We start from the raw sequence: 131,215 nt of genomic DNA on the forward strand, positions 1-131,215 counted from the left end.
TATCCCATCTTATTCGTTTCATGTGTAAACCAGCCCCCATAGGGGCTATCAGGCACAGGGCATAGTTAATGCTGCTTTCAGCACAGTTCTCAGGAAGCAGACGCTCTTGAAGCCATTCCTACACTAGCCCCAGCATGACCCGGTAGTGAAGACACAGCCTACACTGACAGAAGAGGTTTGTCCGTCTGTGTAGAGGTTTTTCCATTTGTGTAAGAACACCACCTTCTTGAGTTGGATTGCCAACTCTCCAGGATTGGCCTGGAGTCTCCAGGAATTAAAGATTAATATTTAAGTAAAGATTATGGTATGTGATTAAATCTCCAACCAAAATTGACAACCCTATCCTTGGACCCCCACAGAAACCCGTTCACAATGAAATAGGCACTCTATAGCAATTAAAGTGTGGAGCAGAGAAGCAGCTACACTGAATCATGGTTCATATTTAAAATTTAGGTTGACATAGCCACATTGCTCAGGGATGTGAAAAATCCACACTCCTGAATAATGTAGCTATGCCAACCTAACCCTTAGTATGGACATTGACTTAACAACTGTCACTTGTTTCCTTACCGGCTTGCTTTTGCTTCCTGCTACCTATATACTTGAAGAGGAGCATCAGGCCCTTAATTATTTGTAACCCTTAACGCAGTATTTTAAAAAAACCTGTGTTAGCTAATAATGGTGTTTTCTTATTACTAGATGAAGCAGATTCTAAACTAAAGCTACTTTGTGTGCTTTATTGGGGGATCCCATTGACCTAGGTGCCATGCAAACATATAGAAAGAGATGGTCCCTGCCCCAAAGAGTTTATAATGCAAGCCCCCCTCATCCTGTAAATACTTATTCACATGCTTAATTTTAAGAATGTTTATATTTCCATTGTCACAAGACAATGGAACTGTTCACGTGCAAGTTAGGCATGTACATACATGTTTGCAGGGTCAGGGCTTAATATAAAGAAACAAAAATCTATAAAATCTTCTATTGTAATGGAAGACAGAAAGGATCTATTAAGCTAGCTAGTGCTAGTTCATACTTGTTAATGCAGAATTGTTTCTTACAACAGTAGGAAATAATTCCCTCTGCCCATGTGCCAAGTGATCTCTCTTTCCTCTTTCAAAATTGCTCCCCTGACTTCCTTCACTTTTATTCTGTTGCTGGTCATTTCTAATTCTCTTGCATACATGGCCTTCAAATTGTTTATATTGTGCAAATTAAATTATTAATTCTTCAGGGGAAGGACATTATCCAACATTGTGTTTGTAAAAGCCATGTGCATGTTTGGCCCTATATAGGTAATAGATAATGAAATAAATAATAAATAATAATAATAATAATGTTAGTTTAACAAAATTAATTGACTTCACTGTTGTTAATATACTGCATACCCTTTCTACTGAGAACTCTGTGGTGACAGTGGGGATACAATTCAGATCTCCTGGGCCAAAAGCATAGTTCCATACTCCTTGAAGGGGACCTTCACTACATTAGCGATTGGCAGAGTGCAGCCTATGACACATAGCTGAGCAGTTATGATTCCATCCAGTAGAAGGCAGTGGTATCCATCAACACTGGCTAGTTCATTACAATATTGCACAGTGCTTTGTCCAAAATCAGATATAGTGGCACCATATCATATGAATTAATTTTAACTAATTAAGGGGGTATTTTTTTTATCCTGAGATTAAAGATACATTTTAAATTAATTTATTTTCTTAGAAAAATAAAAACAAAGGTTTGTGCATTTTCTCTTTCAGGCAGTTATATGTAACACTATTATTTAAGTGGATTATGTGGAGGTTTTTTTAATCAAATTCATTCTGGGTTGTATTTTAAGTTAAATCACAATTGCAATAGTCAAAGTATGCAGTTAATATGCATGTGATTTTTGGGTTTCTCTTATAATTCCCTTGCTATGAAGATTTACTGAATCTTGGTAACCACATCTTCATTAAATAACCAATTTTTGTTATTTACCGAAAACCTCACTGCAGGAGTCAGTCATTTTAGACATGTCTGCTGATATTGTTCTCCTACAGTACATTGTTAAATAGACTTTAACTTGTTATTGCAGTTACATCCTATTGTATTTCACTAAGGACATTTTAGTTAAAATATTACTTTCACTTTATCATGTATTATAACCAGGGCCGGTGCAAGGATGTTTTGTGCCCTAGGCGAAACTTCCACCTTGCACCCTCTCCCGTCCCCAAGACCCCGCTCTGAGGTGCCCCCCCCGCAGCAGCTCCCCCCATCCGCCCTGAAGTGCCCCCCCCATCATGGCAGCTCCCCCCCTCCGCCCTGAGGCGCTCCCCCTGTGGCAGCTCCCCACCCTCCACCCTGAGGCATCCCCCCCCACACCAGCTCAGCCCTGCTCTGCCTCCACCCTGAGCACACCGTCACTGCTTCACTTCTCCCGCCTCCCAGGCTTGCGGCGCCTAAGGTGGGAGAAGTGAAGCAGCTCACCCCTGCTCCGTCTCCTCCCCGAGCATGCCGTCGCTGCTTCACTTCTCCCGCCTCCCAGGCTTGTGGCGCCAATCAGCTTAGACACCATAAGCCTGGGAGGTGGGAGAAGTGAAGCAGCCACAGCGTGCTCGGGGAGGGGGAGGAGGCGGGGCAGGGGTGAGGTGGGACAGGGAGTTTCCCTGCATGCTGCCCCGCCCTTACTTGCTGCAGGTGGCCCTCCCCGCGCTCCCCTGTCCCAGCTCCCTCCGCCTAAATGCCAGCAGCGGCCGGGACGGCCAAAGATCTGACCGCTGTGGTCGCTGCCGAAGAAAATGCCGCCCCCCAAATCCTAGTGCCCTACGCGACTGCCTAGGTCGCCTAAATGTTTGCATCGGCCCTGACTATAACTCATCATGCAACACTGCGTTACAATGATTCATTATAAAAGGTTTTCAAACTAGATTTTTTTTCTTACTTGATCTCATATATTTAAAACCATTGGGTTTTTTTCATTCAGGAATGTGCAGAATAACACTGTAGTGTCTAATACAATTGTCTGGTTTTAAGTCACTTATTGCATTTTTGTTATCTTGTTTTCTGTATGTAATCATAAATATATTGAGAAAGCTTGCTCAGTAGTGTTGGTGTCACTCTGGCATAACCCTAGATAACTCGGAAAGGTGATAGACCACAAGTGTCAATGAAGCCCTCCTGTTGTAGGCCTCAATGAACCAGTGTTCCTCCATGTTAAACACTTTGTGTAACCTAGTGTAACTTAATGTACTAATAGCTGCAAAAATGTAGTGTTAGCAGTTAGTTTTGGTTGTAACAGCCAGTTCTCTGCTGTAATACACTGAAGCTCGGCTAAAGCCCGCTCAAGGCCGTTTTAAGATACTGTGTACATGTCTCAGCAGCGGAGAGGGGGGAGGAAGGGGGAAGTCAAAAGATTGAATTAGAGAAGATACTGCAGCTGAATGGGAAAGGAGGGGGGAGTAAGAAATCAGCTAGTCAGCAAGAAAGTTTTGTAGTAAACAACTGGGATATAAAAGGAAGAAACTGCTTGTTTTAGGTGTGCAGGATCTGAGATTGTTATTTCTCCCTGGCACCTTATTTGAGCTCAAATAAATTTGGTTGTTTGCTTCTCCACCCTAGTGTGTTTATTGGCGCTTAAGCACTCTAGGCAACGAACCACTGTTGCTTGCCTCTGGCACTGCTGTGTCTGCAACAGTTTTTGGCGTCCCTGGGTGGGCTGAGGCAAAAATTAGCCTTGCCTGGATCCCTCCTGGAGGTCAACGGATCGCGGTGACGACCGACGCCCAGTGCACACCGGTGACTTCACCGGGGGCCTCGGCGGAGACGCGGTGTGAGCGACCCCAGAGGGCACAACGGTGCAACGCGCTCAAATAGTGGAGAAGCAGTTGTGGGCGACGGTGTGGAACCGGTCCCTTGGATAAGGTAGGAACAGTCCGGTTGTCTGGACTTTCTCTGTTAGGATCTGGGGACGCCCAGCATCTACCTGCGACACGGGGCAGGGGCAGAGCAAGGTGGGGAAGGCAAGGTGCTCCCCCCTAGAATGCATTCTGGAGAATTGGAAGGTGTTTGGATCGGATCCATTATCCAAAACTAGGTTACAAAGGTTTTGTACAGTGGACTGGCCTCAGTACAAATTAAAGGGTCAGGAAAGGTGGCCACCTGAAGGATCAGTAAATTAGAGTACAATTACTCCTGTTTTGTCAGTGAACAGGTAGGTTCTGAAACTGTTTGTATGAAAAGCTCTGGTTAAAAAAAAAAAAAAGGGGGGGGGGCCAGTATGAGTGACTGTTACCGGAAGACGCCCAGAGTACCCTGTGAAGCAAAAGCTCGTGACCAGGACTACTCTAACGCAAGCCCGGTAACTAATGGATCTTTAGGAGGTCCGACCCATGGTGGGCTGACTTGGCCTGGCATTGTCCGGTGAGGAAGCTACCTGGGTCTAGGAGTGTGTGCACCCATCTTCCCTCCCCCTTTCCTTTCCATGTGGGCTACTGACAGTCTGATCATCTCGCTGGATGCAATCAGAGTAAGCGGCGCCGTCTCCCAGAGACTAGCCGACGCTCTTTGCTGAAGGGAGGTGTAGGAGGGTCGTGGCCATCCTCGTTAGCCTCTCCTGTGTGAGTACCCTGTAGGGAAAAATCCTTAGTTTATGAGCCGCTAGTGCGGACAGGGCACCCTCCCTGTGTGTGTAAGTGGAAAATGGGTGAGGGGCAGTCTAAACATTCCATCTTACCCCCTAAGGGTACCCCATCATATTACATATACGTACATTATGGTTCATCAACCTGCAGGTATTTAGAGAATTGGAATATTTACATGCGTGAAAATCCAACTAAACAATGCCCACTGTAAGGTACTTCAATCTAGATAAGATCATACATCGAAGAGGAGCGTTTAATCACCAAAAAGCCCTGACACAGCGTGAGCAAATTTGTCTATTGAGGAAAGGAACGGGTTAATTTAAAAATCATCTTGGCCCAGGGATGGAAGGGGGGGGGGGGGTTGCTCTGCATTCAGGGTCAGGAATCAGCACGGACTGTGCTTGGTGCAGGGAGGGGCTGCTTTCAGCCCCAGCTGGCTGTGAAAAAAAAAATATATAGACAGAGGTGAACCAAAGGCAATACAAGTTACAGAACTGAGATTACATTTGCAAAGATTAACTGTCCAGTAAGTGTGCCTTTGTGACCCTGGAGCCGGTGTGGCTTGGTGACACCAAAGAAGCCACAGGCAGCCGACCTGGACTGGAATCTCTGAAAGAGACGCCGCAGGAGATTCCAGGGTGTAAGAGAACAGCCTTCCCAAGAGCGGAAGCATGTTGGAAATTCTGGACAAGCTGCATACAGGATAATCTCCTGTCCACCTCTCCCCCTCCTCTGAACATTATACACAGAAGCGGCCAGTCTGGACATACGTGTGTGGGTATGAAAGGGGCTTGGGGCATTAATGTTTTCCTGAGTGATGAGGGAGCGTTCCCAACACTCTCTGTTGTTTTATTATTTTATTAATGAAGCTTTAAAATTCAGTTATATGGTGTGTTTTCTTTATTGTCCCCCAATGATCCTGTAGTGTCAGCCTGATCACCTGACACGAGGGATAGATTGGTAACAGAAATTTGTCACAGTTTGGTAAGCAATTAAGAAGGGAGGAGCCCTGCAGAACTTACACCATCTATTTGTTTTACCCTTGTTATTTTATGTTTGCTTTGCTTGGTACTGTTGGTGTTATATGTTGAAAATTGCATGAGTAAAAGTGAGTCCTAATAGGATAAGGAAACGCTATCTGGTTCTGGTTCTGTTCTGTTTAACCGGTTACTGTTGTTTTTCTGTTCTGTTCATTTGGACGTTAGGAGTGTGGGCGGAACTGAACCTCTCGTTCGTAATTCTTCAGAGTGGAGGCCATGCATGTGAGAAAGCTCTGAGGTTGAATTGAGATCCTTCTGTCCTGTCCCTTGTAGTGGTCAGTGTATAGAAGTGGGAAACTCTGGCTTAGACTGTAATTCCCTCTGCTCTCTGTGTAATTCTCTTTTCTGTTTAAGTGTCAAACAGATGAATGAGTCTCTGGGTAAACCCTCTAAGAATAGTCCTTTAAATTATATGTTAAGTAACTGGCCTTTGCCCAATGGGCCATGTGTTTTTGTCCAGGTGACAAGCCTCATGAAGGAGGACTCGGGTAGTCTTGTAAGTAAGAATGTTTAAGGGAAGAGACCAGGAAGGGTGGGGGCTAGTTGAGAAGCCCACCCTCCTAGCTAAACTGGTAGTGGAACAAGCTGGTGCCCATGGAAGGGACGGTTCAGCAAGAAAAGCAGGATCGGGCCCAGGCAGACAGGCAACAGAGAGAGAGACTGGAAAACAGGTTGGAAAACTTTAAGGGTGTAGTGGAAGGAAGGATTCAGTAAGTGTAAGCATGGGGATTTCAAATACCCAGGACTTACTTGGAATGGTGATTTGAGTTGATAAAAGTGGCTGTTGGGAGACAAGCAAGTGATTTAAGGGAGAGTGAGAAGTTAAATCTGTAGTTGCTGGAGGGAACAGCAGTTGAACTTTATGAAAATGCTAAAGAAAAAAAAGGTTTTTGGTGTCTGTGAAATGTTTGTAAATAAATTCAGGCAAAGAAATTATTGGATTGCAATCATTTGGTTTGGCTATGAACAATTTAGTTAAATTAGCTGAAGAATGTATACAGTGTTATGTAATTGAAAACCTGGGCTGCCTATGAAACAAATACAAGAAAATATGGGGCAATTCCTCTGTTTTTGCCTGAAGTCAACAAGGGTATTTGTATATTTCAAGCGATGATTGTCTGCCCAGAAGGGGTGGGTAGACCTCTGGTTTTTTTGTCTTTCAGATAATCAGAGAAAACTGATGCCAGCTGAACAGCATTCAACGTACCATACATTTACTGGCACAATAGAAATTATGTTTTGTGTTCTATGTTCTGTCTTGTGGTGTTTGTCTTGTGGCCGGAATTTTTGTGTTTAATATTTTTATAAAATAGTCTAGTTTCAAATCAAACAAAAAGGTTAAATTAAAATGCAGATACTTGTTTTGTTCAACTTGGAATACAAAGTATTTGGGTAAATCAGAAGAATGTAATATACTAAAGTCTAATGCATTTCCTCAAGGAAAAGAAACTTCATTGGTCAAACTGTTAATTGCAAAAATTGTTGTTAAAATTTGCATACCAACAGTCTTTGAAAGCAAGGACATGAAAAGTTAACCCACTCCCCATATTGTACATGGGATCTTTCTGGCTACCTCAGATTTCTAGCCAGACGGCTGGGGATGGTGGAAAGCTATTGGACTAGAGGTTAAATTGAATGAACTCCTCAAAGTGGGTGTGCTTGTCCTGGCTTTTTGCTCCAAAGCTCTGTAATAAGGTTATTTTAGTAAAAGGGTGTGTGTGGCATATATTAAATAATAAGACTAATGTATTGTATAATGACAATGTTTATGTCTTCATTGTTGGGAAAAAGGTGTATGAGTAAAAAGTGGAAGTTTCCTTTGCAGGTTAAAAGAAGACAAGAAAGGAAGAAGAACAAAGCACAGAATGAGTTAACGGAAAAAAATAATTAGCTAGCAAGCTCAGGCTATAGATAAGACTCTGACTCCATTCAAGGACACTGCTCACAGTTAAGACTTGGCTAACAACTAGGAAAAGGAGGGCTTGAATTTGCCCACACAGCTATGAGATCTGAGAAACACTGCCAGGCACTAATGAAATGTGTTAAGTTTCTTTTCTCACAGGTAAAGAAGCGCTACCCAAAGACCCTAGCAGCCCTGCCACTCCTTGGAACCAGGAGACGGGATTGATGTAAAGGTCCACTGACGAAAGACTGCCTTGGCTCCACCCTGGAAAGGCCCTTAAGTCCCAGAGTCTCGGTAACTACCAACATCACTGTAAAATGTCAAAGGCTGACTGCTTTGACCCAAGATTCTCACTGCAAAAAGACCCCTTCACATCGGGAGAATTCTCCTACTGATGATTAGCTTATTTCACCTTCTAGCTCCACTGTGCCTTTTGGACAGCAGGGAAAAAGTACAAGGTGACGTGCTAGTAACCTCTCCCTTATCCACTGACAAATCTACTGTGCCTTTGAATTTTTCTAGAAGAATCAAAACCATTACAGGGTTATGTGCTAGTAACCTCTGCCCTGTAGGACGCTGAACCACGACTGTTTCAGGGAACAAGAAGGAACACTCACTCCACTAAAATTGCCAAAGTCCAGAAATTCCTGACTAGAAAGGACATTAAGAACTGACCCTGGTGAAGAAACAAAGAATTATACACTGGTGGGAGGACATTTGTGGGACCCATATTTGGGAATGTAGTATTGAATGGATTTTGGGGTTTATTCTACAGGCTGCGCCCTGTGTTTTGGATAAATCCTTAAGCATATATAGCTCTCTCTAATTAGATTTTAAATAACAAGTACCCAAAAAGTTTGTTTTGCTACTAGTAATTTTACCCATATTGAAACCATTCCAATGACTAATAATGTATGCTCTTAATGGGAATGCCTTTTGACAGTATCTGAGAATAGTTAAATAACAGGTGTATTATAGTACTACACCAAGAAAAGATGGTATTAAATATAACTGAGGCTGGGAAGGCATTGCAGTGGGATCTAGTATGTTTAGGAATTCGGGATTTCCTGAATGACCAGCTGATGGCCATTCGGAGTGATCTTGAGTACCAAACTTGGCCCACTGCCCTTACAGATGCATCAGGAATACCATCTGATCTGTGATCATGAAGACATATGTGGACACTTCCTGGGTGGAAGTGTGGCTTCCCAGGGCGGGGAGTGCGCCCTTATAGGGGATGAATACTGTACTTATGTCCCAGAAAGCGCACAGGATATTAACAAGCACATCCTGTCAGCCAACAGGCTTTTGAACAGTGGAAGGCCCAGGAAAGGAAACCTACTATTTCTGATTCCCCCTGGGGCTGATTGCTCAACCTGGGAGAACTAGGGGAAGGTATTGTTCACCTCCTGCTCACTGGTGTGGTGTTGTGTATCGTTACTCTTCTCTTGCTTGCTTGCTGTAAAGCACTCCAGCTCCCTAGAGCTTAATCACATGTTATCCTTTAAATATGAGAACACTCAGCCAAAAGTTTGTTGAGTATTCTCAAAGGAGGGAGTTGTTGGTGTCACTCTGGCATAACCCTAGATAACTCGGAAAGGTGATAGACCACAAGTGTCAATGAAGCCCTCCTGTTGTAGGCCTCAATGAACCAGTGTTCCTCCATGTTAAACACTTTGTGTAACCTAGTGTAACTTAATGTACTAATAGCTGCAAAAATGTAGTGTTAGCAGTTAGTTTTGGTTGTAACAGCCAGTTCTCTGCTGTAATACACTGAAGCTCGGCTAAAGCCCGCTCAAGGCCGTTTTAAGATACTGTGTACATGTCTCAGCAGCGGAGAGGGGGGAGGAAGGGGGAAGTCAAAAGATTGAATGAGAGAAGATACTGCAGCTGGATGGGAAAGGAGGGGGGAGTAAGAAATCAGCTAGTCAGCAAGAAAGTTTTGTAGTAAACAACTGGGATATAAAAGGAAGAAACTGCTTGTTTTAGGTGTGCAGGATCTGAGATTGTTATTTCTCCCTGGCACCTTATTTGAGCTCAAATAAATTTGGTTGTTTGCTTCTCCACCCTAGTGTGTTTATTGGCGCTTAAGCACTCTAGGCAACGAACCACTGTTGCTTGCCTCTGGCACTGCTGTGTCTGCAACAGTAGGACAGGTTACTTCACATACGTATAGACATTCTAAGAGTTCCTAAGGTGTTCACAGCTGCTGTTTGTTTGTTGTCCCGTAGATTAGCGGGAACAGTGCCTGGAATTATCTGTCCGCAGCAGACTCGCACGATTGCCCCAGGCTGTGAGCCTGACTGGTGTGTGAACAAATATAACGTTGACGTCACACCCATCCTTTTGCCAAGGCGAGCAGGGCGTCCGTGTGTATCCCGTGCGTGGGCAGGGTTTCTGACACGCATGACTGTGCTCCCGCCCACGCTCTGTATTGCTTGTCAATGACGTGACAGGCAGCTGAATCGCTGTCGCTCCCCTGCCGCCCCCACCCCAGAAAGACCCCCCCATCATTCCACCAATCACCGGCAGCCACCCACCTCTCTCTCCCGCCACTGAATCCCACCCCTACCTCTGCTCCAGACCCCATCCCCATTAGCAGCCCCGCCTTCTCCCCCTCTGCTGCCGGGGACCCCTCGCTTTGGCGTCACTTCCGGGTGGAACGCGGTGAGGTCACGGAAACGTCGCGGCCCGTGGGCGGATACTGCGAGCTCTGTTGCTGTGGCTGGTGGTTGCTATGGTAACAGGGCCCGTGGGGGGGAGCCGTGCCGAGCGGAGATAGAAGGGCCCGGCATGGAAAGCCGGCTCGAGCAGGTCAGGTTAGCTCAGGGAGGCTGGGGCTGGGGGCTTGGAGCTGCCCGGGCCGGGGGGAGAGCCGAGGGGCTGGCAGGGAGGCAGTGATGGCGGCTGGTAGCTAGGCTGGGGGGCAGGGGGGTTGAACTGGATGGGTAGCTAAGGCTGGGGGAGGACTGTGCTGGGTAGGGGCTGGTGACTGGGCCGGGCAGCAGGGGATGTTGCCGTGGCTGGGGAGCTGGTAGCTGGCAGGAGCCTGGGAGATTGTTGCTTTCAAGCATCAGGAGCAAGGGCTCAACTGATGAGTTTTCCAATGTCTCTCTGGGATTCTGGGGGCAGCTGTCGTCCCGTCAGGGCCTTCCTCCGGTGCGTAATAAACCTGGCAAGGTGCGGAATGTAACTATTCTCTCCCCATGGATAGCCCTAGTAATTGGGAAGAAGGGAGGGTTTGGACTCTTCCTGAGGAATCATGTGCCCCCGTGTGGGGGAAGTGCCGATACTGCACCAAGAAACTCAGTATAAATTCCTAGACAGTTAGATCAGGGTTTCAGGGAGGATTTGGTTCTCTTTTCCAGGCGCTGTGGGTGTGGGCAGTTCAGTTTCAGGTGAGAGATCCATGTGAAGGATTCTGGGCAAAGGGTAGCTATAGTCTGTCTGGATTCTCAAGAAGCACCTGCCGTCTATAAAATGATCGAGGTTATTTTTGAAACATTTCCAGATCACAGAGTTTGAAAGAGTGAATCACAGTGTTATTCTGGCTTGCTTTCACCACACCCCAATAAATGTAGTGATTTTGATCTCACTGACTCCTCAGTGAAGGAGCTGTGATTTTCTCATTCTTATGCCCCTTCCTCATTTGTAGGTAAGAGCCAATTTTGTGTATTCATGTAATCAGTGGTACAAACTCTGTAGAGGTCAAGTTATTCTTGTCTTGGTTAAACCTTTTATTTCTTGTAATAGGATTAACTTTTTGAACAACAATCTTATTCACCTATACTGTATGAAATGAGGATGAACTTTTTAATAACTAAGTCTGGTGAATAAATTTATCATGAAATATGGCTAAATTAAAAACTTGTGGAGATATTCAGGAATTCCAAACAGAGATTATAAAGGAGGCCCTGCTCTCTGACCAAAGGAGTTTCCAGTGGACTGATTTTGATCAACACTCTTTGGACTATGATGTTTATTTCACTGTTGGAGTGAACTTTCTGAAATATGTTAAATTTACTTTATTTAGGTCAGGCCTGCACAACTCGTAAAGCGGCGAGGGCCACATTACTCCAAAGAAAACAGCTGAGGGCCGAAACCCCCCGGCCCCGCGGAAACACTCCCCCCCAGGACCTCCCAGCCCAGCAGAAACACCCCGCCCCAGCACCACCCAGCCCTGCAGAAACAAACACTCCTTCCCCAGCACCGCCCCACCAAAACAGCTGTGGGCCAAAAAGGAAGGTTGGGGGTGGGGAGGTGATACTTGATTTTAAATCAACCAGGAGCTCCCAGCTGAAGAGGTGACTGGCTCAAATTAAAGGACCTGGGGCTCCGGCGGCTGGAGGAACCCGGATCTTTGCAGGGCTGGGGCAGGGATTTAAAGGGCCCAGAGCTCCTGCTGCTGAGGGGAGCCCGACCCCTTTAAATCCCAGCCCCAGCCCATCCACTGGAGCCGCTGCTGGGATTCAAAGGGCTCTGGGCTGCCCGTGGCGGCGGGGAGCCTTGAGCCCTTTAAATCTCAGCTGTGACCAGGAATCTCTGCGGGCAGCCCAGAGCCCTTTGAATCCCGGCTGCGGCTGGCAGGGCCGGCTTTAGGAAGTGCGGGGCCCAATTCGAACATTTTTGGTGGGGCCCCAGCAGGGATGACTGAAAAAAAAAATGTAAAAAAAAAAAGCCTTTCATTTCTTAGCAACCGGTTCCCTACAAAAAGTTCTGCCACAGTACGTATTTTTTGTACCAATAGGGTTACCATACGTCCGTATTTTCCTCCCGGATGGCGATTTAAGAACCAAAAAGCCTGACATGTCCGGGAAAATACAGATGTTAACTCCACCTAAAGTTCTTTTTTAAAAAGATGGGTCTGAACTAGAAATGAGCTCCGCCACTCTCTGAGAGTGTGCTAGGGTGCACATGTCTGGGTCCCAGCTGCTCCCTGCCCACCTCATTGAAGCAGTTGTGCAGGGTTACTTCCCTGGGAACTGCAGGGCACCAGTGGACATGGGCTGGCTGGAGGTGGCAGGGGGAGGGGGCTGGAGGTAGGGTCTGGCTGCAGGCTGGGCAAGGTGTGTGGGGTGGGCTGGCTGGCTTCAGGCAGGGCCACAGGGGGAGTGCGGCATGGGTTGGCAGAGCTGGAGACAAAGGAGTGCAGGACTGGCTGGCTTCAGGCAGGGGGGTGTGGCAGGGGTTAGCTGGAGACAGGGAAGGGGATGCAGGGCTGGCTGGAGACAGGTTGGTGCAGGGCTGGAGGCAAGGCAGGGGGTGCGGGGCTGGCTGGAGACGGGCTGGCTGCGGGCAGTGGGTGCAGGGCTGGCTGCAGACAGGAACTGGTGCAGGCAGGGCAAGAGGTGCGGGGCTGGTGCGGGAAGGGGGTGCAGCAGGGGTTGGCTGCGGGCAGCTGGTGCAGGTACAGGGGGTCCAGCCCATCCTGTATGGTGAGTGCCCCCTCCTCCTGCCTCCCCCACCAGGGTAGCAGCAGCAGTCCGGGGCTCAGGGGCTATTTAAAGAGCCTGGGGCTCCCCTGCTTCCACTGCTCCAGCCCTGTAAATAGCTGCGGGAGCCCTGGGGAAGTGGTGGGGCTCTGGGGGCTATTTAAAGGACCAGGGCAGCAGAGGCAGCTGGAGACACCCCCCTACTACCCCAGGGCTCTGGGGGCTATTTAAAGAGCCCGGGGCTCCCCTGCTTCTACCGCCCCAGCCCTGTAAATAGCCGAGGGAGCCCTGGGGAAGCGGTGTGGCTTCAGCAGCTATTTAAAGGACCGGGGCGACAGAGGCAGCTGGAGCCCCGGCCCTTTAAATAGCCCTTGGAGCCCCCCGCTACCCCAGGGCTCTGGGGGTATTTAAAGGGCCCGGGGATCCTCTTCTACCGCCCCGGCCCTTTAAATAGCCACGGAAACCTTGGGGAAGTGGTGGGGCTCCGGTGGCTATTTAAAGGGCCGGGGCGGTAGAAGCGATGGGAACCCCGGACTTTTTATATAGCCCCCAGAGCCTCACAGCCCTACTACAGGGCTCCAGCAGTGGTGCTCTGGTGGCAATTTAAAGGGCCTGGGACTCCAGCCCCTGCTGGGAGCCCCAGGCCTTTTAAATTGCCCCCTGGGGAATCTGGGCCACCCCGGTACAGCGCACCAGCTTTTGCTGGTACACCGTACTGGGGCTTGGGCATGTGGTCCTCTTAGGGGCAGGCTGATTCAGGGGAATTGGTTGAATTGGCCTAAAGCCGGCCCTGGCGGCTGAGATTTAAAGGGCTCTGGGCTCCCTGCAGCTGCGAGCAGCCCAGAGCCCTATGAATCCCGGCCGCGGCTGGGATTTAAAGAGCTCTGAGCTCCCTGCAGCTGCTGGCAGCCCAGAGCCCTATGAATCTTGGCCGCGGCTGGGATTTAAAGGGCTCAGGACGCCCCGCCACTGCGGGCAGCCCAGAGCCTTTTGAATCCCAGCCGCGGCTGAGATTTAAAGGGCTCTGGTCTCCCCGCCGCTGCAGGCAGCCCTGAGCCTTTTGAATCCCGGCTGTGGCTGAGATTTAAAGGGCTCTGGGCTCCCCACTGCTGCGGGCAGCCCAGAGCCTTTTGAATCCCTGCCGCGGCTGAGATTTAAAGAGCTCTGAGCTCCCAGCTGCTGCGGGCAGCTCAGAGCCTTTTGAATCCCGCCAAAGGCCGCACAGTGAGCCTCCGTATGTTGTGCAGGCCTGATTTAGGTTGCTCAAAGTCTTGTTCATTTTTTGGCTTACCTTTACATTTTTTAGACTTGTATAATTATATGACTATTATCACACTAACTTTGCCTCTATATTGTTCATGGTTCCATTGTTTGTTCCTTTCCTTTTAATGACAGTTAAATACAAGAATTGTTTTAAATGTACTGTTATTTAAGAAGTTTCTAGATATTGACTATTACATCAGTCCTGCAGTTGACCACTTGATTGAACTGGGAATGCACATTTGAGAAAGGGCCTGATCCTGCCGTCCTATCAGACTATTATTGTTGTTACTGGGATAAATTTCACACACAGAACCAAATATTTAAAATGTACAATGGAGTTATTGCTGTCTGTAGGAGTAATTCACCTTGCTTATGTTGTATGCAAATTATAGTTTAAGAAAACTAAAAACCAGTGTATGCACAAAATAATTTTTAACATTTTCTCTTTCTATAAAGAAATAAAAATCAGAGTGGAAGATGGAGATGTATGAGACCCTTGGCAAAGTGGGAGAGGGGAGTTATGGAACAGTAGTGAAGTGCAAACACAAGGAAACAGGACAGATAGTAGCCATTAAGATATTCTATGAGAAACCAGAAAAATCTGTCAACAAAATTGCTATGAGAGAAATAAAGTTTCTAAAGGTTTGCTTCTTTTGCTTTAGTCATTTTGTAAATCAAAAGGGAAAGTGCTTAGAAATAAAATTTGCATCATTATTGGCATATACCTGGGCTATTACACATAAAATATACCAAGAAAAAGCATGTTGACTTGTTTTATTGCCAAGCCTTTTAAAAAATAAAGTGAAGATAAAACTTGTGGCTATGATTTTAAAAGAAACTTGATAAGTTAAAAACTCCATATTTATGAACATATTAACCTTGTCTCTCTAATATTTAAAACAGTAGAGAGCACGGATGTGAATTTTGATGGGCTTTTAATTTGCCACAATTTTGCAGACCATTAATCTGCTGTGTAGTCCTATAGACTTCTGAACTGGCACAAAAGTCTGCTGATGTCAGCTTTTGATGCAGTTGACAGGGATAAATTTGTAATTTCTTTACCCCTTGTCCCCCAAAATTGTGTCTCAATCTATTGCGATACATGGCAGCTTTGCTGAAGGTTCTCAACTGTAAGAGAAATATAAAACACATTAACCTCTTTCTACCAATCTACATATGACATTAAAACATTCCCCATTTTTAATATTGGGTTGGGAGTCACAGAGTCCCATGCTTGAGTCTGTCATCGATTTACCATTTGACTTCAGATAACTCATGTGCATTCTCTTTGGGACTAGATCCTCAGCTGCATCAGGAAACTGGATAGGAAGAGCAAAAGTCCTGCAAAGCCAGTTTTTGTGACTTTCCAATCTAAACTCCAGGTTTGCAGCTTTGAGTGGTGCCTGGATCCAGCTGCATATCACCAGAATACAGCAGTGCCAAGACACCACCTTCCCCAGGCCCTTTCTCCAGTACATTTCCTACAGCCTACATCATCACCACAGGGGTGTGATGTAGTCGTCATCCCAGTTCTGTGCCACCTAGGAACAGAGGAGGAATCTCTGGCTATTCCTTCCCAGAGATTCCCCAGCATCATTTTGTGGCAGTGAAAGGGTTTCCTACTCCCATAGCTACCCCCGAACGCAGTACATTCATGTGAGGTTAAAGCAGTGCATGTGGAGGATCCTGCAAGAAAGTTAATGCAGACATAATGTATTATGTTTTCTTGTTAAACACGTTAGAGATGGTTCGGGGCAGATTCCTGTTTGACCTGGCTTGCCCTTTTCTTCTCAGCCAACCTAGTGTTTGCAAATTCAAAGCCTAAGATTTAAATTCATGTTTTATAGTTGAACGACTGAGTCATAAAGTCTGACTCTCAGCACCAACCCCACTCATTGCCCTCACAGGACATTTATTTTTTAATTTGATCCTTATCAATTTTTAATTAAGACTTGGCGAAAGTACAAAAAAACAGATTCTATGCTAAGGGTCTGATTCTCCAACTTGTATAGAAGTCAAAGGGAATAAAGGGAATCTTTCATGTCTACCCTTGCAAGTATGTCTTGGTCAAGGAGAAAAACTATCCTAATAGAAATAAATACCGAAAAGCTACAGTAGAATGTTTTATTTCCTCTTGCCAACAGCAATTTCATCATGAAAACCTGGTCAACCTGATCGAAGTATTTAGACAGAAAAAAAAAATTCATTTGGTGTTTGAATTTATTGATCATACAGTTTTAGATGAGCTACAACATTACTGTCACGGACTGGATAATAAAAGACTTAGAAGATATCTCTTCCAGATCCTTCGAGCAATTGAGTATCTCCATAGCAACAATGTAAGTACTTTGTAGAAGCTAAGGCTAAAACAAAGTGGTGTTATGTTTTCCATTTTCTGATTTTACATAGTGTTTCATCTCCCAGAGTTTGAAAATGTTAATTCCATATTAAAATGTTATAGTTTCATAATAATAGCCTAAATGCCTCCAACTGAATTTTGATTTTTAGAACTGAAACACGTGTGCAGTAAAAGATGAACTATGTTAAAGGGTTAGCAATTAAAGGGTTAGATATTGTTATTCTCAGGGATGGGCTGTGTCGACACTTTTTGGATCCAGATCTAAACTTTGGTTCTGAGATGTTTGGAGCATGGGTTATGGTTCTTGTCCATTTCTGATTATTATAGCTTTCTTATTAACCTACTGCACCATTGTATCCCCCAGTTTCAGATTTTCAGGGCAGTTTGCTTACAGCACATAGCTCTTCACCCCCAGCTCTCTCTGTCTTTTTGCAGTTTATTCCCTTTTCTCCAGGGTGCCTATTTTTTCTGTTTCTTTATTTTGAGTGGTGCACTGTTACTTCTCTTTCTCTCCTCACCCCATACAAATTAGGCTGTTGCTGTGTGTAGCAGTAGCAGCCTATGGTCTTCAACCTCTGCAGACAATTTTGAGAATTTTGGACACTGTACTGCTTATTGTAATCCTAAAGTGGCAAAATTTATGTGTTTGTTTCAGTCCATGCTCTTTGAGAGTTATCTTTTTTTGCAGAATCCCTTTTATTATTAAGGTAGATTCGACTTTTTCTTTTGTCCAGGTCATACATCGTGATATCAAACCTGAGAATATCTTAGTATCACAGACGGGAATTACTAAACTATGTGATTTTGGTTTTGCTCGGACATTAGCTGCCCCTGGTGATGTTTATACAGATTATGTAGCCACACGATGGTACAGGGCTCCAGAACTGGTATTAAAAGACACCACATATGGGAAGTATGTATTTTTATTTACATCCTTATTATTAAACTGGCATGGGGCAGCATTGTTAGAACTTACACGTTTTAGAGCAATATAGTACTGTTGACAAAAAGCCAGAAATTAATTTGCTTGTAGGTGAAACAATTTTCTTTAAAAATAATGTTAAACCAACAAAAGGATTTAAAATCACTTTAACAAATCAAATTGCTAGTGCCTGGACATAGCAGGGGAACGTTTGATGCGCTCTGTCACATATTTTAAAGAGTGGCTCTTGTTTTGCTAGAGGAAAGTAAAATAATAACAAAATTCATTCCCAATACCCAACAAAATGTTCACATATATGGGGTCACATACATGCATTTCAGGCTTGATCTTGAGCCAGTTGAAGTCAATGGCAAAGCTTTTACTGACTTCAGTGGTACACAGTCTACCATTAAATAGAATACTCTAATTTTATAGACCATGGAGATTCTCAATATTTGTTATATAGTTCCTATATAGATGTTAATCCTTGAAGTGTTACAACACCAAAAATATCATAATCTTTAATCAGATTGGGGTATTGTCTGAGTCTCAAAAAGAGGATTAAGAGAAATGTCGTGAAACAAGAAACAAAAATATTTGGCAATTTCATATGAACGTGCTAATTAAAGTTCTGCTGTTAAGTATGACCTTTGGAGAATGATCTGCCTATTCACTCATAATATATGCTAATGCTATTACACACGTTTTAAGGACTGTCCTAGTAGATAGCTGTTTTGTAGCTATATTAATTATAAATCTTAATATACAGTTCCACAATCTAAAAGAATTTCACAGCTAAATGCTGCAATATTATTTTGTAATTAATTGTGAAGATATTTTAAAGTGTGATTAATTATGTTTTATCCTTTTATATTGTCAAATATTCTGTTATTTTAGAGATTTTAATTTTTTAAATTTTTCTTTTAAAATATCAGCTCTCTTTAAATATGTTTTATCTTAGCATCAGCATTATTGTTGAGCACTTTGTTCATTTCCTGATCTTAGACCTGTGGACATCTGGGCTTTAGGTTGTATGATCATTGAGATGGCCACTGGAAATCCTTATCTACCCAGCAGCTCTGACCTAGACCTACTCCATAAAATTGTGACAAAAGTAGGTAAGTATTGCTGATGTGTAATGCAAACAATATTTAAGAATAACATTGACATGTTTTATCAATTGGATTGCTGTGGTATAGAATCATAGAAATGTAGAGTGGAAGGGACCTTGAGAAGTCATCAACTCCAGCCCCTTGCACTGAGACAGGAACAGGTAAACCTCTCAGACCATCCCTGACAAGTGTTTTTACAGCCTGTTCTTAAAAACCTCCAGTGATCTGATTTCCACAACCTCCCTTGGAATCCTATTCCGGATCTTAACTACCCTTATAATTAGAAAGTTTTCCCTAATATCTAACCCAAATCTCCCTTGCTGCAGATTAAGCATATTACTTGGCTTACTTTCAGTGGACATGGATTACAATTGATCCCTGGCTTCTTTATAAGAGCCTTTAACATGTTTGAAGACTGTTTTCAGTTCCCTCCTCTGTATTCTTTTCTCAGGATTAAACATGCCCACTTTTTAAAAACCCATCCTCACAAGTCAGGTTTTCTAAACCTTTTATAATTTTTTTGCTCTCCTCTGGACTCTCTCTAATTTGTCCAGATCTTTCTTAAAGTGTGGCACCCAGAAATGGACACTGTACTTCAGTTGAGGCCTCAGCAGTGCCAAGTAGAGCAGGACAGTTACCTCCCAGGTGTCTTACATACAACAATTCTGTTAATACACCACAAAATGATATTAATCTTTTTAGCAACTGCATCACGTTAGTGATTCATATTGAAATTGTGATCCACTGTAACTCCCAGATCCTTTCCGGCAGTACTACCACTTAGCCAGTTATTCCCCGTTTTGTAGTTGTATATTTGATTTTTCCTTCTTAAGTGAAATACTTTGCACTTATTTTTATTGAATTTCATCTTGTTGAATTTGCACCAATTCTCTAATTTTTCAAAGTTGTTTTGAATGCTAACCCTGTCCTTCAAAGTGCTTGCCACGCCTCCCAACTTGGTGTCATCTACAAATTTTATAAGCATACTCTCTACTACATTATCCAAATCATTAATGAAAATACTGAATAGTACTGGACCCAGGACTGGCTCCTGCAGGACCCCACTGGATACACCCACCCAGTTGGAAAGCAAACCATTCATAACTACTCTTTGAGTACAGTATCAGAGGGTAGGTGTGCTAGTCTGGATCTGTAAAATGGACAAAGAGTCCTGGGGCACCTTATAGACTAACAGAAGTATTGGAGCATAAGCTTTTGTGGGTGAATATCCATGACGTCTGACGAAGTGGGTATTCGCCCACGAAAGCTTATGCTCCAGTACTTCTGTTAGTCTATAAGGTGCCACAGGACCCTTTTCGCTCTTTGAGTACAGTATTTTTTTCTTTTGCACTGAGCTTCCGACTTGCAGCAACGTAAATCCTGTTTATTTTATCCTCCTAACAATATGAAACTGTAGGAAGGAGAATTCTAATTGTAAAGATGAGTGAAAATCATTTCATAGTCAATATCCTTATACATGCTGCTGTAGTAGTTTGTTCTGATGACATGAACTGCAAAGATGGGGGTAAAGCCTCATCGTCTGCTGGGTTATACATATATAATCTACTTCGTGCATCAAACTGCAAATATAATCTATAGTGCAGAACAAGTCTTTACTAGAGGGTTCTGCTTTATATGTAGTTTTCCTCTTTGGAAGGGGAAGTGTAGAGCGAAATCTAGCAATCTAACGTTGCTGAATATTTTTCAGCTTTATTTTGAAGCCTAAAGGCATTTTTGCTGAGAGATTTTAAATTCATTTTAGCCATCCTCATGAATAATAGAATAAGAGTACTGTGTATATACTTAATTATATGTATTTGATTTATTGGCTGCTTACAGTGAATTTTGAAAACTATATTTTCTTTCAGGGAATTTGACACCTCATCTTCAGAGTATTTTTATAAGGAGTCCAGTTTTTTCAGGGGTGGTCCTTCCGGAAGTCCAGCACCCTAAAAATGCAAGGAAAAAGTATCCCAAGCTTTGTGCATTACTGGCAGATATTGTTCATGTATGTTAGAAGAGGTCTGAGTATCATGCTTGCTGATGATTATTATTTGTAGCTCTGCCTAATGTATAATATCATGTGGTGACCAGGGTCCCAGTGGGGCCCAGCTGAAGTTACCCAGTTAGGGTGAACTGGAAAGGATGGGGCAGACAAAGCCCAAAGCTGGTGGATAATTCAATAGTTACATTTACCAAGCCAACGCTTAAACAGCTTCTGTTATACCTTACTGGTTACTCAGAAGTCCAAGCAACACAGTTCCCTTGAAGTAACCCTGCCTCAGGCCTTCATCCAGGTACCCAAGTCAAATATGATGAAGATTTCTGAAAATCTTATTTTATCATATAAAAGAAAATGTTCTACCAATCCCAAAGGATTGGCCACATTACCTCCCAGATTACTGAGTATTCCAAATCTTACCCAAATACATGCTTATAGCCAGTTCTTATTAACTAAACTAAAATTTATTAAAAAAGAAGAGAGAGAGAGAGTATGGTTAAAAGATCAGTATACATACAGACATGAGTTCAGTTCTTGAGGTTCAGATACATAGCAGAGATGATGAACTTTGTAGTGGCAAAGAGTTCTTTCAGAAATAGTTCATAGGTTATAGTCCCATGTTTATATTTCAAGGTGGTCCAGTCAGAACTGAGATTGGATCTCGGTCGTTATGGCATAGGCATTCCCTGCATGAAACCTCAAGCAGATCTGAGATAAACAGGATGAGGACCGAACGGTCTTTTATACAGTTTTCTAGCCTCCATTTGACCATACAGTCCTGGATAAACAATAGGCTTTTGCTGTAACCTTCTGCTTTCTAAACATCACCATCACATCGTTACACACATTAACTAAGGACAATTTATTCATTAGGTAGTCTATCACAAACTTCAAAGAGACATATAGACAATGACATTACTTCACCCAAGATTCATCTAAATCAGGGGTCTCACACTCAATTTACCTTAGGGCCAGCGCCAGTCCTCAAAACCTATCAGTGGGCCAATAATGTCACTGAAGATGGTGTTCAGAAAAGAAAACATTTATATTGCATTTTTTATTTCAAATTTCTTAGAAATAATAAAACTGTCATACGACTTTAGACAATTCTTCGCCTGCCAGAGAGATTTTAGTGCTGGCCAGACACCTGGCAGCGCTTCAGTTCTGTCAATTTGTTGATGTTTGGCCTCAGTGACTGAACAGTTGAAACCTTCTGGGTTGCAGCAAGGTGTGCATCAGGTAGTTGTGTTCAGTATTTTGACTTGTTGATATTCATTGTGGGGAAAAAAGTGACGCTGCCTCCATGGCTGATTCTGCCTAGCAACTAATGATGCTGCCTCCAGGGCTGACTCTGCCCGGTGACTAGTGATAGTATCTCTGTTCCTCTTCCCCAGCCAATGGGAGCTATGGGGGGTGGGGGCAGTGCCTGCTGCAGACATGTGGCCTGTATGCCTCTGTCCTCCAGGGGCCGCAGTGGGGAGGTTGTTAGGCTGCAGATGGCCCGCAGGCCGGAACTTTGAGACCCCTGATCTAAACGTTAATATTCCCTTTTGATCTCTGAATTAGTAGCTATAGGAACAGACAGGAACTGTCTGTTTACATGGGTAGCATCTATTAGCCATGGAATGGCCCTAATTACCAGCTTTGGGTTAGTTAGTCTGCAAGCTGTTTAAACCTTTCTGTCCATGAGTTATATTTTGTATAAGATTTGTTGCAATTATATAGCAGTGGTAGCAGTAATGATTTGCATTGTTATATTTTAATTAGACAATGTCACACATGTACAAGCCAAAGTTCCTCTAGCAAACCCTTAACGACCCAATCCATCCACGTTGGTCTGTTTAGAGCTGGCATTGAAAGTCAATGGGACTTATGCTCCTAAGTCATTTAGGTGATTTTTGAAAATTCTACCCAATGCTATACATCTATGTACTGTTTAATTACTATATTCATTACTGTACAATTACAGAGAGTATAGTGGAAAAAATGAATACATTTTGTTGGAATACAGCAGTTCTGTGTTTATACTGATGATTTCAAGAAAATGAAGAATCTCTTTCATTCAGTGAAAGGACCATAAGCCAAGTTTTCTTTAAGTGGATTAATTATAGCACTCACAAAATGAATGATTACACAGACTAAAGTGGGCATAGTGTTGCAGGATTATTCCATTCTTCTCTGCCTAGTTCTGTTGCATTGTACACATCCCTTACAATTTCAGTAGGAAATCTATTGTGAGAAGAAATTGCCAATAGTGCTACTTGTGGTGGTTTTGTGATACTGATATATTTTCCGAAGGGAATAGGTTGTGACCACCAAGCTCATTTAATCTGTGATCAAAGGCAGCACTGAACACAAGCCTCAGGGGAGGGAGTATAGTTTATATATTGCATCACTTCAGCTCAGCAAAGCTTTTTTATTTTCAAGTTTAATCTACAAAACTTGAGCGAGCAAACAAGTGAATTTTTAGTGGATTTCTTTTAGTTCTCTGTGTGTCTTTACAGAGGCAGGATATAAGAATATTGTTGAACAGAGCCATCTCAGAACTACTCATCCTTATAAGTTAGTTAGTTAGGGATGCAGGATATTCTCCATTAGTTAGGACCCATTTTCTAAGTTGGTCACTCCAAAAAATGGAGTTACAGAGGTGAGACATAGAAAGGCTGTGGTAATAGAAATATTGACAGAAGGATCTCTGACAACAATGTGAACTGTTTGGTGACTTGTCTACTGGGTACAAATGTGTTAAATCTCCCAAGACATCTAGAGACAACATCTAGTAAGTGGTGAGGATTGTGGTCATGGTAGAGACATTTAGATTACTAGGAGAAAGATCTAGATTGATGGCCTTATGGTAGTTTTTTCTGAAATGCTTCCCACTCTGTGCTTGGGCAGCAAGACAGAAGCTTCAGACTCTCAGTGCATAGATGAAAATAAGGTGTAAAGGAGAGGGATTTACATTTACTGGGCATCTAGGACCTGTGAGGAAGGAGGAACCTATATAGAAATGATGGGCTTCACCATAACCAAAGTGCAGGCAAAGGAAGCTACTACACTTTTGGTATATTATTTAAATGAGGACCTGGGAGAAAACTAACAGGTGCTGAGGAGAACTCTGATTGGACAAAGACATCTGGAAGACATGGATGTCAGTAATACAGAGATAACTCTACATCCCGTAAAAGATAGGACATAAATTATAGATAGAGTAGAGGAAGGTCATGTTGAGACTAGTTTGGTAAATTCTAGAATAGTAACAAGCTGTCAGAATAAGGACTTAAATGAACATAGGCACACAACCAAAAATAAAAATGGAGGGGTCAGGTGCTTGGCCACTTAGTCTTCTTTGATAGTGCAAAGTGGGAAAGCTGCACTAAAGAGAAAGCAGAGGAGCCCTCTGAAGGGAGAGAATCTCTGGTTGGCGTCAAGTTGCCAGAACCTGCTCTATGTCACTCCCTTATCCAGCCCTCTGTAGAGGGCAGGAGGAATATGCTGTGGAAATCCTTAGACAGTAGAGCAGTCCATAGGGGACCATTCCAGCCAGTATAACTTAGAGTAGCCCTTGGGCTAGCCTGAGGATCAGGAGGGCATAATGATGGCTTAGAGCCATCGTTCAACCAACCAACATTGAACAGAGTTTGGCTACAGCTAAGATCTGTTCCTAAAGATATCTGTACCAACATAAAAAGCTTAACAGTGAAAATAAATAAACTAGATTGTGTAGCAATAGAAGAAGACCTGGACATAATAGGTGTTACTGAAACATGGTGCAGTGACAAAAAAATCAGTGAAATAATGTTATACAGGGCTTTCAGCTGTACAAGAAGGACAGATTAGAGTGCAGAAGCAGTGAGCAGTGTTATAACTGAAAGATGCTTTAGACTCTAAAGAGATATAATACACAACATTGCTTGCATTATGCGGTATGTGATTTAAAAATTCCTTCTAAAATAACCTCTCTAATATTTTACAGGCTTGTTTACAAATGGATCCCACTGATAGGATCTCATCTACAGATCTGCTGCAGCATGACTATTTTACTAGAGATGGATTTATTGAAAAGTAAGTATTTTGTTGGAAAAGTAAAACATAAAAAGCCCTAGTTTCAGATTATTATAATTTATATGATTTTTGTAAGAGCTACAGTAAATAAGGAAGTACATGGTACACAAATATACAAGGGTAATAATTTAGAACAAGTGTATTTTTGTGAAGCTATAGGCACATTCAATGACTGACTGTTTTATCCCTAGGATCTAAAAGAATTCACCATCATGATGAAAGTTGTGCTTCATTAAGTACTTGTGCCAACTCTGCCCACTTGGTGGGTCTAGGGTAGTTGAGGACATAATTACAGCTGTTCTGCCTGCCAACAGTAAACCAGAGATGGGAATAAGAATATGGCAGTGTCCCCAAAATTGAACATGAGGTTTTTAGGAAAACTGTTCTATAAGATAAACTGAGAAATCTTAGCTATTATGTCCTCCCAAAAGGCTTTAATAGAGGGGTGATTTCACAAATTCCAATCACGTTCCTACCACACCGGGCTGGATCCTCAGATGTTGTAAGTCATCATGATTGTGTTGACTTTAATGGTACTATGATGACTTACACCAGCTGGAGGATCCAGCCCTTTGTCTGTCATAAAGGTATCTCTGCTAATTTTGTATAGGTCACAGAAAGTGAATTTTAACCCCTGTCTGACATATAATTGAATATTCCTGAGCCTTTATGTAACATGAAACAAGGGACATTTTACTTCTTTGTAACTTTTATTTGCTTATTTGTACAGTTGGTATATTTTATAAAAGTAAAAATAGCAAATTAAATGGAAGAAATCCTGTTATGCAAAGCACTGATATAATTACAGAAAATTAGAAAATACTGTCAAGAACAGAAATAGTAATGTATGAAGCTACACATCTAACTAGAAAAACAGTACTGTATAATTATACGCGGGGGTGGTAGCGCTGTCTATTATTAAGGTTGCCCAACACTTCTCATTATAAGACCTGGTTTTCAGTTGCTTATGACGTTGCCAAACTTTAACTGCTTGGGCTGCAATTTTACATGCCAGGTGTCTGCCACTGGCTGAATTTTTCTCAAAAATTTCAGCAAAAATGGTTCAGTTGTTTTTGAGACTGAAGCAAGGGAAAATATGTTGTTTTGCCTGTGTCAAAAAATCCTGGCAACTTTTTTCTTTGAGCAGCACTGTCACACCCATGCTTTGAGAGCAGGGACTTGAAATTTGTCTCAGGAATATGCTTTTTGCTATTGCAGTGAAAATCCATCCAAGTCTGAGCAAGTTATAAGCCTTTGCAAAATGGCAGTTTGTGCGTGCTTAAGACTTCTTTGATTTTAGTAGCTAAACTCTCCAAAAATTCCATCCTCACTGAGCATACTTCGTCCACTCAGCGCTCCTAGTGCTGACCAGACTCTGCAGACTCAGAGCTACAGAGTCCCTAAGCATGTTCCCTCCTGCCCAAAGCTCACAGGCAAAACTGGGCTTTCCCTGTAATGGCTCCCATCTGCTCTGGGCTGAGGTGGGGCCAGGCACTGATACTGAGAGCAGGGAGACTGTCTCTTCCCTGCCTTCAGTGACCACTGGTCTCCTTACTGGCACCTAGGCAGCATGGAGGAGGAAGCCATCTGAGTCAAATGCAGTGGGGACAGACAGAAGCTGGACTGTGGGGTGGGAAAAGAGTAAAAAGGGGCAAGGAGTCTGGTGAGACTGGGACTGGAGGAGGAGGAAGAGAACTGGACTGGGTGGTCAAGCAAACTGGACTGGTAATTGTGGGGAAGGGAATGCTGGGACTGGGAGAGAGGAAAGGCAGGAGCTGGGGAGGAAGGTCTGGGACTGGAACCTGGAACAGGGCGGAGTGGGAGGCTGGACAAGGAGATTAGGACTGGATGTGCAGATGGGGAGAACGAGGAGTGGCATGGGGAGTTTGGAACTCAGAAAGCAATCCGAGAAGGGGAGAGTAGGACTAGGATGAGAAACCTATGGAAAAAATAGTATGTGATCATGTTATTAAAGACTGTATCATAAAACATATGCACCAGGGGTCCGAATTAAGGTTGCCTTAATTCTGGCATTTCCTAACCTTTTAGAGCTTGACTTTGCAATCTTAAAAATGTTCATATACATTTTTGTGTGTGTAATAAATATGTGTAACACAATTGACTTAATATTGCTGTTGAAATCTTAATTTTTGCATTTCCTTATTTATTGAATGTAATTGTGCTAAAATTATTTAAATAGGTGTTGCATTTAATTTTCTAGGTTTTTTTTTTTTAACTAAGCAGGAGTGAAAAAAGTGATTGGATGTGCTTAACAATGTTAGCATTTAAATGGTCATAATTAGATATCTTATAATTTTTTAGGAGTAGAAACAAAATCATTATACCCTTGGAAGGGAAAATTACCATCTTCCTATTGAGACTCTTACTTTTAGCCCTAGCTAATTGCAAGATATTAGAGCTTAAAACTGTGACACTTTCATCTACAGAAAAGCTGTTTTAGGCCACATTTAGACTTTTTGGGCTCTCTTTTGCCCTTGTATGTTGAACTCATGGTATCTAAGGCATCTGAATTCATAGGTGGATGAATACCAAAAATATTTCCAGTCATGTTTTAAAAACTCTCTAAAGCATTTTGGAAAGTACGTTTTCTGTGACTCATGCAGAAGACATGTTGGTGTGGGTAGAATAAAGGTTTTATCAACATTCTTTTGGGATAGCCTGTATAGTTCACTCTTAGTTTCATCACTCATCAGTAACGCAGCCATTCCTAAAAATTTACATTATCCACGCTCCTTTTATTACACCACCCTGGCCTGTTTTAGATAGTTAGCCAGTTATACGTATAGGACCTGGGCTGGTGCCCACTGAAGTTGATCAGATTTCTTCCATTGACTTCAGTAAGGCAACGTCTACACTATAGGCCTAAGCTTTTGGGCACACACAGGTTTCTGAGGTTATGAGCTAGGGGTGCTATTCCCAGTTTGCATACACATTCTCTCACTAGCTCTCATTGAGCTAATGTGCTAAAAATAGTAGCATAAGCAGGGTAGCATGGGCAGCGGCAAGAGTCGGCCTGGGCTAGCCACCCCGAGTGTGTACCCACAGGTTCTGGGTGGGTTTGTACTCGAGGTGGCTAGTCCGTGCTGCTGCTTGCCACTGTCCATGTTACTGCAGTTTTTAGCATGCTAGCTCAATGAGAGCTAGTGCGCCTACGTGTACACAAGCAGGGGATCACACTCCCTTCCTCCAAGTGTAGATGTAGCTTCAGTGTTGAATTAGTCGTACAGAGAACAATAGAAAATGCACAAAGAGGTTCATAGCTTAAAGGTCACCATTTCTATGAGGGGAGGGGCATAATGGGTGTGCCACTTTGTAACCTCAGAAACCCAGGAGTTTGCCCAAAATCTCAAATTGCACACACAAGTGCTCACTAATTTGTGGTATTACCTGTTTTGCATGCATATACATGGTTTTTTTTTTTCATTGCAAAAATGTACAGATTTTTCCTGAAACACACCCCATCAGTGAAGCAGGCAGAATGTCTACACCTAACACACTACAGCAGCACAACTGTGCCGTTGCAGCTGCACTGCTGTAGCGCTTCACTGGATATGTCTACGCTTAAGACACTACAGCTATCTACACTGGGGGTTAGGTCACCTTAACTATGTCACCCCGGGGTATATTTTTCACACCCTTGAGTGACGTAGTGAAGCCTACTTCATTTTTTAGCGTAGACAAGGCCAGAGTAGACACTATCTATGCTACAGGGAGGGCTTCTCTTGTCACTGTACCTTATCCACCTCCCCGCGAAGCAGTAGCTAGATCAATGGAAGAATTCGTCCATCAGCCTAGTACTGTCTACACTATGAGTTAGATTGGTATAGCTATGTCTCTCAGGGATGTGGATTTTTCACATCCTTGATGGATGTACCTATACAGATGTAAGTTTCTAGTGTAGACCAGCCCTAAATGTTTGGTTCTTAAGAGCAGTTGTGTATAGTAATTTAAATGTTTTAGATTCTCTGTGTTGTAGTTTTGAGGAGAACTAGTGTCAGTCACCTTTCTCAAAGCTGATTTCTAGTGGCCAGAAAAAAACAAAACAAAACATCAAATTGAATGAATAGTTTGGAATAACACTATACTTTTCAGTTTGGAAGTATAACTAACTGCTAATTGTACAGTGGATGTAAATTAGACCTGATGCAAAACAATAGTGTGTGAATTAGATCAGTGTGAAATTTCCTTTTGCAGGATTAATTATGTTGGTGTCAAGTATTTATAAAAAAAAGAACTAAAGCATCTATTAAAAATGTTGCAAAAATGGCTAGATATATGTTGAATCAGTCAGACCTCAAAGGGATTTTGTTAATGTGCGATGCCAAGAAGTTTTCTTGAACTTTAGAACAACAATAAATAGATTGGTATATAATTTGTCAACATTAAAATTGAACTCTCTAAACATGAATAAATTTTGCCTTTTGAAAAAGACTTTATAAGGAACATAATGTATTTATTAGCAAACATTTTTTTAGAACGTTTGACTAAAGAGCCAAAATCAAATTTGTTAAAGATATGTCCTTCATTGACATGCTTTATAATTTTGCCAGATACGGTTGCGTCATGCATAGATCTGCTCATGAGCTATTTGGCAGGTAAATTTGCTAATTAATGGGTTAGGTTAAGTAGTGACCATGAAATGTTAAGAGAAAAACTGTATGTATGAAAATAAAAAGAACATTTCACTTTATCAGATTCTTACCAGAATTGAAGGCTAAATTATTACAAGAAGCAAAGTTAAATTCTCTCTCAAAACTCAGAGAGAATAATAAAGAGATTGAACTAATAAAAGATGAAAAGAGAACTATTCATATTAATGCCTCTCAGAATGGTCCAGTGGTTGGGAAGGTGAGAATTATTTTTCTTAAAATATTTATTGCTGTATTAAATTGTCATCTTAAACCATATACCTACAATATAGAGGTACCTAGATCCTCAGAGTTACAAACACCTTGGGAATGGAGGCTGTTCATAACTCTGAAATGTTTGTCTGAACAAAATGTTATGGTTGTTCTTTCAACCACTGAATGTTGACTTAATACAGCTTTGAAAATTTACTGTGTAGAAGAAAAATGCTGCTTTCCCTCCTTTTTTTAGTAGTTTACATTTAACACAATACTGAACTGTATTTGCCTTTTTTTTTTTGTCTCGTCTCCGCTGCTGCCTGATTGCATACTTCTGGTTCTAAATGAGGTATGTGGTTGACTGGTCAGTTTGTAACTCTGGTGTTCATAACTCTGAGGTTCTACTGTAATGGATTGGACTGTGTCTCTGAAGTCAGTGTAGTTATAGTAGGAATGAATTTGGTCTGTTACATTTAGAGAGACGAATATTATCAAAATGAAACAAAATATCTTATATTCGTATATATTCATTAGGACCCTGACTCAGCAGTCAATCTTGATTCAGCAAAGCACTTTAAGCATGTGCCCTAAGTCTATCCCTAAATACTTTGCTGAACTGGAGTCTACATGTCTGTAGTTAGAGTAAATCTCATGAAAGGATGATGAAAGAAGTAAGGGTCCTATGTGACTTCATTTAGATACCTTTCTAATCTACCTGCTAGCTACCTGTATATATAACACTTTATATTGCCATTTCTATATTACAGATGTTTTGGGACAACAGTACCAAGGATTCTTCCAGTTTTAAAGTGGTCCTCAAACTAGAGAGCAAGGAACCTCAAACTAGAGAGCAAGGAACCTTTCCTGGTGATTTGCAAATTATTATTCATATTATGGTAGCCCCAAAAATGTGCTAGGCACTTTCCAAAGACAGATGAAAACACATACCTTGCCTTTAAAGGAAAGTTTCAGACCACTTTATTAGTTGAGGAATCCATAATATTAGTGTTACTCAGAAACATCAATAAGATACAACTAGCAGCACTGGTACTGGAACAATTTGAGAACCAAGCAGTGAGGGGCTGAGAGGAGAGATGATCAATGAGAGTCTATTTTTGTTAGGAAGTGGTCCCCATGATAAAAAGATCGGAGAATCACAGTATTCCAGAGACAAATAGTGCTATATTAAAGGAACACAATCAATCTAAAATCCAGTCAATTTCAAAACATGAATTAAAAGTACTTTTAAGTACTAAGTCTAAATTCACTGGCAAATTTTGTGGTTTTGTAATCACACTTCCCTATTTGTAAAAATGTTTTTTCTATTCTCTGTGGCTGTGTGAATGACTGATACAAACTAAATAAGAGATTGATTGGTTATAAAAAGTGGAATTGACTGTACACCAAGTACTGTCAAATGATAAAAATAAGCAAGAAATAATAATTATTTTTTCTCTAATTGCTTTTAGTTACAGTAAGTAATCTTGGGTGTTACTCGAAGTGTGATTTTTATGTTACTGCATGTCTCTTTAAAACATGGCTATAGCTTTTTCTTCCCCTAGTTACACTTTGCAGGTATGGGTAGGTCCTTTAATTCTGGACTCCATTTAGAAAAATATATTCAAATCAGTAGTCTAACTTTAGTTCACATTTTGTTTTTCTCAGGCCACATCCTATTTCCTTGATGAAGACATGTATTAAGGTTATTCTGCTGATGACATCCTGACCAGAAGCTAGTTGGCTACTATGTTAGGATACTGCAGCAGGTAAGTGATATTTTCCCCTCTCCTTCCCTTCTCTAGGTCTAGCGAGGGTAGACAGAAAGCAAGACCACAGTGCTAGGGCTCAGTTTGTGGGTGGGAAGCCAAGAATAGAAGTGAGTCCTCAGTGGGAAGGAAGCCTCTGACAGTACAGATGGGTGCTTCTGCTTACACACACACACACTCTCTCTCTCTCTCTCTCTTTCTGCTGAGTAGCTCCTGCTCTGTTCTTTCCTCTGTTGGCAGCATGCTTCTGTCACCAGCTGATCTACCACCTGCAAGAAACAAATCTGGGGAATAGATTAGCTGGTGAGTGGAGCAGGCTACTGCTGGTCCAGGGAAGGGAGACCTAGGAAGGAGCTGGTTCTGGCAGTAGACCCAGAACATTTCAGGGATAAAGGCTCTTCCCCAACACTATGTATAGAAGTGGTTGTTTGGCCTGTCAGCAGCTTCCTTTTCTACATATGCTTGGTTCATTTGTCCCACCACCCTCCAGTTAACCCTATGACTGTAGTCCTCCTAATAAGACATAGAGCAAGAGTCAAACCAAGGAAAATATGGGGTAAAACATAGTCCTAGTAGCTTGCTAGACCTTCATTTAAGAGATGGGGGAAATGTCACTTACCTGTTGTTGCAATGTCCCAGTATAGTTATTGGTACCCTATCTGCTCTGGCCAATCACCATCAACAGAGTAACTTCAGCCCCAGAGCAGACAGGGCTGGGAAAAAGAAAATAAGATTTCACATTAAACTACTGACTTGAAACTTATTTGTTGTTGTTATTAATTTTAAGCTGTAGCTAGAGTTTTGTTCTGATATGTGGCTGCTAGGTTAAATAGTCCTTTCATTAACACTTCTGTTTTTAAAAGTTTTCAAGTTATCAAATGGCAAAGGAGTTTGCCTGAAACGAACTTGGTGTTAGAAATGCAGTTTATAGGTCCAGTCCTACGGGGCAATAAGCACTCTCTACTCTCACTGAACTCAATGGGAATTGAAAGAAACTAAACACCTCACATGACCGGGACCTAGCAGACTAAATTAGGTGACATTTTATGTTTCACAGTGTATGTATATTTTGATGTAGTATCTGTTCCAGGATATTGAAAAGGACAAAAAATCAAAGGACTTAAAAGTAAAAGGTACAAAAGTGAAAGGAGGGAAACCAGAGATTCCAGAAATAAAAAAGATTGAACAAGAAGATGCAGTTAATCAGTGGGCTCCTTCCTCACAGAATCCTCCCAGTTTTCCTCAAGAGAGTAAACCTACAATCACTGATATAACGACCACTGTAGCAGCTAGCAACGATCCCAGCAGTGTGAAGGAAGATCCTCCACTAATAGCAGTTGGTACAACAATGCCACCTATCAATCCAAATTGTGGGAACCTTACTGCTGCAAATTTCAATTCAGCCTTCCCACACTCCAATACGAGGTTAGAGCCTATTGCTTATGTAATGAGGTACTGTTCGAATAGACAGTTGCTCTTTATTTAATAAAAGTATCTTTTGAAATTAATTACCACATTTATGTATCTAGTGATGGTTCGGTTAAATGAATGATTCTTTCATTTGGTTAATATGCTGTATAACTAGGGCTAGCTAAAGGCCAGCTGTGGCTGTGACATTTCACAGTGCAGCCCACATGGCTGCTTCATCTTAAGTACAGAGATGGAGCCCACAGAGATTACTTGTCCTATCATGGATTGAGCCAGGTCAGGTCTCGGGTCAAAGATAGGGCAAACCGAGATCAGTCATTTCTACAGTCCACGCCTCTATTAAAATAAGAGCAAATCCTCTTTCAGAAGAAGGTTCCTGTAATCTGCTTTTTTTTTTCCCAAATAAGATGTAATCTTTCAGCTTTTGACAAGTTGGCAAAGTGGTCCTCTGGCTGGAGGGTGAGCACTGTAAAAGTGGCTGCAGCATGGTGGTGGGCATCGGTGAATATTATGGGAGATGGAGATAGATGCATGGTCAGAGGAAAGGTCTCAAGGCAGGAACTCCTGCATATGAATCCTTGCCCTGACAGTGATTCCCTCTATGACCTTAGATCAGTGACCTTAGCTTTTCTTTTGTCTGTTTCCCTTTTGTAAATTGGGATAATATTTCCTATCACTCTTACAAGAGTGTTATAAAAATTAATTAGTTAATATTGTTAAAATAATTAGAACATGAAATGTACTGTTTAAATGCCAAGTATTACTATTAAATGGCGGCCTCCAAAGCTGTGTTGAGATGTGTCTGTTCTCAGATGCCAGACACCAGCCCCACCAACAAAGCTAGTTTAGAATACATTTGTGAATGTGCATGTTTCATTGCATAATGAGAGCATACCACACTTAACTGATAATTAATGTTGCATATTATAGTTGTATTTCTTTGTCATAGGATACCTGAAAAAGCAAAGAAAAGGAGAAGCCCTTGGCAGTCAGTGGGACAAATAGGTCCAAACAACAGACAGGATGATGGGACTCTGGCTCAAGTATGTTTACAAAACTGGTAATTTAAAATTAAACCCTTTCTTCTCTCTTCCATAATATTCTGTATTTCATGCTACTGTCTTATTTGTTTATACTTTTCCTGTTGACACATAATAAGACTTCTATGTTGTGAAACTCTTATTTAAGGACAGGTCTAGTAGTTTCTGGAGACTCCCAGCTGGTGGTGATGGGCAGGGGTTGAGGGTGGAGGAGCAGCTCCAGAAACTAGAGTAAAAGAAATTCAGACTCTGCATGAAATGCTGAACCTATTAATGGATGTTTCACCATTGACTTCAGTGGATCCAGGATTTTTCCCTATATTCCTGAGAGAGTTTTATACTTTCATGTACATCTCTCTCACTAGTGTTGGGTTTTCTCCATGATAATCCTTGACCAATTACCATAATCATATCTGCATCCTGAGAACCGCCCTTTTTGACATTAACAAATACACTAATTTCCCTGCAGAGCTCTCTTCCTATCTTTTATTGTGAAAACCCTGGTGGGGCCAAAGAATAACACACATTTTTCTTTTGGTATGTCTCAGGTCAACTGACCATTCCCACTTGCAACGAGGTATGACAAAGTAATTGTATGCTTCTGTTCTTCATTTTTAAATTGGTAAGGTGGCAAACAATACATGGTGATGTAAGTGCCTATGTCCCTGAATACCGCCACCTGCAGAGGAGCCAGAGCTACTTTATGATAGACTTTTTTTGAAAGATAAAAATTCTAAATGTTCTCCTATCCCATAATGGTGATTCATAACTAATAATGATACATAGTTAGCTTCCTCTAGCATGTGAAGACCTTGGCTTTTGGAACACTATTGAAGTTTGAACTTTTAATATATTTTACTTTGTTTAGTTGGTGGTAACCTCTTGAAACATGCCAAGAAAGATATAGCCATACTCATGTCACATACAGTTTTAAATATATTGTGATTTTCTGTTTAGACTCAAACAGAAAAAGTCACACTGTATGAACGAGCTGCTCAGATTGATCAAATGGCCAATATGAACCGAAAGAAACGCAGTATTTCAAAATCTGAGAAGAAAGATATCCATTTCCCAGAACTGCCAATAACAGCACAACAAAAGGAGCTGAAAGGAATAGAAGGTATGAAATTGTAATTGGTTTTGCAAATCTGCATCAAGTGCCAGTTGAAGAGAAGGGTTAATCTAAGACTTAAAAACCAGCATGTGATTTTTGGTGGAAGGTGCTGAGAAAAAAAATGCATCAAATTGGAAAAATCACTGCTGTACACACATCCGAGTCTTTGGACTGGACAAGAGTCCTCATTTGCAAATTGAAATTAGCACCATCTTTTAAAGAGGTCATTTATTTTTAACATATTAAACAAACTTTAAAAATATAGTTTGGAATTTTTTGTCAGCTTGTTTTATTTGTATTTCCACATATGTGAACTGCCAGACAAATGAGCTTCAATCAGGATTTCTAGGGAAACAAAGATATCTTCCATTGTTGTATGCAGTTATGTTGTAGCTGTGCTGGTCCCAGGTTATTAGAGAGACAAGCTCAGTGAGGTAATACCTTTTATTAGACCAGCTTCTGTTGGTGACAGAGACATGCTTTCGAGCTTACACAGAGCTCTTCTTTAGGACAAGAGCTCTGTGGAAGCTCAAAAGCTTGTCTTTATCACCAACAGAAGCTGGTCCAAGAAAAGATATTACTTCACCTACCTTGTCTCTCTATAGAAAACAATGACATCTAGAGACTAGTTCAAGTAACAGCAGCCATGTAGCCAAATGGACAGCCTTAGTAGCATATCTGTAACTTGGTTCTGATAATTAAAATGATCAGTCTGAATGTAAATGGGAACTGTATCTCATATTCCAGGGTTTCTCAAACAGGGGTCGCTGCTTGTGTAGGGAAAGCCAGTGGCGGGCCGGGCCGGTGTGTTTACCTGCCCCGTCTGCAGGTCTGGCTGATCGTGGCTCCCACTGGCCGCAGATCGCTGCTCAGGGCCAATGGGAGCTGCTGGAAGCGGCGGCCACTTCCAGCAGCTCCCATTGGCCCAGAGCAGCGATCCGCGGCCAGTGGGAGCTGCAATCAGCTGGACCTGCGGACGGGGCAGGTAAACACACCAGCGGGCCGCTTCCAGCAGCTCCCATTGGCCTGGAGCAGCGATCCGTGGCCAGTGGGAGCTGCGGCCAGTGGGAGCCGTGTTCAGCTGGATCCGCGGACGGAGCAAGTAAACACACCGGCCCAGCCCACCATGGGCTTTCCCTACACAAGTGGCGACCCCTGTTTGGGAAACTCTGTCATATTTTGTCCTTCAGGATACAATAACTGGTTGTCTTCTTCTGTAATCTCCATACTCAATTTTTAGTCTGACCCTGGTTTTCTTGTTCAACACTATTTCAAAAGTAATCAATTAAACAAAGAAGATGAAACTGAGGGAGCATGTAGAAAGGAAAAGAATACAATATGCGGAAATAATAAGGTATCTGTTTGTAAAAGTTAAACAGGTAAAAGTGCTGAAGAGGGAGTCAAAGAAATCGGAAGTATCTAAAATACCATCTTTACTAAATGTGGATCAGAATCAAGAAAAACAAGAGGTAAATTAATACTGTATGTTTGTTTAGTAGAGAAATCGTGTGGGTTGGGCTATTGACTCACTATGTGAACATGAGGGAAAATTACTCAGTCTTGTGTCTTAGTAAACCTAGCTGGAAATTAGATAAAAACTTTTAAAATCAAGAGCTCATTAAAACTAGATATTGTATCTAAGTTTCCCTTGTTCAGTAACTTACAAATAAGTATGTTGTATAATTAAATTTGTAAATAATAGATAGCAGTTATTAGCCATATTTCTAACACAGTAACCGAAAATATAACTCTATAACTGCTTCAAAATGTAAAAATCATTAAGAACTAGAACTTTACTTAAGATGAAGATAAATGACTACAACTGGCAAACAACTGATCTACTGTCAGAATCCATGACTGCAGAGAATATGTTGAACTTAATACGCAATAAACCAGTTCAGACCTGGTGTAACCAGGTGCCACTTTATTGACTTTACTGAGCTGGTCTTGATTTTGCTCACTATATCCCCAGATACTCCTGCAGAAATGTCTTGCTCTCCATTTTCTGACAATGCAATCAAAATAGGTTAAGAGTTAAATGCTATTGTTTGGAAGGCTCAGAAGCAGATCTGCCAATTTTCTGAGGATCTCTGCGCTTAAGCAGAGCATCAAAAATCAGTCCAGATCTTTCCCTGCTTGTAAAGGGAAGAGGTTTCCAAATTTGCATTGCAACCAAACACACAGTAATTATTCACCCCAAAGCTAGACAAATCTGATATAAGGATCAGAGTATGATGATCTAGTTGCTAAACACAGAACAAGTTCCTTTGCTATTTCCCAGCCTAAATTTACACACAATTGTAATATTTAGCATATCTGTAGCAGTTTATAATTTTAAAACATTGTACAAATATTAACTAATTCAACTTCAGAATATCTCTGTGAAGCAGCAAAGTAAGTATTATTTTCTCCATTTTCTAGAAGGGTAAATTGAGACCCAGGGAAGATAAGCACAGGTAGCTTGCCCAAAGAATCACTTTGAATCAGTGTTAGAGCTGGATTAGAGTTTAGGAGTTCCTGGCTCCCAGTTTCATTCTGTTCCACTAGGTCATGCTGTATCTCAATATCATAATTAGGCACTATATGAAATCCATTTATGTGTGTGCAAGTAGACCAGGATTTCAATAGATAATGCATTGTTCCATGATGGATCATTTTTAGCATAAACAATGTTTAATAGAAGGGCCAGATCTTACACACTGTCACCAATAAAAAGAATAAAGGTCATGCATCTCCGGGGTGCTGGAACAATTTGTATAGTGGGCATGCTGAGAGCCACTGAACCAAACTGTAAATCCTGTATATGATGGAAGCCACTTCAAGCCAGGGGGTGCAGCACCCTTAGTTCCAGCATCTATGTGCATCTCTTGTGCTAGATACTCCATTGATTTATGTGTACTGTCACCAACAGGTTAGGCTTTAAAAGTAGTAGGGGAAAGCACAAGGGTTGCAACATTTGTGGGCATGTCAGTGAATCAGATAGCATACCAAACTCCTCCTTTTTGGCTTTACCATGCTAGATCACATGTTTATGAAATTATATAAAATAATGTTTTACAGTAAGAAAGACTGAAAAAATAGATTTGCAATACATTGTAAAGTGAATGATTATAAAGTCTGTAACTTAAATGTATTGCATACTTTGCAGTATAACCTTAAACTCTCTGTACTTCAGTTCCCTCATACCTAATCTTCATAAAGCACTTTGACCTCTGTTGATGAAAAATTCTGTATAAATGTCAGGTATTATTAAATAGGCCATATCCTGAGGTTCTTACTCCATTTTTACTGAGGTCAGCTCCCATTAAAGCTGGTTACTACTTACTTGAGTAAGAACTGACTGGAAATTGATTAAGGACCTAAGGATTTTTCCCATTATTATTTGATTGTATTTTCCATAATTTTCAGATTTCATATACACATCTACCCTGATATAACGCTGTCCTCGGTAGCCAAAAAATCTTACCACATTATAGGTGAAACCATGTTATATTGAACTTGCTTTGATCTGCCGGAGTGCACAGCTCTGCCCCCCCGGAGCGCTGCTTTACCGTGTTATAGCCGAATTTGTGTTATATCGGGTCGTGTTATATCGGGGTAGAGGTGTATTTACATAATGAGAAGTGAACTGTGCCAGAAAGGAAAATTCATCCAGCTTCAATCATACAAAAAGCTTCATTGATATCCTAGTTTCTGTGGATGTACACTGTGAATAATTGTTGCACAACTGAGTCCTAACATCTTTGTGCACAAATATTTACAAGAGTCAAGAAAAGAGTAATGCTGAACACAACTATATGCTTTTACATCATAGAGTGTTATGGGACAATGTTATATACTGTAACATTGAATTAAAGGTTTGAGGATGACAGTTGAATGCTTCATAGGCACTGCCTGCCCATGACACCAGTAGTTGATGCCAAGTGTCTAATCTGGCTGGACAGGTGGAAAACAAAAGACACTACTGTCTTGTCAGGGGCTTTAATCTTCATCAACAGATACGATCTAATGGAGGAAATGAGAAATAAGAGTACACTGCTTAATTTCATCAAACTTAGGTCTCTAGTAGCTATTCACGCTAGTGAAGAGGAGTTTGGGGAATGGTTAAAGGCATTTTCCATTGACTGACAAATCTGACTGCTTTTAGCAATTAGTGCTGCGATGCAAAAACTGTTAGCGGAGAAACAGTGTTAATATAAAACTAAATAGTTGTAAGAATGAACAGCCAATCAACTAATGTTCCTTATCAATTTATTTTTTAGAATACTGGAAATACACAAAATGAAAATAAAACCAATCTGCCAGATGTAGAATAAGCAGTGTAGAAGCATGAAGCTTGAGAGACTGAAGAATCACAGTACAGTAAAATCTGTGCTTTTCTATTAACCTTTAATAAAGGAAGATATTTGGATAATTCTGCAGAAAATTTTATAGACTTCATGTAATATATGGTTATTCTCCAGGAAATTACTTTAGAATGCATTGGTCCTAAAATTGCTTATATAAATGAAGCTTACATTAAACTTTTATGAAATCTGAAACACCCAAAACTTATTTTTGAAGGCTAAGTACCAACATTAGGCTCCTTCCAGTACTTATGTATAAAATCCGTACACCTATCACAACTGGATGTCCAGCTGATCTAAGACTGGCTAAAGGTCATTAATTAGCCTGGCATTTCTATAAGAGCCTGTTACTCTTTTCTCTGATAGATGATGATTTAAGACTTCTGTAATAGTGTACAAGATAACAATGGATCATTTGTTGTGTTCAGATGCTTTAGGGTTACGGTAATGTGAGCTAAATTTTCTGGCTGTTTAATTTTAGCACCTATTTTTTCCAAACAATTCATTGTGATTGCATATGTGGTTGGTATCCATTTTGCACATGCAGATTGGTCATTGTAATGGCCAGCTACCCCATTTATAGATTGTTTATGTACTTTAGTATGTACAAAAGTGGGCACACCACATCAGATGTCAGGGTTAAAAACCTGGCCCCTTGTGTTTTCTGGTTTATTATTTTGCTCATTATTATTTGCATCTTTTGCTCATTAGGGTTCTACTTACTATTTTTGTTGTAGTTTCTAAAAACAAAAGAAACTAAATCCAGACATTTATGTGCTGAAAATATTCATGCTCTTGGAGTAAGCAACTGTTAAGATAAATTACTCTTGGTGTAACACTCAGTAAAAATTATTTGGCTCATGGAAAATTCCTGAATTAGTTACATTTTAGAACATTTTAGTTCACTTTTTAATATTTTATCATTTTAAGAGAAACCAGCTGCAAGGTGGAAAACATTTTCCTTATATGAACTCTAAACAAAAACATTGGGATAAGTGTGAAACTTTAAATAATAAGTATCTACAGTGCATTGTTTCACAGCTACATCAGTTTTTTATTGATAAAAGGGTTTGGGAAACATGTAATAAAAAAGTTAATGTTAAAAGGGAGAACGAATATATTTCCAATATGTATGCAGAATAAAAACAAGTTCTTGTTTCAGCTGTGGTAATACAGTTCTTCAGGAAATGCTACAGTTAATTGTCCATCTATTATTAATTTTTTTATTCAAGTGAACCATAAGAGTTCACTCTATGCTGAAACTTGTATCAGGCAAGAAGGAATATTTTTTTAATAAATAAATTGTTTAGGTGTGTGTGTAATTCTTAGAAATAAAAAGGCTTTCTCAGTTTATAGACTTTTTGTGTTCTGAAATATTATTTCAGAATCTTTAATTTAATTAAATATGTTTTGCAAGCTGGCAATTCGTAACATACAATCATGGAATCATAGAACTGGAAGGGACCTCGAGAGGTCATCTACTCTAGTCCCCTGCACTCAAGGCAGAACTAGACCTAGACCATCCCTGACAGGTGTTTGTCCAACCTGCTCTTAAAAATCCCCAATGATGGAGATTCTACCACCTCCCTAAGCAATTTATTCCAGTGCTTAATCACTCTGACAGTTAGAAAGTTTTTCCTGACGTCCAACCTAAACCTCCCTTCCTGCAATTTAAGCCCACTGCTTGTTGTCCTATCCTCCGAGGTTAAGAAAACCAATTTTTCTTACTCCTCCTTGTAACAACCTTTTACATACTTGAAAATTGTTATCATGTCCCCTCTCAGTCTTCTATTCTCCAGACTAAGCAAACCCAATTTTTTCAATATTCCCTCATAGGCCATGTTTTCTAGACCTTTAACCATTTTTGTTGTTCTTCTCTGGACTTTCTCCAGTTTGTCCACATCTTTCCTGAAATGTGGTGCCCAGAACTGGACACAATACTCCAGTTGAGGCCTAATCAGTGCGGAGTAGAGTGGAAGAATTACTTCTCATGTCTTGCTTACAATACTCCTGCTAATACATCCCGGGATGATGATTGCTTTTTTTGCAACAACATTACACTGTTGACTAATATTTAGCTTGTGATCCACTATGACCCCCAGATCCCTTTCTGCAGTACTCCTTCCTAGGCAGTCATTTCCACTTTTTGTATGTGTGCAACTGATCGTTCCTTCCTAAGTGGAGTGCTTTGCATTTGTCCTTATTGAATTAATCCTGTTTACTTCAGACCATTTCTCCAGTTTGTCCAGATCATTTTGAATTTTAATTCTATCCTCCAAAGCACTTGCTACCCCTCCCAGCTTGGTATCGTCCGCAAACTTTTTAAGTGTATTCTCTATGCCATTATCTAAATCATTGATGAAGATACTGAACAGAACAAGACCCAGAACCGATCCCTGCGGGACCCCACTCGTTATGCCCTTCCAGCATGACTGTGAACCACTGATGATTACTCTCTGGGAATGATTTTCCCATGAGTTATGCACCCATCTTATAGTAGCTCCATCTAGATTTATTTCCCTAGTTTGTTTATGAGAAGGTCATGCAAGACAGTATCCAAAGCCTTACTAAAGTCAAGATATACCACATCTACCACTTCCCCCTTATCCACAAGGCTTGTTACCCTGTCAAAGAAAGCTATCAGGTTGGTTTGACATGATTTGTTCTTGATAAATCTATGCTGGCCATTATTTATCACTTTATTATCTTCTAGGTGTTTGCAAATTGATTGCTTAATTATTTGCTCCATTATCTTTCTAGGTACAGAAGTTAAGCTGACTGGTCTGTAATTCCCCAGGCTGTCCTTATTTCCCTTTTTATAGATGGGCACTATATTTGCCCTGTTCCAGTCTTCCATGACTTTTCAGAGATAATTGCTAATGGCTCAGATATCTCCTCAGTCAGCTCCTTGAGTATTCTAGGATGCATTTCATCAGGCCCTGGTGATTTGAAGACATCTATATTGTCTAAGTAATTTTTGACTTGTTCTTTCCCTATTTAGACTCTGGTCCTACCTCATTTTCATTGGCATTCACTATTTTAGACATCCAATTGCCACCAACGTTCTTGGTGAAAACCAAAACAAAGACGTCATTGAGCACACCTCTGCTATTTCCACATTTTCTCTTATTGTCTTTCCGCCCTCACTGAGTAATGGGCTTACTCTGTCCTTGGTCTTCTCTTGCTTCTAATGTATTTGTAGGATGTTTTCTTGTTTCCCTTTATGTCTCTAGCTGGTTGATCTTGTTTTGTGCCTTGGCTTTTCTAATTTTGTCACTACATATTTTTGTTATTTGTTTATATTCATCCTTTGTAATTTGACCGAGTTGCCACTTTTTGTAGGACTCTGAGTTTTAGATCATTGAAGATCTCCTGGTTAAGCCAGGGTGGCCTCTTGCCATACTTCCTATCTTTCTTACGCAGTGGAAGAGTTTGCTATTGTGCCCTTAATAATGTCTCTGAAAAACTGCCAACTGTCTTCAATTGTTTTTCCCCTTAGACTTGCTTCCCATGGGATTTTACCTACCAACTCCCTGAGTTGTTAAAGTCTGCCTTCTTGAAATCCATTGTCTTTATTGTGCTACCTACCATTCCTTAGAATCATGAACGCTACCATTTCATGATCACTTTCACACAAGTTGCCTTCCATTTTCAAAGTCTCAAGCGGTTCTTCCCAACATTAATTGGCATTTGTAGTATTTAAAACAACAAAAATATATCAGGCTTCTGATATTATAGTAATGTTTTAATTATGTTTCTCTAATCTGCATGTATGAATTAATTTAAAACATCTAAATTGTTTTAAATGGATTAGTGACCCATTAGAGGGATCAGAATGCTTATGTAAGAGGAACCTGCATAGCACTGCAAGTTTAATAAACAATAGCATGCATCTGTGCAAGGGAAAATGTACTCCAGGAAAACAGATGCATACTGGAAGAACAGAGAAAGATAACAGATCATTAACAGATATTTTGTATTCCTTATTGCTATTTCCTATGTTACTAATCCTGCCTTGATTGACTACAGGCAATATTCAACAACAATGTAAGCAGTTACACATCGTGTGTGTGTGTGTGTGTGTGTAAGAGGTGAAGTAGTGTAAATTTGAGTGATTTGGCATTCAGTGGGTGTACAAAATGAACGTAAATTGTATGCAGAGGGGATAGAAGGATAGGTGGCATGTCAAGCATTAGGAAGCACATACCAGCTCTTCCTGCCCTAATTTTTCATTTTAATTATTACCTATTTTAACTTCTCAATTAACTATATTTATTTTATTTTCCAGAAGGTCACTGGAGCAGCTGGAAAAGTTGTTAAATCATCACTGACTGGATGAATCAGGATTTCCTTAGCTTTGTCTTTTCCCCCAAACTATTAGATCACAATAAACAGGAGGAGGTGAAGCTTCCTCATACTATACATACAAAGCTGTAGCATCAAAGTTTGAAGTTTCTAAGTACTGTAACAACGATTTAGCTAACTGCAGCACTGGTTTGTAGTGCATCCTCCATACTGCAAGGAGGGAGAAGAAACCACTGAGTACCTTATTATGAGGACCCTCGTTTTCCTTCTTGTCTTTATCCTTAGGAGATAAGGAAGAAATATACTTGGTAGTAAAATATGTAAAACTTTATAGTGAAAATAATGTAAAACTTTATAGAGAAAAGAAACCAAATGGAGAATTAAACATAACTTAAGGCTAGGTATTTGAGGCGAAGGAAAATCTAAAGAAAAGAGTGGAACATTTAAGACAGACCCAATGTGTAAGCTTTATTTAAAGAATCTATTTCACTTTATATCTATTTAATATGGTGGCTGTTTAAATTTAGCAATTAAAATATAGTATGGAAATACTACTAACATTTTTTAAAAGCAGATTTTATGGTAGCAAAGCAATCAAACAGAATCAAAATTAGGTTACTTCAGAACAGTTTAATTGCTTTTTATTTAATGTCTGAGGCACGCGAGATTAAGGATATGTAAATATACCAGGGTCCATACAATTTCGCTTTGCCATTTGCTGTAAGCCAGCTATGCAGCATTGACACTCTAGCTTTTCATAAGTGTTGACAGGTTTAAATGGCAAGTATTTGACTGACAGGCACTAATTATAATAAAAAACAGATGTTTTTGTGGGTTGTCTCAGCTATGAATGTGAATAAGCTGTACAGTCCCCTACACAACGCAGATTTGTTGTAGGCAAATAATGTAATTATATCACTAGGGTGTAGCCAGCAGTTTGGAATTTCTGTTCTACGTGTGCTGGGTGATCCTTTGTCGCCTCCTCACCAGCACTGAACCAATACTTTCCCAGAGTAGACCCACCGTTATACGCAATGCTCACATAGTGGGGATATTTGAATTTAGAGAGGAGAGACTATGCTGAGATTTGGAAGGGTGGGTCTTATTACTTCGATGCTAGATCTCTCAAATATCAGCATTTTCAAACCTCTCCTGCTGCAGCTCTAGGGAACCATTTCTTATCTTAAGTGTATTTTGGGGGATGGGTGTATATGGCGTCTAGTAGGCCCATTGTTACCCAGTCTGGAAAAGGCCTTCTTGGAGTTGGAGGTCAGATTTGGGAGGAAGAAGTGCGTTTACCACATACTCAACCCCAATACAGAAGATGGGCGAGCATCCACCTAGTGTATTTTGAAGATCTTCAGAGGAAAAGGACTGCAGCTATGAGGCTTTAAGACTAAGCTTGATAAGTTTATGGAGCGGATGGTATGATGGGATAGCCTAATTTTGGCAATTAATTTAGCAATTGATCTTTGATTATCAGCAGGTAAGTATGCCCAGTGGTCTGTGATGGGATGTTAGATGGGTTGGGATCTGAGTTACTATACAGAATTCTTTCCTGGGTGCTGGCTGGTGAGTCTTGCCCACATGCTCAAGGTTTAACTGATGGCCATATTTGGGGTTGGGAAGGAATTTTCCTCCAGGGCAGATGGGCAGAGGCCCTGGAGGTTTTTCGCCTTCCTCTACAGTGTGGAGCAGGGGTCACTTGCTGGAGGATTTTCTGCAGCTTGAAATCTTCAAACCACAATTTGAGGACTTCAATAACTCAGACATAGGTTAGGGGTTTGTTACAGGAGTGGGTGAGTGAGATTCTGTGGCCTGCATTGTGCAGAAGGTCAGACTAGATGATCATAATGGTCCCTTCTGACCTTAAAGTCTATGAGGCTCAAAGATGTGGTGCTAGGGGGAGGCTGCAAGAACAAACAGCTAAAGATATTCCAGTTACCATGGCCTATTGCACAGAGCACTGGATTGGGACTCAGGATATATAGGTTCTAATCCCAGTTGTGTCAAGGGCCTGCTGGCTAATCTTGGACAAGTTACTTTGCTGTGCCATGCCTCAGTTTCCCCATATGTAAAATGGAGATAATGACACTGACATCCTTTGTAAATTGCCATGAGACTCTCTGATGAAAAGGGCTTATAAGAGCTAGGTATTATTAATTGAAAACAGTTTCCACAAAGAGGGCCAATATTTGGACTCTCCTGGAAGTGCGTTTGCCCATCCTTGTTAGATACAGAATTTGACACGGTGGTAAAAAAAAGTCCTGATGAGGAACTCAAACAACTTGCCAGTCTTTGCCTTAAGAAATTCTTCCCCCAGGAAAAATAGCATATGACTATCTCCACCCTGTAGCGTTAAAACAGTCTAACAACAATGCTATTAAATATCATGGATATAGGCAGGAACTTCCCTCAAGGCAAAAACGTACAATCGAGAATAGAACTGTGTATGTGAGTAATATGAAAGCAACCAATATATTCAGCAGTATTTGTTACATTTATTGTTGCAGTTACGGGCATGTTTCTGCTCACAGGTTTACAGATCATGATTTGCCTTTGGAAGACTAACAAAAAGTTAGGGTTCTGATCCTAAAAGGTGTGAGAGATTTATTCCTCTCAGTGCCATTCTCTGAGTTTTTCTGCAGAAAGAGTAAACAAATACATTAGGGTGTTAGTTAATATCTCTAAATATATGTTATTGCATAGTGCAGAATTAAACCCTGATTGCTTTATTACAGGTAAATTATTTCCAAAACCAGTTTTGAGCCCAAATGCACTTGACAAACATTCTAACAGTGGCAATATCTTTCCTTTCAAATTGTTGTTTTCTTATCTTATAGCAAAACTTGTATTTTTCAATGTTGAGTGATCGTCTACAGTTCCTGTCACAAGAGAAGAGTGAGTTGTAAAAATAGAGTAGCAAGTCTAACAAAATAAATCATAGTTTCTTTGGCTTGTTGGCTCAAAAAAAATGTGATGGTTGACTCTGTTCTTTGTTGTGTTGCACACAGAGCTTGTGCAGATTATGATAAGAAAAAAAATTACATCAGAGGTACAAACATCCACTCAAAATTCAGAACTGGGCGCTTCCCTTGAGTCACTGATATGCAGCTGCTATTTATCTAATAGAATGCTTTTTATTGAAATTTAAAAAGCCTCTGATGCCACATGAGAAAAATTATTGGGTAACAATGTTTATATTCTTTTCAATTTCTTTGAAAAGAGAACTTTTGCTTTTTAAGGTGAGGACACAGAAGCTAGTAATTAAGGACTGGAAGTCAGGAAGTTTGGATTTTTTATTTGTATTAGAGTAGCACCTAACGGTCTCAGTCAGTATGGGGGCCTCATTATGCTTGCTATATGCTGTACAAATGCATAGTAAGAGCTTTGTCCTGGAGAGCTTACAGACTAAATAAAGACTGACAAAGGATAGAAGGGGAAACAGAGAGGTGAGGTGATTTGCCCCGCATCATACAGAAAATAAGTGGGAGAGTCAAGAACAGAACCTCATGGTGTCCTGACTCCCAGTCCAGTGCCCTAACTACTAGACAACACAGCATCTGTTCTCTGCCACAGATGTACTGTGTGAACTTTGACAATTGTATAACCTCCCTGTATTTCAGTTTCCTTTCACTATAGGAGTATTTGGAAATGTCCTTCATTAGTGTTTGTAAAGTGCTTGGAAATCCTTGGATAGATAATGATAAATAAGGACCCAGGACAAACAGCTACAAAGGGGAAGGGGGTAGTAATTAGGCCCAGGGGGTTAAAAGGCCTCTCCCAGTCCACTGAGGAGAAAGAACCACAGGGAAATAAGGTTCAGCTGGAAAAGGGGTTACTAGGGAACTAATTAGGTTCAGCTGACTCCAACTGCTTGTGACCTTTTTAAACCCAGAGGGACATTGCTGGCACATGATCTAGGCTCACCAGGAATTGGTGGGAGGTGAATCAGTCTCAGTCCTGCCAGGAAAAGGGGGATAAAGACTGGGGAAATATTTGGGGGGAAGACAGAGTTTCCAAAGGACTCTCCCTTAAATGCTTGTTTAAACTATTTGGTAGTGGCAGCTACTAGATCTAAGCTGGTAAATAAGCTTAGGGGTTATCTCATGCAGGTCCCCACATCTGTACCCTAAAGTTCTGAGTGTGGGTGACACCTTCCTCAAGGACAATCCATCACTCTCACAGATCTTGGGAGACAGGCCAGTCCTTGCTTACAGACAGCCCCCCAATCGGAAGCAAATTCTCATCAGCAACCACAGACCACACAACAAAAACACCAACCCAGGAACCTATCCTTGCAACAAAGCCCGTTGCCAACTCTGTCCACATATCTATTCAGGGGGACACCGTCATAGGACCTAATCACATCAGCCACACTACCAGAGGCTCGTTGACCTGCACATCTACCAATGTGATATATGCCATCATCTGCCAGCAGTGCCCTTCTGCCATGTACATTGGCCAAACCGGACAATTTCTATGTAAAAGAATAAATGGACACAAATCAGACGTCAAGAATTATAACATTCAAAAAACAGTTGGAGAACACTTCAATCTCCCTGGTCACTCGATTACAGACCTAAAAGTCGCAATATTACAACAAAAAAACTTCTAAAACAGACTCCAACGAGAGACTGCTGAATTGGAATTAATTTGCAAAATGGACACCATTAAATTAGGCTTAAATAAAGACTGCGAGTGGATGGGTCATTACACAAAGTAAAACTATTTCCCTATGTTTATTCCCCACACACACACTGTTCCTCACAACTTCTTGTCAACTGCTGTAAATGGACCATATTGATTACCACTACAAAATTTTTTTTTCTCTTCTGCTGGTAATAGCTCACCTTAACTGACCACTCTCGTTAGAGTGTGTATGGTAACACCCATTGTTTCATGTTCTCTGTGTGTATATATATCTTCCACTGTATGCATCCGATGAAGTGGACTGTAGCCCATGAAAGCTTATGCTCAAATAAATTTGTTAGTCTCTAAGGTGCCACAAGTACTCCTGTTCTTTTTGCAGATACAGACTAAAACAGCTGCTACTCCGAAATCTCTCTAGTCAGGGCTGCCCATGGGGCGGGGGGCAAGTGGGGCAATTTGCCCTGGGCCCTGCAGGGGCCCCCACGAGAATATAGTATTCTATAGTATTGCGACTTTTTTTTTATGGAAGGGGCCCCTGAAATTGCTTTGCCTCAGGCCCCCTGAATCTCTGGGTGGCCCTGTCTCTAGTGGTGGTACAGTGAGGGACTGAAGAGAAACTTGTTTCTTAAAGACACAGGTATTGGCAACCAAATAAACTCTTCAGAAGCCTATATACATAGCACTGCTTCTGAAAAGACCTTCTTACAAGGATTCACCATCTAAACAACCCCTTGCTGAGTCCATAACTCAAAGTGCCCAGACAAATAGCTACTAACCAATCTCTCACTCTATGCTTTAGTAGCAAAACACCAGAATAGTTCCTTAGGTGAACAATATTTCTTGTTCTGAGACCAAACCTTCAGCGTATTGCAAAATCAAGAACAACTGCTTGTCACCAGCAACCTTGTGTTTGTTCCATTGTGAGGTAAATTGGGCAATGCAACCCCATTGTGCCAATTCACTCATATGTCCCTGTATTTGGGGCCCCTGTATACGCTATAACAAATTGTTACAAACATATCCCTCTTTTTGTCTACCTCTATTAATAATAATTTGACTAAAATCATAAGACAAGGACAAAGTACTATACTTTGGAAATAAAAAAAATCAAATGCACAATTACAAAATGGGGAATAACTAGCTATGCAGTATTACTGCTGAAAAGGATCTGGGGATTATAGTGGATCACAAATTGAATATAAGTCACCAATGTGATGCAGTTGTATGAAAGGCTGATACTCTGAGGGGTACTGATTGTTACAGGAAAGATCTGAGAGGTAATTGGCCTGCTCTACTAAGCAGTGGTGAGGCCTCAAATGGTGTACTATGTCCAGTTCTGGGAAACACACTTCAAGAAAGATTGGATAAATTGGAGAGAGTCCAAAGGAGAACAAATATGCTAATAGGTTTATAAAACCTGTGACTACGAGGAAAGATTTAAAAACTGAGCATACTGAGTCTTGAGAAAGGAAGATTGATGGGAGACCTGATAACAGTCTTTAAGAGGTGTTATAAAGACAACAGGGATCAATTGTTCTCTACGTCCACTGAAAGTAAGACAAAAAGTAATGGGCTTAAAGATACTAGGAAAATCTTTCTAACTGTAAGTGTAGTTAAGCACTGGAATAGGCTTCCAAGGGAGGTTGTGGAATCCTCAGTATGTGAGGATATTAAGAACAGGTTACATAAACACCTGTCAGGGATGGTCTAGGTTTATTGGTCCTGCCTCAGCACAAGGGGCTAGACCAGATAACGTCTTGAGGTCCCTTCCAGCCCTATTTCTAAGATTCTATGATTATACTACTACTAGTTTCCAAATAAACCATAGAATTGCCAGTGCCAGCCAGGAGAAGTAACCATGGCATCATTTGTGGACAGATATAAGCACAGGAACCGAATTAAGATTATACCCAATACAGTATTTGTTATTATGCTAAAGAAAAATGGCAAAGCCATTCTTACAACAAAATAGCAACTCCTTAAATTCTCACTCCTGCAAACACTCTATACAAATGCTTAAGTTTAATCACACTCAGTGTGGAGGAAGTGAATTGTGCCTATAGACCAGTAGATCTAACACTGCTGGGTTGCCAAGACTGAGAATTTCTGCCACAACTACCAGGGAGTGCTCTTGAATGTGCCTTTTCTGGACCAAACAAATACATTCTTCCTAGGCAATGCAGTCAGTTTTTAAAGTAAAACAAGAATTACAACTCACAGAGCTAAAATTTCTATTCAATATCCCATTAATTCTCAAGGCCTGACAACAAGGCTCCTGTGTAAGAGAAAAACACCTGCATGCTGTTGGCAAACTGCTGCCTCCCCCCACTGTGAAGCTAACTGGGCAATGAAGAGAGAGCTAAAATGCTGCAACGGATGCCCATATCTCCTTTTCACTCATAAAATCCCCTAATAAATTTACACTAATTATAGGATTGAAAATTTGGCAGACAGTTCAAATTGCCTAGGGTAATGATAACTTTCTGAAACTCATTCCTCCTCCAGACAAAGCATCTGATATCATGAGATAATTCCTGAATTTCAGCTGGTGAAAGCAACACTTATCATTTGGAAAGACCATTTTCATTATCTTTTCAGTTTGCATTCTGAGAAGGAGAAACCATTCTGTTGAATCATCCCAGTCAGATACTGTACAAGCAAAGGCACCAGATTAATATTATTAATTATTAATAATATACAAGATCTGGCTACATGACACACCACCTCCATGTCCCATCAAGTAAGATCAGCATCAGTTAAGGTAATGGCCTTTTGAAGAGGTGTACCAGGCTTTTGCAGCCCCTTGCTGGAGACCCTATTGCTCTGCTATATCATCTCCACCCCTAGGAGCAAGCAGAAGGGAGGAAAAGAATAGCAAAGATTAGTTCTCTGGGCCTGCCTAGAGAGATCTTACTATAATAGCTATTTTGGAAGCTAAAGAAACCTGGTCCTCCAAGACCTAGAAGGCTAGCAGCAGCCAATCAGGGCCTTGCTAGCCCAGATAAAAGGAGTTGCCCTGGCCTAGGGAAGGAAGGGTTTGCTTGTCTAGCTCATAGACTTTAAGATCAGAAGGGACTATGATGATCTTTTAGTCTGACGTCTTGCACAACGCAGGCCACTCCTGTAACAAATCCCTGACCCATGTCTGAGCTATTAAAAGTCCTCAACTTGTGCTTTAAAGACTTCAAGGTGCAGAGAATCCTCCAGCAAGTGACCCATGCCCCATGCTGCAGAGGAAGGCAAAAAAACCCCAGGACCTCTGCCAAACTGACATGGAGGAAAATTCCTTCCCAACCCCAAATATGGTGATCAGCTAAACCATGGGTCAGCAACCTTTCAGAAGTTTGTGCCAAGTCTTCATTTATTCACTCTAATTTACGGTTTTGCATGCCAGTAATACATGTTAATGTTTTTAGAAGGTCTCTTTCTATAAATCTATAATATATAACTAAACTATTGTTGTATGTAAAGTAAATAAGGTTTTTTAAATGTTTAAGAAGCTTCATTTAAAATTAAATTAAAATGCAGAGCCCCTTGGACAGGTGGCCAGGACCCAGGCAGTATGAGTGCTACTGAAAATCAGCTCATGGGCTGCCTTTGGCACACGTGCCATAGGTTGCCTACCCCTGAGCTAAACCCTGAGCCTGTGGGCAAGACTCATCATCCAGACACCCAAGAAAGAATTCTCTGTAGTAACTCAGATATCACCCTATCTAGTGTACTACCACAGACAATTGGGCATATTTACCGCTAATAGTCAGGCCAATTAATTGCCAAAATCAGGCTATCCCATCATACTATCCCCTCCATAAATTTATCAAGCTTAGTCTTGAAGCCAGATATGTCTTTTGCCTCCACTGCTCCCCTTGGCTAGAGGAGCTTGAGTTTGTTTTATGGATGTATTTTACATAGCTAGATTTTCAAGACCTAAGAATCTTAGCTCTGAGATAAGGGTGAAGATAAAGAGGCTAGGTGAGAAGAGACACAGGGAGAAGTGGTGACAAACTGAACCAAACAATATGTGGCTGCTGTTTATAGGGTCACTGGGTTGATAGCTGGTGTGATAGCTGGGCCCAGTTAAAGTGCTATAAACTCCAAGAAGAGTTAGAGCTTATTTGGGAGCCTGAACAAAGGGCTAAATTTAAAGGACCCAGAATCAGGGCTGAAGATCGTAGTAAGGGCAGAAAGGCTGTTTATATATTGGACTCTTTAATACCCCAGAAGGGGTTCATTTGGACTTTGCGACTTGGCTGGAAGGCTGTCACTGAAGACCTACTGAGGTTGGCCTGCAGGAGGCACTGGGGTGAAAGACTGCAATACCTCCCCAGCCATAAGGAAACACTCACGGTGATAGAGATTTGACAATTTCCATAGCTCAGAGAGAGGTTATGAGTCTATTAGAGGAGTGGGTGGATGAGGTTCTATAGCCTGTGATAAGCAAGAAGTCAGACTGAAGGCCCCTTCTGGCCTTGAAGTCTGAGCCGCAGAAAAAAAAGGGGTAGAGGAGGCAGGGCAAAAAGGGGTAGAGGAGGCAGGGCAGGAGCTTGGAGTGCTGGGAGAATGATGCTGGTAGCATAAATCTTTTGATGGGGAAGGGGGGGTCACAGCAAACAGTTGGCGGAGGAAAAAAAAGTATCCATAATTAGGGCTGTCAAGCGATTAAAAAAAGTAATTGTGATTAATTGTGAAATTAATTGCACTGTAAAACAATAATAGAATACCATTTAAATATTTTTGGATGTTTTCTATATTTTCAAATATTGATTTCAATTACAACACAGAATACAAAGTGTACAGTACTCACTTTGTATTTTTGATAAGTACTGTATTTGCACTGTAAGAAAAACAAAAGAAATAGTATTTTTCAATTCACCTAATACAAGTACTATAGTGCAGTCTTTTTATCATGAAAGTTGAACTTACAAATGAAGAATTTTGTAAAAAAAAATCATTCAAAAATAAAACAATGTAACATTTTAGAGCTTGCAAGTCCACTCAGTCCTAGTTCCTGTTCAGCCAATTGCTCAAACAAATTTGTTTACATTTGTAGGAGATAATGCTGCCTGCTTCTTGTTTACAATGTCACCTGAAAGTGAGAACAGGCGTTTGCATGGCACTGTTGTAGCCGGCATCGCTGTTGTGCCAGATGCGCTAAAGACTCATATGCCCCTTCATGCTTCAGCCACCATTCTAGGGGACATGCATTCATGCTGATGGGTTTTGCTCGATAACAATCCAAAGCAGTGCGGACCGACGCATGTTCATTTTCATCATCTGAGTCAGATGCCACCAGCAGAAGATTGATTTTTCTTTTTGGTGGTTTGGGTTCTGTAGTTTACACATTGGAGTACTGCTCTTTTAAGACTTCTGAAAGCATGCTCCACACCTTGTCCCGCTCAGATTTTGGAAGGCACTTCAGATTCTTAAACCTTGGGTCAAGTGCTGTAGCTATCTTTACAAATCTCATGTTGGTACCTTCTTTGCGTTTTCGAAATCTCCAGTGAAAGTGTTCTTAAAATGAACAACATGTGCTGGCTCATCATCCGAGACTGCTATAACATGAAATATATGGCAGAATGCAGGTAAAACAGAGCAGGGGACATGCAATTCTCCCCCAAAGAGTTCAGTCACAGATTTAATTAACGTATTATTATTTTAACGTGTCATCAGCAAGGAAGCATGTCCTCTAGAATGCTGGCCAAAGCATGAAAGGGCATATGAATGTTTAGCATATCTGGCACGTAAATATCTTGCAATGCCGGCTACAAAAGTGCCATGCAAATGCCTGTTCTCACTTTCTGGTGACATTATAAATAAGAAGAGGGCAACATTATCTACTGTAAATGTAAACAAACTTGTTTGTCTTAGCGACTGGCTGAACAAGAAGCAGGACTGAGTGGACTTGTAGGCTCTGAAGTTTTACATTGTTTTGTTTTGGAGTGCAGTTATGTAACAAAAAAAAATCTACGTTTGTAATTTGCACTTTCACCACAAAGATTGCACTACAGTACTTGTATGAGGTGAATTGAAAAATATTATTTTTATTTATCATTTTTACAGTGCAAATATTTAATTTCAATTACATCACAATGCAATATATATGAAAATGTAGAAAAAATCCAAAATATGTAATATATTTCAATTGGTATTCTATTAACAGTGCGATTAAAACTGTGATTAATTTTTTTTTAGGTAATCACATTAGTTAACTGATTAATCGACAGCCCTATCCATAATTCAAGTAGAAGAAGGCAGGGTCTGATGTCATTCTGGGCATCTAGAGAATTGGGAAGGTGGTTGCTACTGGGTTTGGGATGACCTAGGTTCCTGAGTTGACTCCCTTCTCTCTTTCCCTCCCAATGCTTTTCATTCTCTGACAGCCACATGGACTGGGGAAGGAGGTCCCAGCTGCTTCAGATCTGAGAGGGTGAGGGGACAAGGGAAACCTAGCTGGGCTTCAGCTCTTGCCCTGTTCTTGGTTCTCCTGGCCGGGGAGTTCCCTAGCTCCTGGGGATTGGCTCCACTCCATAGGAATGTTCTTCCTTCTTGTAATTTAGAATTATGGCTTATTTTTGTATTATTTATTATTACACTAATTTAAGTTATGCCTGACAGTCTCTGCTCTGATGATGCCTGGGTGGAGTGGCAGGTGTGGTTGCAGGTCAAGATTAAGGTACACTGACAGCAGCACCTGATGGCATAATGCCAGACTTGAGTCAGTCCTGTTAGCCCACTTGCATAAGCATTAAACTTGATTCCAAACTTTCCTCAAGCCAAAAAGGTGTATTCATTGTAGATGCTGTATAAAGTGAACTGTGATACATCAATAATTTCAGGGTGCTGCAGCATGTTCTTCTACTACACCCTTATAATAGGGATTTTGGTTAGAACATTCTATTATGTAAGATGTAAACTACATTCAGAACCATAATAATTATCTTAACTGCATCACTATCTATTTATAACAGCCAAGATGCGAGGCACAGAAATTCAGTATAGTATTGTCTAGAGAACAAAATGTAACAGGGTTGATCTGTTCATTAAATTGAAATCTGATTACGTATTTGTTTAAAAAGGAGATTCCTTATTAGTATTAATAATAGATAAATAATAACATAATGCATTTATCAGTCACATTGAAACAAATTTAAAATTCTGATCTAAGAATAGCTTTTCTGTGAAGTGCCTGTTACGTTCACAGGCCCTTTCTCATTTTACCAGGTTTCTTTGTATTTGAGCATGAATATGGAGTCTCAAATGGAATTTTTTCTCCCTCCTGAATACTTTGCCCTATATATAGGAAAAGGTCAGATTTATTTGAACTCTGACCTGTTTACAAATGTGGAGTTGCCTCCTAGTCAAGTCAATAGGCGTCGCAAGTGCTCAGCACTTCTCAGAATTAGGTCCCTGAGCTGAAGATGAACTGGATAAAAGGCACTGGTTAGCATTTGCTTTAGGACTTTTATTAGGGTGACCAGATAGCAAGTGTAAAAAAATCAGGACAAGGATGGGGGGTAATAGGAGCCTATAAAAGAAAAGCCCCCCAAACCAGGACTGTCCCTATAAAATTGGGACATCTGGTCACCCTAAGTTATATTTTGGAAGTGAACGTAAATACAAGTGAATCTGCCCTGGGGCAAAATTCTATGTCTTCCCCTTCCCTAGTTGTAGTATCTCCAAACCAAAACCAGCCTCAGCCCTGGATTATCAGTCACACTGGCTTGGTGACCTTGTGGTTAAACTTTTCATTACCATTTGAATAACTCGGGTGTGATTCATCCATCTAGGCAAAGAGGGTTGGTCATTATTACAGGGGCTTTGTGAGATGAGGCGTTAATTGGAGAAGGAGACTCTGAAAACCCTTGGTTATAATCAGAAAAAAATGCCTAGGAAAAAAACATAACCAACACCACTTATGTCAGCAAAGTTCAGCATTGTCAAGTTGGGGAACTATTCCTTGCTTGGGTTCAAGAAAGGGAAAAGAATTATAGCTCACAGATAGAAGTAAAATCATGTATTCCCTTGGCTAAATTGTGTCTTACTTCTCTCTGTTGGCCTTGGAGCTGGGCTATAGAAGCATAGCTGCAGAAGAAAGGTACTCTGGTGCGTTGGGTCTGTAAAGAGCAGATCCAGGTAGAAGGCCTGTGGGACTACAGGGGGAAGGGCAGTGCTTTGCACTCTTTATATTTGCTGACAAAAGGTGCAGCATATGCTCGTCCTGGTGTTGCCGGCACAAAGTGCCCAAGGCCAAGCAACAGCGGAAGGGTCCGTCACCCGGTGTGCCGTGCCAATAAACACACCAGGGTGGAGAAGCAAACAAAGTTTATTTGAGATCTCAAAGCGGTGCAAGGAGACGAACGCCTCAAATCATGCACACCTAAAACAAGCGGCTTTTCTCTTTTATACCCAAGTTGTTTACTACAAAACCTGCTAACAAGCTCATCCCCCGTTCCACCTTCCCTCTTCTGTCCAGCTGTAGACATATACATTTTATCTAAAAGCGGCCTTGAGTTCATTTCAGCCTAACTCCAGTCTATTACAACAAATCACTGGCTGCCGACACTACACTTTTGCAGCTGTTAACACATTAGGTTACACTAGGTTACACAAAGTGTTTAACATGGAGGAACATTGGTTCATTGAGGCCTGAGAAGGCGGGCTTCATCGGCACTCGTGATCTTCCACCCTCCCGAGTTACCTAGGGTTATGCCTAGTGACACCAACACTGGGTTTATAAAAAGGTAGGGGGAGGGAATCCTGGTCTCTTTGCCAATTTAGCTGGCTCCTTAGGACTATGAAGCATGCCTGAGTGCATTAGCCAGTTGCCCTCTACGTGGGTAGGAATCATTGATGTCTGTTTTGCCACAGCCCTGTTCACTGGGATAGAAAAAGAAGATACTTTCTGCTCCTGCACAGGTCTAGCTAGAATTTAGACCTTACATTTTGTTTGAAGTTGACTTTAAAGGAAGTGAAGACCACAGCCACTTAGCTACAATATTAGATATATTTAAATCCTACATAATTTGGATTTCTGAAGTTGGCTGTTTCAGTCAGAAACAGTTGTCATTCCCTTACGTGTGGGTAGGAAGAGCAGAGAAGAGATTCCATCCAGAGCACAAGAAAGATTAGGTGGGATTTATGTCAATACAATGCATATGGGAGGTGCCACATGTATGTTCCTTGCAATAAAACCCTGTAACATATTACTTCCATGGCAACTGCCTGTTTATGATCTGTTCCATGTTCCAAGAGTTTAAAAGAAGCTTCTGGAAATGATCATCAGGCAATAGGAACGCATTTCTGAATTAGTGGTGTGAAGTATGTTGATGTGAGCATGTCAGCAAACCTAAAGTGCTGTGGGACTGATTCAGCAGAACACTTGAGCATGATGTGCTTAAGTTTTTTGCTGAACTGGAGCCTCTAAACCCACCACCGTTGCTGACTCCCTCTCTGGCAAGACACTTACAGAGGAAGAAACTAAGATAGAGAGGATAACATAGGGAAGTAAGCACTATTACCCCATCTCAGAGTTGCTGCAAGATTAATGAGAGAATGTTTGTAAAGTGTTCTGAAGATTCAAATTGTTAAGTAAATGCCATGATTGTTATATTCAGACCCAGCTAGGTGTTCTGCAACTAATTAGGGGAACACATTGAACACAACATGGCAGGTTTTCTTGTGATGAAATATAAAATATGGGGGGTGAGGGAGTGTAACACTGAATAACAGAAGTGTGTGATCTGAGAGATTTTGTTGTTGAAGGAATTAACTTCATATGGAAGAAAATGTGGGTGCTATGTGCTTTTGAAACTCAGATCTATGGTGCCTTAGGGTGGGGATACAATATTTGAAGTTGAAAATGTTGGGTTATGTTTTTGGCTGGAGGGTGGGATATATTTATACTTGACTGTGTGTGTGTGTGTGTGTGTGTGAGTGTGAGTGTGAGTGAGAGAGAGAGAGAGGTTGTTTGATTTTATATTTGCATGGGCACAAACACAAAGAAATTGTTGCATTTTTGAAAAATAAAGAAATAGGGCCACCCTCTCCATGCTTTCTGGCCAGAATAACCAAAAAGCTCATATTGAAAGTGTCCTAAACATACTGATATTTTCAGAGTAACATTTTTTTTATAAAGTGTTTAGGTTCCTCACAGAAGGGTTTATCTAGGAATGTAACATTAGCCAGACCAGATCTTGCCTCCTGCAGTAATCCATACCTGATGCTTCAGAGGTAGGCAAACATCCCCTTTAATGCTGTTTGCTGCATGCAATCTTCTCTACAGTTTGATACTTTGTCAGACTTTGCAGGCCCTTATTTCTGCTTACTGTTGGCTGGAAGGATCTGGTGGTAGCAGATTCATCACTTTTATCAACAGCTGTGGTTCTGAGGTCTAAAATCATTTTTAATATAACTCTATGGACTACATGGCTGGAGATATACCAGGGAAGAATTTGGCCTTGAATTCATAATGGGGGAGCCACATTGACATTGTCCCTTTTGGTATGCTCATCAGTGAGGATTTGCTGCTCTGGTTTTTTTGCTGTCCTCTTCTCAGTCTAATACTTTTTTCCAAAGATACTTATACCCTCATTATAGGGTGAATCAGATAGCTCAAAGTTTGCAGTGCCCTGCTGGTGACTAGTGACCACAATGGCAACTTTTGTAACATTAATTATGATGCATTTTTACAACACCACTGATGGAAACACCCTGTCCCAACTCTAATATTAGAGCCCTGGAGATGTCACTGTAGGTCATGTGTTAATTAAGCTGAAAGATGGGCACTGTCACCCGTTAGGGGAGCAGGTAATTTACACTTATAAATGCTATATTTATTTTATTTTCCCATGATAGTTTGTTCCAGTATAAAGAAAACAACAAACCCCTCCCATGTCCTATTTAATAGAAAACTTGAATTTTCTTCCTAGGCAATATTAATGGGAGGAAAAACCCCTCTCACAATTAATATCACCTTCCAAATAAGGCTGTTTCTAACAATGGCAGTGATGACTTGAGTGTGAGCAAAGCTATGTCCAGCAATCAGTTGGCTCAGCTTGACTCAAATACTACAAACTGGGTGGGCCTAATTCAGTGTTGTCCTGAAACTTGTGAAGTCATTTAAATCAGTCTAAAGTGAGTGTAAAATACAGTTATCAGTGTAGGCTGCACCAATTTTAGTCTTTCTGTGGACATTTCATGCATCCTTAGCTAGAGAGTTATAGTAGTCTAATTTAGTGGCTCTTAACCTTTCCAAGCTACTGTACTCCTTTCAGGAGTCTAATTTGTCTTGCATACCCCCAAGTTACACCTCACTTCAAAACTACTTGCTTACAAAATCAGGTGTAAAAGTGCCATAGTACATTACTGAGAAAAAAGCTTATTTTCTTTTTTTTTAACCATAGAATTATAAAATAAATCAATTCGAATAAAAACATTGTATTTTTCAGTGTATAGTATATAGAGCTGTATAAACAAGTGTCTGTATGAAATTTTAGTTTGTACTGACTTTGCTAGTACTTTTTATGTAACCTGTTGTAAAACTAGGCAGATATCTAGATGAGTTGAGGTACCCCCTGGAAGACCTCTGCATACCCCCAGAGGTACATGTACTCTTGGTTGAGAACCACTGGTCTAACTCAGAGATGATGAAAGTTAAAGAACCACTCACATTTGGGTGAGAATGTAGTCAGAGTAAGGGGAACAATTTTGTTGCCAAATTAAAATACAGGAAACATCTTAACAACTGCTCTATATAATAATACTAATGATTGAAGATGACGCAAAGGCTTCTCAGATTCTTTATTTCTATGGTCTTATTTCCCCAGATCACAGGGGATAACCTATTGGCAATTTCTTCTAAGTGGTTCCTACTAAGCCTAATCTTGGTTTACAGTTGGGCCACCAGCTGCTCGTCCATCTGCAGATAGTGAGACATCTTGCTGATGATGGAAGCTGCATCAGTGGAGATATACAGTTGGAGTAATATTCTCATTAAGGGCACATGAATCTGTGTAATCTTACCTTGCAGTATTATAGATGTGGTGGGAGAAGGGATAGAGTATTGAGCCAGGTAGGTTTCTGTTACGAGTGACTTTGCTAACAAGACTGTGCACCCACCACAGCCCTCTGTGACTTCTCTACTAGAAATGAGTGGTTCCAGCAAAGGGCAGACCCATTCACTCCTGCAGGATCTCATACATGTCATTAACGCTGTATGATCTACAGCATGAAATGCCTCAGCAAGGTTGAGGAGGATGGATGCAGAGACGGATTTTGTCTCCTAGGCCAGGAGCAGGTCACCTCAGTTCTAGCTTTCCCCAGCCTAGCCAGAGCAATGGTTTTTGCTGCGTCTCGCGGGGCATGCTGACCTTTCCTTGTAAGCCGAACGCTTCAGACCACTTACAACTCATCAGCTACTTTACCTTTCTGTGGTGTCATGGTGACTAATATCACCTGCGCCCCGACGCTCTCAGGAAAACCACACGGCTGAGGCTATCCTACGGGCCACTCAGCACCACCAGGTGAGGAACAGGCACCCACTACCTCCCCGTGGAGAGCCGGCTCCGGGGAGTGGGTGTGGAGGGAGCACCCTGCTGGGGAGGGGGGTTGCCTAGTGTGAGGGGCGGCACCCTGTCGGGAAGGGGGCTCGAGCCGGCTCTCCGCGGGCTGTAGGGGGCGGGCTGAGCCAGCTCTGCAACAAAAAGACTTTACACAGGAGCCGGTGTCTGCCATGAAGGGATCCAATCACCCTCTGCGGGGCGGACCAGCCCTTCCTAACGCTGCTCCGGACTGGAGTCTAGACTGCGCATGCTCTAATCGTCTCCAGTCGCTCAGTTCAGGCACCCTCACCCCTCGCTTCGTTATTGATGCTACGCATGCGTCGCCGTCCAGCCGTTCTCCTCTTCCTTTTGATCCAGCACTGCACATGCGTCCTTCCATTCGTCCGTAAAACACTGTGAGTTACGCATGCGCTAATCCTGACATCGCCACGGCGTTGAAGTAAGCATGCGCTGATATTTCGGGCTTCCTCCCTTTGCTGCAACTATTACGCATGCGCTGCCTCTCTTCGGCTGGCCCCGCCCTCTTATTATACGTACACGCATGCGCTTCCTTCTCGTCCGCTTCTGCGCATGCGCCGTGTTACCCCTCCCCCTTCTGGGGGAAGCAGAGGGGGGTGACGTCAGGGCGCGGCGGCCATTACACGGAGGGGAGTGAAGAACGAGTGAGCGGTAGAACCGGTGCGGGGAGCCGGACTCTAGCCGTGGGAGCTGTTAGCGTCTGCCGCCGCCACCGCGCCTCCCGTGTGTCCTGTGAGGCCGCGGCTTGGAGCGGATCGTAGGGGGTGGCGTGGCAGAGCCAAGCGGCAGGAGCCGGTGAGGAGAGCGGGCGCGCGGCATGGAGGAGAAGGTCTTCACCAAGGAGCTCGACCAGTGGGTGGAGCAGCTCAACGAGTGCAAGCAGCTGTCCGAGGGGCAAGTGAAGAGCCTCTGCGAGAAGGTAAGTGGAGCTGGGGGCTGGGAGGCAGGGAAGAGCGAGCAATACTCTGCCGTGAGGCGAGACCTGGGAAAGGGAGTCTGGGCTGGGGGCGCGAAGCGGAGGAGGCGGCCGAATGCGGCGCTTCTGACAGGGTGAGAAGAAGGAGGGGGCTGGGGAAGGGCTTGTGGGAGGGGAGTGGGGTTGGTCTCTCCGAGGGGCAGCTGCGGGAGTAGGGCAGGGCAGAGCTGGGGGGCTCCATGGATTAGTCTCCTCGGGCGGGGCCGATTTTTTCCTAGCGCCGCTGCGGCTGCCTGAAGCTGTCTCGCCCTGCGGGAATAGCGGGTCCTAGACCTCCGAGGCGGGGGTATCCTCCTCCCGGGCAGTTCTGCGCCCCCTGTCGCTCCGCTCGGAGACTGACTCCTCCCCCTGCTTTTCACTGCCTCCTAAAATGGCGCCTCTCGCAGGGATTCTCCGGGGCGAAGAGACCCTTGTGCACATCAGCCATCCTCGGCGCTCGGGGTATTTCGCTCGCGGTGTCATCAGCTAGTTCCTCTTCCCGGGTCCGTGCTAGCCGTGCGAAGGCAAATCCATAAAGCAACACGTTGCACGCGTCCAAACGCTAATCCTCTTTTCTCTAATGCCCCAGCCCCACTTTCCATTTTTAAAACAATGTTCGAAATATCGTTGGAATTGCTCAGTTGTGTGAGCAGAATATGGGAGTGTTGTGGCCACAAATTTGTATCTTCTGTGTTACCAGGCTAATCTCCAACCCATTCTGTAACTGTTGGCATATTGGAGCACTTGGGAACAAGATGCTAGTCCCCTTGGGACAGTTAATACATGTTTGTTTTTCTTGTAACAGTCCACCAAAATAGCAGGAATTAAAGTGAAGTGAAAATTTAATTTTAAGGTGGTAATGTAACTGTTCCCATCTCCCCTTCCCCCTAACAAGTAATTTGGATTTGGGATTTTCTGACTCCTTCATTGCATTCATGTTTTTTTAACTTCATGATGTGTTTGGAATGGCCTTTAAAATGTAGTTGGGAATTAGATTAATTTGAGGTATTGGTTTCTCTTTGCAGGAGTTTCTAAATTTTGTCTGAAGTAAACTTAAGAAGTAACAAACTTCATGTTATGCAACTATGTGGAATTGTTATGGGTGTTGAGGATTGAACGTTATAATCTGTTTTGGGGGTCATTCTTATGCTCACGGATTTCATCAGTTTAGAGAAGCTGTGCAAACTTTACCTAGAGAATATGTGTGTGTGTGGGGGGGAAGTTGGACAAGTACATTTTCATGACAATTTTGCAAAGCTGTTGCAGAGGATGTATAATCTCTTGTTTTGTATTTCCCCTTCAACATGTGCTTTAATGCCAGAAGATGAAAAACTTATGCTAGAGCAATTATTTTGTTTTTTCTTAAACTAGTCTATTTGCAGTGCAGTGGCTTTCTGACATGTGACCAAAGTCTTATATGTGTGTGAATAGGTAATTCATTCTAGGTAAATGGAAATGTGCACCATGGTAAGATCACTTGGAGCAATGAATGATGTGGCATTCTCATTCCTGGGTTTTAGAAACAATTTTTGTGCAGGTCACAATACACTCTCCTTTAATACCAGCCTGTCTTTCACAAATGGCATTCTAATTTTGAATACTAGTCAAGTTATGTTGACTTTTCAGTTACAAGTTTTTATGGCTTAGCATAAGGGTGTGCATATAATTCTAGTGTGGGGGAAATATTTGAGGAGTGTTTGAGGGAATTCAGGTTGCAGAGTTTGAGACATCGCTGATGTACACCCGCTGTAAATACTTTTACTTTATCCCTAATACTGAAGAGCCTGATTTGGCATTGTCTGTCATCACTACAGTGTGTTGTTGGAATCTGCTTCTTTCCACAGGGTTCTTTGTAATCTTGATAGTCACTGAAAAGTATTTTAATAGACAAGTGCACATTAATGCACTGAGTGCAAACTTTACAATTGTAAAGTATTCCAACACTTCAGTTTTGTTCAAATTATGGTGAACATTTAAGTCTCTAAATTGTAATGTTTCAAATAGGTAATAAGACATAAGTGCAAAAATTTTGTCATATGCTTGAGCACAATATACTCATCTTTTTCTTAAATTACTCTTCCAAATGATATATAAAGTAGTATCCTAGTAAGTGAGGTGATGTCTATACATATACCTTAATAATTGTTAAAATAATGAATAATGCTTTACAAATACACAAGACTAGTTCCCTGCCACATGAGCTTGCAATTAAATTAAACACAATGACAATTTACTACGCTTGGTGGGCATGTGGGGAATCTGAACACTGTTAGGAAGGATGTTTGGGAAAGGAGACTTAAGGAAAGCAGCTTGGTTGAGGCAAGGAGAGAAAACAAAGACTGGGAAGGGAATTGACTCAGCATTGCAGTTTCTGAGTTTCTTACTACCAAATGGAATCCACATCCCTGAGTGAAATGCCCAGGCTTCCCTGTATGATGCATGGGAAGAACTAGGTGCCTAAGAATGGAATCCATAGAAGCCAGCAAGTTGAGCATAGAAAATGCCATGGGGTTGTGTGTATGGCATGAGTTCCACTTCTCAAAGGGAGTTAGGTGCCTAACTCCATTTGGGGTTAACAGCCATGAACACTTTCCTGGAGTTAAAGAACCTAAACCAGGGATGGGCAAACTATGGCCCACTGGCTGGATCCGGCCCACCAGCTGTTGTAATCCGGTCCTTAAGCTCCCACTGGGGAGCAGGGTCTGGGGCTTGCCCTTCTCTGGCACTCCAGTCAGGGAGCAGGGTTGGGAGCCACTCTATGCAGCTCCCAGAAGCAATGGCTTGTCTCCCCTCTGGTTCCTATGCTTAGGGGCAGCCAGGGGGCTCTGCTCTGCATGCTGAACCTGCGGAAGGGCCGGTGTGCAGCAGACCCACCTGGCCGTGCCTCTGCATAGGAGCCGGAGGGTGGACATGCTGCTGCTTCCGGGAGCTGCATTTGAGGTAGGGGCAGGCTCTGGGCAGCACATCTGAGCCAGTGTCCCAGTCCCCTGCCTCAGCCCTGATACCCCTCCCACCCTTCAAACCCCTCAGTCCCAGCCCGGAGCACCCTCCTATAACCCAGACCCCCCAGCCCCACCCCAGAGCCCACATCCCCAGCCAGAGCCCCTACTCCCTCCCACACCCCAACCCCAATTTCGTGAGCATTCATGGCTCACCATACATTTTCCAACCTAGATGTAGCCCTTGGGCCAAAAAGTTTGCCCATCCCTGCCCTAAGACCTCTCTTGCCTCCTCCCCCAAAAAAACACAGACTGAGGAGGAGATGGTAGTGCCCCCTTATAACCTTTAGTCCGGTGGTTAGCACAGTCACAATGTGGTAGACATGGGTTCAGATTTCCTCACCATCTGATGTGGAGCAGAGATTTGAACCTGTCCCCCACTTCTCAGCAGAATGCCCTAGCCACTGGGCGAAGTGGTATTCTGGGGTTGGTATTTCAGTATTTCCCATTGAAGCTGTTTCACTATATATAAATTAAATATTAATTGGGCTGGAGAGAGTGAAAATGACTATAGTCCAGTGGGTAGGCCATTCTCCTGTTGCGTGGGAGATGTTGGTTCAAATCCATGCTGCAAATCAGAGGAAGGAATTGAACCCAGATCTCCCGCATCCTCGCAGAGTGCTGTAAGCACTTGTCTTTAAGGTGTAGAACTGATAAATGAAATTGGTTTTAATTTATTAATGTAACTTCTGTTCACCATCCACACTACACTTGCCTACACTGTAACTTCTGTTCCATATTGTAATTCAAACTCCATTTTAAAACACTCACTCCATTTTGTAAAAGCTTCCTCCAACCTTCATTTTTCCAAACCCTGCTGTAATCTTATTAGTTTAGTTTAGATGTGTAAATGAGGTATGTGTGGATGACAGAATCAACCTCCAGCCCCAGCCTGTCCTGATGAGATAAAGTTCAAATACCAATGGCTGAAGACCTAGACAACAGCCCTAAACAAAGTAAGAAGCATCCACCCTAAAAAGAAAAGGACAACAGAAGAAAGATCAAAGCCAGGTTCAAGGCTGAAAGTCACGCCTGCAATTGATGGGTGATCAGTCCAAACCCAGAGGCAGCGTGACACAGCAAAACCTATAGGCTTTGAATCCAAACTAAAAGCCTATAAAAATGAAGGGTGAGATGAGAGACTCTGGGTAACATTCTGCTGCCAACATGGAAGGACATCAGTGCCTGCCCAACAGAGACCCAGCTTGTCCTTGTGCCCGGCTTCCTGGCCAGTTAGCCACCACAAGCTACGAACCCAAGCTACAAAATCAAGCTATGAACTTAAGCTATCTTCAGGACTGGTAACCATGCAGCAGCTGCAGAACATCTGATGGATGTGTGTGTGTGTATATATAGGTATTAGGTATAATGTGTGTGTATAAGAATTAAGATATTAGTTATTAGTCATAAATCAAATTATCATAATAAATGTGGTATCTTTGTCTTGCCCCCTGAAAAGATCCTGTGTAGTTTTGTATGTACAACAAAGGTTATGTGGGCTGGACACCATTATATTCCTGTGGGGTTCTGTATAGGGCCTGACCCAGTAGATGTGCTTTAAGGTTAATTCTAATAATGCCTACTGGATTTGGCCCTTCAGGGAAGGTAGTGGTGGGGGAACACCTCCTTTTAAGATCCTGCTGGGACTTAGGCATGAGAGAGGCATATGGAGTCAGGATGGAGGCAGTATTGCCATGATTGCTGGCAGATAAATTTTAAGTGCTGCTGGGACTTCATAAAAAGAAAAACCTATGTACCTATGGCATTAGGTGGCAGTTGCTGAATGGATGTTTTTAGGATCTGAATTGTGGACGTAGATGACTAAAGTGGCAGTTAGATGCATTACTTCCTTTGTGGATCTTTCCCTCAGGGCTTATGTATAATGGTGATGAGCACTGCAGAAGTACGTCTTATACAGCTGGTAGGAAAGATGACCTAAACTGAACCATTTTTGATAGAGAGAAGGGAAGTTGAAACACTCATAAGGTGAGAGAAGCAGTTTTTTAGCAGTAAGGGTAGATTGAAACAATGAGACCTTTTAGCCACAACAAAGAAGGAAATAAATGTAAAAAGTTGTTCTGAGATTGTGAAGATGAGGGAATTGTCAGTGGGCAAGATGAGAGGTAGTAGAAAGAAATAAGTTTGGCATAAATGGTAGTCAGACTTCAAGGGTGAGATAACAGAAATGAGAGTAGATAGGTAACAGGAATGGCCAGAGAAGGGGACATAGTTGATCCTCTGGCATGAATCTGCTTCAACTTGTAAAGATATATCTACCCCCACTGAAACTGACAGTTCCTTGCACATCTATAAAATTAGCTTAATACACAAACTTCAACTAAAATAACTAAATTGGTTTAAAGTCGCACCTTTTGTTATTTAGGTGCAGCTCTGTGAGATTGCTTAATTTGGAATAAATATCCTATTTTGATCTAGCAGGAGGAATTTTGTTGTACAGACTTAAGGCTTGTCTTCATAGTGAGGCAGTGCACACCAGAATGGTCTAAATTGTAGAGTGCTTTAATGTGTGTGTTGCATTCTAACTGTTCCGTGTAGACCTGCTGACATGCTCTAAAAGGTACTTAGTATATTTTGATGTAGTCCCATTGGAAATAGTACTGTGTTAACATGCACTATGAGTCTTTTTTTAGAGTGCATCAGCAGGGCCTACATGAGACAGAATTCTTCCATCCACCTCCTAGCATGACGGGGTTTGGTTGGCTTAACTATGTTGCTCAGTGGTGTGGATTTTCCCTATGTCTGAGTGATTTAGCTGGGTCTATCCAATTTTTTAGTGTAGACCAGGCCTTACTGACTCTAAAGGGAGTTTCAGTGAGAGATTGAAGTGGAAATGAAGCTTCCTGTTGGTTCCAAGACATGAATAGAAGGCTGGAGAAGGAGAGAATAATTGAAAATTGAATGGGATTAAGGGTGAGTTTATTAACAAAATAGGATACTTGAAAGTTGGAGTTGAATTAAATAATAGTTGTGCCTTTTAAAGGGGAGTAGCAGTATTGAATATATATTACGTTTTACAGACTTAAAGTGCTGTGATAAGAAAAATCAATTTATGGACAAAATATACAAGAATCCATTATAACTTTTGTCTGATAAGGATTATCAGACCTTGAATTCTGCCATTCAAGAAGCTTGGGTTGTGTGCATTGTAAATTGGAGCTAGTGGAATAGTAATAAGTCTGAGGGTTCTGTTCTTTCCTTCTTCAACTCTCCTGGTTAAGAATACACATCTGTTTGCATTATTCCATGCTGTAATATAATGACTCTAATCTAGTTGCTCCATTAATATACCACCTTATCGTATTGTGCCCGGTCACATAGTGAATGGTGACTATGCTATAACTTGGCAAAATGTCCACTGGATGTATGAAAGAAATAACTCCTTGAAATACTAGTTTTCTAAATTTTTATTTTTTCAAATTAAAAATAAAACTGCAGTCATGAATGGTGATTAGATGTTTTTTCAATAGTTGATATTTATTCTAAGATGAATGGCTTCTTAGGGTATGGCTACACTTGCAGCTGTACAGCACTGCCGCGGGAGCGCTCCCGCAGCAGTGCTTTGAAATGCAAGTGTGGTCGCAGCGCTGCAGGTACTCCACCTCCCCGTGGGGATTAGTTTGCAACGCTTGAAGCCGCGCTCCCAGTGCTGGGGCACTGTTTACACCGGCGCTTTGCAGCACTGTAACTTGCTGCATTCAGGGGTGTGTGTTTTCACACCCCTGAGCGAGACAGTAGCAGCGCTGTAAAGCGCTAGTGTAGCCAAGGCCTTAGTGTATAACTGATGCATCTTACAGGTGTTGCTTTGCTTATGTGTTCCATTTATTAAAAATATAATAAAACTTGGACACATCACTTAAACCATAGCTTGTTGCTATTTGGTAGCCACGCTTCTAATGTTAATTTTGATAACACTGCATTGTGTGAAGATTCCTTAATGAGTGTTTGTAAATTGAGGGCAGTATAAATCCCTCATGATCAGGTATAGACCAGCTCATAATGCGAGTATGCAAGGAAGGGGAAAGCAAGGCATAAACTCTAAGTTCTGGAACATGGGCTGCTTTTCATACTGCTTGGTGTTCACAGTGCATTACTGGGAGAAGGAGCAATGATCTAGTTGCCCTCTGGCCTGTCTGCAAACGAAGTATGCTGAAAAGAGATGTAGCAGGGGAGTGTTGTGTAGTTTCAGGAGCTCAGATGCCACCTTACAGATGCATTAAGGGCTGAATTATGATATCGTAGTTTTTAGAAACTCCAGTCAGTGTCCTGTTTATACAACTAGCACAAAATAAATGTTGATACAGTCCCTGCCCTGGAGATTGTACAATCTATAATTGGGCCACTCTTTTTAGACTTGATTTTTAAGGGGGGGGAGAAATCCATTACTATGTAAGAAAATCTTTTCTTAAAGCTGCAACTGCTTTGTTCTACCTCTGTATATCTGTTGCTAGCAAAATATCTAGTAATGAATTGGTGCAGTTAAACCAGTACTGAACATGGATTAACTGCAGGTGTGGCAAGAGCAAACGCATTCAGCACTCTGCCAGAAACTTTGGTCAAAACCTGCTCTTACCATAGTTTAGGAAACAGTGGGACACTCTGTCCTTAGCTACACTTGTACTTAACCTGTGTTCAGCACTTGTCAACAATAGGTAACTTTCCTAGTGTAAACAGGTTTATAAAGCTATACAAACTCAACTGACATTCTTTTGTAATTAATGGCATAATTTACTTGTTATTACAGACTTTTTCATTGAGTCAGCTCTTCATAGCAATCTAAATTTGAAACCTGATTTGTACTTGTAATTTAGTTTGAGACTATTTACGATTGAGAACAAATTTAACAAGCAGGTAATTTAGGCCCATTGTAGACCTCTGAACTTGACTACCCACTCAGCTTTAATTAAAGTGGTGCTGCTGTAGGTTGAAAGCATGATCTCTGACAACAAAGCTTGTTTATGGATCCTGAGGGCTAATTCAGTTTGATACAAAATGTGTGGCCTGGCATTATGTATCTTTAACTTCATGCAAAACTGTTCAAATAGTTTATAACAGTGCCCGAGAGCTCTGTAAAAATGAGCTTGCTTTGTTTGAACTTGCTGCAAACAGCTGGAAAGCTGCACTAAAGGGGCAGCTGGGGATTCCTTGGTGTAGTGCAGGGGTGGGAAAACTTTTTGGCCCGAAGGCCACATCTGGGTATGGAAATTGTATGTCAGGCCATGAATGCTCACAAAATTAGGCGTTAGTGTGCAGGAGGGGGCTCGAGCTCCGGCTGGGGGTGGTGTCTCTGGGGTGGGCTGGGGATGAGGGTTGGGAGTACAGGAGAGTGCTCCTGGCTGGGACCGAGGGGTTCAGAGGGTGGGAGGGGGATCAGGGTTGGGGCAGTGGGTTGGGGCATAGGAGGGGGTCGGGGTGCAGGATCTAGGTGTCGCTTACCTCAACCAGCTTCTGGAAGCTGTAGCATGTTCCCCCTCCAGCTCCTATATGGAGGTGTGGCTAGGCAGCTCTGCGTGCTGACCTGTCTGCAGGACCCTGGTCTGCAGCTTCCATTGGCTGGGAACCTGTTGGCGGGGGTGGTGCTTGAGGTGGGGGCAGCATGCAGAGCCCCCTGGCTGTCCCTATGCATTGGAACTGGAGGGGGGACATGCTGCTGCTTCGGGAGCCCCGGCACACACAGTGTGGCAGGCGCACACGGAGTGGGGCAAGCCCACAACCCAGGCCAGATTAAAACATCTGAAGGGCTGGATGTGGCCCCTGGACAATAGTTGTCCACCCCTAGTGTAGCGAAATTCAAGAGTTAGTGTAAGTCATATAGCCAGCTTTACATTCTTGCCCTTCTTGTGGAGTTCATTACAAGAACATACCTTGAACTGTATGGAAGCTTGGGGGAGTCTGTTTAGCCATTCCAAGAGAAATGGAAAAGGTGATTGAGCACCATCTTTGCCTCTGCACCCTTGAGCTTGGTGCAGTTGAGGAGTGAGTCATTGATGTGGAGGTCATATTGTCACAGTTTACACCTTTAAAGAATTGTTGGTGCTTTGTGGAAAGCTTTTGATAACTTTCTAACTAAAAATGTCCTGCTCTGCTCTGGTGAGTCCTCAGATGGTCTACAGGAACTCCCCTCTTAATGTCCTCTCACTTAATATTGTTTTGATGTTACGTCCCTGATCCGTTACAGAACTTGCTCCTTTAAAGTTGTGCAATGCTCCCCTCTAATGTTGTTTGGCCGCCTGCTTTGTCCCCTGGCTAGCAGCCCCCCATCAGCTCCCCTATACCTCTTGCTCCACCCCCCCCCCCCCAAAGCATCTGCTGCCTGTCAGTGGATTCCCTGGAACATTGCCTTCCCCCTGCTTTTCCCACCTCCTTCCCACAGCAATCAGCTGTCTTGCGGTGTTCAAGAGGCTGGGTGGATGGGGAAGGACATGTGCTGTGTCCTTGCCCCTCCACCCCAGTGTAGGAGGGCGGGGGGGGGGGCGGGGTTGCCAGCCTGCTTAATACATGTATGAAATTGCTTGTTTAAAATGTATATAATGCCTTTTTGTCTGACCAAAAAAAATTTCTCTGGCACTTAACCCCCCATTTACATTAATTCTTATGGGAAATTGGATTCACTTAACATCGTTTTGCTTAAAGTCACATTTTTCAGGAACATAACTACAACGTTAAATGAGGAGTTACTGTACTGTATCAGTGAGTCCAGTTCTGGGTGCCTGCCTTTAAGAAAGATCTGGACAAATTGGCAAGAGTCCAGAGGAGAGTGTGCAGCCAAAAAAAAAGTTTAGGAAACCTGATGTGTGAGGACAAGCTTAAAAAAAGTGGGCATGTTTAGTCTTGAGAAAATAAGCCTATTTGGGGGGGGGGGGCTGATAATAATTATTAAAATATTGTAAAGGCTGTTATAAAGAAGACGGTGATCGTGTTTTCCATGTCTGCTGAAGGTAGGACAAATAATCTGCAGCAAGGGAGCTTGAAGGTAGATGCTAGGAAAAGCTTTCTAATTATAAGGGTAGTTAAGATCTGGAATAATATTCCAAGGTAGATTATGGAATTCCTCTCATTGGGAGTTTTAAGAACTGGTTGGACAAACATCTGTTGGAGGTGGTCTTGGTCCTGCCTCAGTGCAGGGACTGGATTTGATGACTTCTCAAGATCCCGTCCAGTTCTGTATTTCTATGATAGTTTTCATTAAAAAGTGTTCAATCTTTTCACTCTCCTTAAAGTAATCCTAGTTTTTATGAAAAGTGCTGGTTGCTAATGTAATGCTGAGATCCTGTATCCACAGAACAGGTATGTGACAGCCAGTGGCAGTGTTGGCTTACTCACAATGTCCTTGCCATGTACTTCAAACCTGATCTTCGATGCGAATCATTGGGTTTCAGTCCTGCCTGTTAAATGCTTGAACTACCAATTCCAGTGGCCATAAAATCAGTGTTCTGCTGAGAACTAATGTTAGAGCTCATCTACATACGACAGTTGCACTGGTTTTAACTAATTAAGTTATACCTTTAGTTAATTGTGTGGAAATGCTTATTCTGATTTTACTTAAAGTGAATTAGGAAATGGTTTAAGATAAATAAAAATACGCTATTTTAAACTGAAAAAAGTATCCATGTAGAGGTTTGCAGTGATTTAACTAAATGTTTAAAAACTGACTTAAGTTGAAGCAATACAACTCTTGCATATAGACAAGACCTGAATAGTTGGCTTCATGTGCTACTAATCTGTTTTTGAATCAGTCATCTAAGGATGAAGGTTTGTTTACTTAATTACCTGAGCCATCCATTTCATCGTGACTCTTGTGTTAAAATTTCATAAACTTGAGTTCAAGGGTAGGGAAAGCAGCATGACCTTTGTTTCAGAGGAGCCTGTACTATTCATGACATTTCCGGACAGGTCAGCTGTTGGTGTTAAGTGAAACTTGATTTCCTCCCAAGTCTTTAATTTAGTCTAGTACCTCAAATGAATCATTTTAGCCGAATAATTTGTTTTTCTGGTTTTGTGGATAAGGATGGAGACAGAAATACATTAAAACTGTAGGTATTTGCAACCTTCACAAACCTATTGCTTTGAGTTAAAAATCGGGGATGGAGAGTGTTCTGACAGAATTGAGCTTAAAAGCACTGTAGAACCTTTTTTTTTTTTTTCCTTCACAGGAAGAAATTCTTCCAAAGTAATGAGTAGTGAAAAATAAATTGCTTATCTATGTTGTATGATGGAGTATATGAGCTTGATTTTTTTTCTAGTTAACTTCCTTATGAATGTTTGATCTTGCTGCTGTCAGTGCAGTCAAATTGGTTTAGTCACTCCCTCTGGCACTCAGACAAGTAGCAATCTGTAGATAACGAAGTGTTAGTATCCTTTAAGATTGAGCATTGCTGCTCACTTCAGGCAGCTCTATATTTTGTTACCATGTCTACAGTTGGAATGGTCAGCCCCAGTTAAAGCTTTTGAACTCCAGTAGTGGTTCAGTTTACCCACTTCTAAAGTTAACCTACTATCCATATGCTTTTTGCAGCTTTTGTTTTTGCTTTCACCCTAACACACACAACTTTAGTTTTATTAACTGTTTTGATCCTCTACAGCACCTTTCTCCAGTCCCCAGCAATCATTAAAAGAAAGGGCAGCAAGTATACTCTGTGGCTGTACTATGTGTCATAGCACATGTATTGAAGGACCAGGCATCCATTGTTTCATTGAACCCTAAGTATTTACCATAGCTGGAACTGAGAACATCCGGAAGTGCAGGAAGCTCACAAAATGGAGAGGCCAGGACAGTGTATTTTCAGCTCAAAGTAATAGCCTGGCCAAACAAGGCTTATTGCTATTCCTCCATCTGGATGAGAATCTACTTCCCACCTAAAAGCTGAAGTATGAACTGAAAGGTAAAAGTAAATTTAAGCTGAGTCAGATAACCCGCAGGGAAGAGTCTTATCTCTTGATCTGACTCCTGCACATACCCACAACTTTCTCATCAGCAGTTTCTAAAGTTCAACATAGGTCAAAATTGGCTTGTTAGCCTTTTCTGCCATTCAGCCTAACATCTGCATTCTAAGAATATCATAGAATAGCAGTTCTTTTGACTACGTAATAAATACCTGAGTCAGTTAAAAGATCCTCACAGCTTTTAAAATTATCCTGATCCAAACTTCCTCTTCTCCTCTCCGTCCCCTCCTCTCCTAGCCCTATGCTGAAACATACAAATAGGGAATCTTTGCACACAAAGAAGAGAAATAATGTCCATCAGTGAATGGCCTTGCTTGGTATTGTGGTCTTGTACCAGGACCTGAACCTGTGAGCCAATCCCATTCAGTTGATCAATCTGGCCTTAGTCATATCCTGTGTAGCAGATCTAGAGGAGGAAGTTGGGGGAATGGGTGGTATCTTCAGAATGGTCAGAGCATCCTCTTTCCTGGTGACTGAAAACAGCACACTATATAGAAGAGATGTTACTGCTGAAACCAGTCTCCATCTTGCAAGACATGCCAGTTCAACATGCTGGGGCATCCATGGGAGCAAAAGCAGCTCAAAGATTTGGTCTCTTAAGGAAAAAAAAGATTCATATGCTAAAGTGCTACACATGGGACAGGCCTACAGAGGAAATATCTTATTAATACTCAATGTATGCAACTTGGGGTTTGTGCTCACATAAATACCTCCTGAGTTCTATGCAAAGATTGGTTATGCATGTTGACTTGAAATCAGGTCGGTTGGGGATTTAAGAGGCTGTGATCTATTCAGAATAAGATGTTGCATGTTAAGTTTTATATAAAATGATCTGCATACGGGCTCCTAGTTGGTATTTCTGTTACCTGTTGGTTCTTGGTAGTGTACACTACGCTGTATGTGGTTTTGTTTTTTAGGTTTTCTACATCTACAAAATTCAGAGTAGTTCCTGCATTATTCTGTTTCATATTTGTGTTATGCATTTAAGTCCTCAAGTTTCTCTGAGCAGGGATTCTATTTTGCCTGCAATGTTTGAGCTACACACCCCAAATTGTGATATTATAAATGATCAAATGTATTGGCTAGGAACTTCAGACTTCTGACTGGAAAACCACGAAAGGACCTGAAGGAAATACAGGAACGACTGAAAAATGATTGTGCCTGACTGGAGCACTCTGGCAGTGCAAAAAGTCTGAAAAACAGCTCAGTATAAGGGAATTCTCAGATACAGAGGAGCTCTGCTGGAGTTAGGTTGGTATACACCTATGTCAAACTCACATGGGCCCCTGGATAGGGAGCTGGTAAATAGGGCAGAGCTGGAATGCAGTTTGCCCCAACTGATGTATTTTAGAGGAGCTCCTGGGTGTCTTGGACTTTGGCAGGGCTACATCTGCTGAAGATCTACTCTGAGAATCAGGGAGCTGTAAGAAATGAATGCCAGTATGTGTACATACACATGATCCTTCCACACCCATCTCTGTTGCATCAAGCAGAAATTCTGTGCACCAAAGAATCTGAGCCACAACTTACGAGTTTCACTTAGCAAGAGTATCTGCTTTTTAATAGCAGTGGGAGGTGCAGTTGACCCATCTTCTATACTTAAAATCAAATTGACGATTGGTAATAAATAGTTACTGAAGGTTAGTAGACTAATAATTTGCTCTATGCTTTAAAAAGATGACCTCCAACAAAATATTTGAACTGTATATTTAAAATGATTGTTTTTGCAGAAATGTGCTCTGTATTCAAAAGCAAATCTACAGAATAGTACATTAGATTTTTGTCATCTTCCTAGGTACTGGGATCTCATTACAAACTGCATAGGGTAGGATGAGCAATAGTCCAGTAATATATTCTTTAAAAAAAAATACCATTTTAAATTTTCCTCTAATACTTGTACTAAAGCATGTTGCAAACCAAATTCCTATTCCTGACTAAACCAATATTGAGTCTTTTTTCCATTTGTAGTCTGAGGGCTTACTCTGTCATTGTCAAATTGCTTTTGAGAAAACTGGTTGGGTAAGCAGATAACTCAAATGCCAATTGTAAATGAACTTTAGTCACAGTATGACTAATCTGAAGTGTATCTGATAAGTGCTTCTTATGTCTTGAGCTTTTGGATTGCCCTGCTGAGTAAATGGGTGGAGTTCTCCATTAACAGCCTACATACACTACATCACGTTTTGCTGACTTCTCCTTCTGCCTCTTCTCTTCAAAGTGGAACTACAAGTATTTTCTGTAGCAGTATCCATATATAAGACTATTGCTTCAGCATAGGTTTTTCATAATACCTGTGTTCATCTTGAAATCTTTAATTCTTTTCATATTCTTGAAATCTGCACCCCTCTGTGTTGTAGCTTTAAGACAGGAAAACATAGCTATTGTTAAAGGATGCGTACACTCTCAAGATTCAACAAATGAGTCTTTTAAAAGCTGACTAAGGACGTTTAATATTTTTGAAAGTGATTTTTATCTCCTAAAGATGAGGACAACAAAAAGGTGTGTGCATCTTTGATATGAAGTGGTGGTAATCTTGGATGAAAAATTCTTAGGAGGATCTTCTTTGTAGCACGTGCTATTTTTGCATAAAACTGCTTACACATTCTGTTACAGCTGAAATTATTTGTAAGGACATTTTTACTGGCAAATTTGTACATGTTAACACATTTTTGTTCTTACAGCGTTAACTTAAACTCTAGTCAGGAAAAGAGATGTTTAACATAATGAAGATAATGTTTTTGAGAGTGAGATTAGCAAGGCTTGATGGGAGTATGCGCTCTTTTTTTAATGAAGAAATCAGGTTAGTAGAGAGAGGCCATAGAGAGTTGAACTAATAACATTCTGAGTACTCAAATTAACAATTGTGACAACTTCCTTGAGTTTGATCCTACATGTTTTGTGCATGATTATGCAGAATCAGTTACTTTTGGAAAAGACATGAGCCACTTCAGAATGAAACTTTGTCGTCATATTAAGCATTTCATATTAAAGAACCAAGTTAGATAGTATCCAAAGCAATATTTGGCTACTAGCATCTTTGAAACTAGTACTTCTTCACATTGTGTACAATGAGCTTGTGGAACTCCTTGCCTGAGCAGGTTGTGAAGGCTGGGACTATAACAGGGTTTAAAAGTGAACTAGATAACCTCCATGAATTTAAGTCCATTAATGGCTGTTAGCCAGGATGGGTAAGGAATGGTGTCCCGAGCCTCTGTTTGTCAGGGTGGTGATGGATGGCAGGAGAGAGTTCACTTCATCATTACTGCACTTAGGACGGAAGAATCCCATGCACTGCTACAGACTAGGGACCGAATGGCTAGGCAGCAGTGCTGCAGAAAAGTACCTAGGGGTTACAGTGGACGAGAAGCTGGCTATGAGTCAACAGTGTGCCCTTCTTGCCAAGAAGGCAAATGGCATTTTGGGCTGTATAAGTTGGGGCATTGCCAGCCGATCGAGAGACGTGATCGTTCACCTGTATTTGACATTGGTGAGGCCTCATCTGGAGTACTGTGTCCAGTTTTGGGCCTCACACTACAAGAAGGATGTGGAAAAATTTGGAGTCCAGCGGAGGGCAACAAAAATGATTAGGGGGCTGGAGCAATGACTTATGAGGAAAGGCTGAAGGAACTGGGATTGTTTTTTCTGCGGAAGAGAAGAATGAAGGGGGATTTGATAGCTGCTTTCAATTGCCTGAAAAGGGGATCAAAAGAGAATGGATCTAGACTGTTCTCGGTGGTAGCAGATGACAGAACAAGGAGTCTCAAGTTGCAGTGGAGGAGGTTTAGGTTGGATATTAGGAAAAACTTTTTCACTTAGGAGGGGGTGAAGCACTAGAATGGGTTACCTAGGGAGGTGGTGGAATCTCCTACCTTAGAGGTTTTTAAGGTCAGGCTTGACATAGCCCTGGCTGGGATGATTTAGTTGGGAATTGGTCCTGCTTTGAGCAGGGGGTTGGACCAGATGACCTCCTGAGGTCCTTCCAACCCTGATACTCTGATTACCTGTTAGGTTCACTCCCTCTGGGGCACCTGGCATTGGCTACTGTTGGCAGACAGGATACTGGGCTGGGTGGACCTTTGGTTTGACCCAGTATGGCCATTCTTATGTTCTTAATAAAATCTGTGCTCTGAGTTTAAAATAACTTAAATCAGAATTCTGTCCTAAAGTTACAATACCACTAAGTAGCCACCACCAGCCTTGTACGACTTCAGTCTTGGACACAACATGAGTAGATCCAGGTTTCTCTCATGTCAGTTTGCATGTCTGCAAACTGGATTAATTTTCATATTTATTTGTTGTATTCTAAGGACAAAGAGAATTCTATCCCTCAGATTAATTTTGTGTGTTCTGGGGTACCTATCACCTTTTTGCCTTTTTAAAACTACTTTTCAGGTTTAGGTGAGGTCTGGTGAGTTACATCTTACTTTAATATTTAAAGTTTAATCCTCTCTGGCACTGCTTGGTTTAAAACTCTATTACCATGGCTGCTAGACTGGATAATATCCAGAAACATTGAGATGACATTTCAGCCATCCATCTGATTACCTATAAAACAATGTGGAAACTTGGATATACAGAAGCATGTTTCATATCAATGTTTCTGAATATAAACAGTACATTAAATGTCTCTGGTTCCCTAAATTTTAAATCTAATGCTCTTTAAATGGACACAAATTAGTTCCACCTACAGTGTTTTCAGAAGATTTGTGCTGTACAAAATAAAATAAACTGGTGCATGAGTCTAGATCAGGGGTAGGCAACCTATGGCACGTGTCCAAAAGGCAGCACGTAAGCTGATTTTTTTTTTCAGTGGCACTCACACTGCCAGGGTCCTGGCCACCGTCCGGGAGGCTCTGCATTTTAATTTTAAATGAAGCTTCTTAAACATTTTAAAAACCTTATTTACTTTACATACAACAATAGTTTGTTTACATATTACAGACTTAAGAAAAGATCTTCTAAAAACGTTAAAATGTGTGACTGGCACACACAACTTTAAATCAGAGTTGTTAAATGAAGACTCGGCACACCACTTCTGAAACATTGCCGATCCCTGGTCTAGATTGTCAGATGTTAGGCCTTTTCTTTTTAGGGCTATAGAAGTTAAACTGAAATATAAAGAAAAGTACCTTGTTAAATGTGCTCCTATTTATATTGCACATACTCCCTTGGCTTGGGAAGTTAAAAAGTTTTTTGGCATGTATCCTATGCCCAAAATGGGGACAAACTATGACAGCTGGCAGCAAGATCGGATTAAAATAATGTAATGAATTGAATGCTTTAAAAAAAAATTCTATGCTATGTTTTACTTTTCATATGAACAGATGTCTTGTATGTTGGGTGTACAAATGGCAGCCCTAATACCTGTGGTACTGACATGACATTCTGTTCCTCCTACTTTCCATGCAGTTATGTGTTTGTTTTTTTGTTTTATGGAGAGAAGAAATCATCATTCCTTTATTTCACTTTGGGGTATTGCTTGGCATCCTTTCCCCTAACAGATCAGAGTAATCCATTTCTCTTTAAGTAGTCTCCCCTGTGGAAAGAGTTGGGTTCCACCCCACCCTACCCTCCCAACAACCAGGAAGGAAAAATAGATTTTTTTTAATTTTAGGTCTCAAGCCAAGAATCTTTGTCTTATGCAGCCCACTAGATCTAAATTATAAAGCAGAGAACTTAGAACTATAATTAGGCAAATGAAGACTAATTTGTTTTATTTCCACTGAGTAATTGAATGTGGAGGTTTTGGAGCGGGGAGCTGAAAATTTTCAAACACCTAGGTATTTTACTTAGACACTACACAATTTAAAAATACTGTTTCCAGAGAGTAGGATATGGTTTTCTATGATACTCAGAAAAGTTTGGGGGTTGCTTTAGTTTTTGGTATTGGTGAAGGGATGCATTTCCTCTTCCCCTTTGCACTTTTTTGGGGAGCTGAGGGAAACAAAAAGGGTATTGATTACTTTAAAGTAAAGTTAGAGAGGTTTATGAATTTATCTGTTAAGTCGAGCAACCATTAACATTAAGTGGCTGCCCCATCATCTTCCACAGCATCCAACAGTGATTAATAAGCTTGATGTTTGTGCTAAATGGTGAGCAGTGAAGTAACTGACACTCTAAAATAGTCATACTGTAATTATCAGCACTAACCCTTTGAGATAAATAGTTTGTGTTTCTCTGAGCTGTTCTGGGCCAGGGGTCTCAAACTCAAATGACCACAAGGGCCATATGAGGACTAGTGCATTGAACCAAGGGCTGCATCACTGACAACCCCCATCACTGCCTCTGGCCCCGCCTCCACTCCATCCCTTCCATTGGGCCCCGCCCCTGCCCCAACTCTTCCCACCTCTTCCCTGCCCCAAACGAACCCCTTCCCCAAAGTCCCCATCCCAACGCTGCCCCCAGGGAGTGCAGAAAGGGTGCACGGCATGGCAGGGGCTCAGGGCAGGGAATTGAGGTGCAGGGTGTGGCAGGGGGCTAAGGCAAGGTGTTGGTGGGTGGGATGCAAGAGAGCGAGGGTTGTGGCAGGTGACTCAGGGCAGGGAGTGCAGGAATGGTGTGGGATGTGGCAGGGGACTAAGGGCAGGGAGTTGGGGTGCAGGCTCCAGCCCTGTGCTGTTTACCTAGAGCAACTCTGGAGTGGCAGCAGCGCGCACCGGGGCCAGGGCAGGCTGCCTGTCTGCCCTGACCCTGGCCATGCTCTGCTCCATTCCAGGAAGCAGCTGGAACCCTGTTCCTGCAGCCCTTGGGAGAGGGGGCTCAGGGTTCTGTGCATGCGCTGCTCTTTCTGCTCCTCTACGTACCTTCCACCAAGCTCCCATTGGCCACGGTTCCCTGTTCCAAGCCAATGGGAGCTGTGGGGGGTGGTGCCTGGTAGGAGCCCTCTGCCTCCTTCTCCTGGCCCGAAGGAGCATGCTGCCAGCTGCTTCAGACAGCGGCACGGGGCTCACAATGCCACAGGGGGCAATTCCATGGGTAGGCGGGGGGGGGGGGGGGGGGCACAGGGAGCTTGGGCCTGTCATAGTGTTCGTTCTCAGATCTAAACCTTAGAGTTCAGAAAATGAGATACTAGCACCTGAATCCTCTAAGCTTAATTACCAGCTTAGATCTGATAGCACTGCCACCACTCAAAAATATAGTGTTTTGAGGCACGCTGACCTCCCCAGCCTTCCCTGGGGACCCCAAGAACCCAGCTCCCTTGGGTTCTTAAAACAAGGAGAAATAAACCATTCCCCCACTTTTCTCCCCCTCCCAGAATTTCCCTCCCTGGGCTATCCTGAGAGATACTGATCCAACCTCTTAAATCACCATACAGAGAAGCATCTCCCTTCCTTTCCACAAAGAGGCAAACAGAGTCAAGGAAAACAAAGAGACATTCTGTCTCTCCCCCTCCCATCTCCCCCACCCGTCCTGGTGAGTTATCCCAATCCCCTGGAATAAAACAAGGGAGACAAGAAAAAAAATCAATCAGGTTCTCTAAAAAGAAACCTTTTAATAAAAGAAAGGAAAAAGTAAAGAATTATCTCTATAACTTCAAGATGTAAATATTACAGGGTCCTATAGCTTACAGACACCAGAAAGAGACTTTCCCCCCAGTACCAATACAAATCAAAATATTCCCAGCAACTACACATATAAAAGTTAACCAGACAGATCCACAATTGCAAATAGAGTAAAACAATCAAAAAGCCTAAACCGCCTGTTTTTACTTACTATTTGGAAAGAAACTTAGAGAGCCTGTAGTAATGTCTGGTCTCTCTCAGACCCTCCGAGAGAAGATCACACAATGGACAAAGAACGCACACAAAAGCTTCCCTCCACCCAAATTTAAAAGTATCTTGTCTTCTGATTGGTCTTCTGGTCAGGTGTCCAGTTCCCTGCTTGTAACCCTTTACAGGTACAAGAGACATTTGTTAAGGGTTAATCTGTTCATGACAGGGCCACACGCGGGCTGCGTTTGAGACCCCTGTTCTAGGCTGTCCATGGACATTGCTCCCCACCACATAAAGGTCTCCAGTGGCGCACTTGTTTGCATGATGTCAGCTTTAATATTTCACAGTAGTCAATTGAAAACTTCTCCTCTGATCGTTGTGGTGGTATACCTAGTGATTGAGTGGGATGAAGCCAATGATGTTGCATGACAAGGAATCACTTTTCAGAATCTTTTTTTGAGGTCCTGACTTAAATTGGAAATTAGGCCAGAAATATATGTTTGATTCCAATTTCCCGTAGTTGTAAGTAATATTGGGATTGATTAATGTGTACTGCAAAATGTAATACTTTTATTTTTTTAAAAAAGTTTATGGAAAACACGCCAAGTTTGTGATAAGGGATTGATTTAGAGTATCTTTCTAGTTCGAAATCTAAATGCAAATAAATAAAAACAAATGTTCTTGAATCTGTAGGCAGTCTGAAACAATGATGTTATCCATTTATCGTGATATATCTCTGAAACTCGATAATGACATCAGAAAAGTTAATGTGAGCTATTTCATGGCTGCTGATCTCAGTAGAAAAAGCTAGTGTGTTTTACCTGGTATCTGGATTTGTTTAGAAAGACGTCTGACAGGAAAATGGTTGCAAATCGTAAAGATTGAACCAGTTGACTTTTTTCAGTTATTTGATTTATACCTTTGACATAGAAGTATAGGAAGGAGTGGAAGTAGATTAATTCTAAATGCATTGGAAGGTCTGTGGGATAAATAAGATCTTGGCTATAGTGGAACTGTTTTGACTTTAAATATTAGTGAATAGTTCTGTGTTCAGGGAATTTATTCTAAATTCCTTGATATCCTTAAAGGTTCTTCCAAATTAGACAGATTTTCAGTGGCCCCAGTGTGGTAGCCGTGTTGTGAGAAAGTCAAGTTCTAACTCGACTCACATTTTATTTCTTTAGAAAGCCACCAACCTTCACTTCTTTTAGGGTAGTACTAAAACTAACCTTCTTGGAATGCTTTGATAATTTTTAAAAAATTAGGTTTAAGTACATAATAAACAGGAACCTATTCACTAGTGCAGGGCTTCTCAAACTTCGTTGTACCATGACCCCCTTCTGACAACAAAAAATTACTATAAGACCCATGAGGGGGGGACTGAGGCGAGGGGGATAAAGCAGAAGAAGCCCAAGGGCTTCCACCCCAGGGAAGTGGCCTGTAACTTGCGCCCTGCTGCCCAGGGCTGAAGCGCAGGCTTCAGCTTTGGGCCTGAGCTCCAGCAAGTTTAAGCCAGCCCTGGCGATCCCATTAAAATGGGGTCATGACCCACAGTTAGAGAACTGCTACACGTTTTCTTCTCTTGAGGCAGAGTACATGAGCTACTTACCAGTGCTAATCAATACTTAACAATTTGAAAGCAACAAGGGAAGAATACCATCTCATATACTTGAAATTACACTGCATGTTAGGCAGAATCCAGATTCATTGGTTCTAGACTAGTAATAGCAATGAAAATGCTGCTATACTTGTAAAAGGTGCTATGGTATAGTAGGACCAATTAGTTTTGAGGCATAAAGTGCTGCAACAGGCTTAATGTCTGTTTTCAAACCCCCCCCTCAAAAAAAAAAATTAAGCAGAATGACATACTTTCAGTTCAGTTATTTTAAAACTATTTTAAAAATAGTAAAGCAAGAATATGCACTTAACAAAATATTTGGGGTAAGACAGATCAGTCTTGAAAAGGCTGTTCAAAAGTACTTGAAGGGAGCATACAGTAAATGATCTGGGAATATAGAGCAGAGCTTTAACATCATGGCTGTTTGTAGACAATTTCTTGTACTCTATTCCAGGCTAAAGAAATTTTGACAAAAGAATCCAATGTACAAGAAGTGCGATGTCCAGTCACAGTCTGTGGAGATGTCCACGGGCAATTTCACGACCTCATGGAACTCTTCAGAATTGGAGGCAAATCACCGGACACAAATTACTTGTTTATGGGGGACTATGTTGACAGAGGATATTATTCAGTTGAAACAGTCACACTGCTTGTAGCTCTTAAGGTAATGTTTTTTCCCCTCCAGTTTATTCTGTATTTATGACTATATATCTAACTTAATAAAACTATTTTTATAATATACTTTTTGTACCATCTACATCTGACACTGCTGTTAGATGTTACCTCTGTTTTCATAGATGTAGAAACTGACTAAATGACTTTCTTAAAACCACAGTTTGTCACTGGCAGAGCTGGTATTCCTGACTTCCAGTTCTTTGCTCGTACTACACTATTCTGCCTCAGCAAAAGTTATGATTTCTAAGAATATTTTATTGAAAATCAGTGCTGTATTAATTAACTAGAGTAACTTGCAATTCATGTTTGAAAGGGTTTAAATGTCAAATGTGGGTCTTGCATTGCTGCGCAAAGGTTGGGGGATGAAAGAGGGTTGGAGAGACTATCCATAGGTAGAGGGAAAAACTTGAGATGTTTCAGGCCTGACAAAAGGGAGAGCCTAAAGATACTTTAAAGTTTTTAATGAGTCAGGGTTAAACTAATTGGTTATAAATCTTCTGAAAATAGTGTACTAAACTGAAAGCTACTAGGAGAAAGCAGCTGAGAGCAGATAAAAGCTTATGTGAAATCCATGAATAGTAGTGGCCAAGACCTTAGCTCAGCGTTTTGGCCCATAGTAGGTCTTTGGCAGTTCAGGGTCTTTTATTAATAGATCTTGTGCTTGAATGTTTTTACCTTTTAGCTTTTTTGCAGATTACATCAGAAGAAATGGCACTGATCTATGTAACTCTCTTCTGTTGGGCATTTCATGAAAAATATAACTTAGCCCTGTTCTCCCTTTGTTCTGACTCTTCCTTCTGGGAAGACCTACTTTTTTCTTGTTTTTTTGGGGGGCAGGGAGTTGTTTTTAAGGGAGAGGTGATATTTGATCGTCATAATAAATGCTTTGTGTTGTAGGTCCGTTACCGTGAACGCATCACAATTCTTCGGGGGAACCACGAAAGCAGGCAGATAACACAAGTATATGGTTTCTATGATGAATGTTTAAGGAAATATGGAAATGCAAATGTTTGGAAGTACTTCACAGACCTTTTTGACTATCTTCCTCTAACTGCCTTGGTGGATGGCCAGGTATGTTGAAATTAGTCAGACATTTTTAAAAAAAACAGTCTTAAAAAGAGTAGCTTTTAAGAGGTGTAGAATCAGATTAAATCTTAGAGCTCTTATTGCTCATTTCTCTGTTACAATTTTGCTGCTGATTATACATTTTACTAGCATGTGTTAATATAAAATATTTGCAAGTCAATTGGATGAATCTAACAGATGTACAACTCTTCCAGATTTTTTGTCTACATGGTGGCCTCTCACCATCCATAGATACACTGGATCACATCAGAGCACTTGATCGCCTGCAAGAAGTTCCCCATGAGGTATTTGATAGATCTATTATCAAAATGTGCTGTTTAGACACAAGTCTTTCCATTTCAGCATACTTTCTTTATATCCTTGTGTGCTTATATAAACATAGTTCAAGAATGAAGTTCATGACAAACAGATGTGTATTCATAGTGTGACAATGTCAGTCTACCTGCAGACTGTCTAAAGGACGGTAGTGGTACGCATACATTATTCTTGCCCAGGATTTAGAGAATAAGTTGGAGAAGGTCATAATAAGCCCTTAATAATTATTATTATTAATAATAATAATAGATCATAATAAGCCCTTTGAATCTGAGGTTCTCCAATCTCTTAGAGCAAGTCCCTTCCTCACAAAGATTCTTCTCTTACTGTAATCAGTTGCCAGGGTTTCCCAAGTGCCAACTGTGCTGTTAGTATATTTAAGTGAACACTTGAGTCTGAGATAGATATAGATATATAAACACACATTCACTGACTCTGTCATACAGCTGAAAACTCCTGACTTTAAAAATGTGTTGCAGGGTCCGATGTGTGATTTGCTATGGTCAGATCCAGATGATCGTGGTGGTTGGGGCATTTCTCCTCGTGGTGCTGGCTATACGTTTGGGCAAGATATTTCAGAAACTTTTAATCATGCCAATGGCCTTACGTTGGTTTCAAGAGCGCATCAGCTGGTAATGGAGGTAAGTATTGTGCAGTTTTGTTTTAAATACCTACAATTTGAGCTTAAATGCTTTGATACTTAAATGCCATTATCCTAGTGATTGTTTCAGAATGGGCTTCTATGGCAATACATTGTCCTGCTCCAATAAGAGAAAGGAAAGACACCCAGAAGCTTCATCCTAAATCTGGAAGAGCATTAAACTTCTGTATATAGTTAATGCATCTAAAGTCAAATGCATTGCAACTACTAATCTTCTGCCTTCCTTTTGAGAATTCATTGCTGCCCCAGGCTATAGGGGATGGATGTGGGTTGGGGATAGGGAGAGCGCAGGGGCCCTGGGCTAGGGATGTTGCAATGAGGAGTCACATGGGGAGGTCACATGCCCCCTTTAGCTAGTCCCCTCACCCCCCGGTACTGGTAAGACATGGATTTTACTTGCACCACTGGTTATTATCATACTTTGTCTGATCTTAACCAGGGACACTCTTGTGTTCTTCTCAAATCACAAATCTCTGGTTATGGTATAAAGAACAGATTTCTCCCCCCATTCTGAGAATTATCAATGAAGATATCCAGTGTGGGCAACCTCTCCTTCTGATTCCTCACTGCTTAGTTTTTAATGTTCTTAAATGTACTACGTAGAAGGGTTCGATGAGCCATAAACTGTGAACCACTGAGACTGTCTGGTTCTTACAGCTACATACAGAGAGAAGAAGGAATGAATGTTTGAAGGACATCTTAATAAAGACTTATTTGATTTTTGTATTTTCCCTCTTTAGGGGTACAACTGGTGCCATGATCGGAATGTAGTAACAATTTTCAGTGCTCCAAACTATTGTTACCGTTGTGGCAACCAGGCTGCAATTATGGAACTTGATGATACTCTAAAATACTCCTTGTAAGTATTTAAAGATCAGATTCTCATTAAGCAATGTAGTTAAGAAAACCAGTTGTAAAAATAGATCACTTTATATTGCTGTGTGGGGAAAGGAGTGTAGTAACTGTTAGACTAATATCAAAGGCCAAATCTAAAAAGGGAATAATGAGTAGCGACTGTCTAGGCATCAGGTAGAGTTAATTATTAACTGCAGTTCTGAAATTCTTTAAATACTTTCAGTAGCTCTACAGAGCTGTGCAAATAGAAAGATAATTTGAAGGTGGAGGGAGAAGGGATTGTTAAACACAGATTCCCGAAATTACATTTCAGACATGACTGAATTAAACACTTCATGTAGCAGCAGCGCGCGCTCGCTCGCTCGCGCTCTCTCTCTCTCTCTCTCTCTCATATATTCATACAAATATAGATATATAAATTTAAAATGTGACTTGATATCTTATTTACTATTTTTAAACTATTTTTTGTTTGGTTTGGGAATATTAGCCATTTTTCTTATAAAGCTGTCGTTGAAGCTTAGCTCAGATCTCTTCTCTGATAGTTCTAAAGTCAGAAAACATATTTCTTCCAGTGTTTGCCCCATGTCAAAGGTGATTAGAATTCTTCATACCTTTGATTTCTATAGGGTGAGTCATACATTGAAAGCATTAGTTACAACAGTGGTTTTCAACCCGGGGTCTGTGAACTATATGTAAGGGGTCTGCAAAAGGTGACTCTGAAAATAAAGCTTCAGCTCCAAGAAAAGGCATTACATTTTTCTGATTACACAGAAGTATGTGAATACCCTACTTACAGGCCAAACTCCAGAAGTGTTACCACCAGAGAAGCCTGCAGTTAGCCCCCTTCCTCATGCTGCATCAAATATCATCGTGCTGAGCATGCCAACATTTATAGTTCAATTCTGTTTAGTCATCTAAGGCTTTTATGGTAGTTATCCTTGAACCATAGATTGAATTTCCAACCTCCATTCAGAATTCATTAGGAGTCCCCAAAACGAGAGAGGTTGAAAAACACTGAGTTACAAGAATGCTTGGAATATAAAAGATGGAGTGACAACCTGGAAATGTGACATACTTTTAAATCGCCTCCTCTCTGCAGCATTGATATTGGGGTACCTTGTAGACTTCCTAAACGCACCCTGGCTTGTGGGTATTGTAGAGAATACACTTTAGTGACAGCCTTGATATTCTTCACCAGTCCTCAGTTCCTATTGACTGTAGAGAAAACCCATTTAATCTATGAGCTCCAAGTATGGGTTGAATATTGAGGAAAAGGGCACTTAACTATCATGTAACAGTCCCAGAATTCTTATGGGGAATACAGCTAATCAGGGGCACACATATGGTAATTATGAATTCGTCAACAAAATCTGTAGCAATTTGAATAAAAATGTGTTTCCTTTCAGCTTGCAGTTTGATCCAGCACCACGCAGAGGTGAACCACATGTTACTCGTCGCACCCCAGACTACTTCCTGTAAAGATTTTACACTTGTACAGTATTGCCATGAACCATATGTTGACCTAAAGGAAATGGGAAGAGCAACAGTAACTCCAAAGTGTCAGAAAATATTTAACATTCAAACTCGTTTTCACATGGACCAAAAGATGTGCCATAATAATACAAAGCCTCTTGTCAACAACCGTGACCACTTTAGAATGAACCAGTTCATTGCATGCTGAAGCAACATTGTTGGTCAAGAAACCAGTTTCTGGCATAGCACTATTTGTAGTTACTTTTGCTTTCTCTGAGAGACTGCAAATATTAAGATGTAGACATTAACACGTCGTGAATACATTTAACTTTCCATTTAGCTATAGCTTTATTCAGCATGACTGTAGATAAGGATAGCAGCAAACAATCATTGAAGCTTAATGAACATTTTTAAAATAAGTACCAAGCCCGCCTCCTATTTGTGTTCTGAATCTCTTCTGATTTTTTTTTTTTCAGGGAATACTGTTTAATTTAATTGTATTGATTTTTTTGTCTCACTTATTTTCTTCCTCCCTACTCTGCCTCCTTCATTGTCCCTTGTAATTGTCCAAGCATAGTGAGTTATTTTGAACAGAACTGGTTTTTTTCCTGTAAAATGATGTTACTGCAGGAGAGTACTGCAGTGTTTTTTCATAATAAACTTGTGAACTAAGTATTTCAGGTCAACTCTGTGCTGGCTTTCATAAAAGGTTGATTACATGATGGGTTTTAAGTAGCATCGGGGTAGAAGCATGTTCTGCAGTGCTCTTTAATCCATTAATAGAAGGGGGTGTATTGAGCCGGGCTTTAGTTCAATATGTCAGTTTTTTGGTGTTTTGCAGTTTTTTAATAGGAATTTTTACAAGTAGATTGTACTCTGAATTTCTTTTGCTCCTTCCTTTCCCATGTTTGTAAAAAGTGGTCTGTGGAGTGAACTTGCTGCTTGATTTTAACTGACCTGGTTCTCTGCTGTCCCACCAGTCCTTCCTTACTACATAAATGGGCATGTTGGATTTTCTGTTTCAAGGAGGCGCAAGGCAGCCTCTGCAGAAGCATGTGAACAGAGCACGTAACTTGGTGACATTGTCTGCAAATACACAAAAGCAGCTCTCACTTAAAGTCAATGGGTGCTGCATAAATAGACCTGAGCACAGAATCTGAACTAAAATATTTTTGCGTTTCTCCCTTTGCCTAGTCATCCAGGCCTTTCTCTAGTGTCTCTGCATAATCTGTCCTGTTTTTAATTACTTGGAAAACCAAGGAGAACGTAATGTATATGTGTTTCAAGATTCCATTAACATGTTAAAATTGTTCTTCATAATGGGGTAGTTTTAATTGAAAATTGGTGAGCTACATGACAGCATCATTAACCATTTAAAGAAGTTGGAAAGATTCCAAAGGAGGAAATGCTTGCCTATTTAAAAATGTAAATGTTGCTATTAAGTTACCTTCCTCCAAGGTTGACAAATGAGCAATTGGTCAATTGTGTTACTCAGCACCAGAGAAACCGACAATTCCCGTAAACAAAACTTGGATTAATTTTGAAGCTGAGTTGTCACTTGCTCTGGCAGAGTAAGTAACTTGAGAAATGAGCTGCATACCACATTTAAGGTGGTAGGAATTGCCTCATGTTTCAGTTACATACAGAGTTAATCAAACTTTGACTATTCCTGTTTCTCCTTTCATGGAATCTTAAAAGGTTTGATTTTTGCAGCTCACATTACGAGTTAGTGCATGAGAACCAGAAAGAATCTGGATAGTCTATTACCATGCGTAAAGCGTTCTAATGAGTTAAAACTTAAGACACTGGGAGCACAAAATTCTCTTAGCCCTGGTCTACACCCAAAATGTAGGTCAACCTAGCTACACCACTCAAAGGTATGAAAAATTCACATCTCTAAAATGTAGTTAAGCCAACATAAGCCTGGTATAGAGGGTAGGTTGACAGAAGGATTCTTCCCTCAACCTAGCTACAGCCTGTCAACGGGGTGGATTTACTACAGCAACGGAAAACCTTTTCTGTCACTGTAGTAAATGTTTCCACTACAGTGGTGCACGTGCAATGCTTACCTGTTGTGATTTAGTGTAGACATTTTAACAGAATAAGGGGCTGTCTGAAGCGCTATCACCACATTCTTTTTTTCTCCGTTGCTAATTGTGTAGTACCAGCAGCGTGCTTACTGCTTTTAGACAGGTGTGAAGAGAAGATCACCAGAGCTTCACGTACTGTTAAAGCTGGGTGAAACCTTTTTATGGGTAGAATTAAAACCTCACTGAGACTGATAGTGTGAACGCAGCCTTCAATTAACATAATTGTCAGAATACATTAATCATAGGCCCCTGCCTAGGACAAAAGGGTTATGTAACACTGCCCAGGAGTTTGGACTGAGTAGGCAGAGGGCTTCTGCTGCATATTTAGTGTTTGTGTGTGAACGTGAAGACAGAACACACAGGACCAAAAAGAACAGAACTAGAGGTAAGAAAGCCTGTAAGTAGTGTGATCCTGGGAAAAGCTAGACAGCTTATGGGTCTGTTGGCTAAAAAGGCTTGGGTCTAAAACTTCCTTTTGCAGAGGAACTAAGAACATTTGAGGAGTAGCATTTTGTATGTCCCTTCGTATATAAACAAGATTGCATCAAAGAAAATACCAGACTCTACCAACCTTTACTCCCAACTAGAACATCCCTGATGCCCAAGTTTTTGGTTAGCCACTTTGTCAAAAAGGGACAACACAGAGAGAAATGGGTTCAAGTTTCCAAGGAGTGACATGGAGTATAGTATTCCTCTTGAGCCAAGACGAAACTAATAACTAGAAATGCTTGTAAATATCCAACATTCAGCTGAGGTTTAAAACATGAGCTCGAGACTTTGCAAAAGGAATTAAAATTACCTAAAACAAGCTGAAGGTTTCCCAGAAAGGACTCTGACTTGCAGGCTGAGATGAGATCCCTGTTGGAGCAGCAACTACAAAGTGATAAGACAGATTTGGAAATACAGCAGCACAACTAGGCTGGAATAGTAAAACAGATGGAGGTGACCAACAATCTGATTTCCATAGACCAGAAGACTTTCCACAAAACAATAGAGACCAAGCAACCATTTACCAACATAGAACTTGCTAATAGATGAGCTGCAGCAAGGACAAGAAGGTGAAAATTCAGCTCCAGAAGGAGATCAAAGCATCACAGATCATAGTAGAAGGCAACTGCTTGGATGAGGAATTGAGCCAGCCAGAGGACTTGGGTAAGAGCAGATGTTTACAACAGTTTTTGTGCCCTGTTCGTAGTCGAGAGAAGACATATTTGGCTGTCTCATCCCAAATGATGCAAAAGACCACTAACTTTGAGAGGAAAAACTCCTTGGGAGGCTTATTTGGCTCAGTTCAACATTAGAGAGCAAATGTGGGGAGCTCAGAGATCCTCTGCCCCTGGGGCTGTGGTCCCTCCCTTTTTTGCTATAACTAAGCTTGGAGTATGCTGAACAAATGGCTAAGATCCTCAGAGGTTTGTTATCGTGAAGATGTACTGTATTTAATTTGTCATGCACATTCAAACTTGAACAGACTCATCTGATCTAGCAATACTTATATTGCTAGGAGACACATGGTTGTTTACACACAGTACTTCCACGAGTTTAAGAATATGGCAAATCCTAAGACTCAAACTGCAAAAATAAAATCAGTGCTTTAGATTGTGCAGAGCAGCATCCCAAGCAATTGCACGCTGATGGAGGAAAGTTGCAATGTCATATTAAACCACAAACACAAGCCAAATATTGATACTCTTGTATTCTGATCGGCATCATAATGCCAAATGCAAAGCAAAAACAAAACATCAGACAACTGTCATCTGTTTAATGGCAGTACTGACAGTTGAGAATGCCTCAAAGTTCAATATACGCCACATTTTGAGCATCACAAGTGCAGATATACCAGTGGAGAAACTGGATAGCCCAGTCTTAAGGGAGTGCATTCAGAAACCAATTCTAAACACGTGTGCTCTTCCTTCTGCTAATAAGCATCACCAAGATTACGTATCCATGATGTTTGAAGTACACAGGAGCTGAAAGAGCATATGAAAAAAGATGATTCTGTTTGCGTCAACAGACTACAAAGATAATTGTGTACTGCATATCATTGGCGTACCCCTAAACTAATAGCTCAGAAAAGCTACAATCATTTCTTTTGGACAGTCCTGTTCTTAACCTGGTAAATTATTCAACTTTGTCACCAGCTGTCACCAAACTGCCTAACCAATTTTGATACAGATTTTAAGGAGTCTGGGATAGTAACAATGCAACATACTGTACTCGAGCATATACTCAGGTTCAACAGGGCCTGCTTCCTAATATGGTGCATGTAATGTACAATGCATATATTGTAAGTCTGGCTAGCAATCAGCAGCATGTTCATTTTTTCTAAAATCGATAGTCATTGCTGCAATGAAGAAAATGTTTAAACACTGCCCAGCTCACAAACTGCGTTTCAGGGCTTTCTTTGCAGGGGGAGAGAAAAAAGCTTAATCCTGACCAAATGCCTGTGTCCAGAACCAGTAGTGACACGATGAAATTCATGGTTTGAAGCAGTTCTTTACAATGCTAAATGTGTCACTACCGTGAGTTTGTTGCAAGTGAAATGGAGATTTCATCCTGCATTGAGGTAATGGACACACTGATCTTGTTTTTAAATGACATGACCTTGCCATTCAGTCATTGCTAGGAATGCCAAATCATTGATGAAAACTATTTAAATTTTTTGAGATGTTCTGTTTCCGTCCATCAGTCGTACAACGCTGTAATGGATTTGACACACTGGGCAGACTCAATGCAAAAGAAAAGTAGAGTGAAGATGCGGAGCGGAATGCATTTTTAAAAGGAGTGTTCAAGAAAATGGCAGCCAAACTGTAGGAATATTACTGCAACACCAAGAAAAGTGTTGCCAGGCCAGTTTGACAAGGACCAAGGTTCACGCAGCCTGGACAGGCATTTATGAAAGCAGTTTGGGTATTTGATGTGAAACAAGTGCGTATGTTATCAGAGCAGGCACTCCCTCTGGAGACAATCCCTATGTTTGGCCATGAGAACTAGGGCCAGAAAGGGCAAAACCATTGCCTCCAAGGAGGAAGCACTGGGTATATGGCCCAATACCAGGGCTGGCGCTGTTTAAAAGACTGCAGACACACCCAACCAGAAGGGGTATGCGAGAGGTAGGTGCCATGCTGTTACATTTGTTACCAGTAGTGAGGTTTCTTTCAGCCTGACCCCTGATCAACAAGGGGAACAACTATTGAGGAGGATTTACCTGTTGACAGCAGGAGCAGCAGCCTTGGATCCTCCTGATGCAGTTGACGGAGAACCTACAGAAACAAGAAACCCAGTTTGTGGCGCAGCAACAGTGGCAGGAGATCCACCCCAACCTGTAGGTGTGGATACACAAGTGGTTGGGTCACACCACACCTAGGAACCCAGTTTGTGATGGAACTGGTGATTGGTTTGGCTCCAGGCCTGGCAAAGCTTAGACTGGATGATGACCCAGAGGCCTTCCTCCAGACCTTTGAGCAGGTGGCAAAGGCAGCCGGATGGGAAGAATTGACTTGGGTGGCTTGCATACCTCCGTTCCTGATGGGCATGGTGCAGGCAGCTTGCCAAGTGGTAAGTGATGAGCAGCGAATTGTTACCTAGTGGTGAAGGTAGCAATTTTGGATCAGCTGGGGTTATGAGCCCAGAAGCTGAGACCTAGCAATGCACTGGCTTTGTCCAGAGACCAGCTTGGTGGCGAAGCTCCTAGAGCAATTCCTAAAGGCCCTATCAGTAGGGGCACAAAGCTGGTTAAGACATTTTCAGCTGGCCTCCACAGGGGAAGCAGGCAAGTGAGTTGAGGCCTAATTTGAGGCTGAAGGAGAGAACGGCCTAAGCTGTTTAGTAAACAGAGGGGTTCACCAGAGGGTGACCCAGGGAAGCTTGCAAGGGGAAAAGGGCTTGAGGGTTCTAGACGTGGGGGATGCACTGCAACAGCACGGGGTACGGAGAGCTCTGCAGCCTATGGCAATACTAGTGGGAAGGATCAAGGTAGTCTGCTACAGGTGTGGGCAGCCCAGGCATATTAAAAGGAACTGCCCAGTAATAGTGTGGCTACTTAAACTGTTATAGTAGAACCAATTGCAGGGTTTACAAAGATCAGGGTGTCCCCACTCTGGGTAGTTGACAATCTGGGAGGAAGTTGTCACGGGTCTGGTAGTCTCAGGGCATGGGATACATCTTGATGTGGGAAGATCAGGTGAGGGCAACTGGCCTGGACTGCTAGTAAATGTCTCCTGTGTACATGTGGAGACCTGAGTCTATCCCACAGCAGCAGTTGGGCTGGAGGTAGAGGGCTGGAGAGCTCGACTCCATGTTGGCATGGTCAGGGACCTGCTGTGGCCCATAATTTTGGGGAGAGACTGGGTGGGTTATTCAACTCTCATGTGGGAAAGACCAGGATTGTGACCTAGGACCGAGAGGGTCTGGGCCCAGCTGGGAAGGAAAGCAGGGGCTAGGAGCCAGGATAGGGAGACCATGAAAAAGAGCCTGGAGGTGAGACCAGAATGCCCCAGATGTGAGGGACCCTCTGAGGAAGTGCCAACAAGAGTTGGACAAGGCTAGCATCTCCTGAGGGAAAGTCATTAGCCAGCTGGTCTGGGTAGAGCAGGAGTTGACTCAGGTGCAAGTGGAAGCCAAGGGGCAGAGGGCACAATGCTTGGCTTTACAGGAAGCATTGGCCCAAGGAGAAAACTCTGCGAAGTACAGCAGGGACCCAGACAGATCCTTGGGCACAGCAGGATACCATAGAGACCTGGACAGATTTTAGAGTTCAGCAGGGTACTGTAGGAACTTCTAGCTAACATACCCAGTGTGCTAACTAGCACAGAAGCCCAAATAGTCGCCCCAGCAGGAGAAGGTGAAAGCGCAGAGCTAGGGTATGGAACAGAACCCTAGGATAGAGAGGGGAGTAGCACTGGTAAGCTTTGTGAGTGCTCTCCTCAGAGGATGACCTGGCAAAATGATTAGAGGCAGCAGAAAAGTAACTGGAGGATCTCAAGCTCAGCTGACCGAAGATCTCCAGTTCACTGAGGATGAAAAACAGCACTTGCGCCACATGGTATATGATTAGGAGATGCAGCTACAGGCTCGGTGTACAAAGACCCCGAAATCCGGGAGAAGAGAATGAGTCAAAAGACCATAGACATGCTCTTCAGGTAAGAAAGATCTGGGAGAGTAGACCCAGAGGGCAAAGACCAGGTAGAGGCTCTCCAGACAGTTCTAGGGGGGAGAGACCTGATTGAAGGGGCAAGGACTAAGACAAGCTCCAAGGCAGAGGCCTGAGAAAAGAACCCTGGTAGATCGGGTTGCAGAGACTATTACTAGTAGCTTTCCAGACAGTCTGGGAAGGAGAAGACCCTTGCCAAAGTGGGGCAAAAGATGGGGTAATGAGAGATTACTCTCTATAGAACTACCACCCCAACCCTGTTGGGGGGGGGCCGGGGGGAATGACAGGATGGGCAAGGCCCAGAGGCCTGTTGCTGGAGGCCTCAGTGTAGCTAAGTCCTCCAAGTGGAGAGACTGCACTGGAAGCTGCCAATCAGGAGGGGAGGCTGCAAGGGGTTAGCCAATCAGAGGGTTGAAGGCTAGTTTAAAAGGCACTGCAGTGTTCCGCCACAGAAAGGCTGGCTGGAGCTCTTGCACAGGTAACGTGGTAGTGATGTGAAGCAATCCTTCCATCTCTGCACAGATCGCTCCTGCCACTCCTGGGCAGCACTGGAGGGAGAGTCCTGAACTTATGTCTTCTGTGTGTTACCACACTGCACTACTTGTAGGCTCTAGGTGAAATTTTCAGAGGCACCTAAGGAAGTTTAGTTGCCCAATTTCTATTGAATGCAAAATCATTTGGGTGCCTAATCCCCCTAGTACCTTTGAGACTCTTGCTCAGCAGGGCTAGGTGCCCTTTCTACAGCAGGTACTTAGAATAGCTATGTTCATAGTTTGTATCACACAACTGTTGGGCTGAAATCTTCTGTTCTATGGGAGAATATAGAAAGAGAATCTTGATGGAATGTTTGAGCAAAGTCCTAGTGCATTTCTCCATTCTCCCATCATACAAAACAGTGTGCCCTTATTTAGATTTTTGGCAGTGGAAATGTCAAGTTTTGAACCTTGGAATGTAGTAGTTAATGTCCTCAACTGTTCTGATTTAACAAAGATGTGATGGTTTGAAAACCGTATACTGAGCATATACAGCTAAATAATTTTGTTTGGTAGCCGCACAGTTAACACTGAAATTGGAGGTAAGCTCTCTCTGACTTCAGTTGCATTTTCTGAAAAAAATTACTTAAAATCTGCTTTTTTTGCATGATTAGTTTTGATAGTTTCCACTGGTAGATTTTGAAGTGGTTTCCATAAAAGTGGATAAAGTGTCACTATCCCCATTTTATAGATAGAGAAACTGAGGCTCAAGGCCACAACTTAAATCAATGGTGGAGGGCTTGTCTACACTTAAAATGCTAAAGCTGTGCCACTGCAGTTGAGCCACTGTAGAGTTTTAAGTGTAGAAACTGTGCCAATGGGAGGTTTTCCTATGCAGAGCGCTTGCATAAGGTCTGTGCACCATTTATGTCTCACTCAAGCCCTATTTTGATCCTCAAGTGGTGCAACACTTTATGCTGACCCTTCGCACAAGAGTGAATTTAATCTAGTGCCAGTTCTCTACAGTTTGCCACTGAAGACCTAGATGCAAAAGTCACATCCTGTTTCTTAAGGCACATCAACTTTTTGCACTCAGTTCACTTATGAAATCTTTCAGAAGAGCAAGTGGGTGGAGGGAGAGAATGGGAATGGGGAAGATGTTTTTAGCATCCTAGGAACCCCGAATGACTCTTAATCCATCTCTTCCTTCCTATCCCATGGATAATTAGAAGCCAGCTTTTCTAACCCTGCATCCCTGGTCTGAGTTCTCTTCTTAGATCTTCAAGAAGGCATTAGATTGCAAAGCAAGTTTCTGAACCCAGCCCAACTTCTTTTCTGGAACCTGTCTACTACTGCTTGCAAATGTTTCATTTCATTCTTAAGAACCCTTCACTTGTGTTGTCACTGAAGTAAACAAGCAGTTGCTAGGATGGCATGTGATTCTTTATTTAAACTGAAATGTATCAAATGTAACAGCTTTTCACCATTTTTGTGCAGATCTCTCCATGAGTCCTTTCCTAAATTCCCTCTAATGCTCTCAAGTATTTATTGTATTTGCTCTCTTTTATTCTGTTCAGTGAGCTTTAGATACAACATCCAAATGTGGAGTCTGTCTTAATAAAATTATCCCCACCTTTGCACTGCAATCTTCTATCCTTTTAGGTCAAACAGTCCTTCAGGACTCCAAGGATTCCTGTAGACACAGGGGCATAATGAAGTGAAGGATATGTGCTCAAATGCCATCTGAAAGTAACTTGGTTGGTGGGAAGAGGGCAGTGATCAGTTCTCAATGTCCACTGAAGGTAGGACAAGAAGTAATGGGCTTAATCTGCAGTAAGGGAGTTTTAGGTTAGCTATTAGGAAAATTTTTCCCGCTACAAGGATAATTAAGCACTGGAATAGGCTTCCAGGGGAGGTTGTTCTTAGAAATTTCCAATGATGTGAATTCCACAAGTTAGAAAAACACCTATCAAAGGCAGTCTAGATACTTTGTCCCGCTTCTGCAGGGGCGATAGACTAGATCGGGGTGGGCAACCTACGGCATGCGTGCCAAAGATGGTACACGAGCCAATTTTTAATGGCACGTGGCTACCTGCTGGGACTCCGTGTGCCATTAAAAATCATGCCGACGCGGCAAGCTGTGGGGTCCACGGTCCCAGGCTGGAGTGCTTACCCGAGCGCAGCAAGCCTCCGCCCCCCCTCCCCTGCTTTCCCCTAGAGCCCTGCCGCTGTGCGCGCAGTGCTCTGGGGGCTGGGGCTGGGGCTAGGCGCTCCCATGGGGCAGCATTTGGCTCTGTGGGGAGGGAAAGACTCTCCCCGCTCATCCAGAGCCCTGCTGCTGTGCGCACAGCACTCTGAGGGGCAGGGCAGGGCTACGCACATGGAGGTGGCAGCGGCAGGGCTCTGGATGAGTGAGGAGCCTCATGGTAAGGGGGCTAGGTCCGGGGCCAGCGGGGGGGGGATTGGGTAAGGGGTGGGGGCAGTCAAGGGACAGGGAGCAGGGTGGGTGGGATCCCAGGGGTGGTTAGGGTGGGGGTCTCTGGAGGGGGCAGTCAGGGAGCAGGGGGGTTGGATGGGGCATGGGAGTCCTGGCGTCTGTTTGGGGGGTGGATAGGGGTCAGGGCAGTCAGGGGACAGGGAGCAAGGAGGGTCCTGAGGGAGCAGTTAGGCTGTGGGGGGGTATCTCTGGAGGGGGTGGTCAGGAGACAAGGAGCTGTGGGGGGTTGGATGAGTTGGGAGTTCTGCAGGGTCCTGTCAGGAGGCAGGGGTGTGGAGAGGGGTTGGGGCAGGCAGGGAGCAGGGGAGGGTGTTGTATGGGTCCAGAGTTCTGGGGGTCCTGTCAGGGTGTGGGGAGCAGTTAGATAGGCATGGGAGTCCAAGGGGTCTATCTGGGTGTGGATAAGGGTTGGGGCAGTCAGGGGACGACGGGTAGGGGTCCCAGGAGGGGGTAGTCGGGACAAGGAGTAGGGGGTTGGAGTTTCTGGGAGGGCAGTCACTCAGCCCTCTGCCCTGAGCCCTGCACCTCCACACTCACCCAGGCGCCTGCCCTGAGCCCTGTGCCACCCACCCCTCTGACTCTTTCACCCCCCCTCATGACTCCAGCCCTGACTGGCACCCTCACACATACCCAGCCCCCCTACCCTGACACCTGCACCCCCCTCACATGCCCCCAGCCCTCTGCCTTGACTCTTGCACCTCACCCTGAGCACCAAATGGGAGCCCCTGCACCCCTCTCACCAAATGGGAGCTGCCCAGGTGAGTGCCCCCACACCCAAACCTCTGCCTCAACCCTGAGCTCCCGCCTTCACCCCCAGCCCTGTGCTCAGTCCACTTCCACTCTCAGCTCAGTGCAGAGAGAGGAATAGAATGGGCCAGAACCAGGGAGAAGGTAGGTACCCACTGTGTGTGGGCATGGCTGGGACCCCAGACCGGCACTGGGCTGAGCGGGTCCGGCAGCCAGGATCCCAGCTGGCAGGAGCCGGAGGATGGAACCCCTGACCGGCAGTGAGCTGAGCCGCTCAGCCCACTGCCAGTCTGAGGTCCCGGCTGCTGGTCCCGCACAGCCCGCTGCCGGTCTGAGGTTCTGGCTGCCAGACCTTTCCCAGCTGGGGTCCTGGCCGCAGGCCTCACTGAACCCACTGCCAGCATAGGTGAACAGAACCCCAGACCAGCAGCGGGCTGGCGGTGTAAGATCAACATTTTAATATAATTTTCAATGAAGCTCCTTAAACATTTTGAAAGCCTTGTTTATTTTACAATACAAGACTAGTTTAGTTATATAATATATAGACTTGTAGAGAGAGACCTTCTAAAAAACATTAAAATGTATTACTGGCACACGAAACCTTAAATTAGAGTGAATAAAGGAAGACTTGGCACACCACTTCTGAAAGGTTGCCGACCCCTGGACTAGATGATTACTCAAGGTCCTTTTCCCCCCTACATTCAGGGCTGTAACTAGGGTGAGGTGAGCAGGGCAGCTGCCCAGGGCACAAAGCTGGCAAGGGTGGAAAAATGAAGTGGTGCAAGATTGGGCCCAGCAGTACTGACTTAACTATCTGAAACTTTCTTTTACAGCGCTGTGAAATACTTCTGTCAATGAGCCTGTTATTTAGGTCCACCTAATTCTGAGTCTGGCACCATCTGCTGGATAAACTAAATAACACATTCATCCTCAACCATTTACTTACTGTAGTGCTGTTTATCTTTAACTTAAAGATAAACACACAAAAAGCACTGGGGTTGTGCCTATTTTCTCTGTGCATAAAGATAACTTGAAAAGGTTTAAAATCCCCACCACACACACACACCCTCCTAAGGTGAAGAGGCAAATGCAGCATTCATCACTTGTCCATCTCTCTAAACCTGAGAGCAGCCGCTGCTGCAACCTAGAGGATCCTCGGAACTGCTTTAAATTGCAGTAACTGGGTTTGGAGATTTGGGGATAAATCCGTATTATTCTTGGCACACAGTGGACATCTATCACTCAGATTCCATAGTAGCTATACAATGGCTCAAAGGCTTGTTTGAAACAATAAGTAGTAACATAGGTAGATCTATCAGCTCCGTAATAGTCTGACAAATAGTACAGCTGAATAATTCAGAACGCATATGATTTTCACAGCCACTGAGCCAGTGCCTGTTTGAAAGTATGTGTCCCATCTCTACATCTTTGACCACATCACTGTTCTGGGCACCCTCCTGCATCCCATCCCACTACAACCTCTAATTCTGTCTTCTGATACTACTCATTCTCCCCATCCATTTTTCACAGCATTTTTCCTACTCCTCACAGTCCCTGTGTCCTTTGAGCCCCCTGAACCATGGAGAGGCAGCCATTTTGTTTGTGGGTTGGGGCTTCAATGTCATTGAAAACAGTGAGCAGTGGCAGCCAACTTTATTATAGGCAGCCTCACTGCCATGTGCAGGTAAGCTGCATGGAAATGGTGGCCATCTTGCTGGTTTCAGCTCCATTGACTGTAACAGGAGATGGTGACCATTTTGAATAAGGGAAAAATTGTGTTGGCAGCCTTTTATCATGTTTTCATGAAACAAATTAAAAAAACAAAACAAACACCCCAAACACACTAGACGTGAGAGAAAATTGAGAGTTGGCAACACCAAGTATAAATTAATGATTCTGAGAGGGGTAAATGCCTCTGCTCCTTGTTGATCTGATGACAGTATCAGCTCTAAAACCCAGTGATGACATTTTGATTAACTATTTCATGGCTGATTAGTTTACTTGCTGGAAAGGGGGAATTTGGTAAGGGGGAATCTGGAGTTTTTATGGGGAAGGAAATGCAGAAGGAACAGTGGAAACTCACAAAGGCGCAGAGATAGGAGGATGTGGGAGGAAGAAATGCAAAGGGCAGAAATTCACATCACCCCTCGTTGGGCCCACATGTAGCATCTCCCTGAGTGATGGATGCAATGACAGGACAAAGCAAAAATAATAGATACTACATGTGTAGTTGCACCATAAAGGCTGTATTCTCCCCTTGATATCTGTGCAAACCTTTCATTAATACCATTAGGTGAACTGCTGTACAGTATGAGGGGGTGGGAGAGACTATGTTCTGAATTTATACATGTACATCCTGCCATGGACCATAAATAAGCATGGATGTAGGAACTGATAGTATATTGTATAAAGAACAAACACAACATCTTGAGTCTGACCTCCTGGCTTAGAGGGAGAGTCTTTCTTCTGGCAGGTGCCCCCTTTCTGGTGTCAGAAAAGTGGATTAGGTTTACTATCCCTTCAGAGATGTAACAAAGCAGTATGAAAAACAGACCAGCTGTTACTATTGTGTCTAATCCTCTGAACCATGTTTTTTAATACAACGTGAGTTACAATGGAGAAAGAGGAGATGGACACAGGTTGATTATTTTTTTAACACACTATACTTGTTCCTATGACAAAGTTCCTCAAATTTAGCCCCTCCTTACAAAAATGTAGGCAAAATTAGATATCTCCTGAAGGAAAAATACTTTATACAGTCCAGATCTGGATTTAGGCAATCCAGACTCTGTCCACATGCCATTGTCCTGCCATCCACTTGGAGCAGTGATTAGTGAGGGTTGCCCTGTCACCCTTCTCAGCCAAGTACAGGCAGTAGCATGCCTCCACACCTCAAAGTGGCCGCAGGGATCCCCTCTCCTCTTGTAGAGGCAAGGGTGTTGTGATGTTATTGACATAAACTGTGACTGTATAGATCATCGTTGCAACCAAGGTCCTATGGTTTCACCAGTTCTTATATAGAGGAGGCCAAGTGGGGTGTCTACGGAAAGGTTGTAGTTTGCTGACTATGATTATGCTGGCTGTATGTGAGTATCATTTTTGAACATATTTGAAGTTATGAATATTGGCTATATGTTTGATTCGAAGTAGCCTCAGTGAAGCATTAGGTCAGCTTCTTGAGAAAGGACTATTCCCAGGAAGTGCCCAATCAAGAAACACTTAACTGACAATGGACTTTGGGAGACACCAATCCACATCTGAGCTTTCTGGGAATGTTCAAACTAACATGTAAGCAATGGCATTGGCCTGCAAAAAGCTGAATCATTCATAGACATGTGACTTGCCCAGGTGGCTACGGACTCAGTCTTGTTGCTGTGATCTCACACAGGAGGACAAAGGGGTTTCTGCCCACAAGAGAGAGAATATAAAAGGCCCTGGAAACCTCTCCATTTTTATCTTCAGCTGGCTCAGAAGATAGCCTCTCCACTCCCAAAGCGATGCCTGAAAGAAACTCGAACAAAGGACAGTAACTACGAGGGTTTGAGTGATTGCTGGACCCAGTCTAGGAAGAAGTCTAGACTGTGAAAGACGCTTATTGGAACATCTCTGAGGGTGAGATTTACCTGCATTTAGTTTCCTACTGTATTAGGTTTAGACTTGCATGTTTTTGTTTTGTTGTGCTTGGTAATTTACTTTGTTCTGTCTGTTATTACTTGGAATCACTTAAATCCTACTTATTATACTTAATAAAATCACTTTTGTTTATTAATAAACCCAGAGTAAGCCATTAATTCCTGGAGGAGCAAACAGCTGTGCATATCTATCAGTGTTATAGAGGGCGGACAATCTGAATTTACCCTGTATAAGTTTTTTTTATACAGAGTAAAACGGATTTATTTGGAGTTTTGACCCCATTGGGAACTGGGTATCTGGGTGCTAGAGATAGGAGTACTTCTTAACTGAAAACAGCTTAAGTCTGCAGCTTGTGGAGGATGTGGTTCAGAGCTGCGTCTGTGTTTGTAATAGGCTAGCATATGTGGCTCAACAAGACAGGGTACTGAAGTCACAAGCTGTCAGGGAAAACAGGCTCAGAGGTAGTCTCACTACAACAGGGGAGAATCCTAAGGGGGTTTCTGTGACCCAACCCGTCATAGGTGTATCGAGGTAGTCCTCAGTACTTACTCCCAGCAGCTGGGGTGGATGGGTCTTGGTTGTTGCACTCTTCTTCTCCAACACATAGGCCTAGTCTTTACTAGGAAAAAAAGTATTTATAGAAAGTAAAAACCCTAGTTTAGACAGAGCAATTTGTATTTTCATGTGTTAGGGTTGACCCTGAGCAGCTAAGAGGGAGCCTAGGTTTACTTCATTCAGCTAATGTGTTAGAACTACTACTTGTCTCATTTATGTGGTTTTAACACTACACTATGGTTTTAACATGTTAAGAGGTGTTAAACACACAGCTTTTTCCTCTAGTATAGACATGGCTATAGAATCTTCTGCTGAGATGGTGTTGGTGGGCCCCCCTGGAGGAGTGAGTCTGGGAATTAATACCTCAGTGAGATCCATGGAGCAATTCTCATCTCTCAGAGCTATTGTTTCAGGCTCTCTGAAGACATCAGTGCATTGGTCCCACATCACGGTTTCAAGCTTTTCTTTGTAACCAGGAAAACAAGAAACTTACATCAGAACATCAGCTTTCATTTACCCCAAAAAAAAAGTCATCACATGACTTCACAATGCGGGCTTTAGGCGTCAGCCTATGTTGTGTATGCCTCAATAATCTGCCCAAGGAAACACCTTTCCCTGGTGGAAGAGGCTGGTTGCAGACAGATTCAGAAAATTAGGTGCTAATTCTCTTTTGAAGACTGGTAAATATACAACGAAAGATTCATCCTCTTGGTATAACATTTGGACACACATTTCACTTATCTACAGTATTCCATGACATCCTCCCACTTCTACTTGCTTATTGGGGAGTAGTTCAACAACAAAATACAAACAAATAACAGCAGGACGAAGTTAAGTATATGTGGTTTCTTTTCCCACCCACTGACTCCACCGGCATCTTTATCGTTAGTATTTTCTCCCATCTGTCTTGTTGGATGTGTTTATGCTATTGTCTGAGTCCCCAGGAAGTCTGTGTTCTCTCTATGGTGACACTATCCTGCTAGATGGGACTGGTTCTGCTAGTTCTGGGAAAACAAGACTCTTAAAGGCAATTAGTGACACTTACATCTTGGAGTGTGACAGGATATTCTCAGCTTTGGTCTACTGTATATGTACTTGGGCTAAGCAAAGCAGATTAACAATTCTAATAATACAAAGACCAGAGTGCACAGGACAGGTATAATAATTAATATAAATTATGTATTATGGCAGTATCACCCAGAGGCCACAATCAGGATCAGGAATTCATTGTACTGGATGCTATATCAACAGCAAATAAAAGGTAGTTTAAAGAGCTTACTTTGAAGGGACTAGTGGTCCAACATAGGGACAAGACCAACAGGGAGTTGAAGAACACAGTGGGGGTGGTTCGGGAGGAAGAAGACAAGGGTAACAGTAATAGGACCGCCAGGTTGGTTACATTAACTGCAGCTTAGAGGTCTGTCTTTCTTTCTACTTTAAAATGGACAGGCACTATTAATGAATTAGGCCCATATCCTCAAAGGTATTTAGGTGCCTATCCGCCTCTTTAGGTACCTCAGTCCACCATTTTTCAAATGGGGACATTTTCAGAACTATTGCCTAGCCCTGCAGGCATCTATGTTTCTGCTGGTTGGTGTTTGCAGTCTCACCTAAGTGTTGATGCCGCCCCACAGCTAATGAGCCACTTGGAGGCCTAACTCAAGCCAAAGCCCGCGAGACCGTGAAGCAGGATTCTCACACTAAGTGAGGGAATGCCCAGGAGCCCATGGGTTGCCCATCCCTGATGTAGACAATAGAGTGCTTGACCAATAGGGGAGGACCCTCATGTCACATATATTTTTCCAGTAATCTGGAAGAAACTATAAAGGAAGGGAAGTAACATCATCACTTGACCTCTCTTCCGCCCTCCCCAACTCCACACCTGGAAGAAACGTCTGGCTGACAAAGGCTTTGAACTGGTCAGGGTGATCCCAGGCTGGAAAAGAGTCCCGCATGTTTGAGGACTGTACCAGCTGTCAGGATGAGACACCGCTTGATTCAAATCCTATTTAGTTTGCAGAACTCAGATTGCAAATTTATTTTTGTTTCTTAAGTAAACAACTTTGATCTCTATGCTTGCTACTTATAATCACTTAAAAGCTATCTTACTGTAGTTAATACATCTGTTCTATATTTTACCTAAAACAGTATGTTTTGGTTGAAGTGCTTAGGAAATCTCAGCTCAGGTTCCAAAGGCTAATGTGTGTCCTCTTCACATCAGGGGAGGACCGGACTGGGTAATGAATTTACACTGGTCAGGCTTCTGAACAGAGCAAGATGGTACAGTTCCAGGGAGCAAGGCTGGGGAGCTGGAGGAGTGGGGTGGGGGGGATTGGTTGGAGCCTTTCTATTGTTTCACGAGTGGCTGGCAAAGCATCCATGTAACTCAGTTGTGTGTATCTAGGGTGACCAGACAGCAAGTGTGAAAAATCAGGACGGGGTGGGGGATAATAGGAGCCTATATAAGAAAAAGACCCAAAAATTGGGACTGTCTCTATAAAATCGGAACATCTGGTCACCCTATGTGTGTCCCTGCCTGTAGATGTCTGTGTAAGTGCAGTACCTGCCAGAGGTATGTGGCTTAACAACAGCCTCACAGTGTGAGAAGGATGCCCCAGCTTGGTGAAACAGAGGGCTCAGTGGTCCCACAGTCCAGGTTGCACTCCAGGAGTCCCGTCACACACAGCATCTGCAAAAAAGCTGATGGTAAAGGGAAATACAGGGTGAGCATGAGAGCACTGTGTCAGCTGCTTATGCAGTTTTCTGGCTTCTGAGGATCCCTTGCTTAGGTGCCTAACTTGTCTCCTGCATTGTGTGTGGAGTCTGGGCACCTAGCTTAGGGCTGAGGGTTCCGCTAGGCTGCAGACTGCAGTAGGGGTTAGGTGTTGCAACGTGGAGCAGAACAATGCCTAAGTATTTTGAGGTTCTGGGCCCAAGGGCCAATTACTGCTATGAACTCCATGCTGGCAGACTCCTACTGACGTCTATGAAGGAGACTCCAGTCAGAGGCAGGTTCCGTCCACCTGCTTGGAGCTCAATAGAGGCATGGAGTTTAAATGATAGACCCAAATTTAACTGTGCCACATAAACTTGTGTGAAACTGCTATCCAGCTATATAGTTATAAATTTCCAGTTTAGATTGGCAAACCATTGTCTTAAGCAACAATTTAAAATTATCCTCAAGATCTCCAATATGATTTTGTTTAAAGACCAAATTTTTGCTACTCCGCTGAGTGGTTGTGTAAGGCAAAGTTTTATTGTGTTTACATCTGAAAGGGTGACTCAAGAAACTGAAGTAATACAGAATGAATCCATTATTTTAAGCTTCTCTCACCATTATTTTTCTTAATATCTGATTTTGAAATTTTACCTCACACTGAGGATTGAGAGGATGACAGGAGCCATACAAGTAGGCCCTTAAACTGAATCAGGGTTACTCTGAATAGTGTTTTATTCTAGTACTAATGTTGTGAATGGTGCCTGAGGGCTCTAGGCTATTTGTTTGCAAGAGATGGCACTGAGCCAACCTTTCTTCAGAAATCAAGTGCTGCAGTAGAGACATGGCATTTCCCTTAGTGGAGATGGAGTTTAATGTAACAATTGACAGCATTAACACATTAATGTAAGAGGATTTTAGCTGACATGCAGCTTTTAGATTAAATTGCTGCTTAGCAAATTTATCCTCAGCCCTCAACCTTAATTTTTTTAATAGCCTAGTTTTTGTGTCACTCCCTTCATCAGACAATGATTGTAACCCTAGCTCGCTAAGAGGAATTGACAACTGTGAGTTTTATTGTTTTATACTCCCAGTGCATGCAGGTAAGTACAATACCTTGAAAGCAGAGGTATGAATCTTTGCAGAGTTGACTCAGCCTTCTGAGGTATAGAGTAAAATATATGTAGTTATGCAATCATAATCCTGTGAGTTACCCCACCCTCCACAGGATAGAATCAGAACCTCTCAACTGTGTGGCATTGGCCCTATACTGTTAACAGTTAATGAAAATCATGCACCTACAGAGGCATAAATGTGTGTGTCAGAGAATCAAAATGAAGGACACAAAAATGATTCAACCAGGAATCTTAAAATGTTGTAGGTTTCATTCTTTTATAGTGAAAAAACTTAGCTATAACCTGTTTAATATTAAATTTTCCCTACCTTTTACACTAAGTGGTGTTCCCTCATTTTTGTTAGAGGAACTTTGGGAATCTCTGAAAATGAGGTGCACTTGACAGAGCTGGTGAAGATTTCTCCTTACTGCAAGTGTTAGGGGTCTTTGGGTTTTGGAGCAGGAGGCTCAATTTTGTTCCTACCAGGGACAGAGTGGCTGAGGTGTTTAGCTCAGTAACATCCACCATGTCCAAACTGCCCTGAGATTTGTTATGATACATTTTGAAAACTGCATTGGAGGAGTATCAGTATGATCTGTGTAGTAGTTGCACCTCCAGGATCTGATCAGGATCATGCTACAAACTCATAAGAAGATGTGGCCCCTGCCTGACAGGTATTAGTGAATCCTGCCATGGAAATATCATCTCTCCCACTTTGCTAATGAGGCATGAGACAGACCAGAGCCAGGCAGGGAGTCAGTGCCAGAACTGGGAACTGAACCCACGGGGGCCTAGTGCTGGAGGCGTCTGCACACCACCCTCCTGGGGGGTGAGGAAGGCGGTGGGGGGATGAGAAGCTGCTGGCTAGAGGCTGGGCCCTGGGAACAACATGCTGGGGTGAGCCCCCTCCATCCACTATGAGGCTGTTGCCGTTGCCATGTGAGGTAGCTTTTCTGGCAGGGGCACCCTGTGCCTGAAAGACATCATGGCTGTTGCTTAACTCCCCCAATCTGATTACATGTATGAAATCCCTTCCCCTTCGCTCCCCTGTATCTAAGGCGGAGGTGAGGAGGGTGTTTGTGTCCCGCGGGCGGGCTGCATTTTTACATTTCCCCACGATCACTCAGGCGATCTGCGCGGACACCTACAGTTGGTCTGTGAGGCAGCGGGGGTCCTTCGTCTTCCACCTCCCGGAGTCCCGCCCCGCCCCATGCTATAAAAGGCGCCGCCGCAGTCGGGCCTTAGCTGCAGCTGCTGCCGCCGGGTCTGGGTCAGCGCGGAGGGACGAAGCGCCGGGCGCTGTCTCGCGGTGAGGGCCGACGGCTCAGGTCTCGGCCCCTAGCCGGGCTGCGCCTGCTCGCGGTGGGGCTGGCGATCCGGGGAGCAGAGCTGGGCGGGGCCGAGGGCTCTAGGCCAGGCCGGGGATGGAGGCCGCAGCGGCCGCCCGGGGGGAGCTGGAGCTGGGCCTGGCTCTGCGCGGAGGAAAATGGGGAGGCGTCGGCTAGTGGTTGCTACGGGCTGCGGCCTGTTCCCTGGGGAGCCGCCTCTTCCTCCAGGTGGGGTGGGAGCCGGGGGTTTCGTACCACTTATGGCGGGAGGGCTGTGGGCTTCCCTGGGCGAAGGGCAGGCCGGTCTGGGGAGGCGCGGGGTAATGCAGAGCCCCGGCCCCCGGTACTGCCCGGGTAGGAGGCTCCCTCTAAGCCCTTGAAGCGCAAACAAACCCCGGTCTGCTCTGCTGTGTTGTGCGTTGCCCTGGGCTCCACGGAGCATTTCTCTAGCGTGTGTGTTTGTCAGACCTCGCGACGAGAACCGTTAAACAAGTGTCTGAAACGTGGCCCTTATTAATGGATGGGGAGTGTGAGAAGTACGGGGGAAGAGCCCGGACTACGTGCTTTAACAGCTTCGCAGGGCACAGAGTTGGCTAAAGATACCGTAAATGGTTGAGCTGAGCGGCTAGGGCCAGTAAAATGTGAGCATAATGCTGTAATTTAAGTACATCCCTTAACAACAACAATAAAACGTTACCTGATTAAGTGTTGTCAAATGCAAGCTCTGCACTGTTCTGCTTAGTCACTGAGTTTCTGAGGCTAACTTGTTTTCCAAATTCTACACTGCAAATGATATTTCTCTTGCAGGAGGTAGTCTCTTCTTTACTAACGAAATATAAACACTCATCCTCATGATTGATAATGGGAATTAAACTACTTTAAAACGTCCTTTTGGTTAAGACTTCTAGCAATAAAGCCCTGTTTGATCACATCAGTTTCACAGTGGGTATTTGAATTATGGACTAAAACTAATGTGTGAAACTGCCCTTAATGTAAATAGTTTTGCATTGACTGAATTTGATCAGGCAAAATCTATGGATATATCCTATCATGCAGAATTATGTAATAATTCTAGATGTACGAACATTAATTTTGCCCTTCTTGCATTTGTTGCACCTTAACATGAGTAAATTTTGGCTGGCGAGATCCGAATAGGTATAATGTCAAGATGTTGTGGTTAATTTTAAACTATTCATTGTATGAAAATATTCTGTGCTGCTTAATGTCATCTATTAATCAGGTTATGTTAATAACTACTCAACCTATTTTGTCAATGCAGTTGTCATGCATGTGGACTGGATATACAAGGAAACTTGATACTGTCACTCTGATAACAAACAACTTGAAATTGCTTCCTTCAAAAAACATTCACTTGAAGGGAGACTTGTAAATCCCAAATATGAAAATTTCAGTTTAAAGAAAGTCTTGCGTTTTCTGATCACAATAAGCAGTAGTTTCATCATACAGTTAAAATACTTAGATGTATGAGACTCTCCCTTCACTGAATATTTTAGCATAGTTAGACTGAAAATAGGGCAATTAAAAATAATGCTGACTCAGTCTGCTTATGGAACAAGCAGTGCTATGATGTAAATCAAATTACACTTAATAGAAATTTGCTGTATTGATGCTAAACAAACTGGAAGCTATAACTTACTGTCTGCATGTTATTAATTTCCTTGACGTTTTGGAAGTCTAAATAGTCAAAAATAGACTGTCTTGCTGCTGGCTGATTTGCCCCCTCTCCCTGCCCCGTAAGAGATTGCAGGGGTGACTGGTTTAGATGTGAAGTCATATTTATATCTAGCAAATATGAAGCTAGATTTGTACTTGAGCAATCTTAACTCCTCATTGTAGGACTAGTCTGCTTAATAATACTGAATTCGTGTAACTTTAATCAATATTCAGCACTCTTAAAAGAGAAACCATAGTTGTAACATTGAAGCAACAAATTCAGCATCATACTTCAATGAGAGATGCAGTGATCATGAGTCCATCCAAAAATACCCATACCACTTAAGATGTAGTATCTACATATGGGGTTAAAGGATTGGCTCTAACTCTGCCAAACATAAATTGAGATTGCACTCATCCTCTCAGATGAGGTTCTATATTCAGCTTGTGTGCTGCTTAATAACCTGCGCTGGCTGGGCTTCATTGGGCTGTTTGCTGCTTTGTTTTTGTGTTTTTTTTTTTTTATTTTTATTGGCAGTAGTCAGGATCAGCAGTATTGACATGCTACAGTCTGCCCTGTGGAGCAGATAATGCAAGCTAACTGAAAGAGAGACAGCCAGTCAGCTGCTTTAATTGCAGTAGATCTTGGGTCTGTGGAATCTTAGGCCCCCTAACCTTTCTGTACCTTTTGTCCCTAAAGCTTTTTCCAACAGGTTTTGAACTGGATTGTCTGGCTGCATTAAATGATGCATGACTTAGCTCTCTCATATCCACTAAAGGAGCTCTAAACTGTAATAGCCTTCTGCAAAGTTAAACAACACATAGGTAGTAAATGACCAAAAAAGGTCTTGAGACTTTGAAGGCACTAGGGCTAATGACTTCACACAGACTCTTCTCTAAGTGTAGCTGCCTTCAAAGACCTTTCCTGTTAAAACAAATGACTTTCACAGCTAGTATAGAACCAGTTAGTCCAGACTAATTCTTTAACACTGCAATAGAAGCAAGCTTGCTTTCTTTTTCTGTTAGCAGTTAACTGGAGAAATTCACTAATACAGCTTACATATTAGTTGTAATGAATTAAAGCCGGTTTCTAAAATTTGAAATAGCCTGACTTCAGAAACACTTGAAGGACTTGTAGATATATATCATTTTTTAAGGCAGTGAGGCACCATTATCATCTAGTCTGACCATCTGCATAGCCATAGAACCTCACCCATAACTTCCTCATCAAGCCTATAATTAGTATTTGAGCGGTAGCATAACTCTTAGGATGATCAATTTTGGGAGTCTTCATAATCAGACTCCTAATAAAATACCTCCAGAAAACTCAAACACACACGCTGCAACAAGAAGCAGTAATCTTACAAGTTGTTGTTGTTTTCTGAACTTATGCTCTAAAATACACTGCTAGGTCTAGAAAAAAGTGTATTACTTAATGTCTTGAACAGTAAGTGTGGGGTCAGGTGCAAAAAGCTTGCCCAGTATCTGTTCTGAAAGCTCTCCAATATCAGTAATATGTCAGTCTTGTTTCATCTGAGGGAGACTTGTCCAAGAAACCAGAATTTTGAAAGTGCTGTGGGATCTAATTGCACCTGAATGGTCACCAGATGGCAGAAGGGCCTAGCAGATTTGAAGGACGATACTAATCTTAATATTTTGACATTGGTACTTGAGAGCACTTAAAACTATATTCAAGACCAGGGAAGGATGCTACTGCATCTGTAGTACTGCCAACATATGGCTGGCATTCATTCACATGGCATCATTGCCCTAAAATTTAAATGTGAAATGTGTTGGCCTCTTGTTCAACATATTAGACACTTCCTAATTGCTTAGCTCGATCTTAGATTATTCCTTTTCCACTCTCTCTCATCCTCAGATGCTTTGATCTAGAAGTAGTGAATTAAGACATGTTTATCCAGACAGTAAATTTTGTAAAGATGTATCTGATTGTATGGGAGACCCTTATTTTCCTTTCCATATAAAATGGTATGTCCCATCTTGATGGCATTTGTCTTGAAGAGGCGATGTGAGTGGTAAAGATGGCTTTTATAACTTGAACAACACTTTGTATTACATTAACTTCTCTGCCAACTATTGCATGAAAATAACTAGTGACTTTCTCATGTTTTAGATGCCTTCAATTAAACTACAGAGTTCAGATGGAGAAATTTTTGAAGTTGATGTTGAAATTGCAAAGCAATCTGTAACTATCAAGACTATGTTGGAAGGTAAGATTGCAGATTTGAGATAAAGGCTTATCGCAAACTAGTGTCCCAGGAAACATCACTCAAATCAGAATTTTTAAAAACTGAGGTGCATTACCACAATTCCACTTAAATGGTTCTTGGAAGCACTATCCTCGGCACAGATGTAGTAGTAAGGGAAGGGATTAGTACAGCCACAAATAGCAAAGCAAAAACTTTTGCAAGTAACACTTAAGTGTGGATTCTTATGGTGTAGTTGTAAGATGGAGATGAGTTTTGATGTGCAACCTAGTTGGATTTTTAGACCTAAAGTACAGTTACTGATTTGTGGTGGTAGGCAAGTAACATAAATTGATTCTAAGCATGCGATCATGCTAAATAGCTAATCTCTACAAAACACTTGTTATGGGTTGAATTTACTGGCTTTGTATGATGGCTACTAAGGTATAACAAACATCAAAGCTAAGAGATGAAAGTGAGTGTGGTGGTTTTTTTTTTTTTAATGAAGTAAATTGGTGACAGGTGTATCACTGGACCTATTATCTGAATCTTTAACTGTTGCTGCTTTTTAAAACTGAAATACCCAGCATGTCTCAAGGTCTCATTTACATTAACCTCCCACTGTTGGCAGCTTACAGCAGAGGACAGACTCAGTGCAAGTCTACTAGATAGTTTTCACATCACCTGAAAGAGATTTCTTTTGTTTGACTTTCTATTGTAGAAGTTGTGGTGTCAGCATAGCCTCTGCAAAATGCACCTCTGTATTTGACATGTCTGTGGTATGAGTGTTGCTCTTAAACCTTGTCTCCAACTCTTGAGGGAATATTGCATCACCGTGTTTGGATAGAATTCATGTCCCCCCACCCCCTCAGTTTTCTTTGCTTCCCCACAGAAAAATGACTTTCTGATGGGGAAGCAAAGTGAAGCTGTAAGAGCGGTAACATGCCCCTCCCCAGAAGTTCGGGCACATTGTTTCAGGCACCCAGAGCAGCTGGTGGAGAGGTAATGCCGCAGAGGGGGATGCCAAGACTGGTGGCGCCTATCCTTCTAGTCCCAGCTGGGCTGGAGAGTACCGGAATTCCTCTTCCCCTGCAAGCCAGGGCCAGGTCAGACCCACCACCAGAAGTGTCCCCTGGCTGCTGGAAATGCTGCATCTCACCCACCCCAGCTTCTAGCTCCCATTGCTCCTTAAGCTGTGAGGAGAGAGTCAGTCACTCTACAGGCAGCTGCTCCTCCCCGCATAGCCTCTTGCACTCTCCAACCACCTTCACCTGGACCGCTCTGCAGAGTCCCATTGCCCCAGCACCCCCAGCAAGCTCCTGTGAATCCAGATCCTCTCTCCACTGAGCTGACTGCACCTAGACTTCCCCACCAAACCCCTCTCACCTCATCTGGATGCCTCCACACTCAGATCCTGCCAGTCTGAGCCTGTCCTGGTTTGGAGGGGCAAGGCCTCAGGGTGTGTTTTGGACAGACCTGGCCCTTGCATTGTCAAGGTTGAGTGCAGCCTCAGTGCTGTGTCCCATGCATGGGGGCTGCAGGGTGATCTCCCACCTCTGCAGCCAGTGGCCTGAGCTCCCTACTGCTATGCTGGAGCCTCCATTTATTTATTGACAAATTTGGAAGAATTTTAAAATACTGTGTGCAGAATTTTTATTTTATTTTTGGTACAGAGTCCTTCAGGAATAGTCTACATTCGGCTTTTTTGGCAAAAAATTACCAGTTGGTGGAAGCCCTGGTACATACAAGGCTTCAGCACTGGAGTCGTTATTACTGTTGCTTTTAGCCTGTTTTGAGCAGAGTTATGACATGGTGTTAAGTGCCAGTGGCCTTGAGCAGTGTCTGCCCCAGGGTGTCTATCATGAATCTTCACCTGTGACACCGGTGGCAGTCTCCTTCCAAACTACAGTCCCTCTTATAGATGTGCAGTAGTCTCTCTCCTTCCCTTCTTCTCTCCCCCCTCTGCCCCCCCCAAGTCTGCTGGTTCACTTGAACTGGCACTATTACTTCAGAGGAAGGGCCTATCCAGTACTCATTCATGTCTTATTTCTTATCTTTTCCTAAGATGTCAGAAAAGATGCTTGTTTCTAAATGCAGTTATTTCCTCAGTGTCAAATTCATATTGAATACAGTTGAAAATTTAAACTGTTTTTTATAGGCAGTGAGCTGTTTTCATGGTTGAGCTGTTTTGGTCAGGGATAGTCTGAAAGGCAAATTTGCATTCGTCATTCTCAGGCTAACTGTTAGAAGTCCTCTTAAGATGCTAATTTGGACTTCTGCGCAACTAATTTGTGGATATACCTTCAAAAAGCCTTTCACAAAAATAAGTACAACGGGGGAACCATTTACTTGATCAGTGATTACAATTGTGTCTGAATTGAATTCGTTTTAAATTTTACTCTCAGGAATGATGTCAATCTAAATACGCTTGTCCAAGTGCCTGGGTTTGTGAAAACAGGCTTCCTCTTGAACATTGAGGATTGGATTATATTATTGCAGTGGGGGTGTGGCAATACACTAGAAACTGGGGAGTGGGGGGCGCCTCTCTGACCTGCTCTGTGACACCAATGTTAGTGGGGAGAAAGGATGCATCTCTAAAACTTGTAAGAGGTTGCGTTCTCTAGTGTACCTCCTACAGAGTAAAGGTTAGATTATGCATACCATTTTTCTTGTTTCAGTTCAATTTTCCATGTTAATGTTGGTTTTATTTAGGCAACTTGTTTCTTAGCTAACTAGTCTTTGGGGTTTGAAGTCTGTCTTGCCGCTTTGTGAGGCAGTTGGAGAGAAGACAGGAATACCTTTTGAGCAGCTGCAGGGTTGGCCTACAACATTTTGGCACCGGAGGTGGGGAGCTCAAATGATGCCCCCATGCACCCTTGCTTGGGCCAAAACTTTGGAAGGTCTCAATTCTGCCTTCTTCCTGTTCTACTTCTCTCATGGCACTGCTCTGCTACCTACCCCAATAAAGGAGAACTAACAACTTAAAATGCCTTGTTCAAAAAATTAAATACTTAACTTTCAAATTCCTGAACAGCAAATGTAACTTTTCATGTCTGCATAGTAAACACTGGCATTTTTATCTGTTTGAATAATCAAAATGGTGCTTTCCGAGCTGCCTTGGTTGCAAAGATTTGAACTGCTTCCTGAAGGTCCACAGTCTGGACTAGCTCATACTCTGTTGAGATGGTTGCAAGGCCGACCAGCCTCTCCCGTGTCGTTGTGGAGCGTAGATGTGTTTTTTATTAACTTCAGCCTGGAGAAGCTGCATTCTCCACCAAGAGCTGTTACAGGAAGTGTTAGTAGTATGCGCAGAGCAACAAAAGCATTTGGAAAGAGGGTGGTCGTCATCTTTGTGCACATGTATTCCAGAACAGCCTTTGGAGTTGATTCTGCTGAAATGTATCTTGAAAGGGCTTTCAGTTCATCACCTAAATCACTCGCATCAATATTGTGCATGCCGTCTTATGTCAACACTGTCTCTAGTGCCCTGCATTGCTGGTGTAGGTCTTCTTCAGCTATAGTGAGAAGTTTTGGAATATCATACAACATCCCAACTATACTGCTGTGTTCCTTGAGCTGTGTGAAACATTCAACTTACTGTATTGTGCAATCTAGAACATGGTTGAAGAATTCAACTTTGAATTGTTCTTTGGGGTCTCTTATGGGATTATCCCATGCCTCGTAATCAAAGTGTCGTCTTCAGTGACTCTTGTATTCTTGAATGGGTGGGAAAATAGCTTCATTGTGCTCTCTGCCAACTTCTTCTGTGCACTCTTCAGAATGTTTTGAAATCCCTCATCTGACTGGTAAGACTGTAGGTATAACCTTGTGTTTTCCAGTTCTTCCATTGCTCCAGATATATCAAGGTCAACACCTTGGAGTCTCTTGCTTACAACATTTATTTCAAACGGTATGGCAGGCTACAACAGTAAACTACACAGAAATTTGAAGTTATGTATGTTTCTGGTGATTCCATTTCCCTCTGCCACTGTTCTCCCACAAACAGTTCCTGTCATAGCATTATCCTCCATAATGGCAACTATGGCATCATCTGTCTTCGCAATTTGGTGATTGATAGGCTTTATCTCCTCCACTTGACTTTCCCATTGTGTGGCACTCAGTGGTTTCAGTGTCAGAGAGAATGTTCCCAGATGTTGCTTCAAAATTTGCCATTGAGTTGATGCAGAGAAAAATACGTAGATGCTTTGAATTACATTAAAAAATTCAGCAGCCTCACTAGAAGCTGAAGCTGCTTCACTTGACAACCAAGTACAGTGAATGAGAACTGCATGGGACAAAAGCTCGAGGGTTTAACTCTCTCAGATCCATGTCTGCACTCCTCTGTTCTTTCCTCTCATGTTGGCACCATTATCATAGCCCTGACCTCTCATGTGCTTCTTAAAAAGCTGGAAGATATGGGAATTGACAGCTGACATGTCAATAAATTCAAGAAAATGCTCTTTGGCAGTCACAATTGCAGGGACATTTTCACTAGGTTCTGTTACCAAATGCATCATTAAAGTCATTTGTTCTGTATGGCTGATGTCAGGTGTGCAGTCAAGAATAGTATCTTGCTCATTTCAGATCTGCCACAATCTTCTGTTTGACTTTGTTGCCAGTAACTGTGTGATCTCATTTTGAGTCGTTTTTCCAAGGTGGTGGTGTGTGTACATTTCTTGAGGAGTGACTTCTTAGATGTTCCTGGAGTACAGCATCAAACTCAGCCATCAGCTCCACAATTTTAAGGAACCTTCCATTGTTTGGCATGTACAGCTGATCTGAAGTGCCACGCAGTGCTAGGTTTTGGGTAACAAGCATTCTCACAATGGCAGTGAGCTTTTTCAGAACATTTTGCCAGTAAAGAGACTTTGATGCAATCTTCTTTTGATGCTGATCATCTTTGGTGGTCTTTAACCTAAGTCTCATCTCAAGCTCTTTCCACCTATGGAATGCTCTCTGGTGATTTGCTGCCTTCTCATGGCATGCCAGATTCCTAGCCAGATTTTTCCAGTCTTTCGTTCCTGTAGAACCCAGTGTGGCTGGAACATTAGACTAGAAGAGTTTGCAACAAAAACAGCATGCAACATTCTGGGTTTTTTGAGTACATAAGCCATGGCCTCTCCATTTTGTCACCTTTGGGGATTTCATGACAGTAATGTGTTGGATGGAGACATCTATTTTCATTGTCTTTGGGGAACATGGAGTTTTTCACTTGCTGTGGCCCATGCAGTACAAGAGTCCCTCAGGCTACTGCTTAAGTGGGTCCACAGTCCTGGATCATCTAGACTTCAGGAACTAAACTCAGCAGCAGCTGTTTCTTGTGCCTCCACCAACACTGTTCTCTGGATCTACACTTCTTTTTCTTTGGGAATGTGCATGGTTACGTCCATTTGAGATGGAGATATGGATGCTGTAGTAGCTGCCAGGACACCTGCACTCTAACTGGAAGATCAGGCCTCACCACTCACATCCTCACTGGAGCTGGAAGGCTCACCAGGAACACTTGTGTCTGTGTATCTCAGGAGAGCTCCTTCCTCCTTAGACAGAAAAGCTTCCTTTTCTTGCTTGCTTTTTTCTGAATGCTGCCCCAGAGGGGCATTTTCTTTCACTCATGACTGCTGTTCTGTGCCAGCTGTAGTGGCTCTCAACACTCAACTGAAGGGGACAAATAAGCAGGCTGATAGTGGGGCCTGAGTGATGGAAGATATCAGCATCTTAGGGCTGGTCTACACTACAGGGGGAAATTGATCTTAGATACGCAACTTCAGCTACATGAATAACGTAGCTGAAGTCGAATATCTAAGATCGGATTACTCACCCATCCTCACCGCGCGGGATCGATGTCCATGGCTCTGCATGTCGATTCTGCAACTCCATTGGGGTTGGTGGATTTCCGGAATCAATATAAGCGCGCTCGGGGATCGATACATCGCGTCTAGATGAGACGCGATATACCGATCCCCGAGCAATCAGTTTTAACCCGCCGATATGGCAGGTAGTCTAGACGTAGCCTCAAAGGCCTAACCAACTCCTACTACAGTGAAACCCCACTATAACGTGCCCCGCTATAACACGAAATCACATATAACGTGATCATAGGTTGGCTCCCCTTTAAGGCAGATATAACTTAGATAATGTTTTCATGGTACTGTACAGTACCAGTGGTCCCCAACACCATGGCAGGGGAGAGAAGCTGCAGACCTGCAGGCTCTGTCCCCAGCAGGCATGGGCCGCAGAGTCTCTCCGGCTTCACTGGTGCTGCGGGCGCCAGTGCTCTCTGTCCCCAGCAGGTGCTGGGCCGTGGCTTCTTTCTGGCTTCAAGAGGAGCCATGGCTCCCCGCCTGCCGGGGACAGAACACCGGCGCCTGCAGTCCTGGAGAAGCTGGAGAGAAGCCACAGCCCCCGCACCTGCTGGGGACAGAGAGCATGGGCGCCTGCAGCCCCAGAGTTCTCTTTCCCTGGCAGGCGGGGGCCGCTGCTCCTTTTGAAGCTGATATGAAACCCCACTATACCATGACCCCGCATTTAGTGCGATGGAAGTTTTTGGACCCCAAAGGTCACGTTATAGCAGGGTTTCACTGTACTTCAGTTGACTGCCTGTTCTCAAGTGGGTTCAGGGAAGCAGAAGGAAACAGGAAGCTCCCTGAGAAGCTGGTGTTAATCAGTCCAGGTTCCTGGGGGTGCTAGAGAGGTACATAAGAGGCAGCTCCTCCTCTTTCTCCTTGCAGCTCCTGCTGCTTTCTGTTCTCTCTAACCTTTTTGCCTGCCTGCCTGTTATGTCTCTTGTGCCCTCCTTCCTCCAGCACTCCACCATCTCTGTGCATCTAGAGCAGAGAATATATATGCACCAGCAGCAGGCACAATTTTCTACACTCTGGGCCCTAGTGGCCTTAGCTTACTGTTTTTAATATGTTAAACTATAGTAGATACTGCAAAGATGGACAGACCAGATGGCTTGGTCAGCTCCAGATACAGTGGATCTCTCCTTCATATGTTGGATCACTGGATGAGACTTCAGAAAGTCTCAGTACATGAAAATTAAAGCAGAAACATTTGTGAAAGCAGTTAAATTATTCAGGATAATGCTTAGCTCTGATCTCCCACTGACACGAATTGCAAACACAAACATCTGTGCAAGTCTACCAGATGGTCTGTATGTACAGCAAACTATGCCTAATCCTTCTCAATAGGGATGCCTGTCTGTGCTCTTACACGCAAAATCACAAACATTAGAAATGAGTACATTAGTGCCTTAACTTCGAAAAATGACTCTTGTAGATCTAGCTGAACAGACTGGATACCCTCAAGTACAAATTGTTTAGCGATGAGACACCCAGGATAAAATACTATAGATATTTAAAATTGTGCAGGTTTTTGTTGTTTTTACTGTTTTTCTGTCATTTCCACCTTGTAACACCACCAGAAGTTGCTTAGTGTGATGCTGCTCTGCATGACCAATAAACAAAACTTGGAAAACATGAGCAGGAAGTTTATAGAAGTTCTCTCAGCAGGTGGCAAAGAATGCAGTTGCTTGGTAAGCCCATCCAAAGAGATCTTGCCACTTTTAGAGTTCAGAAAATTGTTAAACTCTTCAGTGTTATCAGTGGCTTTTGGTTTACTTTGAAAATCAGAAGTAGTGTTTATAAACAAATCTACATAATACCATAAATAGCACACTAGACAAACCATGTATTGGGAACTCTGGAATTACATGTCATTGCCTCTTACTGCTTTAGAATGCCTTGTGCCAATAAAACACTCACTGTTGCTCCCAGACATCTGTGCTGCAGATCCATATGCTGATAATGCAGAATTATCTCTAATGGGGAGCAGTAGGAGAAACTGGAAAGTTGAAAGGGGGATGGAGGGACAGATAGGGTTTTGACAGCAAGAAAGCAGGAGGCAGCCTTTCCTAGTTAGGGGGTGCAAGAGGCTTCAGCCAGGACATATCTGCTCTCTTTCTTGGAGTGTTTAAATTCGTCATTCCACGGTCCAACACTTTGACAACTAGCTTCTCTTGCTGCACCTATATATGTCGCTGCATTCAATTAATTATATTTGAAGTTTCCAATAAAATGATCATCAGTGAAATACACAATACTTGTTATAGCTCATTACTGCAAGTAGACTTGTATAACAGTAGTATTTGTTTAAAATCTCCCAATAGTGGTAATTGTGGAGTGCTAGTGTAGGGAGGGCATTGGCATGTTAGCCACTGTGTGTAGGCTTGCTTTGAGGAGGTGGTGGTGCAACAGTGTTGTATTCTAACTACATTAAAAAATTAATGTATTTGAATGATGCAGATCAGCTATTCATCAAATGCATAGATAATTTTGTACATCACTTTACGTGGCTGCATAACCATATATACGGCACTCAAACTAAGGTAACATACCAATTCTGATATCTTGCTTTGCAATAAAATGGTATGGTGCATCATTTTAATCAGGGCAATTATCTTAATGTGGTATTTATCCTGTGTCATTCAATCCAGGTATGCATGAAGTCTACATTGTGAATTGCAGGGTGCTTTCAATATTCTCTACATGATGCTGTTAGTCACTTAATTCTGAATTTTGAGACTCAGAGCATAATGTGTTTAACACATGTCTCAAGTATACTCTGAATTTTTTTAAACAGTGGTTATTGGTTTTACCACCTTCCCTAAAAGATTTTTCTTAACTTGGTCAAGTGACTTGTCATTGCCTCAAACAGAGTGGAAATTAACTGTTGTATACAGTGTCGTAGCTGTATCAGTCATGGAATATTAGAGACACAAGGTGGGTGAAGTAATATCTTTACCCATCTTGTTTCTGGAAACTAATGTGGCCTTTTTATTGTATAGTGAAACATCTTGTAAGCCAAATACCCAGAATCTCTATGGCTACAGTATTAACTGATCATGCAGCGAGGACAAAGAATGGTTTGTAGTTCATACAGTAGCTCTTTAAGATCTCACTTAATAGTAGATTCAAAGGGAATTCTTTTTTGGAACACTTATAGCGAATTTGGGACCTAAAAGCTGGTAGTGGCTAAAGAGCCCATTCCAATTATCCAACACTGTTAATAGTGGGATTACAGTGAAATAGGGATGAAAAGAACATCTAATGGCAATTTAATAGCCTTCTGAATAAGAGAACATACATGCATCTGTGTGTATATATAATATAAATAAAAATATTAGCTACTTGAGTATGATGAGCATTCTGTTACATAGCATGTAAAAGTGATGCAACATGGTATTCTGAAGCCTTGTCTAAGAATGCTTAACTTCCTGCTTTAGCAGTAGGAGGAATCATAATCTGAACACAAATTGAGTGGATTAGCAACATTCTGTATCAGAATTATATACTGTAGTTGTGGATTGATGAAGCCTGCTGAATTTCAGAAAAATGAGTGAATGGCAAGTTGCAGCATCTAAATCTTCTTTCCATTTTTAGATCTGGGAATGGATGATGAAGGAGATGATGACCCAGTTCCTCTTCCAAATGTTAATGCAGCTATATTAAAAAAGGTAAGATGCTACCAAGGTGGTGTTAGTTGCTTTGAACTACAAAAATGTGTAGACTGAGCTATCACTTAATGAGAACTGGAAGTACTAGATTTAAACCAACTTTCTTGTGTACCAGTTACATTTTGTAGAACAAACTGTTTATCAGTCAAAAGCAGGATTTGTTGAACTGCAGTTTAAATTTCTAGATGAGATTTTTTTTTTCCTGTAAATCATACAGATAAAACAGATCTTTTCATATTAATGTTCAAAGGGTGAGAGGCCAGTAGCAGTGGTATTAGCTTTTGCCAGACATACTATGCTGTGCACCAAACTCACCATCCACTCCCTCATTGTTCTTGTCCTGAGGTTCTCCACAAGAAGTCTACAACTGGTGTTGTCTGAGGACTCACTTGAGCAAGCTCATGTTCAGATCATTAAGTGCACTGGCTGGAATCTATTGTTACTAGGTGAAATGGAAGGAGGAACAAATTTGCAGGTCAGGTCTCTTTGAGGACCCTGTCTGCGTTGTGTTGAAAGAGTCTGAACCAATTTCAGTATTCGAAATGAATTGAGTTAGTTCTATAATAAGCCACACTTGACCAGTGAGGCTAGGACAGAGTGTTGCAAACTCCTAGCCAGAGTGCAAAAGAAGACGGTAAGAGCATCAACCCCTATTCCTTGTGCCGTGCTTGGGTAACACTTCACTAGTCAAAATTCAGATTAAATAAAAAATGTAATATCAGTAGATTAACTGCTTGTTTTCTCCCTAATACAAATGCATAATCTTTTATACAAAGTAGCACTAATGCCTGACCATACTGTCTGCCAATAGGTGGTAGTTTTCTTGTTAAGCAAACTAATCTGCATTTCTCAACTGTAGGGCAAAGGTCATACTTTAACCCTCTTGTGTTAGAACTGTGCTCTTAATGTTAATGCTATGTTTGATTAGAGTGTGCACTAATGCAAATGTAAGTCGGCTCAAATATCTTCTGGGAAATCTCCAGACCCAGAATGTCTGACTTTCTTTACCCAGGCACTCTCAACAGGATTTTAAAAGGCTTTGAAATTCCAGGGTCTTGTATGTGACTGTTGGGTCTGTACGTGTCTTACTATCTGGCACAAATAGCACTGACACAGCACATTGTGTCCAAGACTTTGTGGATTTTTTGCAGTTTTGGGAAAGTAACTGTTCCTGTAACCTGAAGTCAGCCTAACAGGGCTGATGAGAATGCTTAAGGACAGTTTTATATTGATTCTAATGTCTTAATATCAGGTGATCCAATGGTGCACCCACCACAAGGATGATCCACCTCCCCCTGAGGATGATGAGAACAAGGAAAAACGAACAGATGACATCCCTGTGTGGGACCAAGAATTCCTGAAAGTAGACCAAGGAACACTTTTTGAACTTATCCTGGTAGGGTGTCTATGTTCCATTAGATGCTTTCTTCAGCACATAGCCACATTCTCTAGACTTGTGAACTTTGTCTTGGTGTACCTAGAAGTGGTGGAATTGGTCTGACTTTTTCCCCAGTTCATGGTAAAAATCATTCAAGATAATAAGTGTTGTGGACACCCTTTAAAAACTTACCTAACACTAAGCAGCCCAATCTACACTTGCGGACCCAAGTACAAATTTGATGCTTAGCTTTGCACTCAAGTTCAGTAATCAGGTCGTCTTCTAACTGAGTCAGGTTTGTTGCAGACATGGTAACTTCTATCATTTGGAATAGTATTGTGTACTAAATTCTGTTCAGCAGCCTGAACCCACTTCTAACTTCAAAATTCAGTCTTAATGTTTTGAGGCCTAGTTCCCCTTGACCCTAAGTTGGTGTGCAGTTAGTACAGGCAATGTCTGTATTGCTTGGATAGCCAGCTGGCTGCCCTGCAGACCTCCGTGTTCATAGGCTTCTGTAAGCCCTTTCTAACAGGAATGTCTCAAATTTTAAGTTTTAGAACTATTGTGAACTGTTCAACTAGGACTGTCCTGCCCAATATACTTAAACACTTGCTGTAACGAGCTACCTACAGTAATGTTGATCATAAAACAAAAGTAACCTGTATCTGGTTTAAGTTGTACATCCACAGAGGCAGAACACTGACTTTAAATCTGGTGACTTGTTTTTTTTTCAGGCTGCAAATTACTTGGACATTAAAGGTTTGCTTGATGTCACATGCAAGACTGTTGCAAATATGATTAAGGGGAAAACTCCAGAAGAAATTCGCAAGACCTTCAATATCAAGAATGACTTCACTGAAGAGGAAGAAGCACAGGTACTCCATAGTCTGGGTTTCATTAAATTCTGGATTGCTTATACGCTGAAGTAGCCACACTAGTGTTATAACTAATGTTTCAACTTCCCAGGTATAACTAGGATTTTGGGTCTAAATGTTAGTGTGCTAGAATTGGTGCCCCGATTAACTTGCCATTTAAGTTTATCCCTGTGTAGACATTCCCTGTGACTGGCCCAGATCAGCTGACTAGGCTTTTGGGGCTAGGGCTCCAGAGCTGACAAATCCACTGAGCAGAGGGTTGATTTTGGGCTGGAGCCCAAGCTCTGGGACCTTAGGAGGGTGGAGAGTCCCAGAGCTCAGGCTCCAGCCTGAGCATCTACATAGCATTTTTTATTGCCACAACCAGAGCTCTGCAAGCCCAAGTTAGCTGACCTAGGCCAGCTGCGGCTGTGCTGCAGGTTTCTTATCCCTGTGTAGACATACCCTTACAAGTTAATGTCTCACTTGTGAAAAGTGAACATGCTAATTAATATCACCATGTCAGACTTGCTAAACTTTTTTGACGAAGGTCAGATTTACATTTAAAATGTAGATTGATCTATATCACTCGGGTGTGCGGAAAAAATTTCCCATCCCCTGAGTAACATAGCTGAAGTACTGTAGCTCTGCTGACCTAAACCCTGGTGTTAGCTGCAGCTAGGCTGAGGGAACGCTTCCCTCGACCTAGCTACTGCCACTCAGGGAGATGAAGTTAGTACCGTGACAGACAGAAACCCTTCTATTGCTGTAGTATGTCTGCATTGGTGGGTTACACTGGCACAGCTATGGTGCTGTAACCTCCAGAGAGTAGACAAACCCTGAGTAAATCACTGAAGCTAAACCAGTAATAGGATATTCTGGGTTGCCATAAATAGTCCTTGGTTGCCCTTTCAAAGCCTTAGCAGTAAAGCTGTAGGTGTGTTGGGGCACCCACCTGGGAAGATTCAAGCTACTCAGAATTTCCCTAATAAGGCCTTTCAAAGAGTGAAATAAAACAAGCTGTGCTTTATGGTCTACATTAAAATGATCATTAAACAACCATTTTTAAGCAGAGTACTATGGAAGCTGCAAACATCAATGAACAGAGTGTGAAGTCAGTGCACTTCAGCTCTTGCTAAATCATGTATAGCAGCGGTCACCAACCTGTGGAGCCTCTGCCAGTCGATCACGATCTCTGGGCTGCTAAAAGTCCAGCAGGGCTCAGGCAGCGGCCTGCCTGCTGTGGCCCCACACTGTTCTTGGAGGCAGCTGGCTTCTGGCATGTCTCTGCGTCCCCTAGGGTGTGGGGGAAGGCAGTTCCATGCGCTGCCTCCGCCCCCAGCACTGTTCCTGCAGCTCTCATTGTCCAGGAGCTGGCCAATGGGAGCTGCAGGGGTGGTGTTTGTGGGCATAGGCAGTGTACAGAGACCTGCTGCCCCGCTTCTCCCAGGAGCCACAGAGATGTCAGCAGCCAGCTGCTGATGTATAGTAAGATGACCAATTAATTAGCCTGCATGTTCTGCTCATGAATAGTTACCTAAGGAAGTGGTTGGAAGATGCATATGTTATCTTCAGTAACTTTCAATCTGCAATGGTAAATTTATTACAAAAATTAGTTTCAACCCTCCAAGAAAAATCCAGCATTTCTTCCAGTGTCACCCTTTTTTACTGGAAAGGAGCATAATCCGGGATGCCACTGGGACTGTTTGTCTAATTAGTTTTTAGAAGTTCATAGCATGTGTGTAGCACTGCATCTAATCAAAGCTTTATCTTGTTTAAGGTACGCAAAGAGAACCAGTGGTGTGAAGAGAAGTGAAGTTTTGTGCCTGACACTCTAACACTGTAAGGATCGTTCCAATTACTAGTTGCACTGCTCTGTTTATAATTGTTAATATTAGACAAATGCAGCAGCAAATGAAGTTGTATTAGCAGGATGTTGTTTCCTTTTGCATGTGTAGTGTTTTTTTTCAGTACAGATTTAAATCCTATGGTTGAGTTTTTACCAGTGTAATCAGATGTCTTTTTACTTTACTCTGCAAAGAATAAAACTGAACTAAGCGTGGATTCTGTATGGAAATAGCACTTCAGGCTATCCTGTTCATTACTCTTAACTGTCCATGTCCAGTTACAATGTTACCTTGAGATGTCAGAATTTAGATAAGCATTTAAACTGCACTGTAAATAAAACAACTTGCAAATGTTTTCTGAAATAGAATTAACAAAGCATATTTTTATTCAAAGAACAAAGGGTTTCTTGGGGAACCAGGCTGAGTGAAGAGTTGTTTCCTCCAAACTTCTAAATATGAAGGATAATTACCCTTGGAGTAAGTTAGTACACGACACAGTTCTTAGTTGGTCACAGGCAAATATTTAGGCATTACAAAATCTCTTCAGTGGCTAGTACTTTCTATCCCTGTTTCAGTTTTGCCTGCAAAAGACCAGCCCTAGCACAAATGTGGGTTTGGCAAAAACTGGGTAAGCTTGTTAGTTAAGATACATGGCTAAAGAGTTCCAGGTTAAGACCTGCCTCTAGCTGGTACAAAGCAAGATCTGAACTGCTGTAGGCACAGGGGAGAGATGAATTTTAATAGGGAAAGCTAATTCCCGGTTTGACCAAAAAATGACTGACTTTACCAAAGTTAAACTTACTGATCCAGCATGTCATTAGTAGCTGGCTTTAGGCAATTTAAAACCCGCTTGTGATGTAGCTTTATTAAACATGGCTTCATATGTCTGCAAGAAATATTTCACCTGTGTACTGTACACAAAATCACAGCTTGTAGACTCATTATGGCATACAAAACAAAGCTAATGCTGTATCTAGTGTGACTTCTTTTGGACAAAGCCACTTGCAACTAGTTCAACAGTAACTGGTTTTCTGACTTTTACAGTTCCCTTATAGGGAGTAGGAGATGGTTGTGTAGTAAACATTTGAGGTGTGAACCTAGCTTATTGCATTCCATTTTCTGTATAAACCTTAGACTAGAATTAACCTTAATAAATATACTTATCTTCATTTTAAAGATCATGGTGTTGCACTAAGTGATGTTAAAGGGTTAATGGCGATTGTGTTAGAAAAAATCTAACAAGCAACTTGACAGCCTCTAGAACACTCAGTGAATAGCACACATCTTGCTAAATATTAAAACTTGAAATTGCTGGTAAACATCCATGTAGCTGCTGCATAAACAATCTATGTAGAGAGCATTTTAACATCTGACTCTGTGGTGACTGACTGGCAGTTTGCACTATAAACAGTTTCTCTGACTACAGTTCATGGAACTGAGTGACAAACAATGGAGAGTTGGGTATAGCTATTAAGAGGTGGTCAACAGCATGAAAAGTTGGAGATCACTGCTGTAGCACCCAAGCAAACTTGCTCTCCACCCATCCCTTAACTGGCTTCCACCAGCCTGCCAAAGCATCTCCAGAGAGGGGTTGCTGAATAATGGGTCCTACGTTCAGTGTAATGGTAGCATCATTGGAGCATCCTAGTGCTACCAAAAATAAATGCTCTTGATGACACATGGAGCCTCTTCTATGCAAGCAATGTAGTTAATCTTAGACTCGTTGACACCAAAAGTCTTCTGTAGGAAACAGTATACTCTTTAGGAAAGAAAATGAGATCCAGTGCTATGGTTAGTGGAGTCAGTTAATCTAGTTTCAAAGACTAACAGTAAAGAACATCTAAGGACCCAGGACCTCGCAATTCCTTTAAGACAGATATCAAGATGAACTTGTTTTGAGGCTTTGTTTTATGTTGCATCCAACAACAAAGGACTTACACTCAGCAAGTTTATCCCCAGAGACAAGGGTTGGCCACCACTTAAAGTGATGTGATATAACCAACTTCAAACTGATTCTTCTTTTTGGTGGGTGGAAGAGAAACTGCAGTCCTACAGGTCAGGAGCAGTTCATTTCTCCTCTCATGAATGTTCCCTTCCCTTATCTAACAACACCTTATGATAAGAGGCAGACCTACATGCAGCTCAGCTGCATTCTTGCTATCTGCCAGTACATCCTGACCTAGGCTGAGAGCGAGTATCAGTGCTCAGCTGTACCACAAGGTGAGGACTGTGGCAGAGTTTAGGATGGGTAGGAGGCAGAAGTGTAATGCCACATGGTAGAATGAGAAAAGTGAGGGTGGGCAGACTAAAGAATATGTATTGAATTGCCCTAACTGTAGGTAATGCACCTGAGAAGAGGTGTCTCCTCTGGTGTGAGACTTGCTGATCTTCATTAGATGATTTGATAATCCAAGATGTTAGTTCATTATACTAACTTATGATTGCAGGATTCTTATGACCTTAGAATAATACTCTAGTCTAAAATGCTATTGGAGCAATGATCTGATATTCTAACTAATCTAGTGTGTGAAAGAATAAATAAAAAATCCTAGCATAGTGCTGGAGGGCTGTGATAACTTCAGCACTTACCGAAGCAAGGAGGAGTGCAGCACCATTTCCTAACCCAAGAAATAGTGTTACCCATGCCATTCCAGGAACAGTTGCAGGCATTCAAGACTGGTTTTGAGGTTGTTACCTATGAATTTCCAGCTTGTAAGTAGATGTGGAGTAGCTTGCTCTAAAATTACTTCCAGCTGTGCCTGTACCAAAGCTTCGGGAAAGTACCTTTTTTTATTTTATTTTTTCCAAGGCAGAACATGCCCTTAAAATGTTACTTGCTGCCTTAAGTTCAAGTAGCAAAGCTATAGAGGGGAGTTTATGGGTGCCCTTGATTTGGGGCACTGTCAGTAGAAATCTGTGTGCTAAGGACTCCCCTCCTGGGGAGATTAGCATAGGCAAAACTTTGTCTTTATGTCTCAGAGCTGTGTGTGAAGGGAGAAGCAACGTGATAAGTGCTGTGCGGAGCTCTTTGCAAAACAGGCCTAGTTAAAGGGACTAAGGTCAGAAGTATGCTCACTGGTACTACTTCCACTAGAAGTGGGGGGTGGGGCTGCTCCATCCAAATAACTGATCATGCCTCTGTGTTTAGGAGACCAACTCTTCATGCCTTATCTGGGGCCCTAATCTACTGTTCAAAAAGCACTTGCTCTGTATCCTACTGTGTTCCTGTTTGTGTGAGCTGGCGAGAACCTGCCCATCCCACCCCCAGCAGAAGTCAAGGTAGTTTTGGATTAGTGGTTCCTTGCCTCTAAACTTTCAGGCTGTTGGTAATCGGCTACTGTAATCTAATCTCTCAATTTTTTTTGCAGTTTTAACAAGATTTAAATCCAACAGCTCATCCTTCAGCCTTTGCACATCTTCCTTTATAAGTGTGCATTAGAAATGTGTCTCTGGAGAACTGATTGGCTCAAGAGTTATTACAGGACTACAGGCTTCAGCTTCTGCAGTGTCAGTTCACGATCAGCTGAGGGCAGTAGTAGCCTGTGAAATGTTAGTTATCATACTTCCAGCAGATAAGGTAGGGTGAACTTAACCAGAGTCAAAGAGGGAGTGGCGGTTTCTATGGATATCAAGAATAGCCAGGGTTGTCCTAACTAATGAAGGGGGAAAGCTTTGGAAAAGAGATTAAAGCTCATGTTTAAGAGCTAAAGCCAGTCTACTAGAGAGCAGGATGAGATCCGGGAGAGAGGGTAGGGATAGCGTGTATTTTATAACTGCCTATTGCAGAATTCTTATGCCTTTCTCTAAGTCATCTAGGTTTGACTGTTGTGGGGAGGTGGATATAGGCCTACATGGACATACTGGACTGCTCAGATCAGTCATCCGGGTAAGGAGGTGGAGGAGGAGCTCCATCTCACATATAAAGGTGGTAGTTCTAGGTTATTGGGACATAGCATGTGTTGAGTAGAATACAGGAGACAGTAGCCCAGGCTTCTGTCAGTGATGTGAATAAATAGGCATCTTTTATCAGCTCTACATTCATTTCAAAATCTTTAAAAAGAAATGAGGCTGCTTATCTGTCCCCTCTGGTTCTTTAAAGGCAAGCTGTGCCCATGTTCTCTTCTGTTTGGCTTTTTCCCCTTCACATGTTCAGTAACAGATAAGCTGTTAGCTGAGCCAATGCAAGGGGCCAGGCCCTTGTGCAGGGAAAAGCGGATTGGCAATAAAGAAATCTGCTGCTCAGCTGCTAGCATTCCCCATGTCATTCATATAGTCTGTTAGCTACATGCAATAGTTTAAAAGCCCTGCTGCTTACAGGTGGGGAAGAAACACTGGAATCATTAAAATAGTAAGAAATGAGATCTTATGATATAATCTTATAGGATTATAACCTCCAGTGGCCCTTTTTGAAGAGCCAGGCTGGCACACTTTATTTATAAACAATTTTGAACATAAAAGCCAAAAAATACAAACTCAGTGAAGTGTAAAAAAAAAAATACAGTATATGGTGGATAGTTATTGGACAAATGAAAGTACAGCTGCAAAACACTTATCCGTGCTACATACATACAGTGGTTTTACTTGACTTAATGAAGTGGTATTTCTGTGACTTCTACATTCAAACAGGAAATCAAATGGGTAATTAAAAGAAGTCATAAGAACTAAATCTTGCTGCAGTAAAAATTTACAGGCAAGGTTTCATTTTCTTAAAGTAAAACTTCCTATATCATAGCTAAAGACATTTTTTTGGTATTTAAAAAACTTCAGCTCTTTGTTTTGGCTTCCTATGGCATGTTGTAAAAGGTGATAATGTTTACTCAATAGTTTTTCCTTGGAATGGGCAGCTTAAAGGTCTCCTCACATGTTTCAAAAAATAAACAAAGTCTGCTCTGTTACACACACCAGTGTAAGTTGGAGTTACAGCCCTCCACCCTGGTGTCTGAAAGCAGAGGATAGGGTCAAAAGCTGAACATGTACATCTAAAGCAGGGCAAATTATATTTTGCATAATGTCAAAGAAGGCTAGAGGTTAAGGGCCATGTGCAGTGATAGTGTACAGCGGTCAGAACATGGGTGGAAGTTGCAAAGGGATCTAATCCTGATTCCAGAGCTATGCAAACATCACTTGCCCACTTTGGGTGGAGGAGGAAAAGCTGTAAGAGGAACAGGGGCTGTTAGCCAGAGTGCCACTAAGCAGATCCTGCAACAGTGGGAAATGGAAATCAGCTAAGAGTAGACTGTGATATCAGGGAGCACTTCCCAATTTAATGCGTCCCTTTACCGTGCCAGATGCTGCCATGCACTTCTGGGGTCCCAG

At 42.2% G+C, this 131,215-nt stretch overlaps 2 protein-coding genes across 8 annotated transcripts; both read left to right on the forward strand.

Moving 5' to 3' along the window:
- The first annotated feature begins 10,069 nt into the window (after positions 1-10,069).
- Positions 10,070-88,794, forward strand: LOC127055547 (serine/threonine-protein phosphatase 2A catalytic subunit alpha isoform). 7 transcript variants are annotated; one of them, XM_050962683.1, is made up of 17 exons: positions 14,720-14,899; positions 16,402-16,596; positions 17,351-17,529; positions 18,544-18,656; positions 20,519-20,658; positions 24,626-24,714; positions 29,430-29,583; positions 32,436-32,770; positions 33,723-33,816; positions 34,771-34,933; positions 36,299-36,396; positions 83,509-83,718; positions 84,627-84,800; positions 85,010-85,099; positions 85,610-85,771; positions 86,532-86,650; positions 88,053-88,794. In XM_050962683.1, exons 1-17 carry the CDS (start codon positions 14,735-14,737, stop codon positions 88,123-88,125), a joined length of 2,553 nt encoding a protein of 850 aa, XP_050818640.1. In that variant the 5' UTR covers positions 14,720-14,734; the 3' UTR covers positions 88,126-88,794. The 7 variants fall into 7 exon arrangements, with proteins under 7 accessions (XP_050818637.1, XP_050818633.1, XP_050818635.1 ...); XM_050962680.1 differs by lacking the exons at positions 83,509-83,718; positions 84,627-84,800; positions 85,010-85,099; ... (1 more) ...; positions 86,532-86,650; positions 88,053-88,794 and adding exons at positions 10,070-10,381; positions 11,074-11,217; positions 43,562-44,411 and having other exon boundaries at positions 14,714-14,899; XM_050962676.1 differs by lacking the exons at positions 83,509-83,718; positions 84,627-84,800; positions 85,010-85,099; ... (1 more) ...; positions 86,532-86,650; positions 88,053-88,794 and adding exons at positions 10,070-10,381; positions 11,074-11,217; positions 39,190-39,468 and having other exon boundaries at positions 14,714-14,899.
- Positions 88,795-108,290: 19,496 nt separating this feature from the next.
- On the forward strand, positions 108,291-126,134 carry SKP1 (S-phase kinase associated protein 1). The gene is made up of 6 exons (XM_050962877.1): positions 108,291-108,406; positions 112,234-112,330; positions 121,747-121,820; positions 123,073-123,216; positions 123,933-124,073; positions 125,833-126,134. The coding sequence occupies exons 2-6, from the start codon at positions 112,234-112,236 to the stop codon at positions 125,866-125,868; spliced, it is 492 nt and encodes a 163-aa protein (XP_050818834.1). The 5' UTR covers positions 108,291-108,406; the 3' UTR covers positions 125,869-126,134.
- Positions 126,135-131,215: the final 5,081 nt, after the last annotated feature.

This window comes from Gopherus flavomarginatus, chromosome 7, assembly GCF_025201925.1.
Source record: "Gopherus flavomarginatus isolate rGopFla2 chromosome 7, rGopFla2.mat.asm, whole genome shotgun sequence".
Lineage (NCBI taxonomy): Eukaryota > Metazoa > Chordata > Testudines > Testudinidae > Gopherus > Gopherus flavomarginatus.

Excerpts from the sequence above, each read along its gene's own strand:
- LOC127055547 (XM_050962683.1), top strand. The coding sequence starts at position 14,735 with ATGGAGATGTATGAGACCCTTGGCAAAGTGGGAGAGGGGAGTTATGGA. Across the intron at positions 84,801-85,009 it reads CTGCCTTGGTGGATGGCCAG|ATTTTTTGTCTACATGGTGG; the intron begins GTATGTTGAAAT and ends CAACTCTTCCAG. Across the intron at positions 85,100-85,609 it reads TGCAAGAAGTTCCCCATGAG|GGTCCGATGTGTGATTTGCT; the intron begins GTATTTGATAGA and ends AATGTGTTGCAG.
- SKP1 (XM_050962877.1), top strand. The coding sequence starts at position 112,234 with ATGCCTTCAATTAAACTACAGAGTTCAGATGGAGAAATTTTTGAAGTT. Across the intron at positions 121,821-123,072 it reads ATGCAGCTATATTAAAAAAG|GTGATCCAATGGTGCACCCA; the intron begins GTAAGATGCTAC and ends TCTTAATATCAG. Across the intron at positions 123,217-123,932 it reads CACTTTTTGAACTTATCCTG|GCTGCAAATTACTTGGACAT; the intron begins GTAGGGTGTCTA and ends TTTTTTTTTCAG.